This window comes from Bombina bombina, chromosome 7, assembly GCF_027579735.1.
Source record: "Bombina bombina isolate aBomBom1 chromosome 7, aBomBom1.pri, whole genome shotgun sequence".
NCBI classification, from domain to species: domain Eukaryota; kingdom Metazoa; phylum Chordata; class Amphibia; order Anura; family Bombinatoridae; genus Bombina; species Bombina bombina.
Genome location: NC_069505.1, coordinates 324675713 through 324819891, shown reverse-complemented (window position 1 = coordinate 324819891; position 144179 = coordinate 324675713).

The window sequence follows — 144179 nt, the reverse complement described above, 5'->3', positions numbered from 1 at the left end:
ATAGTATGTGTATATATATATATATATATAATAATGTATGGATATATATATATATATATATATATGTGTATTTTTTAATAAATATAACAAATTCTTCTATGTGAAAAACATTGAAATGTGAAATATTTATGTTTTCATGTCGGGTTAGCGCACTTGAGAATATGCAATCAGGTTTGCTTGCAAGTAGGGTGTTTTTTTTGCCCCATTGACTTCTATGGGGGAGTACGCTATCATGTGCATGATATTCTATGTTCAGCTTTTTACATACCGCTCCACTTGTACTCTGGCCCCATATGTTTGTATTCTCTAATAGCTCAAAGAATTGAAGCTTAGATATGCTTCCTTGCCTTATCATGCTTTTTTTGTCTGTGTATTTCTTCTAGTTGCGGGTTAGGAGATTTGATTATTATTTGTGAACCTATCACTGTATTTGGTGGTTTTTCTTTTCATTCTTTGTCTGTTACAATGTAACCTGCTGATGTTGTTTACAAAATGTAAATTTAAAATGTTTCAATAAAAACTATTCCAGAAAAAAATTGCATGCAGACATACCCTGTATGTCGGCGGTCATTAAACAAGCGCTCTTATTGGGCTTGTTTATAGCACGTCTTGCCAATGTCAGCAAGAGTGCACTATATCTGCATGCAATACTAGCACAGTTTCATGACTTCTGGCAAAGTTGCGCTAGGAAATTGCTTAGCCACCAAGCAGCGTACAGGGTATGTCAGTCGTTAAGGGTTTAATCTTGCTATAAAATGTTTCTGTATAACAAAGTTTAATATACCTAGTTTAAATGTTACATAGAAACATCAAAGAGACATTTTGGGTTTCATGTCCATTTAAAGCAACTTTGAAATATTATTTGTTTTATTAGGATCATTTTAATGTGTCTTTGGTCCTCCATCCAGTGGGAATGTAAGTTCTGAAAGTAATTGTAGGGTTGTGCATGTGAGGTGCAATTTTGTTTAATTACCAGGTGCAGTGGAAGCTGCATTTTTTATGTTGATGACACGTCAGACCTCATACTGCCACCTTGGAGATACTTTGGTGGATTTTCTCCTTCTTATTTAAGGCAATAGCTTTCTTACAATAAAATCATTTTCTTTTGTGATCTCTATCAAAATACACTTTATTGTTTTCTCATAAACATATTTCAAGATTGTCACTCATTCTACTTAGAATTTTTTGTTATTCTGTCTATGTGATCTTTTTGTGTGGGGTGGGGGATGTAAACAGTATTTATGTTAATAGGTTTGTGCATAGTGCCAGATAGACCAGCTTTGTGTCTGTCTTCCTGTCTCTTGCGTTCACAATTTTATTTCTGCAATTTCCAGGCTCCGAAAGATTAAAAAGACCTTTATTTCTTGTAAACTAGGTCCATAGGTACAAATAAACAATATTTCAGACCTACAAAAGGCTCTTAGTCATGACTAAGGGCCTATTTCGCACCTGAAGCATTGTTTTGTACCTATGGACCCAGTTTACAAGAAATAAAGGTCTTTTTAATCTTTTGGAGGCTGGAAATTGCATGAATTTTTTACTTCATTTGAGACCTGGCAAGTTTTTTTTTTTCTGTACCCCATGCCTGAATGTGTGCTGTCTTCCAATCTTTGATTTTACACAATTCTATTTCTGTCAGACTGCATTTTTCTTTTCTCCTAGAAAAGTACACTGTTACTTTTAGATTCTACACCATCCATTTGTAATAGTCATACTCAACAGCTACAATCAGTCCATTTGCCTCCACCCTCGTCACCTCACTAATACTTTTGCCATTTAATTATTTTATGGCTTTTGTACCTCTTTACCAGATGTTAGAAAATGTGCATCTAGGATGGCTATGTGTGGGTGTGTTTTTGTTACAGCAACATTTGAATTTCCTGAGATGTCTGTGATTCCAGCTTTTTGATTGGACGTTGATGGTCTTCAACCTATGAGGTATTCTCTAAAGACTTAAAATTGCAATTTTATTTGCTGTTAATCATGCACATGTGTATATTTATTACACAAATGTACTGGAAAAAACACTGATAATAGCAACCACAAATTTGTTATTTGGTGAAAAAAGTGACCTCAGTGTGAGTCTCAGTAGATGAATATCTACAGTCTCATATCCTAAGTCTTATATCGGAGTCTTAATTTCCAAAAGTCTCACTGACCTTAAACCTTTGGAGAGTCCTGGGTTAAAAAACCTGACATGGTAAAAAGCGATATCTGGCTATTCAGTCCCACAATGTGGGGTGGTCATATCTTCCAGAATGCTGCTTATGACTGAATATGGGCTGCTGCTCTGTGTAATAGGAGGGTCTCTGTAAACTACCTCCCAACGATGCACTGAAGAAATAACATAAGAAAGGACACAAGCACACAACACCATTCTAAGGGTAAAAGTTTTACTGAACACTTTAAATAGTGCAATACATAGAAATGCACGTACAAAAGTTAAAATATAATATGTAGTATGTGAATAAATCAGCTTGTGTTTCTCCTCGACAAGCAAGAGTCAGTCTTTGTTAATTGCCGTAGTAGCTCCTATTGTTTTCACCAGTCCGGAGTACAAAACAGCATAGAGACTTGTTAGATTTGCATCAGTAAAGAAACACACTACCTCAATGCGTTTCCTCTGGTATCATCCTGACTTTTTCAAGAGGGTTAACACTAAAAGGTACATGAAACCCGTTATTTTTATTTGTGTGTGTGATTCAGAGTAAACAATTTTGAATAAGTTTTGCAATTTAATAATATATTCATTTGTGGAGCAGTACATTACAGAAAACACCACCTCATGTTCTTGCAAATATATAGCATAGTTATAAAACTGCTGAATATACTACTCCATTATCATACACGTACACGCTCCTGCACCGTTAACAATTGTGATGGTGGATCACAGGATTCCTATAACAAATAATAGAAAATAAATGTCACATATGTTTGTGAAAAAAATATATATGGAATTGTAGAAAAACTATATTTAAAAATGGAAATGTAATAAAAAATATGCACATACACAAAAACCAAACTAACAAAAAACCTCACAGACATGTTTATTTCTATTCACTTTTTTTCATTGTAGCTTCTCAAATTGGGATATATTGCAAGTATACTTGCTGAATTTCACAATAGAACATTTTAAGCCTGGTTCTTTTCTAATTAAAGTTTAGCAATATATTTAATTAACAGTAATTTACTGTTATTTCTAAAGTTGAAAGCTACTGCTTCAGGAAATTTCTCAAATTAGTTTCAAGTACAATCATTCATCAAAGACTGAAAAAAACTTTCGCTCAGTGAATTTTCTTCTAGACACTATTTGAATAGGTAAATTTACAACTTGTCTTTCTATCTTCTATTATCTACAGTATCATTGATCTATCCATCTATCTATGGAACTATATTGCATCAGATAATGTTTTTTAAATACATGATGATAATTTGTAGAGGCATTCTAATACAAAAAATTATAAGAAAAAAAATTTAACAAAGAAATCCCACTAATTTGTGTTATCATGTAATTTTTGTATTACTGACCCTTTATAACACATTAAGTAAGATATGAGTACAATAGAACACATTGTATTATTAGAAACGTCTAGAGAGTCTAGATTTTTTTTGTTCTTATGATCACATTGGGCTCCATTTATACAGCCTTAGATGCATTGCAGTACAGTCTTTCTCATGCAACCACTACTTCCTAACCTCACTGCCACATTTGAGGTGGCAGTGTTATCTAATGCTGGACTGATCCATCCAGGGTGATTGACAACCTGTGCTCTCATGCAATTGGTGGCATGTAAGCAGAGGATAGCTGCAGGAATATTCCACAATCATAGACAGACAGTTTCCCTGCCCTCGAACCTTGTCGAACCTCCTATTAATAAATGGGGGCCATTATGTTCTTTTGGTCCTCGTTGAGTATATAAGTTGTTTTTTTAAAAGGGGTCCAGTATCAATAAAAGAAGGCAATTGGTTTCTTCAGGAATCAAAAAATACAAAGTGTCAAATCAGTTAGTATTACATTGTTACTTTATGTTGGAACATTTAACCCACATTATTACTTTTAATTTTACCCTCAACTCTTAAAGTGATGGTAACTCATAGGGTTTTTGAAATGCTAGGTTTTGCGAGGGCTATAAAGGGAACTTTCAGTCAGAAAGCATAAAAAACTTTATGCCAGAAGAGTATTTTGTCCTTGGCAAACAAGGCACTTGCAGGGTTGCAGATTGGGGGGTAGCACTGTTTGAGTCTCACTACACGCATACTCACTACACCCATACATACATGCACACTGCACTACACACTTACTGCACTACACATGCACACTATACACACACACAAAGACCTAAAGCATAAATTTGCAGGCGAAAAAAGGTACATTCAGCATGAAGATTTTTATAATTCATGACTGAAAGTCCCATTTATTTATAGCACTTATGAAACCTAGCATTTCAAAATGCTAGGATTTATCATCTTTTTGACATACACAGAAAATAAAATATTTGCGAAGACCATACTATATAGATTGACTGTAGTTTTTTATAACACCTTCAAAACTGTAATTGCAAGAATCTGTTAGCCATGACACTTACAACTACACAACAAGCTCCATGTACTGAGCAGTGAACACTGCTTTGTAGCCCTTGAGGGACAGGCTTTCTCATTCAAGCCTTTTTACCGCAATGTAAGAAGCAGCAGTCAGTCACATGACCATTGATTCTTAGGCTCCCCTACACTTCTGAGGTGGAGGAGATAAATAACCCTTAAACATATTTGTTCAGAGTTATAGGGTCATAGTACATGTAGGCAGCAGATGCACAATGTCCGCTGCCTGCTCACCACGGAGATGGGCAAACAGGTTCCCAAGTCAGGAACCTTGTACACCCACAGAGTTGTATATAGGGCACAAAATGTGGCTAGTTGATGCTGTTGTGTAACCAGATGATATGTCAACTTTAAGGCCATGACACCTTAAATGAATTTTCTGAAACATACAGTCTTATTATTTTTTTCTATGGATAGGGGGATGACAAGAGAACTCCCTAGAAAGGACGCATATTGAATGGTATTTGATATTGTTAAGATAAGATACATGATAGAATGATGGACCTATGGCTAGTAATTTGAAAAATTGCCACTTTCAAATAAAGGATGCCTTTAAATTAATTTTGGGAAGACCACACCCCTAACATGGGATTAGGGTTTTGAATTGGTTAGTTATAGGGTTATTGTAAGAATTAAGGCTACAGTTAAAGCAAGGGTTAGGGCTTTATTTCTTGAGAGGGTTAATGGGAATTAGACAATGCTGCATGCAACATTCCTGCAATCAACACTAGTACCATCCACTCTGTCCTTGTCAAAAATGTGGCTGTGATTATCTGGCAGCCACTATACTGGTATCAGGTGAAGTTTCTGAAGAATTCCAACATGACTGAATATTTTAATAATGAAGAGTCCATGGGGCCCATTTAACAAGCTCCGTAGGGAGCTTGTGGGCCCGTGTTTCTGGTGAGTCTTCAGACTCGCCAGAAACAGCAGTTATGAAGCAGCTGTCACAAAGACCGCTGCTCTATAACCCTGTCCGCCTGCTTTGAGCAGGTGGACAGGCATACGATCGGGTTGATTGACACCTCCCTGCTGGTGGCCAATTGGCTGCGAGTCTGCAGGGGGCGGCGTTGCACCAGCAGCTCTTGTGAGCTGCTGGTGCAATGCTGAATACAGAGAGCGTTTTGCTCTCCATATTCAGCGAGGTCTGGCGGACCTGATCCGCACTGTCGGATCAGGTCTGCCAGACTTTAATAAATAGATGCCCATGTATTTTATATGTTGGGAAAGTGATCGTTCAACACCTACAAATGGGAATTATTATCTTTTGCTTACCACAAATCTATGGGTGTGATGGTAAAAAATGTTCCAGCATGGAGAAAAATCACACTAAAGCTTTGGAGTGTTCTTTAGACCTCATATTGTAATGCATATGTCTCTTCTTCAAAACCAGAAAACTTCATAGCGAGAAACTGTTTTAAGCTAAAATTTGCCTTTTTAAAAATCTTTGAAAACCCCACAGTAGTTAACAAGAAAAAGGTCTCCGGTAGTTTTAAAAGATAAACCCTTTCTTCGCTTCAATGATAAAAAAAAAAAAGCTTGTGCAGAATTGCCGTAGGTAGTGCCAATAAGACCAGCTGACACGTTTCGGCTTTGTGCCGTAATCTTAGCTTAATGTCTTGTTGTCACATCCTATGTTATAAAATAACAATTATATTCTTATTGGCTAAAACCAATTTAATCAACACCTACAGCATATGTCATCAGGGCAAGAGGAACACATTTTTAACCCCTTACAACCCTGATTTTGACACCTGTATAGACATTGTGAGGCCTATTTATCAAAGGTCTGTTGGACCTGATCTGACAGTGCGGATCAGGTACAACAGACCTCGCTGAATGTGGAGAGCAATACGCTCTCCGTATTCAGCATTGCACCAGCAGCTCTTGTCAGCTGCTAATGCAACGCCACCCCCTGCAGATTCAAGGCCAATCGGCCGCCAGCAGGGGGGTGTCAATCAACCTGATCGTACTTGATCGGGTTGAATTATGGTGATCTCTGTCCGCCTGCTCAGAGCAGGCGGACAGGGTTATAAAGGAGCGGTCTTTAGACTACTGCTTCATAACTGCTGTTTCTGGCGAGCCTGAAGACTCGCCAGAAACACAGGCCCTCAAGCTCAGTTCGGAGCTTGATAAATGGGCTTCTGTATGTGATCTCATCCTAAACATATAAAACCTCTTTTTAACAGTTTAACACTGATGATCTATCAGCCTTAGTTTCATTTTTACTAATACCCCATAACACATATGGTATACTACTACATTCTGGCTCACAGTATTGACAAGACTAAATATCGCTAGTCCAGAGAGCTTTATGTCTTCTGGCACTATATGTAAAGACTAAGAGATACTGATGAGTGTCATAATATTGTTACTTTTAAAGAGATGTAAAAGTCAAAATTCAACTTTCAGATTCAGTAAGAGAATGCAATTCAAAATAGATGTAAATGAATACGTTTCTTTCTGAATCCTGACAATTTAATTTGACAAGCTGAACCCTTTGCTTATCATTATTCCTTAAACCTGTACACATGACTCTCTTCAAAGCACCATCTTCCATAATCAAATCCTGAGGCTGCAAGGACTGGAACATTCATTTTGTAGATCATGAAGTTAGCTCTAAAAAACCTAAAGGAAATGGTCTGCTCTGTTGCTTTCAACTATGAAGTGCATAAATCCTGCTCCATTTCTTTCCAGACAAAGGCTAAACAGAAGCTCAACTGTAATGTGCGTGTGCGTTTATGAATATTATAAACAGCCTGTTTTCTGTTAATAAGGCTGGTTCTGCTTTATATACCTTGTTCCATGAATGTGGGTTTTGTAATAAATCTATGCACTTGAGGTATATATGTAAATTCATTATTTTTTGTGATTTTACTTTAACAGACTGCAAAAGTCTTCCAACACATCTATATAAATATGTATTTTGGAAAAAAAAATATAACTATAAGGTCTTTCCTTCTTGTTGCTAAGATATGGGCTTTGCAACAGAGAAACACTGAGCTATAGCGAAAACATTAATGTGTATCTGAATCTTTGAGACTTAACCATTTAACATGGTAAGCAGTATCAGAAGTAGTACTCAAATCCACTGACCAGAATCTCCTGCTTGTATTTCAGGAAGTAACCTGCAAACAAATAGATAGAAGCAAATTGCCAATTGCCTTGGCAGTTGGACTCATGCCAAGGGGAATACTTTGGGACAAGGCTCTCAAGTAGGGTAGAGAGATAACAGTTGAATGTGTAAGTCTTCAGAGAATATCTATCTTGTAATCAGGACACACCAGAGAAAGATTGCACATTTGAGCTAAATGAGGAATTATCTAAAGAGTGATATGACACTTTAGAAACAGCATCTCTAAACTTAATGAAAGTTCTTATAAAAGCTAGGAATATCTCCCTTATAGATCTAAGAATGAAAATTTATTGATTTAAGGTGAAATTTAGCCCTTCAAACAATGATCCAGACTTTAAAAACAAACAACGAATTATCATCCTGAACTTAAAAGAATTTAAAGAAATGATCATGGAAGGGACAATTAGAAAATTAAATAAGGATATAGAGGATTATAAATCAGTTAAAGCAACCATTGAATCACAGACTCTGAACATAGTAAATAGTAGGCAAACACAAACTAAAAAGTACTAATATGGAAAATAAAATATCAGTATTTAGTAAACATAAAAACAACAAATATGATGAAAATAAAGAAATGGAAAAAACATAACAAAAAAACAATGTTAATGTTCAAAATCATTATCAGATACCTTATAGATATAATAGAGAGAACTATAACACATATAACAAAATAAATAGGTATAACATACCAAATGGAAACTATAAAAACAGACACAAGATTTTAGACCACAAGAACATGGACCTCAAAGGAGAAATTATATAAATCATACTTATGAACCTAGACCCCAAGACTTTAGGCCTCAGGAATATAGACCCCAAAATGGGTTTGATAGAAGACAAAACATAGAAGAATATAGAAATGATCAAAACACCTATAATTGGAAAGATAAACAGGGCCACCGATATTGGTCCAATCACAATTCAGATAATCATAGAACACACAATAGAGAGGATTACAATAGGGATAACTCCAAAACATATAATAATGATAGGAGTAATAATACAAATTGGAGAATCCCCATCACTGATATATTTGAACCTTTATATAATCACACCACTTCAGATGACTCACAATTTATAAAAGATTCTGTTACTACATCCCCTTTTTTAGAAAGATCCCCAGCTCAACCCGGACCTTAAAAAAAAAACTGACCTGGAAACCAAAGTATAAATTGGGGTACACCAAGAACAAAAAGAGAAAGAGAGGGGAGAGAGGTAGAAAAAACGGTAAAAAGAGTAAAATAAACACTGAGAAAAGAAACAAGAAAACAGATGATGTAGGGATTTTAATATCGGCAAATACACTATAAGTGAAGAACAGACAAACATCTTACAAAGAGGATTAACATTTGCACCTTCTTGCAAATTAAATAAATTTGAAACCCTTATAAACATCAATCAGTTTGTAAGAAAATTAACACTTAAATTATATTTCCTTAAAACACCTATGGAAAGACAAGAGAATTATCCAGATAAATTTAAACATTCTGAATTCAAAGCAAAGTAAACATTCTACCCCACCCAAGAGAAAAGATAATTTATTAAACAATTTGAAAATAAAGTAAAGGAAGATCTTGAAAAATTGGATGATCACACTAAATATAATCAAAATTTAACTTTCAAAGAAAGATTGGCCCTTAAAGGACTACAAGAGAACACAAACATAATAATAATAAAACCTGCTGATAAGTGAGGTTGGATTGTTATTATGGACAAGTGTTATTATATACAGGAATCCCAAAGACTATTAAATGACCAGTCAACCTATTTAAAATTAAGAAATAATCCAATCTCAGAACAGATAATAGAACCTTGAGAAGCTTTAAATAAAGCTAAATCTGAAGGTATCCTTACAGAATCAGAATTCAATTTTTTAAATGTGGATCATCCTAAGATTCCGACATTTTATTTTCTACCCAAGATTCACAAAGACATTACACAACCTCCAGGAAGACCTATTATTTCTGGGATAGGATAATTATCCTCTCATCTATCACAATATATAGATTATTATTTACAGGAGTATGTTAGCCAGTTACCAGCCTATTTAAAGGATTCCACACATTTTTTTAATATCTTGGGAGAAATAGAATGGGAAAGTAACTTTATTATGGTCACATGTGACGTAAACTCCCTGTACACAAATATTTGCCATGATTTAGGTATAAAGACAGTAGCTTTTTTTCTAAATAAAGACATCACCCTGATGAAAAAACAAAATTAATTTATATTAAGAAGCATTGAATTTATTCTCAAAAATAATAGTTTTCTCTTTGATAAAGATTTTTACTTGCAAATTAGGGGCACGGCTATGGGCACAAGGTTTGCTCCTAGCTATGCTAATTTGTTTATAGGTTTTTTTGAAGAACATCTCTTTGAAAACCCAGCATGGGGAGCAAACCTTGTGCTCTATAAGCATTTCATAGATGACGTGTTCTTAACTTGGAGGAGGTCTGTGAGCTACTTGAATTATTCCTTGAGGACCTTAATACTAATGATTTAGGATTGACATTTTCTCATGAATATAGTAATACACTTATTAACTTTCTAGATATACAAATTGAAAAAGTTGAGCAAAAGATTACAACTAAAACAGATTTCAAACCAATAGATTCTAACAATTTAATTCATTCTGAGAGTTGTCTTTTAGAAAGGAGGAAGTCAAATATTCCAAAAAGCCAATTTCTGAGAATTAGAAAAAATTGCAATGACACACATTTATATGAGACTCAATCAGAAGTCCTAGTTCAAAGTTTTAGAGATAAAGGATACAATATGGACAGGATCTTAGAAACTAGGAAGCTAGTTAAAAATATGGATAGACAATCTTTACTTAAAGGGAATGGGAGTAGAACCAAAAAACCTACCAAAAATACTATAAAAGATAGAAACAATTCATCAAACAATGATAAAATAGAAGTAAACTTCAGAACTGAGTTCAGTTCCCAACACAAGCAAATAAAGAAAATCCTAAACAAGCACTGGCACTTTATTAAACAAAATCTAGTTATAGAGAGTAAAATAAATAAAAATCCAAATATTATTTTTAGAAAAGCTAAATATCTTTAAAAATTATTTATCCCCAAGTGAATTCAAAAATGTAGATACAGATTCAAAGGAACTTGACTTACATAAAGATACCATAAAAGGCTTTTTTCCTTGTTTGTCATGTAAATCATGTAAACACAGTAATAAAATTAAGGCGTTTTTTTCAAGTAATGGTAAAGAAAGCCTCAAAATTAGAGAAATATTAAGATGCTCTGATCATATGATATATATGTACGATATACATGATAAAATGTTCATGCAATTTGATATACTTAGGACAACCAGTTGCTGTCTATGTGACAGGATTCGAGAACATATCTGGCATATTGAACATAAATCAACAAAAACAGTACTGTGCCAACACTTTACTGAAATACACAATGGGGATTTAAAATGCTTCAATTTTTGGGCCATTTTAAAAATACATACAAATATAAGAGGAGGAAATATGGAAAAAATATTACTAAAAAGAGAAGCAGAATTAATTTTAGATTTAATACCACACATCCAAATGGTTTAAATAGCACATTCAAAAATTAAATTCTTGATTATAAACACAGATATGAGAACACAAAATTTGATACACAATTATTTTTTTTTTTATAAATACACAATTTAGTTTATTGTTAAACATTAGATAAAAATCCAATTATAAAATAATGTTTTTTTTCTAGTAAGATATACATTTTAAAAAATGTTAAATTTTTTTTATATTATCACTTTTTCAATATCACTAGATTATTTTATTCATTTTTAACATATTCATACATAATCATTTATATGGAATTTTGAATTTGAGATATATATACAGTGGGGCAAAAAAGTATTTAGTCAGCCACCAATTGTGCAAGTTCTCCCAATTAAGAAGAGGAGAGAGGCCTGTAATTTTCATCATAGGTATACCTCAACTATGAGAGACAAAATGTGGAAACAAATACAGACAATCACATTGTCTGATTTTGAAAGAATTTATTTGCAAATTATGGTGGAAAATAAGTATTTGGTCAATATCAAAAGTTCATCTCAATACTTTGTTATATATCCTTTGTTGGCAATGACAGAGGTCAAACGTTTTCTGTAAGTCTTCACAAGGTTGTCCCACACTGTTGCTGGTATGTTGGCCCATTCCTGCATGCAGATCTCCTCTAGAGCAGTGATGTTTTGGGGCTGTCGCTGGGCAATACAGACTTTCAACTCCCTCCAAAGGTTTTCTATGGGATTGAGATCTGGAGACTGGCTATGCCACTCCAGGACCTTGAAATGATTCTTACGAAGGCACTCCTTTGTTATCCTGGCGGTGTGTTTGGGATCATTGTCATGCTGAAAGACCCAGCCACGTTTCATCTTCAATGCCCTTGCTGATGGAAGTAGGTTTGCTCTCAAAATCTCATGATACATGGCCCCATTCATTCTTTCATGTACATGGATCAGTCATCCTGTTCCCTTTGCAGAGAAACAGCCCCAAAGCATGATGTTGCCAACCCCATGCTTCACAGTAGGTATGGTGTTCTTTGGTTGCAACTCAACGACAAGTTGGGTTTCTACCAAACAGTTCTACTTTGATTTCATCTGACCATTTGACATTCTCCCAATCCACTCCTGGATCATCCAAATGCTCTCTAGCATACTTCAGACGGGCCCGGACATGTACTGGCATAAGCAGGGGAACACGTCTGGCACTGCAGGATCTGAGTCCCTTGCGGCGTAGTGTGTTACTGATGGTAGCCTTTGTTACGTTGGTCCCAGCTCTCTGCAGGTCATTCACTAGCTCCCCCCATGTGGTTCTGGGATGTTTGCTCACCATTCTTGTGATCATTTTGACCCCACGGGGTGAGATCTTGCGTGGAGCCACAGATTGAGGGAGATTATCAGTGGTCTTGTATGTCTTCTATTTTCTAATTATTGCTCCCACAGTTGATTTCTTCACACTAAGCTGCTTGCCTATTGCAGATTCAGTCTTCCCAGCCTGGTGCAGGTCTACAATTGTGTTTCTGGTGTCCTTCGACAGCTCTTTGGTCTTCACCATAGTGGAGTTTGGAGTGTGACTGTTTGAGGTTGTGGACAGGTGTCTTTTATACTGATAACAAGTTCAAACAGGTGCCATTAATACAGGTAATGAGTGGAGGACAGAGGAGCCTCTTAAAGAAGAAGATACAGGTCTGTGAGAGCCAGAAATCTTGCTTGTTTGTAGGTGACCAAATACTTATTTTCCACTGTAATATGCAAATAAATTCTTTCCAAATGATTGTCTGGATTTGTTTCCACATTTTGTCTCTCATAGTTGAGGTATACCTATGATGAAAATTACAGGCCTCTCTCATCTTCTTAAGTGGGAGAACTTGCACAATTAGTGGCTAACTAAATACTTTTTTGCCCCACTGTATATTATTTTCTCTAGGGGACAATAAGTTAGCATAATTCTTTGCACAATATTTTGCACAATTCATTCAGATCATAAATTAATATCTAATTGTTCTCCATCAAGTGGCCAATAAACATAAAAAGACCAATGTTGTTAAAAAAAAAAAATTAAATTATTTGTTATTTGCATTCTGAACAATCCTGGATTAGACTTATTTTTTTAGCAAAAATGCATTCTGTTTATATTGTTAACTCGTCAATAAAAAATTATTGAATTAAAAAAAAAAAGACCAATTTTAAATATGACTTTTTATAGGTATTATATTATTTTAATTTTCTTTCAGCTAGATTACGAGTTTTGCGTTATGAGTAGCTAGGTAATAACTTGCAAGTTATTGTCACTGCTCACCTTTAATAGTGCTGCTTAGTGATGTTGCGAACATAAAAATTTGGGAACGCGAACGTGAACTTTTGCGGAAGCGAACCCAAATTTTTATATTCGCGACATCACTAAGCAGCACTATTAAAGGTGAGCGGTGACAATAACTTGCAAGTTATTACCGAGCCACTCATAACTTTAATAGTCACCGCTCACCTTTAATAGTGCTGCTTAGTGATGTCGCGAACATAAAAATTTGGGTTCGCAAACGGCGAACATAAACTTCCGCAAAAGTTTGCGAACGGGCGAACCGGGTGAACCGCCATTGACTTCAATAGGCAGGCGAATTTTAAAACCCAAAGGGACTCTTTCTGGCCACAATAGTGATGGAAAAGTTGTTTCAAGGGGACTAACACCTGGACTGTGGCATGCCAGAGGGGGATCCATGGCAAAACTCCCATGGAAAATTACATAGTTGATGCAGAGTCTGGTTTTAATCCATAAAGGGCATAAATCACCTAACATTCCTACATTTTTTGGAATAATGTGCTTTAAAACATCAGGTATGATGTTGTATTGATCAGGTAGTGTAAGGGTTACGCCCGCTTCACAGTGACAGACCAAACTCCCCGTTTAACGCACCGCAAACAACCGCAAACAGTCCATTTGCACAACCGCAAACTCCCCATTTGCACAAGGTTGGATACCAAGCTAGCCATGTCCTGTTCCATGTCCTCACTGATGTCATTAAAGGTCTCTTCCTCCACCCAGCCACGTACAACACCAAGGGTCCCCGAAAGGTGACAACAAGCCCCCGGGGACGCCTGCTGTGTTTAGTCTTCCACCTCCTCAAAGCCACCTTCCTCCTCTGACTCCTCTTCTTCAAACTCCTCTCTCTGCGTTGCCTCTCTCTGTGTTATAAGGTGTGTTAAGTATTACTATTCCTATCAGTTTAATCCCTGTAACGTCCCCTATCAGGGGACGTGTATATGGCATCGATTTTAGGAACCGGAGATGGAAAAAGATGCTTGGTTGGTCCTCCTACTTCAAATTTGGGGCACTGCACGTGCAATATAATGTGCCACCAGATAGGAGTGGTGTGTTAAGTAGTACTATTCTTATCAGTTTAATCCCTGTTATGTCCCCTATCAGGAGACGTGTATATGGCATCGATTTTAGGAACCGGGAGATGGAAAAAGATGCTTGGTCGGTCCTCCTACTTCAAATTTGGGGCACTGTGCGTGCAATCTAATGTGCCACCAGATAGGAGTTGTGTGTTAAGTAGTACTATTCTTATCAGTATAATCCCTGTTACGTCCCCTATCAGAGGACATGTATATGGCATCAATTTTAGGAACCGGGAGATGGAAAAAGATGCTTGGTCGGTCCTCCTACTTCAAATTTGGGGCACTGTGCATGCAATCTAATGTGCCACCAGATAGGAGTGGTGTGTTAAGTAGTACTATTCTTATCAGTTTAATCCATGTTACGTCCCCTATCAGGAGACGTGTATATGGCATCGATTTTAGGAACCGGGAGATGGAAAAAGATGCTTGGTCGGTCCTCCTACTTCAAATTTGGGGCACTGCGCGTGCAATCTAATGTGCCCCCAGATAGGAGTGGTGTGTTAAGTAGTACTATTCTTATCAGTTTTATCCCTGTTACGTCCCCTATCAGGGGACGTGTATATGGCATCGATTTTAGGAACCGGGAGATGGAAAAAGATGCTTGGTCGGTCCTCCTACTTCACATTTGGGGCACTGCGCGTGCAATCTAATGTGCCCCCAGATAGGAGTGGTGTGTTAAGTAGTACTATTCTTATCAGTTTAATCCCTGTTACGTCCCCTATCAGGGGACATGTATATGGGATCGATTTTAGGAACCGGGAGATGGAAAAAGATGCTTGGTCGGTCCTCCTACTTCAAATTTGGGGCACTGCGCATGCAATCTAATGTGCCACCAGATAGGAGTGGTGTGTTAAGTAGTACTATTCTTATCAGTTTAATCCCTGTTACGTCCCTTATCAGGTACAGATATGAGTGGCACTGTGTACTGGCAGAAGTTGGCAGAGTAGACGCTGTAGGCCTGACACACACGCTTGCAGACAACTAACTGCTATTCAATCTATTACAGTCAAAAAAGTGTTGTTTTTTTTAAATGTACACTACTGTTAAACCAGATATGAGTTGCACTGGGGTGACACTGTGCCCTGGCAGGCAGGCACTGAAACGCACACGTGTGAAGGAAACTGACTGCTATTATTTCACAGTCAAAAAGGTGTTGTTTTTTTTTAAATGTACACTATTGTTACACCAGATATGAGTTGCACTGGGGTGACACTGTGCCCTGGCAGGCAGGCACTGAAATGCACATGTGTGAAGGAAACTGACTGCTATTATTTCACAGTCAAAAATGTGTTGTTTTTTTTAAATGTACACTACTGTTACACCAGAGTTGCACTGGGGTGACACTGTGCTCTGGCAGGCAGGCACTGAAACGCACACGTGTGAAGGAAACTGACTGCTATTATTTAACACAGTCAAAAAAGTGTTGTTTTTTTTAAATCTAGACTACTGTTACACCAGATATGAGTTACACTGGGGTGACACTGTGCCCTGGCAGGCAGGCAGGCACTGAAACGCACACGTGTGAAGGAAACTGACTGCTATTATTTAACACCGTCAAAAAAGTTTTTTTTTTTTTTTTAAATGTACACTACTGTTACACCAGATATGAGTGGTGGCACTGGGCAAGTGGGCACAGTATACGCTGTGAGCCTGACACACACGCTGGCAGGCAGGCAACTGCAATTAGATTACACAGGAAAAAAAAAAAGCAGACTGAAGTTCTAGCCCTAAAAAGGGCTTTTTGGGGTGCTGTCCTTACAGCAGAGATCAGATGAGTCCTTCAGGACTGTAGTGGACACTGAATACACTAGCCTAGCTATCGATTTCCCTATTAAATCAGCAGCAGCTACACTGTCCCTCCTCTCACTAAGAATGCAGCTTCCGAATGAATCTAAAATGGCTGCTATCCAGGAGGTAGGAGGGTCTGAGAGTGAGGGTCTGCTGCTGATTGGCTGGAATGTGTCTGCTGACTGTGAGGTACAGGGTCAAAGTATTACTTAATGATGACGAATAGGGGCAGATTGAACATTGCATATGTTCGCCCGCCACGGCGAACGCGAACATGCTATGTTCGCCGGGAACTATTCGCTGACGAACTATTCGCGACTAGGGCAGGTTTGGGGTGGCAGATTAGTGGTTAATAATTTTAATGTAGGTGTCGGCAATGTAGGGGGCAGCAGATTAGGGGTGTTTAGACTTGGGGTTTATGTTAGGGTGTTAGGTGTAAACATACATTTTGTTTCCCCATAGACATCAATGGGGCTGTGTTACGGAGCTTTTCCGTTATTGCAGGTGTTAGGTTTTTTTTTAGCCGGCTCTCCCCATTGATGTCTATGGGGAAACAAAATGTATGTTTACACTTAACACCCTAACATAAACCCCAAGTCTAAACACCCCTAATCTGTTGCCGCCGACATTGCCGACACCTAGATTACAATTATTAACCCCTAATCTGCCACCCCCAACGTCACTACCACCTACCTACACTTATTAACCCCTAATCTGCCGCCCCCAATGTCGCTGCCACCTACATAAATTAATTAACCCCTAATCTGTCGCCCCCACCACAACTATACTAAAGTTATTAAATCCTAAACCTCTGGCCTCCCATATCACTAACACTAAATAAATATATTAACCCCTAAACCTAGTCCTAAGTCTAAACCTAGCCCTAACACCCCTAACTTTAATATAATTAAAATAAATCTAAATAAAATTTACTATCATTACCTAAATAATTCCTATTTAAAACTAAATACTTACCTATAAAATAAAACCTAAGCTAGCTACAATATAACTAATAGTTACATTGTAGCTATCTTAGGTTTTATTTTTATTTCACCGCTAGGTTTCTATTTATTTTTTAACTAGGTAGACTAGTTATCAAATATTTATTAACTATTTACTAACTACCTAGTTAAAATAAATACAAATTTACCTGTAAAATAAAACCTAACCTGAGTTACACTAACACCTAACATTACAATAAAATTAAATAAATTAAATTAAAAAATACATTTATCTAAATTTCAAAACATAATAAACGCTAAATTACACAAAATAAAAAAGAAATTATCAAAAATAAAAAAGAATTACCCCTAATCTAATAGTCCTATCAAAATAAAAAAAGCTGCACAAAATAAAAAAAAAACCTAGCCTACACTAAACTGTCAATAGCCCTTAAATGGGCTTTTTGCAGGGCATTGCCCCAAAGAAATCCGCTCTTTTACCTGTAAAAAAAAAATACAAACAACCCCCCAACAGTAAAACCCACTACCAACACAACCAAACCCCTCAAATAACATCCTATCTAAATAAACCTAAGCTCCACATTGCCCTAAAAAGGGCATTTGGATAGGCATTGCCCTTAAAAGGGCATTTAGCCCTTTTACATTGCCCAAAGTCCCTAATATAAAAATAAAACCCACCCAATAAACCCTTAATAAAACACTAACCCCCGAAGATCCACTTTCCGTTTTTGAAGACCGGACATCCATCCTCATCCAGCCGGGAGTTCATCCAAGCAGCAAGAAGTCATCCTCCAGGGGGGCAGAAGTCTTCTTCCAGATGGCATCTTCTATCTTCATCCTTCCGATGCGGAGCGGCTCCATCTTCAAGACATTTGGCGCGGAGCATCCTCTTCATATGGTCCCAGCCATACACTGAAGGTTCCCTTTATGTTTTTTTAATTTTTTGGAGAGGGGGCTTTTTTAATCTGATAGGGCTATTAGATTATTTTTGATAATTTCTTTTTTATTTTGTGTAATTTTGTGTTTTTTATTTTTTGTAATTTAGATAAATGTATTTTTTTAATTTAATTTATTTAATTGTATTGTAATGTTAGTTAGTGTAACTCAGGTTAGGTTTTATTTTACAGGTAAGTATTTATTTTGTTTTAAATAGGAATAATTTAGGTATTAATTGTAATTTTTATTTTGAATTATTTTAATTAGGTTAAAGTTAGTAGGTGTTAGGGTTAGGGTTACGTTAGGGTTAGACTTAGGGTTAGGTTTAGGGGTTAATAACTTTAGTATAGTGGTGGTGACATTGGGGACAGCAGATTAGGGGTTAATAATATTTAACTATTGTTTGCGATGCGGGAGTGCAGCGGTTTAGGGGTTAATATGTTTATTATAGTGGCGGTGATGTCCGGATTGGCAGATTAGTGGTTAATCATTTTATTTTAGTGTTTGCGAGAGCCTCGGTTTAGGGGTTAATAGGTAGTTTTTTAATGTTATTGTACTTTATAACACTTTAGTTATGAGTTTTATGGTACAGCTTTGTAGCGTAAAACTCATAACTACTGACTTTCAGGTGGCGGTACAGATCTTGTAGTTATAGGCTGTACCGCTCACTTTTTGGCCGGACAGACAAACTCATAATACCGGCGCAATGGTTGTCCCATTGAAAAAGAGCCTCGGTTTAGGGGTTAATAGGTAGTTTTTTTAATGTTATTGTACTTTGTAACACTTTAGTTATGAGTTTTATGGTACAGCTTTGTAGCGTAAAACTCATAACTACTGACTTTCAGGTGGCGATACAGATCTTGTAGTTATAGGCTGTACCGCTCACTTTTTGGCCGGACAGGCAAACTCGTAATACCGGAGCAATGGTTGTCCCATTGAAAAAGGACTTTTTTGAAAGGTGCGGTAGTTACGTTGCCAAAAAAGTGTGCGGTACACCTATATCTACTACCAGCGGTAGTGAAAAAGCAGCGTTATGAGCCATAACGCAAAACTCGTAATCTAGCTGTTTATTTTTTATTTTCCATAAGTAATATTTTATATTTTAAACATTGTTGCTTCTTATAAATGTTAGTCTTAGTGGAATATATAATGTTAGCTACAACTTTTCGTTATTAATACAAATTATAGTATCCTTTAAATGTTAGGATCTTTATTATAAATGCCTAAGATATATATATATTTCCACAAAAGTGAGGTCTAAAATGGACTTTAACAGCGAGCGTTAATAAATCCTGAAAAGGTTAAATAACCAATTAAGAGAGACTTTGAAATCTGACTGTTAACTTTCTCCAGAGAACCAATTAAAAAACATAATTCTACCTAAAACTGGCTATATAAGACTTTAGATCTGTTACAGTGAGCATCTTGATAAAGGCAGGGGACTGCCGAAACGCATAGATTTGCTCACTCCAGAACTTTGATTTGTTCACTTCTGACATATATCATGAGAGGACCAGTCAGAGCAAAACAGGGGCATAAAAAAATATTTTGTATCACTAAAGAGTGTTAATTGCCACAACCTGTGTAAGTGCTGCAGCTGACTCACTTTCATTCCAGCATTGCTCTAAAGAGCACACAGAGCTTACAGAGCCACACAGGTTCACAAAGCACTTTGTATATTATCGAGTGGCTTTATAATTCCTGTTGTGGTGCCCTTTAAAATACCTTTACTTGAGAACTTCACTAAAGCTGCATAGAAAATTCTATGAAGATTACACACTCTATTCCTGTGTAAAATTGCAAACAACTGTAATAAAACCACAGGGACATCATTTCATAGAAACAACGGCAACAAACTTAACAGATATATTGTTTCATAGAAACATTCAAAGAAGAATCTGTAAATACTAACCTCAGGACAGATTAAAGGTCAGGTGACTGGGATTCATTTGCAAAACAGACTTCACCCAGCGTTTTCACCTGTTAAGGGACTTGGAGATTGTTTGTACTGACAAAAAACAATCCGAAGAAAAACCCAGTGTTCACACGTACACGGGTAAAGGTACTGTTTTTAGCTACACTTGCTGGAGTATTAATAACCCAGGCGTACAACATAATAAATATTTCAGCATAGTAAACTTCTCAGCACCAAACTGTGTTTAAGATAATACACAGATCACAGTTTTTGGTACATTGTATCAAGCAACGGCACTGCATCTTATTTTTTTGGCCTTTTTCAAAAGATTTTTTGTGAGCATAGTTTATTTTTATACATTTTTACTCATAGATGCCGGGCATTTTTCATTATTACAAATGGTATGATTATATACTTGTTATGATATGGAATAAATGCTATTTATTTTTAATTAGTTGTTTTTAGATTCTTTATATTTGCCCAGTTTGTATAATATAGGCCTTAGCCCTTATTCTATACCCAGTATTGAAATCACCTATAGCTAGCTTTCACGTGCAAATTAGCACTTTATTACAATTGTTATTTTATTTTGCAACATAGTTTGTATTTTGGATATTATCAACAATATTATATATATATATATATATATATATATATATATATATATATATATATATATATATATATATATAAAACATAAGAAGACAGTCAGCTCTTTTTGATGCGCTTCCCCATATCCTCCTAAAGCAATATCAGAAGTAGTATTCAAATCCACTGACCAGAATCTCCTGCTTGTATTTCAGGAAGTAACCTGCAAACAAATAGATAGAAGCAAATTGCCAATTGCCTTGACAGTTGGACTCATGCCAAGGGGAATACTTTGGGATAAGGCTCTCAAGTAGGGTAGATAGATAACAGTTGAATGTGTAAGTCTACAGAGAATATCTATCTTGTAATCAGAACACACCAGAGGTCAAACATCGAGCACAATATTGCAACAAAAGAGAATCTCATGAGGCAGAGGAGTCCACCAAAACTATCATAAGCTGTCCAAAAAAGCTCAGTCCAAATAATCATCAGGTAGAGGAGTAATCAGATATGCTTGGATAGCAACAGCAGTTTAAAGGGACAGTAAAGTCATAATTCAGATAGAGCATGGAATTTTAAACAACTTTTCATCATCAAATTGACTTATTTCTTTTGGTGTTTTTTGTTAAAAGCTTAACCTAGATAGGCTTATAGGCTGATATCTAAGACTCTGCAGTCCACATCTTACCTCACAGTCTGGCTGTGAATAGCTAATACCATGTACTATTTGTTCATGTGTGCAATATAGATAACATTGTGTTCATGCCCATGAAGTTATTTAGTCAGCACTAATTGCCTGAAATGCAAGTCTGCCTCCGTAGCTCAGATTTTTTGACAATCTGCAGAGGCTTAGATACAAGGTTATCATAGTGGTAAATAGTATATTAATATAACAATGTTGGTTATGCAAAACTGGGGAATGGTTAATAAAGGGATTATCTATCTTTTTTAATAATAACATTTTTGGTTTAAGCAATCAGCCAGCCAGCATAAAAAAATAGTCAAATTCCTATTGGATATGTAGAAAACGTTCATAAGTAAGGTCTATGATATGTTAAATGGTCGCTGTATATTTTAACCTTTTGCTTTACAGTATTCATTAGATTGTAAAATAAAACTTAATGAAAATAGACTGTGATTTCTATTTGGCCACATGTTTGAATAACATTTTTTTCACCTTGTGTACAATATTTTTCCATTTATTTATAACAAACATTTTGAGAGTATTAAATTATTGAAGTAATATAGAATATACTGAAATTATTCTAAACCAATCACAGTGACCTCAGATGATATCTCATTTTTAAGATTTATGTTTACGTGTTGAGCAAGCAATAATTTTGATGGGCTCTCACCACTCCTACTTTGCCTCCATGTTTTTACTTAACATTAGCACTCTTCTGTTCTAATTCACCTTGTACCAAAAAGCATATTAGGCAAGTGAGCCATTATCTCTCTGCATATAAGTACTTAATATTTTCTAATGTTTAAAATGCCTGTCCATGTGTTATATTTCTGAATGTATTACTACTGATATGTTATCATTTATATCTGCCTGTTAATAAAAATGTATCATGACAAAATATAGTATATAACTACATAACAAAATAAAGATTTCATTTAAAGAAATTTAACACAGTTAGACAATAAACGGTTGATAGCAATTTAGATCTGTTTTTAGATCTGTTCTTATTATAGCTTTTCATCTTATAAGGCTAGGAAGAAATACATTTTACCTTCAAAAAAGAGTTTCTTTTGAACCCCTTAGATGCGCATGACGAGTCATACACATCTCTCCTTATCCGGGTTCTGGGGACCCCTGCACTGCAAATGTGGGTAAAGAGACTGTAGTTCCTCACCCCATCACTGTCACTTCTCTGAAAGCGCTGTGATGTCACCACCGGCACCCATGCTGGTCACACAGGGTGGAGCTAACTGCCAAAGCAGGCAGTGTGAGGCAGCTAGCCAGGAGACTTGGGAAGAGGGCTTTGAAAGTCTGTATCTCTCATACCACAGGCCACTGACAAAGACAAGTGAGATCTCATTTGAAAGAGGAGAGTATGCTGTTTCAAATGTGGGTCACATGCCCCTGTAAGTTGCAGGTGATTACCATAAAAATGGCAATTACCTGCAGCATCATTTAAAATGCTGTTTAACCTGAGGGAAGCCCCTATCTAATCTCCTGTTTTGGCTAGAAGGACAAGTGTACCCTCATTATACCCCCACTTTGCATCCCTTAGATGCAGCAGATCACCATTAAAAATGGTGGTCACCTGCCCCACTAGAAAAAAATACCTAAATTACAAGTTTTGCGGTATGGTGCAGTAAGACTATACCGCTGAAAAATTGACCTTTACGTGCAGAATATGCAGGTCTTCTGTATTACAAGTCGCTGTGGTAAAGCTATACCGCAAGCGTTTTAGCCTTCACGTAACTCTCCATTCCACACTCAAAAAATGGCTTTTGAGTGCTGGATTTTCATAGTGCCTGTATTACAGGTTGTGCGGTCCGGCTAAATTGCTTGCGTTATAGTCTATGCTGCCGTGATCATTCCGCTATCTGAGACAAGTAGTTATGGATTTTGGGAAACAAAAATGTTTCACAAAACTCATAACTAAAATGTTACAAAGTACACTAACACCCATAAACTACCTATTAATCCCTAAACCGCCACCCCCGACATTGCAAATGCTATAATGAATTTATTAACCCCTAATCCGCCTTCTATCCACATAGCCAACACTAAATAAACCTATTAACCCCTAAACCGCCGATCCCTTATGTCGCTAACACAAAATAAACCTATTAACCCCTAAACCGCCATCCCCTTGCATTGCAAATACTATAATAAACCTATTAAAAGGACAGTCTACCATATAAGTGTTATTGTTTTAAAAGATAGATAATCCCTTTATTATCCATTCCCCAGTTTTGCATAACCAACACAATTATATTAATATACTTTTTACCTCTGTGATTACCTTGTATCTAAGAACCTTCTTCCAGCCCCCTGATCACATGACTGTGACTGTTTATTATCTATTGTCTTGCAGTTAGCATTGTTTTGTGCTAAATCTTAAATAACTCCCTGTGCCTGAACACAGTGTTATCTATATGGCCCACATGTACTTTCTGTCTCTTTGTGTTGAAAAGGAATTTAAAAAGCATGTGATAAGAGGCAGCCCTCAAAGGCTTAGAAATTAGCATATGAGCCTACCTATGTTTAGTTTAAACTAAGAATACCAAGAGAAAAAAGCATATTTGATGATAAAAGTAAATTGGAAAGTTGATTAAAATTACATGTCCTATCTGAACAATGAAAGTTTCATTTTGACCAGACTGTCCCTTTAACCTCTAAACCACCGGCCCCCACATCGCTACTACTATAATAAACCTATTAACCCCTAAACCGCAACCGCCCCACATTGCCGACACTAAATAAAACTATTAACCCCTAAATCGCCAACACTAAAATAAAGTATTAACCCCTAAACCGCCAACCCCTCGCATTGCAAAGACTATAACAAACCTATTAAACTCTAAACCACCGGCCCCCCACATCACAAATCACTAAATTTAACTATTAACCCCTAAACCTAACTATCTCCTATACTTTAGATTAAAATTACAATATAACTATCTTGAAATAAATAAAAACTTACCTGTAAAATTAAAAATAACTAAGATTAAACTATAAATAAACCTAACATAACTATTTTAAGAAAAGAAAATTAAACAAAATAAAAAATTTTTTTTACAAGATTAAAAATACCTAACACTACGAAAAAATAAAAAATCTAACATTACTAAAAAAGCAAAACATGAACACTACGAAAAATAAAAAAATCTGAGATTACAAAAAATAATAAATTAAATTATCCAAAATAATAAAAATTAAACCTAATCTAATAGCCCTATAAAACAAAAAAGTCAACCCAAAATAAAAACACCCCCTAACCTAGCAATAAACTACCAATAGCCCTTAAAAGGGCCTTTTGTAGGGTATTGCCCTAAGTTAAACAGCTCTTTTACCTAAAATAATTACAAAGTCCCCCCTAAAAGTAAACACCCCCACCCAACCAACCCACCAAAATAAAAAACCTAAGCCTAAAAAAAAAACCTAAGCTACCCATTGCACCTAAAGGGGCATTTGTATAGGAATTGCCCTTTAAAAGGGCATTCAGCTTGTTTTCGGACATAGAAATAAAAAAAAACTAATCTAAAAAAAAAAAACACACCCCAAAAAATTAAAAAGACATAACACTAACCCTAGAAAATCTACTTACACTTCCTGAAGTCCAGACATCCATCTTCATCCAGGCACGGACATCTTCCTCTATCGCGGGGGCATCTTCTATCTTCATCCCGGTGGCGCAGAGCTGTGGCGGTGTGGAGCTGACCAGGACCGGTGGTGACATCCAGCACGGAGCCTCCTCTTCATGCAATCGTCCGCCGCACACTGAAGCTTGAATGCAAGGTACCCCTTTTATATTGGGGTACTGTTGCATTCCTATTGGCTGAAAAATTTAAATCAGCCAATAAGATGAGAGCTGTTTAAAAACTATTGGCTGTTGAAATCAGCCAATAGAATTTAAGCAGCTCTCATCCTATTGGTTGATTTAAATTGGAGGAAGATGTTGCCGTCTGGATGAAGACTTCTTGCCGCCTGGATAAAGATGGATGTCCGGACTTCAGGAACTGTGAGTAGATTTTCTGTGGTTAGTATATTTTTTTTATATTTATTTTTTTATTTTTTTATTAGGGTTTTTTTATTTTTATGGGTGAAAAAGAGTTGAATGCAATGGGCAATCCCCATACAAATGCACCTTTAGGGGCAATGGGTAGCTTAGGTTTTTTTTTAGACTTAGGTGTTTTATTTGGGGGGGTTGGTTGGGTAGGGGGTTTACTTTTAGGTAGGACTTTGTAATTATTTTAGGTAAAAGAGCTGTTTAATTTATGGCAATGGTATTTTATTGAAAGGTTAGGGTTTTTTTATTTTGGGGTGGCTTTTTGTTTTTATAGGGCTATTAGATTAGGTCTATTTTTTATTATTTTTGATAATTTAGTTTATTATTTTTTGTTATCTTAGATTTTTCTTTATTTTTCATTATGTTAGTGTTGTTGTTTTTTAGTAATGTTAGATTTTTTTATTTTTTCATAGTGGTAGGTTTTTTTAATCTTGTAATTTAGTTTTTTTATTTTTCCTTTATTTTCTTTTCTTTAAAATAGTTATGTTTATTTATAGTTTATTCTTAGGGTTTTTTTTTATTTCACAGGTAAGTTTTTATTTATTTTAAGATAGTTATATTGTAATTTTAATTTAAAGTATGGGGATAGTTTTAAGGGTTAATAGTTTAACATAGTGATTTGTGATATGGGGGGCTAGCGGTTTAGGGTTTAATAAGTTTAGTTTAGTCTTTGCGATGTGGGGGGCCGGCGTTTTAGGGGTTAGTACTTTATTTTAGTGTTGGCAATGTTGGGGCCGGCGGTTTAGGGGTTAATACACTATTTTAGTGTTTTGGCGATGTGGGGGGCCTGCAGTTTAGGGGTTAATAGGTTTAGTTTAGTCTTTGCGACGTGGGGGGTGGCAGTTTAGGGGTAAATAGGTTTATTATAGTCTTTGCGATGCAGGGGGGTTGGCGTTTAAGGGGTTAATACTTTATTTTAGTGTTGGCAATGTGGAGGGCAGGCGCTTTAGGGGTTAACAGTTTTATTTAGTGTCGGGGCGTCGGTTTAGGGGTTAATGGGTTTATTTAGGTGTTAGCGATGCAGGGGGTCGGTGGTTTAGGGGTTAATAGGTTTATTTATTTTTAGGGGTATTTAGACTAGGGGTTTATGTTAGGGTGTTAGGTTTTATGTAACTTTCTTTTCCCCATAGACATCAATGGGGATTCCGTTATAGTGATCTCCATTCCGCGATCGCAGGTGTTAGTTTTTTTCCTAACACTTACTCCACATTGATGTCTATGGGGGAAAACGTGCACGAGCACGTCAAGTCAGGCCGCACAACAAAAGAAGGTTTTTCAGTAACTTGTAATGGCAGCGCTATGGAGAGTGCGATACCGCTCATTTTTTTGCGTTTTTTTATGCACCCGGTTTAGTGCATAACTTGTATTCTGGGTGTTAGTGATTTCTAGTGTTAGGGGAGGGGGGCCCTGCATCACCTGTCAGAAACATTATCAGGAAGGTGGGGTATTGCCTATGTTCTGATCAGCCAATAGAATGCAAGCTCAATCTGATTGGCTAATTGGATCAGCCAATCCGAATGAACTTGAATCTGATTGGCTGATTCAATCAGCCAATCAGATTTTTCCTACCTTAATTCCGATTGGCTGATAGAATCCTATCAGCCAATCGGAATTCGAGGGACGCCATCTTGGATGACGTCCCTTAAAGGAACCTTCATTCGTCATTAGTCATCGGTCTGGAAGGATGCTCCGTGCCGGAGGTCTTGAAGATGAAGCCGTTCCTCGTCGGATGGATGAAGATAGAAGATGCCGCTTGGATGAAGATGTCTGCCGGTCCAGATGTCCTCTTCTGCCCGGATAGGATGAAGACTTCTGCCGGTCTGGATGTCCTCTTCTGGCTAATCGGATGAAGACTACTGGACGGATCGGATGACCACTGGTGCCCGGCTGGGTGAAGACGTCTCAAGGTAGGGTGATCTTCAGGGGGGTAGTGTTAGGTTTATTTAAGGGGGGTTTGGGTTAGAGTAGGGGTATGTGGGTGGTGGTTTTTAATGTTGGGGGGGTTGTATTTTTTTTTACATGCAAAAGAGCTGTTTACTTTGGGGCATGCCCGCACAAGGCCCTTTTAAGGGCTGGTAAGGTAATATAGCTGTTAACTTTTGTAATTTAGAATAGGGTAAGGAATTTTTTATTTTGGGGGGCTTTGTTATTTTATTAGGGGGCTTAGATTAGGTGTAATTAGATTAAAAATCTTGTAATATTTTTTTATTTTTTGTAACTTTTTTTTTTTTTTTGTAACTTAGTTTATTTAATTGTAGGTATTTGTAGTTAATTAATTTAATTAATTTAATGATAGTGTAGTGTTAGGTTTAATTGTTAGGTTAAAGTTGCCTGTAAAATAAATATAAATCCTAAAATAGATACAATGTAATTATTAATTACATTGTAGCTATCTTAGGGTTTATTTTACAGGTATTTATTTTTAAATAGGAATAATTTATTTATTGATAGTGTAGTGTTAGGTGTAATTGAAACTTAGGTTAGTTTTTATTTTACATGTAAATTTGTCTTTATTTTATCTAGGTAGCTATTAAATAGTTAATAACTATTTAATAGCTATTGTACCTAGTTAAAATAAATTTAAATTTGCTTGTAAAATAAAAATAAATCCTAAAATAGCTACAATATAATTATTAGTAATATTGTAGCTAGATTAGGGTTTATTTTATAGGTAAGTATTTAGATTTAAATAGGATTAATTTAGTTAATAAGAGTAATTTTTATTTAGATTTATTAAAATAATATTTAAGTTTAATATAGATGGCGTCGGTATAGTAGGGGCAGGATAGGGGTTAATAAATTTATTATAGGTGACGACGGTGTAGGGGGGGCAGATTAGGGGGTTAATAAGTTTAATATAGGTGGCGGCGGGGTCCAGGAGCGGTGGTTTAGGGTTTAAACAATTTAGTTGAGGCGGGGTACGGGATCGGCAGGATAGGGGTTAATACATTTATTATAGGTGGCGGCGGTATAGGGGGGCAGGATAGGGGTTAATAGGTATTATGTAGGTGGCGGCGGGGTCCGGGAGCGGCAGTTTAGGGGTTAATCAGTTTATTAGAGTGGCAGTGGGCTTCGGGAGCGGCGGTTTAGGGCTTAATACATTTATTATAGTTGCGGTGGGGTCTAGGAGCGGCGGTTTAGGGGGTTAATAACTTTATTTAGTTGCGGAGGGCTCCGGGGGCAGCGGTATAGGGGGTAGAACAGTATAGTATAGTGTGGGTGCTTAGTGACAGCTTATCGATAAAGCTGGGAAAAAGCCGAAGAGCAGGGAGATCAGATGAGTGATAACTATCACAGTCCGCTGCTCATCGCCCCGTACTTAATGCACAGATTTTTGACAGCTTTTTTGATAACTTTGTCCGCGGCGGCGATGTGAGGCGAGCTTAGGCGGGTGTATTGGGGCCTGCGAAGGCAGGTAAGTAGACACATTGATAACTAGAGGCCATTGGATTGTATTGGGTACTTGTAAAGCGCGGCTAATCACCCGTAAGGGTCTTAAGGCGCTGCTCATTTTATAGACCTCGGAAGGATGAAAGGCTGAGTGGACCTCCCCGGGGATCTAACCTGCAACCCTTGGGTTGCTACAGAGCTCAGCCACAGTGCCTTAGCATGCTGAGCTATCTGTCCGGCTTTTATTGTGGGACAATAAAATGTGTATTTTAAATATTTAAGAAATAATGTCCCCATGCTGCTACTTATTATGTTCAAAACAGCAAATTACACAAAATGTATATATATTCAAGCCGGACAAAGCCCCAGAGCCTAAGGGGTGAAACGCGCGTAGCTGGTGGCAGTTATCTGTCCAGCAAGCCAAGTTTAGGGATCAACAGAGGAGGAGGATAAAGGTATATGTTAGAGAGTACGTAGGAGATGTGGTGAACAATCCTTATAAAGGGCAGATGAGGGGTGTAATTACCAGTACTAGAAAGATACCGCTTTTTGGTGAGATGACCGGTGAGCTAAACCTGTGTTAAAAGCCGTAAAATAGACCAACCTAACAGGCATCTGGCGCATGATTTGAAAGATGCCCGGTGAACAAGGTAACCTACTACAGGAATATCCTGGGAGCACAACAGTGATTACACTGCAAGTAGACTTTAGTGCTGTGTTGAATTTACGGAACATTCTGCATTATAATATTATGTGTTACACCATCTGCTAAAGATTAACCCTATGATAGGATTCTCTGAAGTGCTATTAAGAGCGCTTTTTGCTATGGTAAAGGGAATCCAGGGATTTATCGAGGATCCCATTATGCTCCAATAGCTTTTATTTGAACTTTCATCTCCCTTTGATCCCTGATGCAGTGATGGAACTGCCTTTGTGCCTGTAAACTTTCAGGACAATGTACATTATTAGCTTAATATAATTGATAACTGTATGTGACAACACAGGTTATTACTCTGTATTTGTATACTTTGAGCTCAATAATATATATATATTATATATATTATTATTTTTTTTTATTATTATTATTTATTACATTTAATATTGTATTTTTCTTATATTATTATATTTTCTGCAAATTAATTTATTTTTGAAAAATTCTTGGTTTGCTGAAGCCAATGTGGTATAATTTGTGTGAGTACTATATTGAAAAAAGTTAAAATTTATGAGTAAAGGCCAAACAACTAAAAATATCTCTAGCACATATGTGACTGAACACATGGTTGAGCCAATGACAATTGATATATATATATATATATATATATATAACCAAAGAGAAGAGCACTCCAAAGGTCTTATATAGTATAGTCAACTTTAATGTGAACGTTTTCAGGTCACAACGACCCGTCCTCAGACATACAGTGAACCGTTGCACTTACCCACCACCTGGAATATAACGGCACCCCAGCATGACGTCATGTTCTCCTTAGTAGACACGCCCCCAACATGGGCGTAACCATCCAAGGCAGCGTGCGTCTGTTAGCACAGAATCTATGTATAACAAACTTAAAAACAGGACAAATCTAGAATGACAAGATATAAATCAAACTCTATTAGCAAAAGATGCTGGATCGCATACTCCCACAGTCCAAATCCGGACTCAGAGCGGTAACCATGGTAACCAACGCAATTAGACCCACTGCCATATACGGAAGTACTGGGTGTATAGGAGTAAGCGGTCAGGCAGCTTTGCTAAACAAACACAAGCTATATTACACAAACTATCTATAATGAAGAGAAATATGTCCATATACAAATATACCCCTTGAAAATCTGTTTGGTAGAAAAATCAAATCATCAAATAGCAGAAAGAGGTCTGCACTGTATACTCTTACAGTCAAAGACTTTAGGAAGTGGTTACCATAGTAACCAAAACTCCTAAACACATAACCAACAGGGCTAATGTGTCAGTGAGTCGACGCTCAGGACCCCAGCTGTCAAGAGATGAGTTACAGGTGTATATTATGTAGGATATAGACATTAAGAATTAGGCAATATAAATCCATCGGTGGACAAATCACAAAGCCAAATATCAAATATTAAGCCATGAAGAAAAGGTAAGAGCATAACCTAAAATAATCAGGAAAAACAATTTGGAAAAAACAATAAAAAGAAAAAGAAAAAACAATATAAAAAAATTAAGAAAAATAGAGAAAAAGAAAAAATATAAAAAATAATATAAAAAAAGAAAAACATGATGGATGGATCATAGACCTCACAATAATCCGTCATATAGACTATAGGAAAACCTGCCAATCTAGGTGGGTATTAAGTCCCTTTGGCATGATGGTTTGCAGATGAAATGTCCATTTGGCCTCTATCTGTAATAGTGTTTTATTCCGATCACCCCTTCTGTTCATTGAGGGTACGTGATCAATAATAGTATATTTAAGATCAGTGACTTTGTGTTGATGTTCCTGAAAATGCCTGGCCACCGGCTGCTCTGAAATGACCCTCTTCAGGGCGGTGCAGATTGCTGAACAGTGGTTTGCCATCCGGGTCCGCAAGTCATCTGAGGTCTTGCCCACATAGTAAAGGCCACAAATACAATGTAATAAATACTGAATGTGTGTTGTTGTGCATGTTAGACAGAATCTATGTTTATAAATCTTGCGCTTGTGTGGATGAGTAAATGAGGGGCCAGTAATGAGCCCCCCACCAGTGATACATCCCAGGCATCGGAAGACACCCGGCTTCTTTGTATCAAGCCATGTTGATTGTTTATAACAATATACAGGGTCAGTTTTTATTAAGAAATCCCGCAATGATCTTGCCCTCTTGTAGCCAATCTGTGGTAGTGTCATCTGGAATGGGGAAGAGCTTTGTCTGTGTTGATAATCTCCCAGTGTTTGTTCATTGTATCCATTAGTGTTCTTTTATCACTAGTGTAGGTAGTGACAAATGTCATTCTGTCTGGTTCCGAAGTGACTGCAAGATCTTGTTCATCCAGTAGTTGTTTGCGCTGGGTTTCCAGTAATCTCTTTAAATAATCCCATGACTGAAAGCATTGTAACATCTCATTGAGTTGTTCATCCCTCTTGCTTATTTCAGTGTTGTTCCTCATTACTCTGAGAAGTTGAGATTTCGGCAGGGCTTTTTAAAGTGCCTGGGGATGGCAACTAGTAAAATGCAATAATGCATTCCAGTCCGTTTCCTTACGGAACAGTGTTGAGTGTAACCTACCCTCATGCTTGTAAAGTCGAACATCGAGGAAATCTATCTGGGTTTTGTCATATTGCATTTTAAAGTTTAATGCAGAATTTATAGAATTCAAATGTTGGAACCATTTTTCTAGATCCTCTGCGGTCCCTGACCACAACAGAAAGAGATCATCTATATACCTCTTGTAGAAGATGATTTCCTCTGACTGTAAGAGCTCAGTTTCAAATTCCTCAAAGCAAGCCATGTACAGGTTTGCGTAGGATGGGGCCACATTGGACCCCATCGCTGTCCCTGTAAGTTGGAGATAAAAAAGCTGTTCAAACCTGAAATAATTTGTTGTTAGGCACACTTTGAGAAGATATAATAAAACATCTGAGGGAGGTCCCACATATGGGTATCTGGACAATTGAAATGCAATAGCCCATAAGCCTTCAGAGTGCGGATGACCGTATACAGGCTTGTCACATACAATGTTACCAAAAGTACATCCTCTTCTATCTCATCCATGTTATCCAATAAGCCCAATAATGTCGCTGAATCCCTCAAATATGAGGGCATATGTCGAACCAGAGGTTGTAAGAATGCGTCAACAAAGGTGGCTACCGGCTGTTGCAAAGACCCTATAGCCGAGACTGGCTACCAAGGGTGTACCAATCATTTATGAATTTTTGGTAAGGTATAAAATACCCGAATCCGTGGGTGGGTCACTGTGAGATATGTGCAGGTGTCCTTGTCAATGAAACCTTGTTCATAAACCAATCCAATGTAGCGATCAAGTTGTAATTTATAAGTAGTTGTAGGGTCACATTGTAATAATCTGTAGGTCTTTACATCAGAGAGCTGTGACTTGATTTCATCCCTGTAATTGGTGTAGTTTAACAGGACCACAGCCCCTCCCTTATCTGCTTTGTGCATAATGAGTGACTTATTCTCAGAGAGTTCCCTCAACGTATTCCATTCTTCCGAAGAAAAATTATTAAAGCCATCCTTATCATGCTGTTTAGTTGACATTCATTACTGCCAACTTCAGTCTACTAAACATATTGATGTTGGCATTCTTAAATTGTGGGTTATAGGTGTTATAATATAGGTATTATAATAGTTTTTGTTCAGATTCTGTATCCCTACATTTTTCTTATAGACACAATTGACGTTGACATTTTTTCACATCAATATAAAGATCAAATGGGTCAGTCTTACAAGTGGGAATGAAAGTCAAGGCCTTATTTAATATCCTAGTTTCAAGATCATTCAAAGGATAATCACTCAGGTTGACCACTATATATTTTTTTACCATTTCTGTGGATTGAGGGGTGTTTTTTCTTTGTTCCCCCTTGCCTTGTCCCTGCTCTTTGCCTGCATAGTTTTTTGAGTGAGTGGTCACTCCTACCTGTTGATGTGGGGCCTTATTGAATCCCCCTTGTTGTTCACCTTATGATCCTGATCCAGACCCTGAGCTTTCCAGTGTGGTTAAATCCTTTGGTTTTTGGTACCTCGGTCATCTTCTACGATAATGGTGTTGCCTTTGTCTCTCATGTGCAGAGAGTTGCCACAGATAAACCCGTTTTTCTCTATAGTCCCCGATCACAATCCAATTTCTTATTTTTAAAATCAATAAGATCTGATTCATATTTGTCTATCTGGTTGTGTAGTTTGTTTAACCAGTTTTCAGTAGTATCGGCTTGTAGTCTTGGTAAATTGGGCTGTTCGTAGGCGATTATCTCAGTTTTCACTAATGCCAATAATCGTCCCACCTCTTGAATTACTAACAGGACCAAATCTAGGGAGCACTTATTCTCTATGCAGCACCAACGTTCACGAAGCCCCTTGGGATGTAGCCTTTTCGATGGTACTCCAAGAGGTATGTACCGTGTAAAGTGAGATCTTTCTCCTTTTGCTTTAATTTTAGAAGGTGTGTATAAATGTAGGACGGTTTATCTGTGGTAGGCTGTGAGGCTAAATTGTCAAACCGGATAGTTTCAGTGTCTGCTTCAGTAAAGGGAAACAAACTAGCTCCAGAGATTATATCCCCCGTCTCAGATTCTTCAATGCTGGTCTGTCCTTCTGTAGATGTTATGCTGCAATAGATGTTGTTATAGTCTTGGATATGAGTATAATGACGTGACAAATCTTAATCGGGTGCAAACAAACAACAATGTAAATCCCAAACTATGTGCACTCCTGAATCTCAGTCCTACTGCCTTGTGTGCTACTAAACAGTAGATACAGAACCAAAGAGAAGAGCATGCCAAAGGTCTTATATAGTATAGTCACCTTTTAATGTGAACGTTTTCTGGTCAGAACGACCTGTCCTAAGACATACAGTGAACCGTTGCACTTACCCACCACCTGGAATATAACGGCACACCAGCATGACGTCACATTCTCCTTAATAGACACGCCCCCAACATGGGCATAATCATGCAAGGCAGCATGCATCTGTTAGCACAGAATCTATGTATAACAAAATTAAAAAAATTAAAAAAACTTAGAAATACTGCAGGCAACATGACAAATCTAGAAGGACAAGATATAAATCAAACTCTATTAGCAAAGATGCCGGATCGCATACTCCCACAGTCCAAATCCGGACTCAGAGCGGTAACCAACGCTATTAGACCCACTGCCATATATGGAAGTACTGGGTTTATAGGAGTAAGCGGTCAGGCAGCGTTGCTAAACAAACACAAACTATAATACACAATCTATCTATAATGAAGAGAAATATTTCCATATACAAATTTTTAATTTTGTTATACATAGAGTCTGTGCTAACAGACGCATGCTGCCTTGGATGGTTACGCCCATGTTGGGGGCGTGTCTACTAAGTAGAGTGTGACGTCATGCTGGGGTGCCGTTATATTCCAGGTGGTGGGTAAGTGCAACGGTTCACTGTATGTCTGAGGACGGGTCATTCTGACCTGAAAACGTTAACATTAAAGGTGACTATACTATATAAGACCTTTGGAGTGCTCTTCTCTTTGGTTCTGTATCTACTGTTTAGTAGCACCCAAGGCCGTTGGACTGAGATTCAGGAGTGCACATTGTTTGGGATATATATATATATATATATATATATATATATATATATATATATATATATATATAAAAATCAACAGTTAGAACCTGGGTTCTTTTCTGCTCCTGAGCTTTCCTATATAAACCTTTCACCAAAAGGATAACAAGAGAAGGAAGCAAATTAAATAATATAAGTAAATTGGAAAGTTGTTTAAAATTGTATGTTCTATCTGAATCATGAAATAATTTTTTTTGGGTGTCATATGTCCCTTTAAGGACATATGCAGTATCCTGTGTGGTACTGATGTCCTGGCTATTATAACAACGATCTCGCCAACAGTGGGGTAATTTCTGCATGTCCCACGATTGAGACAGTGCTGTTATAGCAGTATGAGAGGCCACCCCAGACCAGTGATTGCAGGGACAGGGTGTCAATGTGATTGCATGTCTGTTAGTGCACAGACTAAGGAGCCTTTATAATATGAGGGACATGCTAAGATGGCAACATTGCAGTAACAGTCAAGTTTGATTGTTACTGAGTTTACAGTTACCGTGACAACCAGTCTCAGTGATTGTATACTTTAAAAGCAGCCTAGATGCCAGCATACTGCAATGCTTGCTGGTATCAGGTTCAGTGGCCAATCACTGGTTGCCCCAGGAGTGAAGCAGTCCAGGGATGCCCAAATGAATGGCCAATAGTGATGTTATCACTTTGATTCCTCTGTTTTATTCAAACTCACAGCGTGCCGATCCTGCCATTAAACTAGATATAGTGTGTTCCTGTGATGGGTAAAGCTATTGGCTGCTTTACCCAGAGCAGGGGCATGCTACATTTAGTTCAATGGCACAGTTTGTCACTAGTGATGTCCCGAACTGTTCGCCCGTGAGCGGTTCACAGTAAACTTAGGTTGTTCGCGTTCGCAGCTGCGGGCAAACACATGCGATGTTCGATCTGCCCCCTATGTGTCATCATTGAGGAAACTTTGACCCTGTATGTCACAGCCTTCTGACACATTAGAGCCAATCAGCATCATACACTCCCTCACAGACACTCCCATCTTCTTGGCAGCAGCCATTTTAGACTCATAACGACCTTGCTTTGTTAGTGAGAGGACGTTTTGTTTTGCTGCTGCTGACATTATAGGGAAATAGATAGCTAGGCTAGTGTATTTAGTGTCCACTACAGTCCTGAAGGACTCATCTCATCTCTGCTGCAAGGACAGCACCCCAAAAAGCCCTTTTTAGGGCTATAATTGGAGCCTTTTTTTTTTTTTTTCTTCATATTTTTATTAGCATTTGCCTGGCTTTCAGCCTGTGTGTAAGGCTCACAGCATATGCTGTGATTACTGCCACCACTGATATCTGCCTAACAACATTAGTTTAAATTTAACCAACAAAAATTTGAAATTATTTTGCTAGTGTAATTTATTTTCATTTTCTATCAGGCCTGTGTCACACAGCATATACTCTGGTTCATTGCTCTGTGCCAGCCACCAGTGGTCATATCCGCTTATAACATTATTTTAAATTTAAAAAAAAAAATTTAAATCATTTTGCTAGTGTAATCTAATTTCATTTTCTATCAGGCCTGTGTCTGTCAGGCTCACACAGCATATACTTCAGTTTTTTTTCAGTCTTTTGGTTAATTGCTCTGTGCCAGGCAGCCACCACTCATATCTGCTTCACCTTATTTTAAAAAAAAAAAAAAAAACTTTTAAATTTTTTTGTTAGTGTAATCTAATATCATTTTCTATCAGGCCTGTGTGTTTAGCTGACTTACAGAGCATACTGTGTTTAATTGCTGCCCTCCCTAGTCTATGAGCCACAACTCATATGTGTTTAACCTTTTTTTAAATTCCCCCCCCCAAAAAAACCTTTAAATCATTTTTCTAGTGTAATCTAATTGTATTTTCTATCAGGCGTGTGTGTATCAGATTTACAGAGCCTACTGTTTTTAATTGCTGCCCTTCCAAGGCTATCAGCCACGACTCATATGTGCTTAATCTTTTTCTTTAAATTCCCCAAAAAAATCTTTAAATAATTATGCTAGTGTAATCTAATTTCATTTTCTATCAGGCCTGTGTCTAACTGTCTATCTGACTTACAGAGCATACTGTTGTTAATTGCTGCCCTACGTAGCAGCCAGCCAGTGCTACCACTCATATATGCACTGCTTAACATTATTTTAATATTAAAATATAAACTTTTAAATTATTTTGCTAGTGTAATCTAACTTAATTTTCTATCAGGCCTGTGTTTTTCTCACTTACACAGCATACTGTGTTAAATTGCTGCCCTACCTACCAGCCACAACTCATATCTGCAAGCCTGTGTGCCAGGCCCAACTAGCCAATTAGTGCCACCAATCATAGTTGTTGTAACAGTATTGAAAACATTGTAAATCATCACTTTTTTGACTGTGAATCTGCAGTATAGTAGTGCCATTGAATTGCAGTTCCCTCCTGCCTGCCAGCCTGTGTGCCAGGCCGACTTGCCAACTAGTTACACCAATCCTAGTTGTTGTAACAGTATTGTTAAAATTACAAATTGTTCGATTGTGAATCATCAGTTTGCTCGTGCCATTGAATTGCACTTTCCTCCTGCCATCCTGTGTGCCAGGCCCAACTAGCCAATTAGTGCCACCAATCATATTTCTTGTAACAGTATAAACATTTTTTAAAATCATAAGTTTTTTGGCTGCAAATCTTCAGTCTCCTAGTGCCATTGAATTGCAGTTTCCTCCTGCCTGCCAGCCTGTATGCCAGGCCCAACTAGCCAATTAGTGCCACCAATCATAGTTGTTATAACAGTATAGAAAAAATTGTAAATCATCACTTTTTTGACTGTGAATCTGCAGTCTAGTAGTGCCAAGGAATTTCAGTTCCCTCCTGCCTGCCAGCCTGTGTGCCAGGCCCAACTAGCCAATTAGTGCCACCAATCATAGTTGTTTTAACAGTATTGAAAAAATTCTAAATCATCACTTTTTTGACTGTGAATCTGCAGTCTAGTAGTGCCATTGAATTGCAGTTCCCTCCTGCCTGCCAGCCTGTGTGCCAGGCCCAACTAGCCAATTAGTGCCACCAATCATAGTTGTTATAACAGTATAGAAAATATTGTAAATCATCACTTTTTTGACTGTGAATCTGCAGTCTAGTAGTGCCAAGGAATTTCAGTTCCCTCCTGCCTGCCAGCCTGTGTGCCAGGCCCAACTAGCCAATTAGTGCCACCAATCATAGTTGTTTTAACAGTATTGAAAAAATTCTAAATCATCACTTTTTTGACTGTGAATCTGCAGTCTAGTAGTGCCATTGAATTGCAGTTCCCTCCTGCCTGTCAGCCTGTGTGCCAGGCCGACTTGCCAACTAGTTACACCAATCCTAGTTGTTGTAACAGTATTGTTAATCTTTAAAATTACAAATTGTTCGATTGTGAATCATCAGTTTGCTTGTGCCATTGAATTGCACTTTCCTCCTGCCTGCCAGCCTGTGTGCCAGGCCCAACTAGCCAATTAGTGCCACCCATCATATTTCTTTTAACAGTATTGAAAAAATTGTAAATCATCACTGTTTTGACTGTGAATCTGCAGTCTACTAGTGCCCTTGATTTGCATTTTCCTCCTGCCTGCCAGCCTGTGTGCCAGGCCGACTTGCCAACTAGTTACACCAATCATATTTGTTGTCACAGTATTGTTAATATTTAAAATTAAAAATTGTTTGATTGTTATTCTGAATCATCAGTTTGCTCGTGCCATTGAATTGCACTTTCCTCCTGCCTGCCAGCCTGTGTGCCAGGCCCAACTAGTCAATTAGTAACACCAATCATAATTCTTGTAACAGTCTTGAAAAAATTGTAAATCATCACTGTTTTGACTGTGAATCTGCAGTCTACTAGTGCCCTTGAATTGCATTTTCCTCCTGCCTGCCAGCCTGTGTGCCAGGCTGACTTGCCAACTAGTTACACCAATCATATTTGTTGTCACAGTATTGTTAATATTTAAAATAAAAAATTGTTTGATTGTGATTCAGAATCATTAGTTTGCTGGTGCCATTGAATTGCACTTTCCTCCTGCCTGCCAGCCTGTGTGCCAGGCCGACTTGCCAACTAGTTACACCAATCATATTTGTTGTCACAGTATTGTAAATATTTAAAATTAAAAATTGTTCGATTGTGATTTTGAATCATTAGTTTGCTCTTGCCATTGAATTGCACTTTCCTCCTGCCTGCCAGCTTGTGTGCCAGGCCCAACTAGCCAATTAGTGCCACCAATCATATTTCTAGTAACAGTATTTAAAAAATTGTAAATCATCACTGTTTTGACTGTAAATCTGCAGTCTACTAGTGTCATTGAATTGCAGTTTCCTCCTCCCTGGCAGCCTGTGTGCCAGGCTGAATTGCCAACTAGTTACACCAATCATATTTGTTGTCAAAGTATTGTTAATATTTAAAATTAAAAATTGTTAGATTGTGATTCTGAATCATCAGTTTGCTCGTGCCATTGAATTGCAGTTTCCTCCTGCCTGCCAGCCTGTGTGCCAGGCCCAACTAGCCAATTAGTGCCACTAATCATATTTCTTGTAACAGTATTGAAAAAATTGTAAATCATCACTTTTTTGACTGTGAATCTGCAGTCTAGTAGTGCCATTGAATTGCAGTTCCCTCCTCCCTGGCAGCCTGTGTGCCAGGCTGAATTGCCAGCTAGTTACACCAATCATATTTGTTGTCACAATATTGTTAATATTTAAAATTAAAAATTGTTAGATTGTGATTCTGAATCATGAGTTTGCTCGTGCCATTGAATTGCAGTTTCCTCCTGCCTGCCAGCCTGTGTGCCAGGCCCAACTAGCCAATTAGTGCCACCAATCATATTTCTTGTAACAGTATTGAAAACATTGTAAACTATCACTTTTTTGACTGTGAATCTGCAGTCTAGTAGTGCCATTGAATTGCAGTTCCCTCCTCCCTGGCAGCCTCTGTGCCAGGCTGAATTGCCAACTAGTTACACCAATCATATTTGTTGTCACAGTATTGTTAATATTTAAAATAAAAAAATTGTTAGATTGTGATTTTGAATCATCGGTTTGCTTGTGCCATTGAATTGCAGTTCCCTCCTGCCTGCCAGCCTGTGTGCCAGGCCCAACTAGCCAATTAGTGCCACCAATCATATTTCTTGTAACAGTATAGAAAAAAATGTAAATCATCACTTTTTGGACTGAGAATCTGCAGTCTACTAGTGCCCTTGAATTGCATTTTCCTCCTGCCTGCCAGCCTGTGTGCCAGGCCTAACTAGCCAATTAGTGCCACCAATCATATTTCTTGTAGCAGTATTGAAAACATTTTAAATCATAACTGTTTTGACTGTGAATCTTCAGTCTCCTAGTGCCATTGAATTGCAGTTGCCTGCCTGCCTGCCAGCGTGTGTGCCAGGCCCACTTGCCGTTTCCAACTAGTGTCACCAATCAATTTTGTTCTAACAGTATTGTCCAATTTTTTTCAAAATAAATTTTTGGACTAAGAAGCATGACTCAGCTAGTTTAATCTAATTGCAGTTGCCTTTCTCCCAGCATGTGTGCCAGACAGGCCCATTTGCCAACTATTGCCAACAATCATATTTGTTGTCACAGTACTTCTAATATTTAAAAAATTTACAATCTGTGACTTTTAAACATCTGTCTTTTTTTGTTGTCAGTCTCACAGCGTATACTGTGCCCACTTGCCCAGTGCCACCACTCATAATTTGTGTAATAGTATTGTCAGTGTCCATTTAAAAAAAAATGACAGGCAGAGGCAGGCCACCCAGCAGGTTCCGTGGTCGTGGTCGTGGTGCTGTGATTCCTTTAGACCCTACAAATATGCACATTGTTCATGCGCCGGGGGCCAGGGAGGACGCGAAAAATTCTGAGGAGGACCTAGTTGAATGGCTAACACAGGAAACCCAATCTTCTACAGCTTCCGCTCCTAGTCCTCCTAACCTTGACGCACCATCTACGTCCAGCTGTGCTTTGGGCAGGTCTCAAGTGACCAGTGCCACTCGCCCGCCTGTCGCCACCACCAACACTAGCACCACAGCCGCTTCACTTGATCTGTCACAGGAGTTATTGACACATCAGTTGGAAGAAATTAGTGATGCGCAACTATCATTGACAGAGGATGTAGATAACAGTGATATGTCTCAGTCAGGCAGCATTACAGACATGGAGGTACGGTGTGATGATGATGATGTTGTACCCACTGCTGCTTCCTTTCTTGATGTGTCAGATACAAGTGAAGCGGTTGATGATGATGTGTCGGTGGATGTCACGTGGGTGCCTGCTAGAAGAGAAGAAGAAGAGGGGGTAGGTTCATATGGGGAGACAGAGAGGAGGAGGAGGAGACGAGTTGGAAGCAGGGGGAGGTCGTCGCAAGGAGATAGTGGCAGTCAGACAGCATGTATCGGCACCCGGGGTCAGCCAGACAGCACGCCGACGCCCATCAACGCATGCTGTTGCCACCACCAGAATGCCGTCATCGCAGAGCTCAGCAGTGTGGCATTTTTTTTGTATGTCTGCCTCTGACAACAGCGATGCCATTTGCAACCTGTGCCAAAAGAAACTGAGTCGTGGGAAGTCCAACACCCACCTAGGTACAACTGCTTTGCGAAGGCACATGGTCTCCCATCACAAACGCCGATGGGAAGAACACATGAGTAGAAGCAGCACACAAAGTGAAAGCCGCCCTCCTCCTCCTGCTCCAGCATCTTCAGCCACGTCAACCACTGCTGTCCTCCTTGCCCCCTCTCAACCATCCTCCACTGAGTCTCTTTTACGTAGCAGTTCCTGGTCATCTGCCCACAGTCAGCTGTCTGTCAAGGACATGTTTGAGCGTAAGAAGCCAATTTCTCAAAGTCACCCCCTTGCCCGGTGTCTGACAGCTGGCTTGTCTGAACTCTTAGCCCGCCAGCTTTTACCACACAAGCTGGTGGAGTCTGATGCTTTCAAAAAATTTGTATCTATTGGGACACCGCAGTGGAAGGTACCTGGCAGAAATTTATTTTCACAAAAGGCAATCCCAAACCTGTACTCTGTTGTTTGAAAGGAAGTTATGGCATGTCTGGCACACAGCGTTGGGGCAAGGTTCCATATGACCACGGATAGCTGGTCTGCAAAGCATTTTTAGGGCAGGTATATCACCTACACTGCGCATTGGGTAAACCTGCTGATGTCTGGCAAGCATGGAATGCGTGGCTCTGCAGAAGAGTTAGTGACACCGCCATGACTTGCAGGCAGGCCTGCTGCTACCTCCTCTACTCCATCCTCTTCCATAACCTCTTCCATAACCTCTTCCTCAGCTGAGTCCTCTTCTCCTTCTGCGTCTTGCTCCACATCTATGGCACCCCCCCAGCTCCCCAGGTACTATGCTACATCCCGGGTACCGCAGTGTCACGCCGCCTTGGGGTTGACTTGCCTGAAAGCGGAGAGTCACACCGCACCAGCACTCCTGACCGCCCTGAATGCACAGGTGGATTAGTGGCTGACTCCGCACCAACTGGAGATTGGCAAGGTTGTTTCTGACAATGGAAGTAATTTGGTGGCGGCATTGAAATTGGGCAAGTTGACACATGTGCCGTGCATGGCACATGTGTGTAATCTGATTGTACAATGATTTGTCCATAAGTACCCAGGCTTACAGGACGTCCTGAAGCAGGCCAGGAAGGTGTGTGGCCATTTCAGGCGTTCCTACACGGCCATGGCGCACTTGTCCGATATCCAGCGTCGAAACAACCTGCCAGTGAGGCGCTTGATTTGTGACAGCCCGACACGGTGGAATTCAACACTCCTAATGTTTGACCGCCTGTTCCAACAAGAAAAAGCTGTTAATGAGTATTTGTATGACCGGGGTGCTAGGACAGCCTCTGGGGAGCTGGGGATTTTTTTGCCAAATTACTGGACGCTCATGCGCAATGCCTGTAGGCTCATGCGTCATTTGAGGAGGTGACAAACCTTGTCAGTCGCACCGAAGGCACCATCAGTGACATCATACCATTTGTTTTCTTCCTGGAGCGTGCCCTGCGAAGAGTGCTGGATCAGGCCGTAGATGAGCGTGAAGAGGAAAAAGAAGAGTTGTGGTGTCCATCACACCCACAAACAGCCATATCAGCATCGCTTGCTGGACCTGCGGCAATGCAGGAAGAGGATTGTGAGGAAGAGGAGTCAGAGGAGGAATGTGGCTTTGAGGAGGAGGAGGAGGAGGAGGAAGACCGAGCACAACAGGCATCCCAGGGTGCTCGTTGTTGTCACCTCTCTGGTACCCGTGGTGTTGTACGTGGCTGGGGGGAAGAAGATACCCTCAGTGAGATCAGTGAGGACGAGGAACGGGACATGATTAGCTCGGCATCCAACCTTGTTCAAATGGGTTCTGTCATGCTGTCGTGCCTGTTGAGGGACCCTCGTAAAAAAAAGCTGAAGGAGAACGACCTGTACTGGGTGTCCACGCTCCTTGACCCCCGGTATAAGCATAAAGTGCCTGAAATGTTACCAAATTTCTGCAAGTCGGAAAGGATGGAGCATTTTAAAAATAAATTAAAAAATATGCTTTACACAGCGTATAAGGGTGATGTCACAGCACAACGGGAATGTAACAGGGGAAGAGATGAAAGTAATCCTCCTCCTCCTCCCATGACCACGGCGGCAAGGACAGGACGCTTTTCTGACGTCTTGTTGATGGAGGACATGCGTACCTTTTTAACTCCCATGCATCCCCAGAGCCTTTCGGGATCCAGCCTCAGAGAAAGACTCAACCGACAGGTAGCAGACTACCTAGCATTAACTGCGGATCTCGACACACTCAGGAGCGATGGACCCCTTGACTACTGGGTGTGCAGGCTTGACTTGTGGCCTGAGCTATCCCAATTTGCAATGGAACTTTTGGCCTGCCCCGCTTCAAGTGTCCTGTCCCAAAGGACCTTCAGTGCAGCAGGAGGTTTTGTCATTGAGAAGAGAAGTCGCCTAGGTCAAAAAAGCCTTGACTATCTCACTTTTATTAAAATGAATGAGGGATGGATCCCGAAGGGACTGACATTGGGTGATACATTTGAGTAAAAAAGGCCTGATGATGAGATGAACTGGCTTGGGCTACAACTGGTACACACGCTGGCTTTTTTTTTTTCTTATAATGCAGGATGACTTGCTTGACTTATACGCCAACAACTAGTGTTCAAGCCACAAGCTTTTAGGGCACTTTCTAAATGTTTTACAAACATCAATTTTTCTGGCTGCTGCTACAGCAGTGGCTACAACAATACCCAATTTTTCAGTCATTTGTACATGCCTAATTTTTCTGGCCTCTGCTGCTGCTCTGTGGGTACAAAAATCAAATAAAAAAATAAGGCACATAACAGTGATTAAACTGTTAAGAATAGTACAACTTAACACACCACTCATATCTGGTGGACCATTAAATTGCATGTGCAGTGCCCCAAATGTGAAGGTGGAGGACCGACCAAGCATCTTTATCCGTCTCTTGGTTGGTCTAAATTATCTCCGGGTTCCATCTATGCCATACCTGTACTCTATTGTGCAAAAGGGTGGCATTTGTGGTGTTTCATGCTGTTGTGCCTGTTGCGGTTCGTGGCCCATGGTATAAAAAGGCTGAAGGAGAACGACCTGTAATGGGTGTCCAAGCACATTTTTTTAAAATTTTCCCGGTTCCTCTCAATTATCTCCCGGTTCCTAAAATCAATGGCATACCTGTACTCGATTGTGCAAAAGGATGGCATATGTGGTGTTTCCTGCAGTTGTTTCTGTTGAGGGTGCTGGACTCTCTTATAAAAAGGCTAAAGGAGAAAGACCTGTACTGGGTGTCCAAGCATGGTTTTTTGGCCAATTTCACGTTTCCAAAAAATTATCTCGGAGTTTCTAAAATCAATGCCGTACCTGTACTCTATTGTTCAAAAGGATGCCATATGTCCTCTTTCCTGCTGTTGTTTCATATGAGGTTCCTGGACCCTCTTATAAAAAGGCTGAAGGAGAAAGAAATGTACTGGCTGTCCAATCAATGTTTTTTTCTATTTCCCGCTTCATAAAAATTATCTCCGGGTTTCTAAAATCAATGCTGTACCTGTACTCTATTGTTCAAAAGGATGCCATATGTCCTCTTTCCTGCTGTTGTTTCATATGAGGGTCCTGGAGCCTCTTATAAAAATTCTGAAGTAGAAAGAATTGTACTGGGTGTCCAATGATTTTTTTGGTTCAATTTCACAGTTGCAACAAATTATCTCAGGGTTTCTAAAATCAATGCCTTCCCTGTAATCTATTGTTCAAAAGGATGCCATATGTCCTCTTTCCTGCTGTTGTTTCTGTTGAGGGTCCGGGACCCTCTTATAAAAAGGCTGAAGTAGAAAGAAGTGTACTGGGTGTCCAATCATGTTTTTTGGTTCAATTTCCCGGTTGCAACAAATTATCTCCGGGTTTCTAAAATCAATGCTGTACCTGTACTCTCTTGTTCAAAAGGATGCCATCTGTCCTCTTTCCTGCTGTTGTTTCTGTTGAGGGTCCTGGACCCTCTTATAAAAAGGCCGAAGGAGAAAGAAGTGTACTGGGTGTCCTGTCCAATCAATGTTTTTTTCTATTTCACGTTTCCTAACAATTATCTCCGGGTTTCGAAAATCAATGCCTTACCTGTAATCTATTGTTCAAAGGGATGCCATATGTCCTCTTTCATGCTGTTGTTTCGGTTAAGGGTCCTGGACCCTCTTATAAAAAGGCCTAAGGATAAAGAAGTGTACTGGGTGTCCAATCATGTTTTTTTTTCTATTTCACGTTTCCTAACAATTATCTCCGGGTTTCGAAAATCAATGCCTTACCTGTAATCTATTGTTCAAAAGGATGCCATATGTCCTCTTTCCTGCTGCTGTTTCTGTTGAGGGTCCTGGACCCACTTATAAAAATGCCTGAAGGATAAAGAAGTGTACTGGGTGTCCAATCAATGTTTTTTTCTATTTCCCAGTTGCAAAAATTTGTCTCTGGGTTTCTAAAATCAATGCCTTACCTGTAATCTATTGTTCAAAAGGATGCCATATGTCCTCTTTCCTGCTGTTGTTTCGGTTGAGGGTCCTGGACCCTCTTATAAAAAGGCCTAAGGATAAAGAAGTATACTGGGTGTCCAATCAATGTTTTTTTCTATTTCCCTGTTCATAAAAATTATCTCAGGGATTCGATAATCAATGCTTTACCTGTAATCTATTGTTCAAAAGGATGCCCTATGTCCTCATTCCTGCTGTTGTTTTGTTTGAGGGTCCTGGACCCTCTTATAAAAAGGCCTAAGGATAAAGAAGTGTACTTGGTGTCCTGTCCAATCTATTTTTTTTCTATTTCCCGGTTGCAACAAATTATCTCTGGGTTTATAAAATCAATGCCTTACCTGTAATCTATTGTTCAAAAGGATGCCATATGTCCTCTTTCCTGCTGCTGTTTCTGTTGAGGGTCCTGGACCCTCTTATAAAAACGCTGAAGGATAAAGAAGTGTACTGGGTGTCCAATCAATGTTTTTTTCTATTTCCCAGTTGCAAAAAAATTTCTCTGGGTTTCTAAAATCAATGCCTTACCTGTAATCTATTGTTCAAAAGGATGCCATATGTCCTCTTTCCTGCTGTTGTTTCGGTTGAGGGTCCTGGACCCTCTTATAAAAAGGCCTAAGGATAAAGAAGTGTACTGGGTGTCCAATCAATGTTTTTTTCTATTTCCCGGTTGCAACAAATTATCTCTGGGTTTATAAAATCAATGCCTTACCTGTAATCTATTGTTCAATAGGATGCCATATGTCCTCTTTCCTGCTGCTGTTTCTGTTGAGGGCCCTGGACCCTCTTATAGAAAGGCCTAAGGATAAAGAAGTGTACTGGGTGTCCAATCAATGTTTTTTTCTATTTCCCAGTTGCAAAAAATAATCTCTGGGTTTATAAAATCAATGCCTTAACTGTAATCTATTGTTCAAAAGGATGCCATATGTCCTCTTTCCTGCTGCTGTTTCTGTTGAGGGTCCTGGACCCTCTTATAAAAAGGCCGAAGGATAAAGAATTGTACTGGGTGTCCAATCAATGTTTTTTTCTATTTCCCAGTTGCAAAAAATTATCTCTGGGTTTATAAAATCAATGCCTTACCTGTAATCTATTGTTCAAAAGGATGCCATATGTCCTCTTTCCTGCTGCTGTTTCTGTTGAGGGTCCTGGACCCTCTTATAAAAAGGACGAAGGATAAAGAAGTGTACTGGGTGTCCAGTCCAATCAATGTTTTTTTCTATTTCCCGTTTCTTAAAAATTATCTCTGGGTTTCTAGGATCAATGCTGTACCTGTACTCTATTGTTCCAAAGGATGCCATATGTCCTCTTTCCTGCTGTTGTTTCGGTTAAGGGTCCTGGACCCTCTTATAAAAAGGCCTAAGGATAAAGAAGTGTACTGGGTGTCCAATCAATGTTTTTTTCTATTTCCCTGTTCATAAAAATTATCTCAGGGATTCGATAATTAATGCCTTACCTGTAATCTATTGTTCAAAAGGATGCCATATGTCCTCTTTCCTGCTGTTGTTTTGTTTGAGGGTCCTGGACCCTCTTATAAAAAGGCCTAAGGATAAAGAAGTGTACTGGGTGTCCAATCAATGTTTTTTTCTATTTCACGTTTCCTAACAATTATCTCCGGGTTTCGAAAATCAATGCCTTACCTGTAATCTATTGTTCAAAGGGATGCCATATGTCCTCTTTCATGCTGTTGTTTCGGTTAAGGGTCCTGGACCCTCTTATAAAAAGGCCTAAGGAGAATGACCGGTACTGTACTGGGTATCCAAGCATGTTTTTTTTTTTCAATTTCACGGTTCCTAAAAAATATCTCTGTGTAACTAAAATCAATGCCATACCTGTACTCTATTGTTCAAAAGGATGGCATATGTGGTGTTTCATTCTGTTGTGGCTGTTGAGGGTCGTGGGCCATCGTATAAAACGGCTGAAGGAGAACGACCTGTACTGCCTTGCTGCTCTTTTAGGCAGGCCAGCTCTTTGCATACATGCCCACAGACTCTGTAACGCATGCTTCTTTTAGGGAGAGGTGCAGCCATAATGCAGGGTCAGAACCTCTGCCTGCAACTGTTAAACTCGATTTTGCGAAAGGAAGTAACCTTACCATGGTTCCCTGACTGCACGTCTTGTTGTTATATTTTGGTGAGGGTAATCATGATGGCCATGTAGACCACCCCCGAGAGGCCTGGAAGTAACAGGGATGAAAGTGCTAAGAATAGTACAACTTGAAACAACCGAGTTAGCCATGGGTGTTAGTCCAAGACCGCTTGGCTTTTTTTTGGTTTGGGTGTGGCTAATCATGCAGGCCATATAGACCTGCCACCATTCGGTGTTGTATCAGGTATTAAACTAATAAGAACAGTACTACCAAAATACAGCCAATTAAGGGCCTATCAAGACTGAGCCAAGGTTGGATTGTAGTATTTTGTTAGGCTAATCATGATGGCCATGTAGACCACCCCCGAGAGGCCTGGAAGTAACAGGGATGAGATGAAAGTGCTAAAAATAGTACTACTTGAAACAACCGAGTTAGCCATGGGTGTTAGTCCAAGACCGCTTGGCTTTTTTTTGGGTTTGGGTGCGGCTAATCATGAAGGCCATATAGACCTGCCAACATTCGGTGTTGTTTCAGGTATTAAACTAATAAGAACAGTACTACCAAAATACAGCCAATTAAGGGCCTATCAAGACTGAGCAAAGGTTGGATTGTAGTATTTTGTTAGGCTAATCATGATGGCCATGTAGACCACCCCCTGAGAGGCCTGGAAGTAACAGGGATGAGATGAAAGTGCTAAGAATAGTACAACTTGAAACAACCGAGTTAGCCATGGGTGTTAGTCCAAGACCGCTTGGCTTTTTTTTGGTTTGGGTGTGGCTAATCATGCAGGCCATATAGACCTGCCAACATTCAGTGTTGTATCAGGTATTAAACTAATAAGAACAGTACTACCAAAATACAGCCAATTAAGGGCCTATCAAGACTGAGCAAAGGTTGGATTGTAGTATTTTGTTAGGCTAATCATGATGGCCATGTAGACCACCCCCGAGAGGCCTGGAAGTAACAGGGATGAGATGAAAGTGCTAAGAATAGTACAACTTGAAACAACCGAGTTAGCCATGGGTGTTAGTCCAAGACCGCTTGGCTTTTTTTTGGTTTGGGTGCGGATAATCATGCAGGCCATATAGAGCTGCCACCATTCAGTGTTGTATCAGGTATTAAACTAATAAGAACAGTACTACCAAAATACAGCCAATTAAGGGCCTATCAAGACTGAGCCAAGGTTGGATTGTAGTATTTTGTTAGGCTAATCATGATGGCCATGTAGACCACCCCCGAGAGGCCTGGAAGTAACAGGGATGAGATGAAAGTGCTAAGAATAGTACAACTTGAAACAACCGAGTTAGCCATGGGTGTTAGTCCAAGACCGCTTGGCTTTTTTTTGGTTTGGGTGCGGCTAATCATGCAGGCCATATAGACCTGCCAACATTCAGTGTTGTTTCAGGTATTAAACTAATAAAAACAGTACTACCAAAATACAGCCAATTTACGGCCTATCAAGACTGAGCCAAGGTTGGATTGTAGGATTTTGTTAGGCTAATCATCATGGCCATGTAGACCACCCCAGAGAGGCCTGGAAGTAACAGGGATGAAAGTGCTAAGAATAGTACTACTTGAAACAACCGAGTTAGCCATGGGTGTTAGTCCAAGACCGCTTGGCTTTTTTTTGGGTTTGGGTGCGGCTAATCATGAAGGCCATATAGAGCTGCCACCATTCGGTGTTGTAACAGGTATTAAACTGCTAAGAACAGTACTACTTAACACAACCTAGTTACCATGGGTCCCAGAGCATATGTTTTATTATTATATTTTGTAAGGGTAAACATGCACGCCATATAGACCTCCCCCAATAGGGCGAGTAACAGGTATTGAAATGCTAAGAACAGTACTACTTAACACAAACTTACCATGGGTCCCAGAGCATATGTCTTATTATTATATTTTGTTCGGTTAATCATGCAGGCCATATAGACCTCCCCAGATAGGGTGAGTAACAGGTATTAAAATGCTAAGAAGAGTACTACTTAACACAACCTAGTTACCATGGGTGTCAGACCGCATGTCTTGTTATTATATTTTGTAACGGTAATCATGCAGGCCATATAGACCTCCACCGATAGGGTGAGTAACAGGTATTAAAATACTAAGGACATTACTACTTAACACAACATAGTTACCATGGGTCCCAGAACGCATGTGTTATTTATTTTGTTAGGGTAATCATGCAGGCCATATAGACCTCCCCCAACAGGGTGAGTAACAGGTATTAAAATGCTAAGAACAGTACTACTTAACACAACCTAGTTACCATGGGTCCCAGACCCAGAGTAGATGTCTTATTATTATATTTTGTATGGGTAATCATGCAGGCCGTATAGACCTCCCCAGATAGGGGAAGTTACAGAGATTAAAGTGCTAAGAATAGTACTACTTAAAACACAACCTAGTTAACATGGGTCCCAGCCCGCATGTCTTATTATTATATTTTGTCAGGGTAATCAGGCAGGCCATATAGACCTCCCCCGATAGGGGGGGCAACAGGGATTAACCCCTTAATGACCGCAGCACTTTTCCCTTTTCTGTCCGTTTGGGACCAAGGCTATTTTTACATTTCTGCGGTGTTTGTGTTTAGCTGTAATTTTCCTCTTATTCATTTACTGTACCCACACATATTATATACCGTTTTTCTCACCATTAAATGGACTTTCTAAAGATACCCTTATTTTCATCATATCTTATAATTTACTATAAAAATTTTTATAAAATATGAGGAAAAAATTAAAAAAAAACACACTTTTTCTAACTTTGACCCTCAAAATCTCCTACACTTCAACAACTACCAAAAAACTCCCATGCTAAATAGTTTCTAAATTTTGTCCTGAGTTTAGAAATACTCAATGTTTACATGTTCTTTGCTTTTTTTGCAAGTTATAGGGCAATAAGTACAAGTAGCACTTTGCTATTTCCAAATTTTTTTTAAAAAAATTAGCGATAGTTACATTGGAACACTGATATCTGTCAGGAATCCCTGATTAACCCTTCACATATATATATATTTTTTAAAAGAACACAACCTAAGGTATTAAACATGGGGTATTTTGACTCTTTCCATGCAACTATTTTACCACCAATCTATGCCAAAGTTTGGAAAAAAAAAAGTGGTGATTTTTTGACAAAATAGCAATTCAAGAATACATTTACTGAGAACGTTAAGGGTTACTTCCAAATAACACCCCAATATGTCTTCAGCAGCATCTCCTGAGTACAGTGATACCACCCATGTATAGGTCTGTTGGGGTCTCTGGGGGCTAAAAGGCCTTATTTTTAGGGGGCGCATTCCAGTTTTTTAACTTGGAATTTTCACATCTGTCATCATGCACCCATGTCCTATTTGGGACATTTCTGAAGCCGGACAATGCAAATTATCCCCATCAAACCATATATTTTTAAAAAGTAGACACCCTATGGTATTTCAAATGCTGGTATTTTAACACTTTGCATGCACTAATTCAACCACCAGTCTTTGTCAAACTTTTGGGTAGTCATTTTGGTGTGTTATTTTTCACACGCATTGTACTTTAGGCATGGATTCTCAGTTCCTGTTATATGTTACTGACCAAAAACACCTCAATATGTGTTCAACAACAACTTCTGAGTACAGTGATACCACCCATGTATAGGTGTGTCGGGTTCTCTGGGGGCTAAAAGGCCTTATTTTTAGGGGGCGCATTCCAGTTTTTCAACTTGGAATTTTCATATCTGTCATCATGCACCCATGTCCTATTTGGGACATTTCTGAAGCCGGGCAATGTAAATTACCCCCATAAAACCATATATTTTTGAAAAGTAGACACCCTAGGGTATTTCAAATGCTGGTATTTTAACACTTTCCATGCACTAATTCAACCACTAGTCTTTGTCAAACTTTTAGGTAGTCATTTTTTGTGATATTTTTCACACACATTGTACTTTAGGCATATATTCTCAGTCCCTGTTATGTGTTACTGCAAAAAAAAACCTCAATATGTATTCAACAACATCTCCTGAGTACAGTGATACCACCCATGTATAGGTGTGTTGGGTTTTCTGGGGGCTAAAAGGCCTTATTTTTAGGGGGCGCATTCCAGTTTTTCAACTTGGAATTTTCATATCTGTCATCATGCACCCATGTCCTATTTGGGACATTTCTGAAGCCGGGCAATGTAAATTACCCCCATCAAACCATATATTTTTGAAAAGTAGACACCCTAGGGTATTTCAAATGCTGGTATTTTAACACTTTCCATGCACTAATTCAACCACTAGTCTTTGTCAAACTTTTAGGTAGTCATTTTTTTGCATTATTTTTCACACACATTGTACTTTAGGCATATATTCTCAGTCCCTGTTATGTGTTACTGCCAAAAAAAAAACTAAATATGTATTCAACAACATCTCCTGAGTACAGTGATACCACCCATGTATAGGTGTGTTGGGTTCTCTGGGGGCTAAAAGGCCTTATTTTTAGGGGGCGCATTCCAGTTTTTCAACTTGGAATTTTCACATCCCATGCACCCATGTCCTATGTAGGACATTTCTGAAGCCGGCCAATGTAATTTACCCCCATCAAACCATATATTTTTGAAAAGTAGACACCCTAGGGTATTTCAAATGCTGGTATTTTAACACTTTCCATGCACTAATTCAACCACCAGTCTTTGTCAAACTATTGGGCAGTCATTTTTTGTGTGTTATTTTTCACACACATTGTACTTTAGACATGAATTCTCAGCTCCTGTTATGTGTTACTGCCAAAGAAGACCCCAATATGTGTTCACCAACATCTCCTGAGTACAGTGATACCACCTATGCATAAGTTTCTTGGCTTGTTCGGGGGTTGTAATGCCAAATGTCCAACATGCGTTTGTGATTTTTTTTTCACATTTAACATATTTTCTTTGCCTATTGTCTTTTTGGGGGTATTTTAACATACCCCAATTTATTTGTTTCCATGAATGTGCATATTTGTGAAATGTTGACACCCCAAGGTATTGTATATGGTGTTCTTTGATGCATTTGAAGTAACTGTTTTAGCCAAAAAAAATGGGAGAAAGTGTATGGTGGCATTTTTTCAATTTTCATTTTTACACACACATTGCTTTTTGACTATGATTTAGGAGAGACTGTTGTAAGTTAGTGCAAAAAAATACTTCAGGTTGTTTTCTGCAAGGCACCCTGAGTACACCTATGCCCCCCATGCATAGGTTTGCCAGGATTTTGGGAAGGTTATGTTACAATTTTCTGAGTTGTGATTTTAGTTATTAAGGGGTCGATCCGATAAAAATTGTCGCCCGCAAAAGCCGGCGACGCCAATATTTGCGCGGGTTTGGTATCACATATACGGCGTAACCTAGAAGTTACGCGCGTATATTTCTGCTGTCGCCCGTAGTTTTTTGGGCTATAGGCAGGTATACCAAACCCGCGCAGTTTGGTATCCAATATGCAGCGTAAGGACTTACGTGGCGAAAATGGAGAAAACTTACTCCATTTTCACCTCGCCACAAAAAGCAGCCGTAAGAAGCCTTACGCTGACTATTGGAGCCCTGTAACTCCCTAAACTGGCTGCTAAAATAAACCTAACACCTAACGCATGCGCAATGTCTATCTCCCTGTCAACCGCGATCTTCTAAAATAAACCTAACACCTAACGCATGCGCAATGTCTATCTACCTGTCAACCGCGATCCCCCCCCCCGAAATCCCTAATAAAGTTATTAACCCCTAAACCGCCGCTCCCGGACCCCGCCGCCATCTACATAAACTAACCCCCTACTGTGAGCCCCTAAAACCGCCGCCATCTACCTTATCTATCCCCTAATTAGAACCCCTTACACCGCTGTCATCTACCTTATCTATCCCCTAATCTGACCCCTTACACCGCCGCCACCTATATAAAAATTATTAACCCCTAATCTAATCCCCCTATACCGCCGCCAGCTATATTAATATTATTAACCCCTAATGTAAGCCCCTTACACCGCCGCCATCTCTATTAAAATGATTAACCCCTAATTTAATCTACCTACCCTGCCGCCAGCTATATTATCTATATTAACCCTAAGTATATTATAGTTAATATAGGTATTACATTATATATATTAACTATATTAACCCTAATTATATTAGGATTAATATAGTTAATATAGTTACTATAGTATTTATATTAACTATATTAACTCTATCTAACCCTAACACCCCTAACTAAATTTATATTAAATTAATCTAATTCATTTATAAACTAAAATATTCCTATTTAATTCTAAATACTTACCTATAAAATAAACCCTAAGATAGCTACAATATAATTAATAATTACATTGTAGCTATGTTAGGGTTAATATTTATTTTACAGGTAAATTGTTAATTATTTTAACTAGGTATAATAGCTATTAAATAGTTATTAACTATTTAATATCTACCTAGTTAAAATAATTACCCAATTACCTGTAAAATAAATTCTTACCTAAGTTACAAATACACCTACACTATCAATAAATTAAATAAACTACAAACATCTATCTAAAAATACAATTAAATTAACTAAACTAAATTACAAAAAAAAAAAAAACACAAAATTACAAAAAATAAAAAAAGATTACAAGATTTTTAAGCTAATTACACCTATTCTAAGCCCCCTAATAAAATAATAAACCCCCAATCAGCCAATCAGATTGAGCTCGCATTCTATTGGCTGATCGGAACAGCCAATAGAATGCAAGCTCAATCTGATTGGCTAATTGGATCAGCCAATCCGATTGAACTTGAAACTGATTGGCTGATTCAATCAGCCAATCAGATTTTTTTAACTTAATTCCGATTGGCTGATAGAATCCTATCAGCCAATCGGAATTCGGCGGACGCCATCTTGGATGACGTCATTTAAAGGTACCTCATTCGTAGTTCAGTAGTCGGCTGGGATGGATGCTCCGCAGCGGCGGAGCGAAGAAAGAAGATTGAAGATGCCGCCGGAAGAATGAAGACTTTGCTGCCGCTTGGAGGAAGACGTCGCCGGAGGAAGAATTCTTCTTTGCCGCTTGGAGAAAGACATCGCCGGAGGAAGAATTCTTCTTTGCCGCTTGGAGGAAGACATCGCCCGGATCGGATCAGGAGTTCAGCCCGGTGTGGTGAAGACAAGGTAGGGAGATCTTCAGGGGGTTAGTGTTAGGCTTTTTTAAGGGGGGTTTGGGTGGTTTTAGAATAGGGGTATGTGGGTGGTGGGTTGTAATGGGGGGGGGTATTGTATTTGTATGCAAAAGAGCTGAATTCTTTGGGGCATGCCCCACAAAAGGCCCTTTTAAGGGCTGGTAAGGTAAAGAGCTTTGAAATTTGTTTAATTTAGAATAGGGCAGGGAATTTTTTTTATTTTGGGGGTTTATTATTTTATTAGGGGGCTTAGAATAGGTGTAATTAGCTTAAAAATCTTGTAATCTTTTTTTATTTTTTGTAATTTAGTGTTTTTTTTTGTTGGTCATTTAGTTTGGTTAATTTAATTGTATTTTTAGATAGATGTTTGTAGTTTATTTAATTTATTGATAGTGTAGGTGTATTTGTAACTTAGGTAAGAATTTATTTTACAGGTAATTGGGTAATTATTTTAACTAGGTAGATATTAAATAGTTAATAACTATTTAATAGCTATTATACCTAGTTAAAATAATTAACAATTTACCTGTAAAATAAATATTAACCCTAACATAGCTACAATGTAATTATTAATTATATTGTAGCTATCTTAGGGTTTATTTTATAGGTAAGTATTTAGATTTAAATAGGAATATTTTAGTTTATAAATGAATTAGATTAATTTAATATAAATTTAGTTAGGGGTGTTAGGGTTAGTTAGAGTTAATATAGTTAATATAAATACTATAGTAACTATATTAACTATATTAACCCTAATATAATTAGGGTTAATATAGTTAATATATATAATGTAATACCTATATTAACTATAATATACTTAGGGTTAATATAGATAATATAGCTGGCGGCGGGGTAGGTAGATTAAATAAGGGGTTAATCATTTTAATAGAGATGGCGGCGGTGTAAGGGGCTTACATTAGGGGTTAATAATTTTAATATAGATGGCGGCAGTGTTAGGGGCTCACTTTAGGGGGTTATAGATATAATATAGCTGGCGGCGGGGTACGGGAGCGGCGGTTTAGGGGTTAATAACTTTATTAGGTTGCGGCGGGGTACGGGAGCGGCGGTTTAGGGGTTAAAAACTTTATTAGGTTGCGGCGGGGTACGGGAGCGGCGGTTTAGGGGTTAATAGCTTTTTTATTGTTAGGATAGTGAGGGGGGATAGCGGATAGAGGGTTAGACGTGTCGGGCTATGTTAGGGAGGCGTGTTAGACTTGTCGGGCTATGTTAGGGAGGCGTGTTAGACAGTGCGGGTGTTTTAGACTTTAGTCAGGTTTTATAGGCGCCGGCAGTTTCTAACGTGCCGCAAGTCACTGGCGACGCCAGAAATTTGTACTTGCGCAGATTTCTGGACATCGCTGGTTTGTCAGACTTACGGCACGTTAGCATCTGACGGCGACTTATATGGGATAGCTCGAGTTGCGAGCTGAAACTGCGGGCGACGCCGGTTCCCTCGCTTGCGCCGCAAACTGCGATCTATATCGGATCGCGCCCTAAGTGAGAGTATTTCTTCTGATAGGCCTATCTTTAGTTTGGGGCCTATTGTAAACCCCACTTTTATTTATTGCCATGAATGTGCATATTTTTGAAATGTTGACACCCCAAGGTATTGTATATGGTGTGCTTTGATGCCTTTGAAGCAACCGTTTTAGCCAAAAAAATTGGAGAAAGTGTATGGTGGCAATTTTTCAATTTTCATTTTTACACACACATTGCTTTTTGACTATGATTTAGGAGAGACTGTTGTAAGTTAGTGCAAAAAAAATACTACAGGTTGTTTTCTGCAAGGCACCTTGAGAACACCTATGTCCCCCATGCATAGGTTTGACAGGGGTTTTTGTAAAAAAAAAAAAAAAAAAGAACAGCCCCATTTTAGAAAAAAAAATATATTAGTGAAATGTAAAAATCTGGCACATTAAAAGTAAAAAAATAACAAAAAAATTTTAACAGTAAACATAACAAAAAAAAATAACAGCAAATGTATTTATTTTTTAAAAATTGACCATTGTATGGTACCGCTTGAAGCAGTCCCCCAGGCTGTCCAGGGCAATCAGGACAGTGATATACAGTGTCCTTTCTCTGCCCCCTCTTGGTACAGACTCTGCATTTTTTTTGTGGTCTCTGCTTTGCGGCAGTAGGGGGGATTTTAAAAATAAAATGAGTAGCCCCAAGTCTGCTGTCTCCCATCACCGCCCGGGGAGCAGGTGCATCATGGTACAAAATCCCCGAAATGATCTGGAGCTGAAATTGTAAAAAAGTCTGTTTCATTCCGGGGTTTGCTTTTTTGAACAAGAAAAAAGCGTTGTGGGTTGCAATCTGCATTAGGTAAATTGCAACCTTTTTGTACCAGGCCCTTGTCTTCCGCATAATTAGGTAGGGCTGCAGCAGCTGATCTGCCAGATCAACCCCACCCATATGCCGGTTATAAGACTTGATGCACACTGGCTTCCTTATGATCTCAGCTCTGCCACGTACAGAGACCGCCACCGTCCTCTCTGTGTGGATGGTGGTAAGAAGGTATACATCCTTCTTGTCTCTGTACTTAAGTGCCAACACTTGGCGCAGAGCTGAGGTCTCCCCCCTTTGTAGCCGGGTGCGTACAAGTTGTCCTGGGAAACCTGTGCGGTTCTTTTTAATAGTACCGCAAGCTACTGTATCAAAGCAATACAGTAGCTTGAACAAAAGGACACTTGTATAAAAATTGTCTAAGTACAAGTGATACCTTTTGTTCATCAGGGGTAATATCAGGTCCCAGACAATCTTGCCAGTGGTTCCCATATGTTCTGGGCAACCTGGAGGGTCAAGGTGGCTATCCTTTCCCTCATACACCCGGAAGGCCTGAGTATACCCAGTCTCGCTCTCACAGAGCTTATACAACTTTACCCCATACCTGGAGCGCTTGGAAGGAATATACTGCTTGAATCCCAGCCTTCCCTTATACTTCATCAGGGATTCATCAACGCATATATTCCTTCCAGGTGTATAAGCCTCTGCAAACCTGGCAGAAAAGTGGGTAATCAGGGGGCGGATTTTATACAGCCTGTCAAATTGGGGATGCTCCCTAGGGGGGCACAGGCTGTTGTCGCTGAAGTGCATGAAATGAAGAATCATTTCATACCTCTGCCTCGACATACTCTGGGAGAAAATGGGGGTAGAGAAGATGGGGCTACTGCTCCAGTAGGAGCGAACGGAGGGTTTCTTTATGATGCCCATCAGCATAGTCAATGCCCAGAATTTTTTAAATTCTGGCACATTGATGGGGGGCCCATTGCTGCTTTGCCAAATATGTTTCAGGCTTTGCAGCACGGTACTGATGGGCATATAAATTAGTTTGGGCGACAATGTTCCCCAATACATCATCACCCAGAAACACCTCCAGAAACTGTTGGGGGCTAAAACCTGCCACATCTATATTTATGCCAGCATTTGCTGTGAAGGGTGGGATATCTGGCCTCTGGAGATGAGGCATTACCCACTCTTCAGCGGCAATGGCAGCAACACGCCTCCTTCTAGCAGGGGGGCTGGCAGGGGGGCTAGCAGGGGGGCTGGCAGGGGGGCTAGCAGCCACAGATACATCACTATCAGTTGAGACTGCATCTAATGATGTATCTGAGCATATGGCAGGGTCAAAATTGGGGTCTGAGTCAGACATAGAGGCATCTGACTCTGACGCAAGGATGGCATATGCCTCCTCAGCACTATATGTTTTCTTTGACATTATTGTATCTGTCACAGAAAACCAAAATTAATTAATTAACTAAATGGCCTTTGTTTTTTTTTTAAAAAAAGTACAGCTATGCTAATGCCAGTGATTTATAGCGATCACTGGCAAGCTAGGGGTTAAATACTCTTTAAATTAAATTAAATTAACTAAATGGCTCTGAAAGGAGCGTTTGGGTTTTTAAAAAATTACAACAAAAATTAACCCCTAAAAAATGCACAGACAGCAAAAAAGTACAGCTATGCTAATGCCAGTGATTTATAGCGATCACTGGCAAGCTAGGGGTTAAATACTCTTTAAATTAAATTAAATTAGCTAAATGGCTCTGAAAGGAGCCTTTGGGTTTTTAAAAAATTACAACAACAAAAATTAACCCCTAAAAAAATGCACAGACAGCAAAAAAGTACAGCTATGCTAATGCCAGTGATTTATAGTGATCACTGGCAAGCTAGGGGTTAAATACTCTTTAAATTAAATTAAATTAGCTAAATGGCTCTGAAAGGAGCCTTTGGGTTTTTAAAAAATTACAACAACAAAAATTAACCCCTAAAAAATGCACAGACAGCAAAAAAGTACAGCTATGCTAATGCCAGTGATTTATAGCGATCACTGGCAAGCTAGGGGTTAAATACTATTTAAATTAAATTAAATTAGCTAAATGGCTCTGAAAGGAGCGTTTGGGTTTTTAAAAAATTACAACAACAAAAATTAACCCCTAAAAAATGCACAGACAGCAAAAAAGTACAGCTATGCTAATGCCAGTGATGTATAGCGATCACTGGCAAGCTAGGGGTTAAATAGTCTTTAAATTAAATTAGCTAAATGGCTCTGAAAGGAGCCTTTGGGTTTTAAAAAAAAAATACAACAACAAAAATTAACCCCTAAAAAAATGCACAGACAGCAAAAAAAAGTGCAGCTGTGCTACTGCCAGTGATTTATAGTGATCACTGGCAAGCTAGGGGTTAATGGCTCTGAAAAGAGCCTTTGGATTTTAAATTTTTTAACAAATAAAAGAAATAAATCTCTCTCTGCTAAAATACAGGTCTCTCTCTCTCTCCAACAAAATAGCAAGTGAGGAGAGGGAGGGAGATCCACACTGATCAGAGTCAATATTTACAAATATTGACCTGATCAGACAAATGGGAGATTTTATTATTATTTTTTTTTTTGTGGGAATGCTCAGATTGGGTGACCCTAGATTGCCCCTATGGTGAGGCAGGCTAGGGACACCCCCAGAGGCCCCATGATGCACTGGGCATCGCCATTTTGGAAGCCTAATGGGGGAGGGGGGGGGCTATATGTGGGGGCTTTTTTATTTTTTTAGCGTTTTTATTTAATTATTATTTAACTGCCTTTTTTTTTCAGACGTACCCTGCACGTCCTCGGTCACTAAGGGGTTAAAGTGCTAAGAAAAGTACTAATTAACACAAGCTAGTTAGCATGGGTCCAACACCCTGTGTCTTGTTGTTATACTTTGTCAGGGTAATCATGCAGGCCATATAGAACTCCACCAAAGGGGGGTAAGAGGGATTAAAGTGCTAAGAAAAGTTTTACTTAACACAACCGAATTACCATGGGTCCCAGACCGCGTGTCTTGTTGTTATACTTTGTCAGGGTAATCATACACGCCATATAGACCTCCACCAATAGGGGGAGTTACAGGGCTGAAAGTGCTAAGAATAGTACTACTTAACACAACCTAGTTACCATGGGTCCAAGACCGCATGTTTAATTATTATACTTTGTCAGGGAAATTATATATCTAACAAATCTGTCTATTTCTCTTCTATCGATTCTATCTAACTATCAATCTTTGTATATATATATATCTATCCTATCTATCTATCTATCTATCTTCTGTCCGGACTGTTTTGAGACAGACACTTGTGTTTTTGAAAAATTTGAAGTAGGAGGACAGACCAATCATCTTCTTCCATCTCCCGGTTCCAAAAATGAAGGCCATATAGACCTCCCCCGATAGGGGGAGTAACAGGTTGTAGTAAACTGCTAAGAATAGTACTACTTAACACACCACGGGATCGATGTAATTCGTATCTATCAAATGTATATTGCATCTATTGATCTATGTAAATTGTATCGATCATATGTATATTGCATCGATTGAGCTATGTAATCTATGTTTCTATTTATCAAATCTATCTCGTGGTTGTGCAAATGGACTGTTTGCGGTTGATTGCGGTGCGTTACACTTGGAGTTGGCTCTGTCACTGTGAAGCGGCCGTAACCCTTACACTACCTGATAGATACGACATCATAACAGATGTTTTAAAGCATGTTATTGCAAACAATTTGGGAATGTTAGGTGATTTAGGCCCTTTATGGGTTAAAAGCAGACTCTGCATAAACTAGGTAATTTTCCATGGGAGTTTTGCTAGGGATCCCCCTCCAGCATGCCAGAGTCCCGGTGTTAGTCCCCTTGAAACAACTTTTCCATCACTATTGTGGCCGGAAAGAGTCCTTGTAGGTTTTAAAGTTCGCCGACCTATTAAAGTCAATGGCGGTTCGCGAACAATCCCGGAAGTTCGAGTATGCCGTTCGCGAACTGAAATTTTTAGGTTCGCAACATCACTATTTGTCACACTGTGACTAGAGAGTGCTGTGATGCACTTTTTAATAAAACAGAGGAGCAGAAGAGGACAGAGAGTAAGGTAAGTATAATTTGTTTACTGTCACTTTAAGGTGAAACCAATAGTGAGCAAAAATGCTAAAATTGCCTGTATCATTTAGGAACAGAAACTGGGAAAAAATGTAATCCTTAACAGGTTAAATTCTTGGCAGCATCAAATTGCTGTAGAATATGTTAGAAAGTCAGAAAGTTAAAGGCCAAATTTTAAGTCGAACGGTATTTTGTTTTTTTGGCTATAGTGAAAACTCAGCTAGAATTAAGATTTCTGCACTAGTCGGGTTGCACTGGTAATACAAGTTAATAGTAAACTATCGCCTAGATATAGAGTTCTGCGTTAGCCGTCAAAACCAGCGTTAGAGGTTCCTAACGCTTGTTTTGGGCTACCGCTGGTATTTAGAGTCGTGTAGGTAAGGGTCTAACGCTCACTTTCCAGCCGCGACTTTTCCATACCGCAGATCCCCCTACGCCATTTGCGTATCCTATCTTTTTTATGGGATCTTCCTAACGCCGGTATTTAGAGTCTTGGCTTAAGTGAGCGTTAGAAATCTAACGACAAGACTCCAGCCGCAGAGAAAAGCCAGGAGTTAAGAGCTTTCTGGGCTAACGCCGGTTCATAAAGCTCTTAACTACTGTGCTCTACAGTACACTAACACCCATAAACTACCTATGTACCTCTATTAAATTTTTTTAACCCCTAATCTGCCGACCGCACACCGCCGCCACCTACGTTATACTTATGTACCCCTAATCTGCTGCCCCTAACACCGCCGACCCCTATATTATATTTATTAACCCCTAATCTGCCGCCCCCCAACGTCGCCACCACCTACTTACAATTATTAACCCCTAATCTGCCGACCGGACCTCACCGCTACTATAATAAATGTATTAACCCCTAATCCGCCTCACTCCTGCCTCAATAACCCTATAATAAATATTATTAACCCCTAATCTGCCCTCCCTAACATCACCGACTCCTAACTTCAAGTATTAACCCCTAATCTGCCGACTGGACCTCATCGCTACTCTATTAAATTTATTAACCCCTAAAGCTAAGTCTAACCCTAACACTAACACCCCCCTAAGTTAAATATAATTTTTATCTAACAAAATAAATTAACTCTTATTAAATAAATTACAATTACAATTAAACCTAACACTACACTATCAATAAATGAATTACATACAAATACCTACAATTATCTACAATTAAATAAACTAACTAAAGTACAAAAAATAAAAAAAGAACTAAGTTACAAAAAATAAAAAAATAATTTACAAACATTAGAAAAATATTACAACAATTTTAAGCTAATTACACCTACTCTAAGCCCCCTAATAAAATAACAAAGCCCCACAAAATAAAAAAAATGCCCTACCCTATTCTAAAATTAAAATAGAAAAGCTCTTTTACCTTACCAGCCCTTAAAAGGGCCTTTTGTGGGACATGCCCCAAAGAAATCAGCTCTTTTGCCTGTAAAAAAAAACATACAATACCCCCCCAACATTACAACCCACCACCCACATACCCCTAATCTAACCCAAACCCCCCTTAAATAAACCTAACACTAAGCCCCTGAAGATCTCCCTACCTTATCTTCACCATGCCGGGTATCACCGATCGGTCCAGGCTCCGAAGTCTTCATCCAAGCCCAAGCGGGGGCTGAAGATGTCCATGATCCGGCTGAAGTCTTGGCCCAAGCGGGAGCTGAAGATGTCCATGATCCGGCTGAAGTCTTGATCCAAGCAGGAGCTGAAGAGGTCCATGATCCGGCTGAAGTCTTCTATCAAGCGGCATCTTCAATCTTCTTTCTTCCGGATCCATCTTCATCCCGCCGACGCGCAACATCCATCCTGGCCGACGACTTCCAGACGAATGACGGTTCCTTTAAGGGACGTCATCCAAGATGGTGTCCCTCGAATTCTGATTGGCTGATAGGATTCTATCAGCCAATCGCAATTAAGGTATGAAAATTCTGATTGGCTGATAGAATCAGCCAATCAGATTCAGGTTTAATCCGATTGGCTGATCCCTTAAAGGAACCGTCATTCGTCTGGAATTCGTCGGCCATGATTGTAACTTAGGTTCGGATTTATTTTACAGGTAGTTTTGTAATTATTTTAACTAGGTAGCTATTAACTATTTAATAGCTATTGTACCTGGTTAAAATAATTACAAAGTTGCCTGTAAAATAAATATTAATCCTAAAATAGCTACAATATAATTATTAGTTATATTGTAGCTATATTAGGGTTTATTTTACAGGTAAGTATTTAGCTTTAAATAGGATTCATTTATTTAATAAGAGTTAATTTATTTCGTTAGATAAAAATTATATTTAACTTAGGGGGGTGTTAGTGTTAGGGTTAGACTTAGCTTTAGGGGTTAATAAATTTAATAGAGTAGTAGCGAGGTCCGGTCGGCAGATTAGAGGTTAATACTTGAAGTTAAGAGGCGGTGATGTTAGGGAGGGAAGATTAGGGGTTAATACTATTTATTATAGGGTTATTGAGGCTGATTCGGGGTTAGTAACTTTATTATAGTAGCAGTGAGGTCCGGTCAGCAGATTAGGAGTTAATAATTGTAGGTAGGTAGCAGCGATGTTGGGGGGGGGCAGATTAGGGGTTAATAAATATAATATAGGGGTCAGCGGTGTTAGGGGCAGCAGATTAGGGGTACATAGGGATAATGTAGGTTGCAGCGATTTAGGGGTTAATAATAATATGCAGGGGTCAGCGATAGTGGGGGCGGCAGATTAGGGGTTAATAAGTGTAAGGTTAGGGGTGTTTAGACTCGGGGTACATGTTAGGGTGTTAGGTGCAGACTTAGAAACTGTTTCCCCATAGGAAACAATGGGGCTGCGTTAGGAGCTGAACGCTGCTTTTTTGCAGGTGTTAGGTTTTTTCAGCTCAAACTGCCCCATTGTTTCCTATGGGGAAATCGTGCACAAGCACGTTTTTGAAGCTGGCCGCGTCCGTAAGCACCGCTGGTATTTAGAGTTGCAGTGGCGGTAAATTATGCTCTACGCTCCCTTTTTGGAGCCTAACGCAGCCATTCTGTGAACTCTAAATACCAGTGGTATTTAAAAGGTGCGGGGGGAAAAAAGCATTCGTAGCTAACGCACCCCTTTGGCCGCAGAACTCTAAATCTAGCCGTAAATTTGCTCTAGCGGTAACCATATTGCACAAAAATCAAAACTTAGAATATTGCTTGCACATTCACGTATTCCTCCATAGAGGTCAATGGAGAAAAAAAACACCCCCATTCTCACTCAAACACCATCACATATTCTCATTAGCACTATTCTGACATGAAAATATGAATATTTCATATTCCAATGTTTTTTACATAAAAGAATATGTTCTATTTATTCATAAAAACATATTTCTACATATATCTGATGTTTTTTTAAACATTATATATTTATACATAGATATATAGATAATTATAAATAGGTATAGATATATACAGATAAATATAAGAATATCTATTTAGAAATACTTAAAACATATTCTGCTATGTACAGAACATAGGGATGTGAAATATTTACAGTAAACATATAGTTACAAATTTAATAAATATGAATATATGTTTTTACATGTTTTCATCTACTTAACCACAAAAGGTTTTAATGCACACATATATATATATATCTACATATATATTTATGTGTTTATATGTGACTGTAAATACATATATATACACATATAAATACATCAATACATATATACACTTATAAAGATATATATATATATATTTATTTATATATATATATATATATATATATATATATATATATATATATATACATATAAATGTATATGTATGTATCTCAATGTTAAAGCAGCTTTTTGTTTTCTAACACTTAAGATCTCATATACTTTGATCCCTTATAACTTTTGTGTGCAATATTTATTTAAATAATTTTATTAGAGAGTGTTAATAAGTGTAAGTGTACTTTGTAATGCATTTTTGATGTGTATTGTGACACTTTTTATTTTCGGAAAACATTTAACCAGAGCTCTGAAATCTGGCTAATGATTCTAGCGCTCAACTTGTAATATTGCAAATGTGCCACTTGCCCTAAATAAGTTAAATACATTAACAGCTAGCTAAAATTTATTCCACTCACATGATACCAAAGATATCACTAATAGCTGTTTTTGTGTTTCTTCATGTGGTGAGTGCAAGAACACATATTTTTGTCCACATGAGAATGTATTAAATTAAAATTTATAGGTCAAAGATGATCTAAAATGGATAAAGCTGATGAAGTTTTTTTTATCAGTCTCATTTATTCTGTTATTTTGTTCTATTATTGACACATTTTCTTCACTTTCACAGTCAGAATATGTCTTTTAATTTCTTATTGTATTGTAATGATGAGATATTACAGCTGCATTATGTGTAAGGATATTATGTACTGGAGTTAATAGGGGTTTTTCATTATCCTGAATGATGCCCATAATGTCTCACATTCTAATTATTTTGAATGCTATCAACTGAATTAAAAAGGATAATTTCAATCATAATATTCAGGTGGGACATTGCTGTTATTAGATCATATGTGATGCTCAAGGTTGTTAGGTCAATTATACTTGCAACTCACAGATGTGAACAGTTAACACAACTCTACAATTAATTAGTACATTTAATTCCCATCTGGAACTCATTACCTTTTCTTGATGCACACGTTGGATATGCTATGTGAGATGATCTAACAGTGCCACTGTTATATGATCTGTAAAAAATATATTGAAAATTACTCTGAAATATAAATTGAATTCTATATGCATTGCAGCAGTTGCACTAGTCCGTCTGTTAACACGTGTAATTAAATATAACAATAATCATTTATTTTGATTAAATAAAATCATTATCACCAAAAAATAATAATAATAAATATATATGTATATATATATATATATATATATATATATATATATATATATATATATATATATATATATATATATATGTGTGTATATATATATATATATATATATATATATATATATTTGAGTTTCAGATTTCAGCGCACATAGAATGGAGAAAAACAAAAACAAAACCAAATTATGGTGCAGTATGTCAGTACTAGGCAATCAAAAACTAAACTTGAGATTTAAATGTGCTCACCTTGTTTAACCTCAAACATGTGAGGTATGTTGGGAGCATGGAGGGGATGTAATCCCTATCTGTGGTAAAGATGTTTCTAGCTGGTATGCAGAAGCTTTTAGCAGGTGGAAATCTTGATATCCCTGGAGTAGAAATATGTTGGTATTTCAGACAAACTTCTCATCTCTGGAGTTAGGTAGAGACACTTTAATTCTTTTTGCTGGATTTCTTTCCTTGTTGCTGTTTATTTCTTTTCCCCTTCTTTATACTTGAAAGGCTTCTCCTCTCTGGAGTATGGTATGACTTCATGATGAAGTGAATGTAATTCACGAAACGCGTAAGGGCACGCCCACTTCTGACATCACTTCCTGTCCAGGGAGACCAAGCTTCAAACACTTCAGCAACGGACCCTGTCACTGACAGGCTTAAGAATCCACATCCATCCGGATATTGTGTGCTATCTAGAGCTCAAAAAACCACAAGGAATCATCATCTAGCTGTATTTACAGCAGTTCATGTAACTATTTCTTACGGTTTTCTATCATAAACACCAACTTATCCACCTGAACTCTGGGAGCTTTTCAGAGCTCAAAACCACCACAAGGAATTTACCTCCAGCTGTACTTACAGTATCCTATACCACAATATCACAATTTTTTATCAGCAAGCTGTTTTTGCACCAGCCCTGATAAAAAAAAACCTCACTACCGGATTTAAAGAAATATACTATATTTCATCTGCTCACCTATTTCTGTGCCTGATCTGGACTATTATTAAAGAAGATTTCTGTTTATCATTTTTTATTGGACATTGGAAAATAAAAGTGTTTTTATTTTAAATTTCACTTTGTGTCCTTGCAAGCATCATTTATAAACATCTCACGAGTGCTGCAATTAATATCCACAATTGATCTCATAGTATGTAAACTGAGCACTAATTGGTTTGCATACATAAAGTTTATACCATACTCCAGAGAGGAGAAGCCTTTCAAGTATAAAAAAGGGGAAAAGAAATAAACAGCAACAAGGAAAGAAATCCAGCAAAAATAATTAAAGTGTCTCTACCTAACTCCAGAGATGAGAAGTTTGTCTGAAATACCAACATATTTCTACTCCAGGGATATCAAGATTTCCACCTGCTAAAAGTTTCTGCATACCAGCTGGAAACATCTTTACCACAGATAGGGATTACATCCCCTCTATGCTTCCACCATACCTCACATGTTTGAGGTTAAAAAAGGTGAGCACATTTAAATCTCACGTTTAGTTTTTGATTGCCTAGTACTGACATACTGCACCATAATTTGGTTTTGTTTTTGTTTTTCTCCATTCTATGGCCTAGATTTGGAGTTCGGCGGTAGCCGTCAAAACCAGCGTTAGAGGCTCCTAACGCTGGTTTTGGCCGCCCGCTGGTATTTGGAGTCAGTGATTAAAGGGTCTAACGCTCACTTTTCAGCCGCGACTTTTCCATACCGCAGATCCCCCTACGCCATTTGCGTAGCCTATATTTTCAATGGGATCTTTCTAACGCCGGTATTTAGAGTCGTTTCTGAAGTGAGCGTTAGAGCTCTAATGACAAAATTCCAGCCGCCTGAAAATAGCAGGAGTTAAGAGCTTTCTGGCTAACGCCGGTTTATAAAGCTCTTAACTACTGTACCCTAAAGTACACTAACGCCCATAAACTACCTATGTACCCCTAAACCGAGGCCCCCCCACATCGCCGACACTCGATTAAAATTTTTAACCCCTAATCTGCCGACCGCCACCTACGTTATACTTATGTACCCCTAATCTGCTGCCCCTAACCCCGCCGACCCCTGTATTATATTTATTAACCCCTAACCTGCCCCCCACAACATCGCCGCCAGCTACTTAAAATAATTAACCCCTAATCTTCCGACCGCAAAGCGCCGCCACCTACGTTATCCCTATGTACCCCTAATCTGCTACCCCTAACACCGCCGACCCCTATATTATATTTATTAACCCCTAATCTGCCCCCCACAACGTCGCCGACACCTGCCTACACTTATTAACTCCTAATCTGCCGAGCGGACCTGAGCGCTACTATAATAAAGTTATTAACCCCTAACCCGCCTCACTAACCCTATCATAAATAGTATTAACCCCTAATCTGCCCTCCCTAACATCGCCGACACCTACCTTCAATTATTAACCCCTAATCTTCCGATCGGAGCTCACCGCTATTCTAATAAATGGATTAACCCCTAAAGCTAAGTCTAACCCTAACACTAACACCCCCCTAAGTTAAATATAATTTACATCTAACGAAATAAATTAACTCTTATTAAATAAATGATTCCTATTTAAAGCTAAATACTTACCTGTAAAATAAATCCTAATATAGCTACAATATAAATTATAATTATATTATAGCTATTTTAGGATTAATATTTATTTTACAGGCAACTTTGTAATTATTTTAACCAGGTACAATAGCTATTAAATAGTTAAGAACTATTTAATAGTTACCTAGTTAAAATAATAACAAATTTACCTGTAAAATAAATCCTAACCTAAGATATAATTAAACCTAACACTACCCTATCAATAAAATAATTAAATAAACTACCTACAATCACCTACAATTAACCTAACACTACACTATCAATAAATTAATTAAACACAATTCCTACAAATAAATACAATTAAATAAACTAGCTAAAGTACAAAAAATAAAAAAGAACTAAGTTACAGAAAATAAAAAAATATTTACAAACATAAGAAAAATATTACAACAATTTTAAACTAATTACACCTACTCTAAGCCCCCTAATAAAATAACAAAGCCCCCAAAATAAAAAATTCCCTACCCTATTCTAAATTAAAAAAGTTACAAGCTCTTTTACCTTACCAGCCCTGAACAGGGCCCTTTGCGGGGCATGCCCCAAGAAGTTCAGCTCTTTTGCCTGTAAAAAAAAACATACAATACCCCCCCCCCAACATTACAACCCACCACCCACATACCCCTAATCTAACCCAAACCCCCCTTAAATAAACCTAACACTAATCCCCTGAAGATCTTCCTACCTTGTCTTCACCATCCAGGTATCACCGATCCGTCCTGGCTCCAAGATCTTCATCCAACCCAAGCGTGGGTTGGCGATCCATAATCTGGTGCTGAAGAGGTCCAGAAGAGGCTCCAAAGTCTTCCTCCTATCCGGCAAGAAGAGGACATCCGGACCGGCAAACATCTTCTCCAAGCGGCATCTTCGATCTTCTTCCATCCGGAGCGAAGCGGCAGGATCCTGAAGACCTCCAGCGCGGAACATCCATCCGGACCGACGACTGAACGACGAATGACTGTTCCTTTAAGGGACGTCATCCAAGATGGCGTCCCTCGAATTCCGATTGGCTGATAGGATTCTATCAGCCAATCGGAATTAAGGTAGGAATTTTCTGATTGGCTGATGGAATCAGCCAATCAGAATCTAGTTCAATCCGATTGGCCGATCCAATCAGCCAATCAGAAAATTCCTACCTTAATTCCGATTGGCTGATAGAATCCTATCAGCCAATCGGAATTCGAGGGACGCCATCTTGGATGACGTCCCTTAAAGGAACAGTCATTCGTCGTTCAGTCGTCGGTCCGGATGGATGTTCCGCACTGGAGGTCTTCAGGATCCTGCCGCTTCGCTCCGGATGGAAGAAGATCTAAGATGCCGCTTGGAGAAGATGTTTGCCGGTCCGGATGTCCTCTTCTTGCCGGATAGGAGGAAGACTTTGGAGCCTCTTCTGGACCTCTTCAGCACCGGATTATGGATCGCCAACCCCCGCTTGGGTTGGATGAAGATCTTGGAGCCAGGACGGATCGGTGATACCTGGATGGTGAAGACAAGGTAGGAAGATCTTCAGGGGATTAGTGTTAGGTTTATTTAAGGGGGGTTTGGGTTAGATTAGGGGTATGTGGGTGGTGGGTTGTAATGTTGGGGGGGGGGTATTGTATGTTTTTTTTTACAGGCAAAAGAGCTGAACTTCTTGGGGCATGCCCCGCAAAGGGCCCTGTTCAGGGCTGGTAAGGTAAAAGAGCTTGTAACTTTTTTAATTTAGAATAGGGTAGGGAATTTTTTATTTTGGGGGGCTTTGTTATTTTATTAGGGGGCTTAGAGTAGGTGTAATTAATTTAAAATTGTTGTAATATTTTTCTTATGTTTGTAAATATTTTTTTATTTTCTGTAACTTAGTTCTTTTTTATTTTTTGTACTTTAGCTAGTTTATTTAATTGTATTTATTTGTAGGAATTGCGTTTAATTAATTTATTGATATTGTAGTGTTAGGTTAATTGTAGGTAATTGTAGGTAGTTTATTTAATTATTTTATTGATAGGGTAGTGTTAGGTTTAATTATATCTTAGGTTAGGATTTATTTTACAGGTAAATTTGTTATTATTTTAACTAGGTAACTATTAAATAGTTCTTAACTATTTAATAGCTATTGTACCTGGTTAAAATAATTACAAAGTTGCCTGTAAAATAAATATTAATCCTAAAATAGCTATAATATAATTATAATTTATATTGTAGCTATATTAGGATTTATTTTACAGGTAAGTATTTAGCTTTAAATAGGAATCATTTATTTAATAAGAGTTAATTTATTTCGTTAGATGTAAATTATATTTAACTTAGGGGGGTGTTAGTGTTAGGGTTAGACTTAGCTTTAGGGGTTAATCCATTTATTAGAATAGCGGTGAGCTCCGATCGGAAGATTAGGGGTTAATAATTGAAGGTAGGTGTCGGCGATGTTAGGGAGGGCAGATTAGGGGTTAATACTATTTATGATAGGGTTAGTGAGGCGGATTAGGGGTTAATAACTTTATAATAGTAGCGCTCAGGTCCGCTCGGCAGATTAGGGGTTAATAAGTGTAGGCAGGTGTCGGCGACGTTGAGGGGGGCAGATTAGGGGTTAATAAATATAATATAGGGGTCGGCGATGTTAGGGCAGCAGATTAGGGGTACATAGGGATAACGTAGGTTGCGGCGGTTTACGGAGCGGCAGATTAGGGGTTAAAAAAAATATGCAGGGGTCAGCGATAGCGGGGGCGGCAGATTAGGGGTTAATAAGTGTAAGGTTAGGGGTGTTTAGACTCGGGGTACATGTTAGGGTGTTAGGTGCAGACGTAGGAAGTGTTTCCCCATAGGAAACAATGGGGCTGCGTTAGGAGCTGAACGCTGCTTTTTTGCAGGTGTTAGGTTTTTTTTCAGCTCAAACAGCCCCATTGTTTTCTATGGGGGAATCGTGCACGAGCACGTTTTTGAGGCCGGCCGCGTCCGTAAGCAACTCTGGTATCGAGAGTTGCATTTGCGGTAAAAATGCTCTACGCTCCTTTTTTGGAGCCTAACGCAGCATTTGATTAAACTCTCGATACCAGAGTTAAATTTATGGTGCGGCCAGAAAAAAGCCCGCGGAGCGTTAACAGCCCTTTTACCGCCAAACTCCAAATCTAGGCCTATGTGCGCTGAACTCTGAAACTCAACTCCATACCATTTTCCTTCACATTCCATTTGATGATAGTGGAATATTCAGAAATTAGCTGCCATTGAAATATATCAGGAGGAACTAATTAGAGCAAAATAACCATTTGCAACATACACAGCGCAGATCAAGAAACACCCAAGCAATATATATATATATATATATATATATATATATATATATATATATATATATATATATACAGTGGGACCTTGGTTAATGAACGACTCGGTAAACGAAATTTCGGTTTACGAATGAAAATTCTTTTAAAAAAAATGTCTCAGTTTACGAATTTTTTTAGCAATACGAAACAAGTGTCCCGGTTTGCCCCTGCATACTGAAGTGTGGGTAGCAGTGTGGAGGTGTTGTTGAGCCTTTTGGAGCCATTTGCAGCAAGTTGTTGAGCCTTTTGGAGCCATTTGCAGCAAGTTGTGGAGCCTTTTGGAGCCATTGGAGCCATTTGCAGCAGGTTTTGGAGCCTTTTGGAGCCTTTTGCAGCAGGTTTTGGAGCCTTTATTTGACTTTTTTCTTACCTCCAGAACGCATTAATTGGTTTTCAATGCATTCCTATGGGAAACTGTGTTTCGGTTTACGAATTTTTCGCAATACGAAACGTCCCGGAGAACGAATTAAATTTGTAAACCGAGGTCCCACTTTATATATATAATCTGTATTACAATCGCTAAGGAATGAGTGAAATGTGAAACCTTATACTGTGTAAACAAGCATCATCTTAATGTTAACTTCATCTAACCAGTAGTTGAACCTAAATATAGATAAATTGTACAAATACACACACACTCACACTTGCACCACGCATGTACACACAAACATACACACATAAACACACACACACATATATGCACTCATACACACACATATACATACACACACACACATATACATATACACACACACACACATATACACACACACACATATACATACACATACACACACATATACATACACACACACATACACACACATATACACACACACACATACACACACATATACATACACACACATATACATACACACACACACACACACACAATATATATACACACACACACATATACATACACACACATACACACACATACACACACATATACATACATACACATACACACACATATACATACACACACACACATATACATACACACACACATACACACACATATACATACACACACACACATATACATACACACACACACATATACATAAACACACATATACATACACATACACGCACATATACATACACACACACATATACATACACACACACATACACACATACTGTATACATACACACACGCATATATACATACACACACACATACACATCACCACACACACACACACACATACACACAAACACACACACATAAACACACACACACACACACACACACATATATGCACTCATACACAAACACATACACATACATACACAGACATGCACACACATACACACTATCAATAAGGAAGTTGTTCCATAGTGTTTTGTTTTTATAGATTGCTTTTAACCCCTTCGTGTCGGCATCAAAGTGATCAGATCATGGGGGCCTGCCTACACTGCTAGGTACGTTTCCAGTCTGATTCTTGTTTGCATCAAAGGGGGAGTCTGCAGAACGCCATTTTCTTTACATTTTTAAAATTTGTTTTTGTTTATGGCCATGTTTGTTTCAGACAAATTTTCTTTGAACTTTTTATTTCAGACTAAAATATTTGTTTTGAGCTACAGTGCAGACTGTTGCCAGTTATCTTTATCTCAAGTTGTAATCTCCTATATTAGCTTTATTTTTTTCATTCTATGTAATTCTTAAATATATTCTTTTATTTATACATTTAATGTTTGTGCATTGTATATTTAGTAAAAGTAAAAGTTTACTTGAAGGTACAGTAACAACTAGTAATGCTATGCATAAGTAATGTTATTATACTGAAAGTGTCTATAAAACACAATTTTTTTCATTCATGATTCAGATAGAGCATGCACTTTTAAACAACTTTCCAATTTACATTACATTACATTTACACCAACCATTCAGAGGAAAGAGGTGACCAAGTCGTTTGACTTAGGTAATGTCTAATATCCAAGAAATATGAGAGTTTGTTGCGCTTCATAAACCCGTATTCCTCTAATTTCAATAAATCAGAAGTTCTATCTAGCCTTATCTTTTCAGTTGGGGAGACTGGGGTTTCCCAGTGTCTAGCTATTAATGATTTCACACTATTTATTCAAATTTATAAAAGACGAATTCTAAGTTTACGTAACTTTGTCGGTAAATCATTTAGTAAAGCTATCCCGGGGGTTAGGGTCAAAGGACTGTTAAAATTTAACTTAAAATCTGCCTTAACAAACTTCCATGGTGAGCAGATAACCTGGCATTCCCACCATAAATGATAAAGGGTACCGTGACCTCAAATCAAATTGAACCATTACATCCTGTTTCTCTTTAGCAATGTTTTACTGTGTCTGATTTGATAAATCTGTCCTTTAGTATCACTACTTCAGTTTTAGCAACATATCTGACATATTGTGCCATTATTATTCCAACATTAGTTCTCTGATTATGCTGGATTATTTTACATATTAACCATCACTAAAGATGTTTGATTTTCACATTTTAGTCGATCATCTTTTGAAATCTTTTTGTGGGATGATGTACACTTATCCTAGGATAATCAGTTCTACTTAGTACTGTACATCTTGTAGTATTGTTTTAAACAAGTTGTACCCAGATCTATTAGGATCAATTTTTATCTTCCTCAATTTCTGCTTAGAATGTTTAACATAGTTAATACAATAAGTTTCAGATGTATGAGAATTTGAAGCCCGCTCTGTGTAACTTGTATATATATTATTTTAAGATGTTGTATGCATTTACTTCCAATTTATTTGTGCATACCATTTTTTTACAAGCGGCTTACTTTTCTATCAATTTGATTGTCATTTGTATTCTCTTTTACTCACATGTTATTGGTCACTATATTTAGAAGTAGGGGGAAGTACTTACCTATCCCTGACCAAGTACCGAATGCCATGAAACGCGTAGGATGTTCTTTGTGAACTTACGCTACTCTGTATGTCATTACTAATATGATACATTAAAAGCTATACTTTTAAATCTCATTGGATGTGGATCTACCTTTTTATTATCTCAATAAAGTTCTCCCTGGAACAATTTACTTGCTTGGAAAAAAAGGCCCCTGTATAGACTTTCCCCATAAACAGAAGGATTTTAAAGGTGTCAATGGTCTTAGCAGTACTTTAGCCAATAAGCATAATAATACCCAGGTGTTTCCTTTAGTTTATCTGTGTTCATTCATTATCCATCTAAAAGCTTAACTTAAGGAATAGTATAACCCAATTATTTTTTTCTAATCTTCCAACACAGTGCTTCTCAATGCCATTCGTCCGGGAAACTAACCGGACATATTTTCAGGATTAACCTGTGTGAAAGCAGGTTTATAACCACTGGTTACTGATCAGCTGACTATTTCACCTGTGATCTTTGTTAGATATCCTTAAAATCAGCCCTGTTAGTGTGTCCCAGGAAGCAGTAGTTTTCTGTAGTTACAAGCTTGCATGAGTGAGCCTGCATTGGAAGAGCTTCAAAGAAGCATCTAAAGCTTCATAAATGGCTCCCTATTCCACATTCCTTATGGAAACAAAAAGAACAAGCATAGAGATGAGTCCTACCAAAAAAACGGACATTTTATGCTTTATGTAGTCCTAGTTATAGTGTTTGACATCCACTGCTGCCCTAACTTCAGCTGTACATTGGTTTTATGAAAAATGTATATCTTAACTATAATTCTGAATGTGCTACATTTTGCATAGCAATTTTCTACATCAACTTAGGAGGTCATTGTAATGTGGCTATTGAGTCCATCATTTTTTATTTTTTATTTTTAAAGAGTGCACTGGATTTGCAAACTTCTGCAAAATTGTCCTAACAATATTATAGTTAATAATCTTTCTCTATTGTAAACATGACTGTACACTTAAAGGGATACTGAACCCAATTTTTTTTCTTCGAGATTCAGATAGAGCATGACATTTTAAGCAACTTTCTAATTTACTCCTATTATCAAATTTTCTTCATTCTCTTGGTATCTTTATTTGAAATGCAAGAATGTAAGTTTAGATGCCGGCCCATTTTTGGTGACCAACCTGGGTTGTCCTTGCTGATTGGTGGATAAATTCATCCACCAATAAAAAGTGCTGTCCAGAGTCTGAACCAAATAAAGCTTGGATGCCTTCTTTTTTCAAATAAAGATAGCAAGAGAACAAAGAAAAATTGATAAGAGGAGTAAATTAAAAAGTTGCTTAAAATTGCAGGCTTTATCCGAATCACGAAAGAAAATATTTGGGTTCAGTGTCCCTTTAAGAAACATATTAGGTAAGGAGAAATTTCACAGAGTTTGCTATCTGTGATAGTTCTAGGTATTACAATAAAGTGATGGTAAACTTTACATGTTTTAAAATCAGGTACCAGAATCTAAGCAATATTTTGGATGGGCTTTAATTCATCACTTCTAATGAAGATGCACTGTAACTTACTTTTTAATTTAGCCGTGACTTTCTAATACCCGTGCCCCAGCTGCCGCCTTCAAAACTCATATTTATTGTGAGCTAACAGTTTCAATTGTTCTCCAATCAGCACTCTAGCCACACAGCTTTTTTGTAGCTAGAGCACGATAGGAGAACATTCAAAACCAATAGCTAACCAAAAATATGTGTTTTGAAGTGAGTGGCTGAAGCACATGGTATTAGAATGGCTGGATTAAAACAGAGATTATAGCAAATCATCAGAAGTGATCAATTAAAGTCCCTGTAAAATATTGCTCAGATTCCGGACCTGATTTTAAAACATGTAAAGTTTACTATCATTTTAAGCAACTTATGTCCAAGCTTAGAACTTGATCAAGTGCCATTTGATATTATTACACATTTGATTTAAAATATATGTAATTTATCAGTAGGTTATGACTGTTTTACACTGTGTGCATAATTATGAGGCAGCTTCTTTTCCTCAGGCATAATGGGCCAAAAAAGAGATTTAACTGACTCTGAAAAGTCAAAATTTTTAAAAAGTCTTTCTGAGGGATGCAGCACTCTTGAAATTGCTAAGATATTGGTGCGTGATCACAGAACCATCAAACGTTTTGTTGCAAATAGTCAACAGGGTTGCAAGAAATGTGTTGAGAAAAAAAGACGCAAATTAACTGACAAAGATTTGAGAAGAATCTGACGGGAAGCTACCAGGAACCCATTATCCTCCAGTGCTGTCATAATCCAAAACTGCAACCTACCTGGAGTGCCGAGAAGTACAAAGTGTTCAGTGCTCTGAAACATGGCCAAGGTAAGGCTGAAAACCGACCACCACTGAACAAGACTGGGCCAATAAATATCTGAAGACAGATTTTTCAAAGGTTTTATTGACTGATGAGATGAGGGTGACTCTTGACAGACCAGATTGATGGGCCTGTGGCAGGATCAGTAAGGGGCACAAAGTTCTTCTTTGACTCAGACGCCAGCAAGGTGGAGGTGAGGTACTGGTATGGTGTCAGGTTTAGGAAATGTCCAGAAGATGGCCCAAATGCTAGGGCAAACTTAAACAACACCCTTGCACTCTGAGTTTTATCCAGGACGTGACCCCACGACAACTTCTATAAAACAAGGTACTCACGATATGGAGCAGTGTTGGTCTGAGACTTCTGGGAGGAGAAAAGGAATTCAGATATCAGCCGGATAGACTTTTGAAAAAGGAACTGTATTCAGGCGGTTCAGGAATAGTCCTCCTCAGATCCAGGAATGCAGGAGTAGAGAACTTATACTCAGACAGAAGGAGGGTCAAACAAGAAACAGTTAATAATGCAGGAGTTGGAAACTTGAAATCAAATAATAAGAGGGTTAAACCCAGCGAAGTCAGTAATGCAGATTCTGGCAACAGGTTATCAAACAATTTGAGGTTTAACACTGCATAGTCAGTACTTGCAGAGTTTGGCAACAGGTTATCTGGCAGTTTGAGGGTTAACACAGAGTAGTCAGTACAAGCTGAGAGTGGCAACAGGTAATCAGGCAGTTTGAGGGTTAACACAGAGTAGTCAGTACTTGCAGAGTTTGGCAACAGGTAATTAGGCAGTTTGTGGGTTAACACAGAGTAGTCAGTACTTGAAGAGTTTGGCAACAGGTAATCAGGCAGATTGAGGGTTAACACAGCGTAGTCAGTACTTGCAGAGTTTGGCAACAGGTAATCAGGCAGTTTGTGGGTTAACACAGAGTAGTCAGTACTTGCAGAGTTTGGCAACAGGTAATCAGGCAGTTTGAGGGTTAACACAGAGTAGTCAGTACTTGCAGAGTTTGGCAACAGGTAATCAGGCAGTTTGAGGGTTAACACAGAGTAGTCAGTACTTGCAGAGATCGACAACAGGTTATCCGGCAGTTTGAGGGTCAACTCAGAACTAAGAGCACAGGAGCCTCAAAGGAACAACAAACGGGCACCGAAGAAACCGGAAGCCCGGTCTATGAAGCCTGAAAATTACGTCAGCTGAAGGGACGGCTAGACATCGCCATGGCAACCTAAGCACGCAAGGAGGACCGCCGGAGCTTCCCGGTGGCCGAGCGTGACATATGGGCTGGTATTATTAAAGATGAGCTAGTTGGACCTTTGTGTCATCCAGTTTTGGTACACCTGTTTTTCCGCCACTGTGAGGAAGTGTCAGAGTGGTAATTAGTAGGGATAGACAAATGTGTTTATATTTGAATTTGAATGTTAGAACAAATTTTATTGTAGAAAGTCAATTTACATAATCGAATGTTGATAAGAATAAATATTCTTAGAAATTCTATAATCGAATGCTATTACAGTTTTTGAATGTCACTTTTGATTTCAAATGTCCACATTCAAAATTTTGAATGTGACATTCGATTTAACAAATACTATTCAGAAATCCAATAGTTCATGTGTTAGGGAATTTAGTAAATTGATACATAATAAATACAAATATATCAATTTGAATGTTTCGACTTCAAATATTGCATAATTCAAATCGAATTATTAGAAATATTAGAATCAAATATTACATTTAAAGAAAGCATTAGAAATACTAGTACATTAAACAAATGTTAGAATGTAGTACAAACATTTAAAATTCGAAAAAAAATGTGTAAAATTTTTTTGAATGTTGCGAAACATTCGCCCATCCCTAGCAATCTGCTAGAGAGAAAAAAAAGAAAGAAGAACTAAATAACAAAAAGACAACAAAATGTAAGCGTGTGTTTTGTTTTTTAGTGACTGTCCAGGGAGACAGTGTCACCAGCTCTCTAAACATTAAAGTCTTTTTTTAGTCTAAACATTAAAGGCTTTTTTTTATTCATTGTTAAATGTCTTACTACAAAATTCACATTTAAATCATAAAATAAATGACACAGCATATTTCAGAACATAAAAGAGCTATAAATAATCACATAACAGATAAACATATTTAATAAATGCCAAGTTTACTAGCTTCTCTTTCATATCAATTATAGTAAAAATGTTGGTAACATTGGATTCCTTTAAAGGAATAGTCTAGTCAAAAATAAAATTTCATGATTCAGATAGAGCAGACAATTTTTTTTTTTTTTTAAATTTGTTTATTTATCTCCAACAATGCATGCAAACAAATAAATTCAACCTTCTTGTACCACGCAGGGCCAGGTATAGCAATATGTATTAACAATCGAATAAAAAGAAATGGAAAAATTCCAGCACAACTTACAAATTCTTTCATAATTACCCGTCTATGAAGAATTAGCATGCAGAGTAAGAATTTTTATATTTTAAACCATTTAAAACAACATTTATAGCCACAAAATGAAATAATTAAAATGAATAAAAAGAAAGAGAAAAAAAAAAAAAAAAAAAAAAAGGAGATAAATGCTCTCTCTCTCTTCCCCCCTCCCCTCCTCGCCTCTCCTCACCATGTTCCCAGCAAGACTAAATCAGTATTACGTAAGGAATAAAACAGATATTCCCTTTCAGCTAGAGGAAATGATTTTATAAATGCTGACCATTTACAAAAGAATTTAATAATGTCATTATCGTTATCAACATTAACATTGTATTGTTCAAGAATACATTGTTTTTTTATATGATTTTTAATTTCTGGGATACTCGGAATGGTCTGCATTTTCCATTTTTAAAAATAAGGTATCTAACCGCCAATATAGTTATATTGATAAATTTAATATTAAGCTGTTTGTCTTCTTGCTGAAATAATAAAAATACTATATTTGAGTCTAGGAGATTTAACGAAGGGAGATTTAGAACTTTACTTAGCCAGAATTGAACTTTACACCAAGTATTTTTTATTTTTGGGCAGGTCCATAACATGTGTAGAAGGTCCGCCGAGACATGTAAGCACTTAGGACAGGCATTAAAACTCGTATTTCCACATCTTAAACCTTTTTTCTGGTGTGAAGTATGTCCTATATAATAACTTCAAATGCGATTCTCTCCAAGTAGCCGAGAGAGTTGTTCGAGCAACCTCTTGGATTGAGAGAGAAGGTATGTCAGGATCTACTTCTTTCCTCAACAATCTAGCCCAGTCAATAGCCATATTATCTAGGTTGATTGTACCTCTAACTGAAGCCAACAGTGAATAGCAAGGAGAAATTGACATGATTCCGTTCTTTGCCAATATAAGCCATTTCTCCAATTGCCCCAGTGACCAATTCCACCCATAGTCGTTCAAGAGCTTCATAACGTAGTGTCTGGCTTGAAGATACGCAAAGAAGTTTCTCTGGGAGAGCTTGAATTCCAGCCTAAGTGCATCAAAAGATTTAATGCATCTATTTTGTAAATCCAAAAACTGCTCAGCCCTAGCCACCCCCAGGGTATTCCATTTCAGAAAGATTGAAGATGGTACTCCCGATTGAAACTGTGGGTTCCCCAGGAATGGTAAATAGCTCGATACCCGATGTTCCATACCTAATAGATTACAAGTTTTTTTCCATGCCATCATTATATTATATATAGATCGACAGCTTTTAATTTGAAGTGGGATGTGCTTAGTTTCCATATGTATAAGCGCAGACGGTGAGAAAGGATACATAATACTGACCTCAAGATTATTATTTGTAACATAGTTGTGTTGGAATAGCCAGTCCGCCACAACTCGTATCAGAAACACGTAATTGTATGCTCTTAGATCAGGCAGGGCCAGGCCTCCATATTCTATCGGTAGAGAGAGTTTTGCTAGAGAGATTCTGGGCTTCCTATCCTGCCACAAAAAGGAACGGAGTTGTGAGTTAATAAGGTGATGTCATTCTTTTTTAAAAGTAGTGGAGTGTTCTGAAGAACATAGAGTATTTTAGGCAGTAATATCATCTTATATACAGCTATACGACCAGATAATGATAGAGGTAGATTCTGCCAATTTTTAAACGCATCTTTAACTTTCTTTAAAACAGGGAGAATGTTACGAGAATACCACCGATCAGGCCTGCTTGCAACAACAATACCCAGATATTTAAATGCATCAGTTACTATAGAGAAAGGTACATTTATAGGAGAGTCTTTTGTCTGCCTGACCCATAGAAATTCAGATTTATTTATATTCACCTTATATCCTGAGAAGGAACTAAATTGTTGTATAATTGACAGTAGGATCGGTAAATTCCTAGATATATTAGAGAGATAAAGAAGAATGTCATCTGCGTACAACGCTATTTTCAACACCTGCCCAGCAATCCCAATCCCCTCCAGTTTTTGTCTTATCATTACAGCAAAAGGTTCAATAGAAATATTAAAAAGAAGCGGAGAAAGGGGACACCCCTGTCTGGTTCCCCTATGCAATACAATCTCCGACGATAAGAACCCATTAACTATCAATCTTGTAGAAGCCGTATGATACATTTTTTCAATAAATTTAACAAAATTACCTTTCAGCCCGAACTGTTCTAGTGAAAATAACAGGTGATCGTGATGAACCGAGTCGAAGGCTTTTTCGGCGTCTATAGCTAGGATTGCTAGATCGATACTATCTTCTTGCGAAGATTGGTCTGGGACCGTAGTATTTGCGAAGAAGTCTAACGTGAGCAGGAGTTCCCTTATTTTAGCTGCTGAGTTCCTATTTTTCATGAAGCCAGCCTGATCTGGGTTAATAATAGAGGGTAGGAGAGACTGAAGTCGCTGAGCAAGAATCGACGCCAACAGCTTGTAGTCTGTATTCATAAGTGCAATGGGTCTATAAGATTCTATCTTTTTTGCATCTTTTCCTTTCTTTAAGATCAGTGACGTATATGAGGCTGTAAAATTAGATGTAGGTTCGATGCCCTGTATATACATATGATTAAACAATGATGTTAAATACGGTGTTATAGCCACTGATGCTATTTTATAGAACTCGTTGGGTAAGGCATCCGGACCGGGTGCCTTATTACATGCCAAATCTTTAATTGCCTTAGTCACTTCTAGGTCCGTGATAGGAGACCCAAGATCTTCAATATAGGCCTGTGATATCTTTGGAAAAGAGATCTCTGCCCAGAACTTCTGACGCTCCAAACTATCAGATGGTCTAGCAGCGTATATATCTTTATAGTAATCGTAGCAGATTTGAACAATATCCTGAGGGGAACTGAGTGTTTGACCTTTACTATCTAATGCATCTATTAGCTGGGAGCCCAGATCCTGCTTGACTAGCTTAGCTAAAAGTTTTCCCGTCTTGTTCCCGTATCTATGAAGCTTAGCGGCAAACCGGATATCTTTTTGAGTAGTTCTATATAGCCAGAATGAATCTCTCGCTTCAAGCGCTTTAATATATTTGGCCCATTTCTGTGGATTTTTTTCTATTAGATATAAATTGTATGCATTTGTAACTGCCCGGAGAAGTTCATTCTCTCGTTTTTTAAATTTCTTAGTTTGCCTAATGGAATAGGCCAAGATATCCCCTCTTAATACTGCCTTGGCTGTCTCCCAAAACAAAGGGGGACGATTTTTGGCTTCAGCATTGTACATTGCAAAGTCTGCAAGCTTATTTTCCACATAGTTTTTAAACTTAGAATCCGAAGCTAAATATTTAGGGAAAACAAAACGAGAATTAGTATAGGAAGAAGTGGGCGATGCCAGCTCGAGACATATTGGCGCATGATCAGAGATCGCGATTGGCAAAATTTGGGTCAATACCTTATTCTTACATAATTTTTCATCTATCAAAAATAAATCAATCCGAGATAAGGATTTATGCGCTTTCGACAAACACGTAAACTCACGCTGATCCGGATTCTGGGATCGCCAAATATCTCTTACTTTTAGATTAGAAAATATCCTAGAAAACAGTTTTGCCTCAAGATTATCCCTTTTTGTTTTTTTGGCTAACGGCTGTTGTCTCATTCTATCAATTGGGTATTGTGGAGCCATGTTGAAATCGCCAGCCATTATTAACGGACCCTCCGCACATGCCATGAGCCTTGCCTATAGTGAATCCCAAAATGGCAAATCAAAAACATTTGGGGCATAAATATTACATAAAGTATATAAAATTTTAGCAATCTTTATTTTCAAAATAATAAACCTCCCTTCTATATCCATCTCGATCTGCACTATCTCATAATTAAGTTTTTTAGCTAAAAAAATGGCAACTCCACCTTTTCGACTAGGGCTGGGGGAAGAAAAAACCTCCCCCACCCATGAGGTTTTAAGTTTAAGGACTTCTTGAGTCTTCAAGTGCGTCTCTTGTAAAAAAGCAATAGAGGTACCTATTTTCTTTAAATATGCAATTATCATTTTTCTTTTAATAGGTGATGTGAGACCTCCTATGTTCCAGGAAGTAAACTTAATCCCAGTCATATTATATAATAACTAGATTTCAAGAGGGAGAGCAACGAGAGAAGGAGAGAGAGAGAGAAAGAAAAAAAAAAAAAAAAAAAAAAGGAGGGAGAACATATCAAACAAAACACAATACCCATGCCAGATGGCAAAATCACCAAGCCATCTGTTACCCTATTCTGAAAGGACCCCAATCTTGTGGGCAGATTGATATATCAACTTTTACCTATAATACTATTTTCCTAAAGGACCCACCTGCTCAGGTGTGCTATATTTACTGAAAAAAGCTTCTGCCGCAGAGGCAGTATCAAAAAAGTGTACAACATTATCATGTAATAAGCGGAGCCTAGCGGGGTATACAATTGTTGCTCGCAATCCCTGCTGAATAAATTTAGTGCAAGTTGGAGTCAACTCCCTTCTTTTTGAGGCGGTATCATTTGCAAAATCTTGAAATAATAAGATTTTTGTTCCCTCAAGAAATATGGGCTGATTTTTACGAAAAGCTTGTAAAAAAGCAATTTTATCTTGATAGTTCAAGAATTTCGCTATGATTGGTCTTGGCCTCATATTCTGCGAAGGAGATACACTTCCCAACCTGTGCACCCGCTCTACCACTATGTCTGTGTGAGTTTCAGGTATCTTAAGTAAAGCTGGGAGTGTCTGTGTAATTAGTTTATTTAAGTCCTGATATTGCTGTCCCTCAGGTACCCCTATTACTTTTAAGTTGTTTCTTCTTGCACGATTTTCCAGATCTTCTACCTTGTTTTGTAATTTAAGCAGGGCAGAAGAAGTGGCTTCTAATTTAGTATTGTGGACTAGGGATAGATCTTCAAGATCAGATACTCTCTGTTCTATTTCCGTGAATCTTTCTGAAAATTGTTTTACCTCCGTGGCTAGTTGTGCAATGTCATGCTTAATCTCTATTCTCAGGGAGTCAAATTTAGGTGCAAGAGCCGCAGAGATATTTGAAACTAAAGATTGCAAATCAATAGACTCTTGTACATTAAAAGAGTCACGAGCAGCTAGCTGTATGTCAGAAGTGACCTCTATAGGCCCTTTCTGTTTTCGTTCCCTTTGTCTAGCCGACATGGCTGACAGTGAATTTTTAGTCTGTGACAGTATAAATTTATCCATATACTGTGATTGTGTGAAAAAAAAGGAAAGATAGGAAGAGGAACAAGTGTGTTCCACAAGTGATAGATGGGGAGAAGTACCCCAAAAAAAAGGGGACAAAGTGTGTGAGAATTGTGAAGGATTTTATTTCTGTGCTTACTAAGAAGAAAAAAAAAGGAAAAAAAAGAACACCCACTGTGCAGTATGTGAAACAAAATCAGTCAGAGCGGTGACAAAGGAAGAGTGAAAAGAAAAAAAAGAGAGAGAAAGGGAAAGAGCCCCTGATGTTAAATTAGCTTACTTTGACTCTATAATAACTCTTGATTGTCTTCCTAGATCATCCTAAACATGAGTATCAAACACCTTTAACTAGCCGTATATAGAAACACCCAAACAGATACAGTATTCAATTCATGTTATCTTACAGTACTTTGAAACAAAACATACACATTAAATCTAATACCCCTTTGCCACTGCTTTAACCAGTATATTATGTAGCCAGTTTTTGAACTAAATAAACAAAACAAAAAAAAAGAAAAAATAGGGAACAATGATTTTTAAACCTGTCTTTTAACTTTCAGTACCTTATATCATGGTATAACAGGTAAGTATAATAGAATAAAAATAGGTAGTATGATATCTCTTTTTTCTTTCTTTTTCCCTCTCTTCCCTATATAGAAGTTAGCAGAGATAAAGAGATTTTCACCTTTTTTTAATAATTACACCTTTTTGCCCTTGTTGCCCTGCTAAATATTCAGGCTAGGCCAGCTTAATTAAGTCTAGCCGCATATAGGCAGGTATAAAACTCAGAAAATAACATTTTATGTAATATGAATAAGAGGCCCAGAACCCAGTCCCCAGCAATTTTCTGTCCTCTATTATGGTTTTCTGCCCGGTGTATCTCAGGCACCAATATTGCTATAAAGATGTAGGGGGCACGGCACATGCAGCCGTCAACATTTAAACGATAACCGTCCAGTACTGAACTTTTCCAGGTATTCAACTGAGGATATTGCCTCCAGTACTTTACTTTACCCGTCTTTTGTGACCAGAATTTGACCACCCGTTAGATAACCTTTGTTGCTAGCAACCCCCCCTCACGCAGCACCGGTGGGAGGGGGAGCGCCTCTTCAGGAAGGTACAGCAGCGAAGCCGACATCAGCAGCGGCACTCCATATAGAGAGAGGCTCCGTCACCAACGACTCAAGGAATATGAAGACGGCCCCAAGGGATGATTCCAACTCTGGCCCCCTTTACGACAACAACAAGCCAGCGGAGTGATACAGCAAGCACCACCTCTTCCCCCGGAACAACGCTCTCCCTCCGCAGCCCACCTGAGGGTGGAAAAGCACCGGCTCCTCGCCACACTTTTCAGGCAGCACAGAGAGGCCAGGTGAGACTACAGGATTCAGCCTTTAATCCGTAACAGCAGGGCCGTTAGCCTCCACCTTCATCTGAATGGCTAGAAGTTGAGGCCCCGGGATTCGGGGCAGTTATTATATGAACTGCTTTGTCTTTAGAAGAGATTTGTCTTTAGCAGGCAACCTCCTATATATAATGACACCAAGTATTAGTAACAAAGTTTGTTTGTTAGGATACTTTAGGATTTAGCACCAGATTTAGTGTCCTTTACAGAGTTCCACGCTTTATAAGTGCATTGTTGAGGCACTATGGAGCTCCCAGCAGCGATGATTATAGCAATACAAGCCGCCCTCCTGGAGAGGGTTTTGGGCGTAGTCCTCGCCAATAGCTTGTAGGTAGATGAGCTCAGAACAGGTGCAGCACCTAGCTGCACACCTGTGCTCCTCCTCCGGAAGTCTATCTAGAGCAGACAATTTTAAGCAACTTTCTAATTTACTCCTATTATCGATTTTTCTTCATTCTCTTGCGATCTTTTTTTGAATGTAAGATTAGAAGCCGACCCATTTATGGTTCAGCACCTGGGTAGAGCTTTTTGATTGGTGGCTACATTTAGAAACCAAACAGGATGCGCTACCTAGGTTCTGAACCAAAAATGGGCTGGCTCCTATGCTTACATTCTTGCTTTTTCAAATGAAGATAACATGAGAACGAAAAAAAATGATAATAAGAGTAAACTAGAACTTGCTTAAAATTGCATCCTCTATCTGAATCATGAAAGTTTCATTTTGACTAGACTATTCCTTTAAAATAAATAGCCTTTTAAAACTATGCCTATCATTTGTATTTTTCTTTATATCATTTTTAGGCTGGATAACTCTAAACTACATGTGGTTTTTCCATTTGGTTGCAAATAATATTATAGAGTGCTTCTTCAATGCGGCTCTGTTGGAATTTCCACCACTGTATACTATTTTCTATATTATAGTAATCTTTCTGCACACTAAAAGCAACATTCTGTCCATTAGGCAGGATTTCTGAGGCTAGTCATTTCCTTATTAGCAGTAACTATTTTTGTACTATTTTCATCTCACCAAATCTATCAATAATAAGCTTAACAGAGTGCTGACTGCTTGGTTATGTCTTGCGTTCCATTACTAGCTGGGTTGCTACTGTAGTTTTTCTTTTATTCTTCAGTTTTTTATTTGTTTTTATTTCTGTGGATAGATTAAACGGCTCCAGCAGTGGCATATTTAGGGTTTGTGCTGCCTTAGGCACTCAAAATTTTACTGCCAACCGCCCATCCCCTTTTTTGGCCATAATATTTTTTGGTCAGGGACCAATGTGGATTTTTTTATGGCATTTCCATAATAAATGTTTACACACACAGACACATACACACACACAGATACATACAAACACTTACAGACACACACACACACACAAATACATACACAGGCATACACACAGACACACAAACACATACAAAGTCATAAACACATATATCTATTGCTGCAGTTTTCATGAAACAATACTTCCCCAAACACAATACTTAAGTGCTTAAAGTCAACAGAACTAAAGGCAATAGCTAGCTGAGCAAATAAAAGTTCAGAGCTAACTCTAAACTATGCCCCCTAGAATGTAAGCTCTTTGGGCAAAATCTTCCATTAAATACCTGTATAATACTTCTAAAATAACTGTAGGCTTCTTACAAATTTAGCCACAAAACAAGTGCTGGCCCCTCCCAATCTCCCCCCCCCTAGGCAAGAGCCTTGTTTGCCATTGGCCAAAATACGCCCCTGGGCTCCAGTATGCTGTGCATTCATGAGAGTACATCTGGAATTCTCAAGTGGTTCATCTGCTACACATTTATGATACATTTGTTTGCTTATCAGATGTCATTGGAAACCATATCTCGTACATTAAACACATGGTTATGGTAAAAGTACGTTTATTTGCTTTCTTTTCTACAGAATTTCGTTTACTATTAAAGATAAAGACCCGTTTAAGATCATAAAATAATAAATAGCATGGAAATTACATGGGTAAATACAATTATACAGGGAGTGCAGAATTATTAGGCAAATGAGTATTTTGACCACATCATCCTCTTTATGCATGTTGTCTTACTCCAAGCTGTATAGGCTTGAAAGCCTACTACCAATTAAGCATATTAGGTGATGTGCATCTCTGTAATGAGAAGGGGTGTGGTCTAATGACATCAACACCCTATATCAGGTGTGCATAATTATTAGGCAACTTCCTTTCCTTTGGCAAAATGGGTCAAAAGAAGGACTTGACAGGCTCAGAAAAGTCAAAAATAGTGAGATATCTTGCAGAGGGATGCAGCACTCTTAAAATTGCAAATCTTCTGAAGCGTGATCATCGAACAATCAAGCGTTTCATTCAAAATAGTCAACAGGGTTGCAAGAAGCGTGTGGAAAAACCAAGGCGCAAAATAACTGCCCATGAACTGAGAAAAGTCAAGCGTGCAGCTGCCAAGATGCCACTTGCCACCAGTTTGGCCATATTTCAGAGCTGCAACATCACTGGAGTGCCCAAAAGCACAAGGTGTGCAATACTCAGAGACATGGCCAAGGTAAGAAAGGCTGAAAGACGACCACCACTGAACAAGACACACAAGCTGAAACGTCAAGACTGGGGCCTTTTTAGGTTGAGGATGGAGTCAAGCTCAACTCCCAGTCCTACTGCCAGTTTCTGGAAGACACCTTCTTCAAGCAGTGGTACAGGAAGAAGTCTGCATCCTTCAAGAAAAACATGATTTTCATGCAGGACAATGCTCCATCACACGCGTCCAAGTACTCCACAGCGTGGCTGGCAAGAAAGGGTATAAAAGAAGAAAATCTAATGACATGGCCTCCTTGTTCACGTTATCTGAACCCCATTGAGAACCTGTGGTCCATCATCAAATGTGAGATTTACAAGGAGGGAAAACAGTACACCTCTCTGAACAGTGTCTGGGAGGCTGTGGTTGCTGCTGCACGCAATGTTGATGGTGAACAGATCAAAACACTGACAGAATCCATGGATGGCAGGCTTTTGAGTGTCCTTGCAAAGAAAGGTGGCTATATTGGTCACTGATTTGTTTTTGTTTTGTTTTTGAATGTCAGAAATGTATATTTGTGAATGTTGAGATGTTATATTGGTTTCACTGGTAAAAATAAATAATTGAAATGGGTATATATTTGTTTTTTGTTAAGTTGCCTAATAATTGTGCACAGTAATAGTCACCTGCACACACAGATATCCCCCTAAAATAGCTATAACTAAAAACAAACTAAAAACTACTTCCAAAACTATTCAGCTTTGATATTAATGAGTTTTTTGGGTTCATTGAGAACATGGTTGTTGTTCAATAATAAAATTAATCCTCAAAAATACAACTTGCCTAATAATTCTGCACTCCCTGTATATACTATACACAGGTGTTTCATTAAATTAACATTTCACACCTAGTGACATTTCTTGGAGTAATTCAAATCCTTATTTTATATTATGCAGTCATTACACCTATGCAAATGAGCCACAATGTGGATGCATATATGTGTATTTAAAGGGACATACAACCTAGAAATTTTTCTTTTATCATTAAGATAGAACCTGCAATTTTAAACAACTTCCTGCTTTACTGCTATTATTAAATTTTCTTCTTTCACATGGTATCTTTTTTTTTTTAAATCAGGGAGGTATGATCAGGACCATACACATGTCTGGAACACTATATGGGAGCAGTTTTTCAAGAATTGTATCCATATGCAAGAGCACTAGATAGCAGCACTATTTCCTGCCATGTAGTTCTACAGACACCTATCTTGGTATCTATTCAACAAAGAATACCATGGAAACAAAGCAATTTTTTATAATAGAAGTCAATTGGAAACTCTTTCTATGCTCTATCTGAATCACAAAATATATTTTTTGTGTTACATATCCCTGTAAAATGTGTTTGTGCGGATCAGGTCCGACAGACATCGATGAATGCGGAGAGCAATACGCTCTCCGTATTCAGCATTGCACCAGCAGCTCACAAGAGCTGCTGGTGCAACGCCGCCCCCCTGCAGACTCGTGGCCAATGGGCCGCCAGCAGGGGGGTGTCAATCAAACCGATTGTACTCGATCGGGTTGAAATGTGGCGATTCCTGTCCGACTCATCAGAGAAGGCGGACAGGGTTATGGAGCAGCGGTCTTTAGCCTTTAAAACGAGCCCTCAAACTCCATTCGGAGCTTGATAAATGGGCCTCTATGTGTGCAGAAGTTTAACTGATCCTTCAACATGCTGCAACTCATTATTTAGATCAGTGTAATACAACATTTACATTGGCCCTCAGATTGGCCACAGCAAAGAGTACCGGTTAAAACATTCTCAGCTGGATTTTTAAGGGGTATATCACAAGTCTGCTCTGAATCTGCAAGTTTCTCAAAGTCTAGTAACTAAAAACACTTATAATTGCATTACATGCTTCAATTTAATGCTGTGTTTAATTGCTAATGCTAATATCTTTTACTAGTCAGAACAGGGTGATTGACAGCTCCTGCTCTAATGCTATTGCGGGAGCTCGAGCAGGGGGTATGCTTTGCACAAGCAGCTGCTTATGCAATGATACATTTGGACAACATGAAGCTGCCTGCTACCCTCGATCATGCTTTCTGTAGCTTTGTGTAGCTAAGTATATTGTAAATTTAGTAAAAAATAAATAAAAAAATTAGATACAGTGACACAAACTAAATCAATAATTAAAGATAAAATGATGAAAAGATTAAAGCACAGCATTTAAATAAAGTTAAACAGAAATTATAGAAACTGTGAACTCAGGCCGGATAAGATAACTATATTTAATGCATTTTGCAATGATAATGGGAAATCTAAGAATGGAATAATAAGGGTCAAGTATAGATTAGAGAGTAGTAATTCCTTGCTAAATTTGGATATTACTGAGCAACAATGTCCCTCTTATTAGAATTTAGGTCACTAGAATGAACATTCCCTAGTGCGTACTATGTATTAAACAGCATTTATATAAAATTTAACAAACATCTAGTAACTAAAAACACTGATAATTGTACTGCATGCTTCAATTTAATGCTGTGTTTAATTGCTAATATATTTTATGGTGTAGTGTTCTCATTGACCTTGTGGACAAGGTTCACAGGCAGTGAACATGTCCGCCAAGGAGCATATCATGCAAACAACATTTGTTGCCCATATTAAAGGGACATTAATGCTGGGTACAACTGCAATAGCATGGGTACTGCTCACCATGGTATTGTTTTCCATCATGTACCTGCAGCTCTCTTTTAAGCCAGTCTCTTGTTTAAACCCATTAAAGAATAGAGCTGGTAAAGCTCTGCATTTAATACTAGGTGCCGCCATCTTGTAGCTCATGTATTGTTACATTCTGTGATAGGAGCAGTGCCCTTTCAGACATCTGCTTTTTGACAGCTGTAGCTTGAACGTCAGAGATCAGAAATGTAACATTTTTGCGGTTTTGGCACAGTTTAAAAGTTACATAACAAATATAGGCTCCAATATGGTGGCGCCCAGTGTGAAGATGCAGAGCTTCACTAGCTGATAGTTGTAAGGGGTTAAAATAAGAGAATTGATTTAAAGATAGCTGCATGTACAGGGGGGGGGGGGAAACAAAAGCATAGCGAGGAGTAACTACTATTGTAGTTGTAATTAGAAGGGTGTTTTATATTTTCAGTTTTGGATACCTAACCTATCGACCAGCTCTGAGCTGGCGCATTAAATTCCCCCTGGACTAGTCAGAACAGGGTGATTGACAGCTCCTGCTCTAATGCTATTGCGGGAGCTCGAGCAGGGGGTATGCTTTGCACAAGCAGCTGCTTATGCAATGATACATTTGGACAACATGAAGTTGCCTGCTACCCTCGATCATGCTTTCTATAGCTTTGTGTAGCTAAGTATATTGTAAATTTAGTAAAAAAACAAATAAAAAAATTAGATCCAGTGACACAAACTAAATTAATCAATAATTAAAGATAAAATGATGAAAAGATTAAAGCACAGCATTTAAATAAAGTTAAACAGAATTTATAGAAACTGTGAACTCAGGCTTGATAAGATAACTATATTTAATGCATTTTGCAATGATGATGGCAAATCTAAGAATGAAATAAAAAGGGTCAAGTATAGATCAGAGAGTAGTAATTCCTTGCTAAATTTGGATATTAATGAGCAACAATTTCCCTCTCTTTAGAATTTAGGTCACTAGAATGAACATTCCCTAGTGCATACTATGTATTAAACAGCATTTATATAAAATTTAACAAGGAATATGTTTCATGAAACTTATAGAACCATATTCTAGGAAGTTCCTTTCAAGGCAAAAGAAAAATTGGGTAATATGGTTTTCTAATAAAATATTATTCTTTGATATATGACAAAGGACTTTTTATGAGACAGTCTGATAGATATATAAAAAAAAAATTATAATAGATTACTCTATTACCCAACTTCTGCTCTATAGAATAGAAGAATATAACCCTAAAAAAAGATAATTTGGAAGAGTAGTATGTATTTCCAAGATATCTGGACAGATTTTTTTAAAAGTATTGTAAAGACATATTGGGGTTATTAAAGTTGTAGGCTGCAAAACTGAATGAATCATTATTTTTTCATGATACTGTGTAAAAGATGGCATTTGCATAAATAAAACTATTAATATTTTTTTTTTTTTCTTTAAAGAATTTTGAGAAATCATGTAGAATGTTTTTTTATAGTTTGAAATGCTAATAGGTTGTATGCAGCGAAAGAGGGCTCTTCATGAACATATCAATGTGTATTTTAAAGATGTAATATAGAGAAAGCACAGGATACTCACACACAGTTGCAGCACGCTGATGTGCTAATAGAGGTGGTCTGGAGACTTGCAGTGCTCCATCTCACTGGACTCTCCCGGTACTCTTGCATCAGGAGAAGGTAGCGATATATAGTACCCACGGCAGCGTGAATAAAGAACTTATACAAAGGTTTATATAATAAAACACATTTAATAAAACCATAAAAAGTGCACACATTTTAGGGGTACAACAAGTGCAAAAGTGCCCCCATTATATGCAACGCGTTTCTCGACTGTCCAAGCCGTTTCATCAGGCATAAAAAGCAGTGCTACCATGCTACCTTAAATATAGGCTGCTGCTAATCAAATTCTTGTAATCAGGAAGTGCAGCTGTGTAACTCAAATACAAGCAATACTCTCTCTAAAATAACTAAAATCAACATTGGTCTCACAGTTTGATGGAAGGAAATGTATTACTATAGGGTATATAAACCCTGGCACATGACACAATCTAACACAATTAATATAAATGTAAAATATACAATGTTTCATTCTATATATTAGCTACTGTTTCATTCAATTTAAAGTGATATCATATTTAAATAAACTATAATATCTATAATCATTCCAAATACATGTATCAAGCGTGGAATAGTGAACACTGGAGGAACATACTCCCATAGGCTGTCATATCACATGATCTATGTTGGTACAATCTAGAGAAATCAAAATAGAGGGCGCCACATGGTGAAGATCAGATGGTAAATGATATGACAGACTAGGAACACAAAGAATCCCTACTCACGAGATGTAGAGCACAGATGTGCAAAAACAGCAGTCCAGAACCACTTGTCGTCCGGTGGACCAAATGGATATGATCACAGGGGGCGAATCCTCGTCTCACCAGGGAGAGTCCAGGGATGCCTTGGGGCAGGAGTCCAGCATTCTTTATGCTGAATGCTCATCTGTTATACTGAAGTTTAGCAATGTTGTAATCAGCCTCTTCTCTAGTCAGTTGAGGTGTGGGACTGGACACTGTTGGATTCCTATCTGCTGACTGACTCCTGCCCCCAAGGCATCCCTGGACTCTCCCTGGTGAGACGAGGATTCGCCCCCTGTGATCATATCCATTTGGTCCACCGGACGACAAGTGGTTCCGGACTGCTGTTTTTGCACATCTGTGCTCTACATCTCGTGAGTAGGATTCTTTTGTGTTCCTAGTCTGTCATATCATTTACCATCTGATCTGCACCATGTGGCGCCCTCTATTTTGATTTCTCTAGATTCCCTATCCTTGTGTCGTGGCGTGACACTCTAGAGGAGCGGCCCTCCCGTTTGGAACAACACCTTTTCTGGAACTTTACATTACGGATATTAAGGACTTTGCCGTCACATGCCATCCCATTTCGGATGACAGTTTGTATATTATAGATATTATTGTCCTATCTTTCTTATAATCATTTTTTAGACACTTGCTTTTATTTTTTTACCTGTTACCGTTTGTTACTCCTAGGCGCCTCTTTTAAGTACCTTAATGATATTAGTTGTTACTAGAGTACTTGTTTGCTTATATGTTGGTACAATGTAAACAAATGTGGCACCAGTCAACTAGTATATTGATTTGATCTTTTAATGATATTTATATTATTTGTGTTCGATTGCTTTTGTCTTTGGACATACATAGATCATTTTGAGACCTGATTGTTATAGCTAGACACATGAGATTGCAGCTGCAATTGGATATATCTGCTATGCACCATATTATATGGACATTCATGGACTTTTCATATGAGAGATATGTCTTCATTTGTGATTCATACTTTATCAGTATAATTTATATTAGCGCCCCTAGGGGATTTTTAGAATCCTAGGAGTTGGTATATTTTGATATTTTGGGTTTTAATTTTGATAACATTCCAATTTATGCAAATCAGAGTCTTTTAATTTAATGTAACAAGAAACTCAATTTTGTTTATTTCATTATTCAGAGAGAGCATACAATTTTATTCAACTTTCAAATTTACTTTTATTTTCACATTTTCTGCAGTCTCTTGATATCTTTTGTTAAAAAGCAAGGGCATGCGCTAAGGAGCGTGCACTTATTTAGAGAACTATAGTTAGATGCCTAACTAGGTATCTCCTCAACAAAAAATAGCATGCCAACAAAGCAAATTTGATCAAATAAGTGAAATTGTAAACTATTTTAATTTTTTATGTTATGCTCTGAATCACAAAACAATTTTTGTTGTTTGTTTCATATCCCTTTAAAGGAAACCCATAATCAAAAAGCTAAATTTTATCAGTCATGTTTATGTTTTGATTTTAAGACTAATTTGCCATTAAAAATGTTTTTGTTTTTTTTTGTTTTTTTTATAAACGGTTTTATTGAAGTCATAAACAAATGTAACAATAATGACACATCCAAAAACAATGACAAATAAAGAAGAATACAGTGCTAATACACAGATATTGCCAAGTCAACAAACCAGATTATGCCAACCTAATAAGCAGTTATGAGTTTAAAGAGTGGTATTTGACAAAGATTATTAATGAAGTGAGGAAGTTATACTTGGCTATAGATATAATGAAGCAAAGAGGTTGACTAGGCAGTAGAGGTAAATAGAAGGGGCATATGAATCCAGTTCATTGAAGGCATTAGCAAGGAATTTGGACTATCTAGATTGAGACTTCAGTTTTATATTTTAAGCTTAAAGGGGGAGTAGCTACAGCGTTGGTCGCATGTGGACCAAATGTGATCATGAATGTTATATCTGATGTAGCTACTCAGAGTCAATGAATAAACATATAATGTATGGTATACTGAAATAATATATATAGGGAAAGATCACCACATTGCCAAAGGAATCATTTATAAGGTTATATATTCCAGTAATGGTGGGACCAGTGTGAGTTAGTTTATATTTGGCCACTTTTGGACCAAGTTAGCGAGGAAAGGGGTAAAGGAGTGCAGCGGGCAAGAGCCGCTCGAGGTGGAGTGGGGGAGGGAGTGGAGGGCAGAGCCAAACAGGATAAAAAAATAATTAGTAAAGGTCATATTATATAGTTACAGTATATTGGGTTTAAAAGGAAGGACATGTTGTTTATAAAAAGTGAGGGGTAAGGGTTAAGTAGGAAGCAACTGAATCTTGATCCAACCCTTAATGGGGGTAAAATCGCTTTCTATAAAATGAATAATAATTGCGCTCTACAATATTATGTGGAAAGGGGAACATTAGAATATTTGGATCATAGGGAACCTCTGGGTGATCCCCTCTCCTAGGGAGGTGCCACCTATGGGCGATGCGGGAGAAAGGAGTGGGGGTATGACCCGCAGGCCGTAAGTACCGGCGGGAAAGGGAGGAGAGGGGCTCTTAGGGACATTACATTATATAGCACCACGGAGCGCCCATTAATCAGGTGGGGTAAATAAAACTAACCTCGCCAGATAATAATACGGCCAGCAGAGAATATTGGCATAAGAAATACAGAGCACATATCCTTTCGGCTTTTAACAGGTATACTAGCTTTAAACCATTCCAAAATGTAAGAATATATGGCAGACCAAAAACCATCACATATCTGCCTGGAGTTCAGTATAGGGCTTATATCTTGTGAAGGTGCATATAAAGATATGTCAGTAGAGACATCTATAAATATGTGATATTCTGCCTCCTGGAAGAGCTATAGTCCACCTAGCCACTTACAACACAGATGTAAAGATGTGATGGCTCAAAAACTTATGGGCATTTTAAACTTTGTATAGTAATCTGGCATTGTGTAAAAAAGGAAGATGAGAGAGACAAACAATCATCTGCCAATATAAGCAACATTATTGGAGCATTATGATCTAAAGTGTGGAGGATGCTAAGGTCTCATTAGGAGAAATAGTATGCACAAATATAACAATTCAATGAGAAAAAATACCCATCACATTAAGCATAGATTGAATGCATACAATAGGCTAGAAACTTTAGTACATGAGGTTAGCGCAAAATATGTGTCCGTTAAAATGTTGAGAAGGAGCAATCAGTACTGAGTCATTTCTCCACAAGTGTAGGCACATGCCTACACATTCTATAATAGAGACTGACGCTAAATATGGTAATGTCAATAACCTATATTGTATTAGTTCAGTTGTAGAAGATATTAAATATCATCTAGCTCACAGGGAGTAATGAAGCTAGTAGAACATTTTCCCCATTGAATATAAAGCTTATCTAAACTGAGACCTATGGGGTGAAATTAACTTATAAAAAAAAAAAAAAAAAAACATGAAACTATCAAACCAAACTCTGATTACCCCTTGACTAAAAGAGTACAGCTGACATTCAAGACATGCATTGACCAAGTTATAGGATTGACATGGGAGTATAAACCACACAGCCCTTAAATATTAGTCAACTACAATAAACTCGGGTATAGAGGAAGAAGGAAAACATTATCAGACAGCACTGTCAACATCTATATGCTGGGTAAAGAGTTAATGTCTCTAATCTGGAGCTCTATATAAATATGGATTGTCACTGGAGACAGTAACCTGTAAGTACAGCAGAGCATGGTAAACTGGCAGTTCGCTGATGAATAGCAATAAGTCATACTTGTGGGATCTCCAACTGTAAAAAGGACGTAAGAGTAGTAATATTTGCAAAAATAAATGTCTGTTGATATCTCTAGACTACTCCTCCAGCACAGAGTCCATTTAAATGCACACCCGGAAAACGTATAAAAGGAAAAAGCTGCAAGTCTTTTCTGAATATAAGGGGAAATAAAGTAAATCATATAACCTGTAAGTAAAGATGACGCTGGTCAAACTGCACTCCGTTTAAACTAAGTTCAGGAGAGTTCTGGTGGGAGCAACAGGATCCTTTCTGGTGGGCACGAGAAGCAGCTTAAATTTAGCCAATACCTCTTCTGAAGCAACAAAGGACAGCATGAGTCATGAATCGCTGCCAGATCTCGTGAGGGCATCTTCTTCTGAGGGCCACCGCTAAAAGCTCTAACCTGTGAAACTTTGTGGGAGCATTGGTAGTAGGGCTATCCGAAAATGTGCTGAACTCCAGCCAAGATCTCGGGTTAGTAGCATGGGCAGTCTTCGTTAGGTCTAGCAATGGCATAGCATCTGAAAGCCTGACTGGGAACAAGGAAATTATGCTGTCAGATAGATTAATCATGCAACAGTTAGATTGAAGCTTCGGGTCTGGGAGTGCCTGAGGGCTTGTAAATTCTGGGAATCCAGTTTCGCGCTGTCGGGTCCCGTCAGGAATGTGAACCCCATGATTCATTCCCTTGTCAGGCAGAGTGATTGATGTCTTGGAGGTCCGCTCAGGGACAAGTAGCGTCTCAGCCGATGGTACTAGTTGGTCTGCTAGATCGTGAGTAGCTGGCTTCAAGATCGCTGTGAGATCTTTGAAGTTCTCCTCCATCCGCCATATTAAATTTACTAGCAGGGACAGTACCGTAGTGCAGAAGTTCTCCTCGGTAGTTATAGGTGTCACTTCTGTAGATACATGCGGCTCCATGGGAGAAGTTACTTAGAAGATAGTCCAGACTCCAAGCTATAACTTAAGTTTTTAGAAATTGTAGCAGAACTCTGTGACCTCGTGGCAGCTTCAAAATATGTAATTCAAAGTAAAGTACCTCTCTTTTACTGCTAAGCCGAATCCATTACTCAGTTTCTAATGTGAGCTTGCAGGAGACTTTGTTAGGCCTTTTGGGTGGTAAAAAAGTTAATCAATAGTCCCCCAATAATAGGATTAAGAGCCAGAGCTCTAACTGTATGCGACCTGTCAGCTTGGTAGTTGGCTCCGCCCCCTTAAAAATGTTTTTTTAATGTCTGCATTTTAAGTAATACATTGTCAATGTGCTCCAATGGTAGCAACCATTTTGTAAACTTTATCTTACAAGTTCTGTCACTCACAGGGTCACTGTTCTAATTAGAAATCTGATGTTGGTAAAAGTTAGACAGGGAAAATGCAAGGTCAAAGGTTATGATCTAAGGTGTGATAAAAATATTTTGCTGGTAAAGAGTTTGAAGGGACAGTGTTCTAATCTGAGGTCCCATGTGAGAATATAACTGATTGAATGAAGGGTGAAGGGCAAGATCTTAGGTCTATTATTTAAAAAGAGACTCTAGAGAGTGTGGTTGAGATGTGGCTAAAAGAATAGGTGCATATTAGTATGTTGGTTGACAGGAATAGTCTAATCCAAAAAAAAGAACAAGGACAGGGGGAGAGAGAGCAAAAGAGAGAGGGAGCAAAAGAGAGGGGATAGAGAGTGCAAAAGAGAGGCAAGAGGGAGAGCAAAAGAGAGGGACAGAAAAAAAGGGGGGAGAGGGAGAGCAAAAGAGAGGGGGGAGAGAGAGCAAAAGAGAGAGGAGAGAGAGAGCAAAAGAGAGGGGAGAGAGAGCAAAAGAGAGGGGAGAGAGAGAGCAAAAGAGAGGGGAGAGAGATTAAAAGAAAGGGGAGAGAGAGAGCAAAAGAGAGGGGAGAGAGAGCAAAAGAGAATGGAGAGAGAGCAAAAGAGGGGGGAGAGGGAGAGCAAAAGAGAGGGGGAGAGAGAGCACAAAAGAGAGGGGGAGAGAGCACAAAAGAGAGGGGAGAGAGAGAGAGCAAAAGAGAGGTGGGGGGAGAGAGAGCAAACAATTGAGGGAGTGAGAGCAAAAGAGAGGGGGAGAGAGAGCAAACTAGGGGGGAGAGAGAGCAAAATAGAGGGGGAAGAGAGCAAAAGAGAGGTGCGAGAGAGAGCAAAAGAGAGGGGCGAGAGAGAGCAAAAGAGAGGGGGCGAGAGAGAGCCAAAGAGAGGGGGGAGAGAGCATAAGAATGGGGGAAGTGAGAGCAAAAGGGGTGGTGAAATAATTTACCTGGATGGATTCTTTTATCACCCTGCCTTTTTCGGAATCTACCTGGATGAACCTGAATGACATGGGTCCTTTTTTGATACCGCAGTCTAGCTGCCAGTGGCAAGACCGTGCTATTCCAGGATGTTTGGAGCCGGAAGGGAGGTCATAGTAGCGCTGTTGTGCTACTATGACCTATAAACCCCTTACTGACCAGCGACGTACAGGGTACGTTGCAGTCGTTAAGGGGCTAAACTAGGCAAAGGAAGGAAGGGTAATTTCAAACATAATAGAACAGACAGTTCAGTCTGTGTATATGACACACCTAGAATATCTCAAGTAAGGAATGACAAAAGGATATGCTTAGGAAATGTCACATTAGAAAGTTTGGAGGAAAGCATACCAAGTAGCAGCAGAAAGCACTTGAAATTTTAATATGAAAGCAAATGCAAGAAGCATGATGGGTAAAATAGGGGAGCTAGAGCTCTTAGTTGCAGAAGGGGACTATGATATCAGTATAGCGGAACCTAGTGGGATGATTCACATGACTTGGCAGTTAACTTAGAAGGTTATACTTTATTTAGGAGGGACAGAAGTAATACAAGGGGTAGGAAAATGTGCATGTATATTAAACCTGAACTTAAACCTGTAATAAGGGTAGATATTTATGATGATACAGGGGATAATGTAGAGACCCTGTGGGTTGAAATAAAGAGTGGGGGGGGGATCCTAAAAAATGCTCCTGGGAACATGCTTACAAGCCCCCCAACATTAGTGACATGAAGGAAAATCAGCTAATAATGGAGAGGCTGCTAATAATACCAGTGCTGTAATTGTGAGAGATTTTATCAACTTTGAAATAAACTGGCCAATTAAACTATTAATACAGCTAAGGGAGATACATTTTTAAATGTTCTCAATGATAACGTCATGTCACAATTATTAGAAGAGCCTACTAGGAATAAAGCTATAATGGATTTACATACAGTATATAATATCAAACATAGAATTAAAAGAATATTAGAGTAACAGCGATTATAACATGATCACGTTTGAAATCACTTTCCATAAGCAGTGTTATAAGGGTTCAACTAAGACTTTTAGTTTTAAGAAAACAAAAGTAAATTATTTAAGGAAATTGTTGAATAACATAAATTGAGACTGTGTTCTCTAATAAAAGTACAAAAGATAAATTGATAACATTTAAACTGTGTTAAATAAATATACATATCAACACATACCATGTGGGTATAAAAGTAAAAAAAAAAATCCAAGCCAATGTAGCTAAATAAAAATTTGTTAAGAGAAATTAAGAAAACACGTAGGGCATTTAAATTATTCAAAGAAAATACTACAGACTCATCATTCCAAACATTCCAAATTAGCCAAAATTGAAAATGGAAGATTAATTGCAAAGGATTCTAAGTAAAACCATAAAAAGGTTTTTTAAGTACATAAATGGCAAAAACATCTAGAAAAAATATATAGGTACATTAAAATGTGTGAAGGGTAGCATAATTAACAATGACAGGGAGAAGGCTGAGATACTATACATTTCTTTTCTTCAGTATACACAAGAGAGGAACCCATGGGAGATACATTGAAACAAACTATAACATACAAGCCTGTACTGTTATCTTTAGAGGATATGAGGAAAAAAACAGATAATATTAAGGTAAATAAAACTCCAGGCCCAGGGGGAATAAACCTCATGGTTTTACAGGAATTTAACACTGTTATAGCCAAACTTCTTAAATTTTTAAAACTCATTATCCTCAGGCATAGTACCCCAGGACTGACATACGACTGATGTGGTGCCACTTTTTAAAAAGGGAATCAGGGCTGATCCAGGAAGCTATGAACCAGTTAGTCTGACATCAATAGTGAAGAAGATACATGAAGGGATTATGTGAAAAAGATCATGTCAAACTAATCTAATTTGATTATACGAGGAAGAAAGTAAAATATAGATAAAGGGGAATCAGTTGATGTGATTTACTTAGATTTTGCAAAGGTGTTTGATATAATGTCATATGAGAGACTAATGTACAAAATGAAAGGACTGGAAATAGCTGAAAGTGTTAGCTCATGGATAAATAACTGGATAAAAGACAGGGAGCAATGAGTAGTAGTAAATGGGTCATATTCAGATTTGATAAAAGTAATTTGTGGAGTCCCCCAGTGATCATTACTGGGCCCTGTTCTTTTTAATATTTTTATTAAATGACCTGGAGTAGGGATTAAATAGAAACATCTCTATTTTTGCAGATACTAACTATGCTATGACTACGGCGCAATGCCGAAACGCGTAAGCCTGCCAGCCCCGAGGTGTAAATCATTCTCATAGGATGCCACTGTGATCCTGCTTTTTAAAGTTGTGGAATAAAAGCTACGTTTTATTTAAATATGCTGGTTTGCTCGACTTACTTTCATTGGAACTTTGTTTTGGGCCTGTTTGAGCACCAGCACCTGCCTGACCTATAACTCATATATACCCTCACTACACTAAGCCAGTGTGACCGGATGATAGCTGGATACGGAGGAGGATCTCTCACACGCAGCCTGTGTTACTCTTCGTCTTGCCGTTTTTGGAGCGCTTTGATTGGCAGTCCACCCATGACGACACGGTTGTCGGCTCGTGTCTGATAGGCTCTACCCGCGGAAGCATCTTGGAGGAAGGCGGGACCTGAGCGACACTGAGCAAAGGGGGAGAGGACGCCGACTGCCGCCATGAAGAAACGCCCAGTGAGTAACATCTGAAGGGCTTTGCATCTATTAGCGGCAATGTATGTTATCCGATGTTAAGTTATGGGACTCTGTTCTGGGTGGTGAGACACCCGTTCTTAATCGCATACTCCGCTCTGGAACTATGTTTTTTGGATATAATTAATTTACATATACATACAGAACTGTTCCTGACCGCTAAAGTAGAGTGAAGTGAAATTACACTTTTGAATTTAGTAACACTGGGTCACACTGTGAATCAGGCTATATGGCTTTGGGTATATTTTGAACTTTACGCATATGTTCTCAAGCACAAGTTTTGGTCAGCTTTGGTGCTAGTTTTTTCCCCCTCTCTCTCTTTTTGGTTGTTTTTTAGTAGTAAATGGGTCATATTCAGATTTGATAAAAGTAATTTGTGGAGTCCCCCAGTGATCATTACTGGGCCCTGTTCTTTTTAATATTTTTATTAAATGACCTGGAGTAAGGATTAAATAGAAACATCTCTATTTTTGCAGATGATACAAAGTTGAGTAAGGTCATTAGGTTAGTGCAGGATGAAATTGCTTTACAAGGGGAACTACACAAATTAGAAAAATGGGTAGGTAAATGGAACAGGAGGTTTAATACTGGAAAATGCAAGGTTCTACATTTTAGAACCTATTATTGAAATGGGATTAGGTTTAGCAAAACAGAGGAGGAAAGATATTTGGGTGTGCTTATAAATAACAATTTAAAAATGGGTAAACTCAACTGGAGCTTTTAATGTTATTATATTAAGATTTGTGTATGTTGAAATCAATGAACTTCTGTCTTTTGTTCAACCTCATTTACTATGTTACTATGTTAAAACAAGGGCTACAGAAATAATAAGAAGGTTATATGAACATGTAACTCAACAAATTAAAATACTTTTCTGTGAATGAGCATCATAAAAAAGCAGTAGTATTAAAGGGATACGAAACCCAACTTTTTTCTTTCATGATTCCCATAAAGCATTCATTTGTAAACAACTTTTTAATTTACTTCCATTGCCATTTTTGCTTCATTCTCTTGGTAGCCTTTTTTGATGAAGCAGTAATTCACTACTGGGACTAGCTAACTAGTAAGCCAATTACAAGAGGTTTTCAGCCACCAATTAGCAGCTAGTTCCTAGCTACAGAGCATTCCTATGTATCCTTTCAACAAAGGATACCAACAGAACAAAGAAAATTAGACAAAGGAAGTAATTTTGAAAGGTGTTTAAAATTGTTAGCTCTATCTGAATCATGAAAGAAAAAAAAATGTGTTTCATGTCCCTTTAAAGATTTGTCTGCTGTATATATTCTCTATTAGGCTGCTGATTGGTTATTTTCATCTTTTGATTCTAATTAACCTTAGCTTATTGGTTATGTTTATGTTCTGTGCCATTGCATTTCTGAAATTACACATTTTTTCCTTGCTCTGTTGTGCTTTAAAGGGCTGTATATTGAGCAGTAAATAAAGCAATGCAATAATATGAGCCTCTGGTCTTGTAATAAAATATATCCATGCTTACTCAAAAGGTTGAAAGCGTGTAATGAAAATGAGGAGAATATGAAAAGAAATTGAGGGAAACGGAGGCAAATTTAATGTCAGAAATTGATGTTTGGATTCTATGGCATCTTTAAAAAAAACACTAATAACAAGAATGGTATAAGGGAAGGGGCAGTGCTATGAAATTGGAGGAATAAAATTAAATTTAACACTGGTATGGGGAAAGCAATGCAGGGGTTTAGCAATGTAGGTTACATAGCAATATTGTAAGATCATCTGTTCACATCTCTTAAGTGAACATTTATAAGTGAGGAACAACGAATTATACAAGAATTAAGTGAACATTTATAAGTGAGGAACAACGAATTATACAAGAATTGGACAAGGGATAAGGCAAGTTCTGTTTTAATACTGAGTTTTATACATTGTCTGACTATTTTGTAAACAGTGCAAAATATCTTCATATTCCTTTTTGTCGCCATTTGTCTGTTTAACAAACTACTTTACTTAATTACTCCTTACCCTCACCACCTGCACTGATCATTAGCCCATCTCTCTTAACCTCACCTTACTTCTGTATTCATGAACTTCACACATTCCTAAAGACTCTCTCTCCCACTTGCAACTCATCACAAAAACAGTCTCACTACTGCAAATCCACATCTCATCTCATGTCACTTTCCCTCTTGCTCATAATAGCTACTGGCAACATCTCCTCTAATCCTGGTCCCACACATTTTCCTTGTCCTCTGTACCCTTCAATAGACTTCAAAAACAAAACTCTGGTAACCCTAATCTCATTCCTCTTGCATCTAAAGCCACCACCCCCTTCACTTGCACACTTTGGAACTCTCGCTCTGTTTGCAACAAGCTCACTTCTATCCATGACATCTTTATCTCCAACTCTCTCAATCTTCTGGCTCTCACAGAAACCTGGCTCTCTCCTTCAGACACTGCTTCCTCTGCTGCACTGTCACATGGGGGGTCTCCACTTCAGCCACACTCCTAGGTCTGACAATAGACAAGGAGGTGGTGTAGGTATTTTACTTTCCTCTCGTTGCTCCTTTCAACAAATACATCCCTTCTCTTCCCTCACATTTTCTTCATTTGAAACACACATGATTCACTTATTCTCTCCCCTCTCTATACGCGTTGCAGTCATATACCGCCCCCCTGGCTCCGCAACTCTATTTCTAGATCACTTCGCCGCCTGGCTACCTTACTTTCTTTCCTCAGATACCTCTACCCTCATTCTCGGTGACTTCAACCTCCCTGTTGATAATCCCACTGCCTCCTCTGCAAAACAACTTCTGCAACTCACTTCCTCTTTCGGCCTGTTACAGTGGACTGCCTCTCCCACTCACAAAGATGGTCACTCCCTTGATTTGATTTTCAGTTATCGATATACTATCTCATACTTCACAAACTCACCTTTTCCTCTTTCTGACCACCACCTCCTCACTTGTACCATCACCTCCCTCCTAACAACTCTCCCTCCTTCTACCCCCCATACTAAACGTCACAGAAGAATCAAGTCATTAGATCAGCAACAGCTCGCTAGCTCTCTCAAACCTCTTCTCTTTTCTATCCCCTCTTTTTCCTGTCCTGATGAATCCATCTTCCACTATAACTCCACCCTTACATCAGTCCTTGATAACCTAACCCCACCTACCATAGCTTGGAAAACATACACTCATCCTCAGCCCTGGCATACTCCTCTAGCACGGTACCTACGCAGATGTTTCCGTACTGCTGAGCGACACTGGAGGAAATCTCGGAGTTCTGCTGACTTTTGTTCACTATAAGTTCATCTTAAACTCTTACTATTCTGCCCTTAATCTATATAAGCAACACTACTTCTCTACTCTTATCTCTACTCTTTCTTCAAACCCAAAACGTCTGTTCTCCACATTCAATACTCTTCTCCGCCCACCCCCACCTCCTACCACAACTTCTCTCTCAGCCCAAGATTTTGCCAGCTACTTCAACAGCAAAATTGACTCCATCAGAACTGAAATCAGCTCTCAACATACTACGGGTCTCCCACCCCCTGAAAAGCTCACAATCATCCAAAACCCACATAGCTATAAATTTAGCTCATTTGCCCCGTAACAGAGGATGATGTTTCTGCCCTTATACTATCCTCTCACCTCACTACCTTTCCCCTCGACACCATCCCCTCACAACTACTCCCCTCCCTCTCTTATACCCTTACCCCTATACACACACACACACATCTTCAACCTCTCCCTCAGCACTGGTATAGTTCCCACATCTCTTAAACATGCATTAGTCACACCTATCCTCAAAAAACCTTCTCTCGATCCAAACTCCCCATCCAACTACTGCCCTATTTCCCTACTACCTCTTGCCTCAAAGCTTCTTGAAAAGCTAGTATATGCACATCTATCCTATTTACTTAAATTAAGCTCCCTCCTTGACCCACTGCAATCTGTATTTTGCCCCCTTCACTCAACAGAGACAGCAATTGTTAAGGTTACCAACAACCTACTTACAGCAAAATCAAAAGGCCACTTCTCTCTACTTATCCTCCTTGATCAGTCTGCAGCCTTTGAGACTAGGTTCCTTAATAAAGTCCCATGGGTTTTATTATCATTTGTATGCCGACAATACACCAATCTACCTCTCTGCACCAGAATTATCTCCTTCCTTGCTAACCCGTGTCACTAACTGTCTCTCTGATATCTCATCTTGGATGTCCTCTCACTACCTCAAGCTAAATCTCTCCAAAACCGAGCTCCTTATTTTCCCCCCTTCTTCAAAAATCTCCACCCCCCATGTCTCTATAACTGTTGACAACTCCATTATTACCCCAACCTCACATGCCCGATGTCTTGTGGTCACACTTGACTCAGATATTTCTTTCACTCCTCACATTCAGTCCTTGGTTAAAGCCTGCCGCTTCCACTTTAAAAACATTGCTAAAATTAGACATTTCCTTACACAAGACACAACAAAGATTTTAATCCACTCTCTCATCCTTTCCTGCCTCGATTACTGCAACTCTATCCTCTCTGGTCTCCCTAGCTGCCGCTTAGCTCCTTTACAATCCATAATAAATGCCTCTGCCAGGCTCATCTTCCTTGCACATCGCTCTTCATCTGCTGCCCCTCTATGCCAATCCCTTCACTGGCTTCCTCTTGCCTCCAGGATTAAACACAAAATTCTCACACTGACACACAAAGCCCTCAATTGCATTGCTCCCCCCTACATCTCAGACCTTGTCTCCAGATACTCTCCCTCCCGCCCCCTTCACTCCGATCATGATCTCCTACTCAACTCCTCTCTTGTTACCTCCTCACATTCCCGTCTACAAGATTTCTCAAGACTGGCTCCCATCTTATGGAACTCTCTGCCTCTCTCCACAAGAATCTTCCCTAGTTTTAAAAGCTCCAAGTGCTCCCTGAAGACTTTACTATTCAGGGACTCTTACAACCTACACTAACCTTCCTATCTCCACTGCTATCCCCTTAAACACCATAGCATGTAAGCCTATGAGCCCAGCTATTTGTAGCCCACCTTCATAAGAGCCGACTACAACACTGCAACTCTCGGCAGGACCCTTCACCCATTTGATCCCTGTAATCATTTTTATATACCACCCATGTTCATAGCGCTGCGGAACCTGTTGGCGCTCTACAAATACCTGATAATAATAATAATAATACAATTTGAGATAACTAAATAACACAGAACAGTTACTGTGGGGTGGATGCTGGGTAATAGTGAGGAAATTGGGACATCATTTAAAGGGAGACTGTACTCAAAAATTTCTATCATTTGAAAATATTTGGTATTTGGGCATGACAATTTTACTTTTAGCTTAAAAACAATGTACATTAAGGGCTGTTTAAATTAGAATTTAATCTAATTTATAATTATTTCCTGATAGTTAACATTTGTATCTATCAGCCAATTGGCAGTTTTAAGAAGTACCTATCAACCAACGAGGATTAATAGAATGCACACAATACTGTATTAACTAAAAATAAAAAATAAAATAAAAATTCACAATTTTTCACTGGGAGATTGCATCCAATACAAATCAGATTACTTTGCTTTCAGGGTATAGTATCTTACAGTTGTCTTGTTTTGGTATATATACACATGTGTTTTATATTAGTATTTAGCATATTTTGACACAATCTTGATATTTTGTTCAGAGAATAATCAGGACCTTTCATCAATACCCATAAATGCCCCTGCTCAGCACACTAGGAGAGGTGGACAATAATAATTATTTTACAATAAAGAAAACAATATGCTTAAATTTTGTATTATAATTATGAATTTTACAGGATTTTTTTTAATTGCAGTGTAGTTTTATTATGATTTCTACTGTGTGTATTAAATATTTTTTTATTCTTGAACAATTTCCATATGAATTTATTTTTTTCCACAAAATACCATTTTTGAAGAGCTCTTTTATTATGAATTTAAATGTTATTTACCAATGTCATTTTTACAGCATTTTTATTTCAAAAATGTATTATTTGTTTTATACTTTTTTTTATTCCAATTGTTAGCCCTATAGTAATGTATGTATTAAGTTCACATACTTAAATGCAGAGAACACCCCTTTGAGAGACACACTGGTTTTAATTACAAAATCTGCATTGAGATTATTCCTACAGTGGTTTCATAGTACTGGCAATATTCCTTACAGAATCTTTCAAGCCCAGAGACAGTTAGGGCCCTATGGGACTGGCCCATTATACCCCCAAGAATAAATTTCCCAAGAATAAATTTCCCCACCTAATTATTCTTTTTAATGACCTCACACTAATGACATTCACCCACATTGATACCTCACTATGAAAAGTTGCCCAATTCTCAGGTATCCACTGCACTATAATATCCTTCTAACCTGATTAAACCCTAGGTACTGAAAATATCCTAGTCGAACACACCCCTAATTAATCTGCTTTTTTACAGAATTCCCCCACAGTCTTACCTGATGTTCAGTTTAAAAAAAAAATGTTAGCAGGATACTTTTTGAGTAGGGATGTGCTGAAAGTGTAATTTGTTTGGTAGAATGAATAGTCCTCTAAACATTCGTTTTGGACAATCGAATGTTGATAAGATAGAAAATCCATTCAAATTCAGTAATTAAATGTTAGTTTAATTCACATTCGAAATTTTGAATGTAACATTCAATTTAACAAATAATATTCAGAAGTTAGAATGTTTGTTTCATTTTTTGAGTGTTACAAAACATTCGCTCATACCTATTTTACAGCGAGATTACGAGTTTTGCGTTATAAGCTGTGCGGTGCTAACGAGCAGTTTTTTCTCACTGCTCACTTTCTTACAGCGCTGGTATTACAGGTTTTTACAAACCCGGGCATTAAAAGGCAAGAAGTGAGCGTAGAGCAAAATTAGGCTCCACACTTCACTTCAATACCAGTGCTGCTTAAGTCAGCGGTGAGCTGGTTGTACGTGCTCGTGCACAATTTCCCCATAGACATCAATGGGGAGAGTCGGCTGAGAAAAATTCTAACACCTGCAAAAAAGCAGCGTAAATCTCAGTAACGCATTTTATGTTTACACCTAACACCCTAACATGAACCCCGAGTCTAAACACCCCTAATCTTACACTTATTAATCACTAATCTGCCGCCCCCGACATCGCCGACACCTACATTATACTTATTAACCCCTAATCTGCTACCCCCAACATCGCCGACACCTACATTATATTTATTAACCCCTAATCTGCTGCCCTAATGTCGCCACAACCTACCTACATTTATTAACCCCTAATTTGCCGCCCCCAATGTCGCCGCCACTATATTAAATTTATTAACCCCTAAACCTAAGTCTAACCCTAACCCTAACAACCCCTAACTTAAATATAATTTAAATAAATCTAAATAAAATTCCTATCATTAACTACATTATTCCTATTTAAAAATAAATACTTACCTGTAAAATAATTGTAGCTAGCTTAGGATTTATTTTTATTTTACTGACAAGTTTGTATTTATTTTAACTAGGTAGAATAGTTACTAAATAGTTATTAACTATTTAATAACTACCTAGTTAAAATAAATACAATTTTACCTGTAAAATAAAACCTAACCTAAGTTACAATAATACCTACCACTACACTACAATTAAATAAATTACCTACATTAAATACAATTAAATAAATTAAATTAAATTAGCTAAATCACAAAACCCCCCACTAAATTACAGAAAATAAAAAACAAATTACAGATCTTTAAACTAATTACACCTAATCTAACAGCCCTATCAAAATAAAAAAGCCCCCCCCCAAATAAAAAAAAAACCCTAGCCTAACCTAAATTACCAATAGCCATTAAAAGGGCCTTTTGCGGGGCATTGCCCCAAAGAAATCAATTCTTTTTCCTGTAAAAAAAATACAAACACCCCCCCAACAGTAAAACCCACCACCCACACAACCAACCCCCCAAATAAAATACTAACTAAAAAAACCTAAGCTCCCCATTGCCCTGAAAGAGGTATTTGGATAGGCATTGCCCTTAAAAGGGCATTTAGCTCTATTGCACCAAAACCCTAATCTAAAAAATAAACCCACCCAATACACCTTTAAAAAAATCCTAACACTAACCCCCGAAGATTCACTTACCGGGAGAAGTCTTCATCCAAGCAGCAAGATTCCTCAACGAAGCCGGCAGAAGTGGTCCTCCAGACAGGCAGAAGTGGTCCTCCAGACGGGCAGAAGTCTTCATCCAGACGGGCAGAAGTGGTCCTCCAGTGGTCCATCCAGACGGCATCTTCTATCTTCATCCTTCCGACGCGGAGCGGGTCCATCTTCAAGACATCTGACGCAGAGCATCCTCTTCCAACGACGTCTTCTTCAGAATGAATATCTCTTTAAGTGACGTCATCCAAGATGGTGTCCCTTAGATTCCAATTGACTGATAGAATTCTATCAGCCAATCGGAAATTAAGGTAGAAAAAATCCTATTGGCTGATTGGATCAGCCAATAGGATTGAGCTTGCATTTTATTGGCTGTTCCAATCAGACAATGGAATGCAAGCTCAATCCTATTGGCTTATCCAATCAGCTAATAGGATTTTTTCTACCTTAATTCCGATTGGCTGATAGAATTCTATCAGCCAATCAGAATCTAAGGGGCGCCATCTTGGATGACATCACTTAAAGAGATATTCATTCAGCAAGAAGACTTGGTTGGAAGAGGATGCTCCGTGTCTGATGTCTTGAAGATGGACCCGCTCCGTGCCGGAAGGATGAAGATAGAAGATGCCGTCTGGATGAAGACTTCTGCCCGTCTGGAGGACCACTTCTGCCTGTCTGGAGGACCACTTCTGCCAGCTTCGTTGAGGACATCTTGCTGCTTGGATGAAGACTTCTCCCAGTAAGTGAATCTTCTGGGGTTAGTGTTAGGATTTTTTTAAGGGTGTATTGGGTGGGTTTATTTTTTAGGTTAGGGTTTGGGTGCAATAGAGCTAAATGCCATTTTAAGGGCAATGCCCATCCAAATGCCCTTTTCAGGGCAATGGGGAGCTTAGGTTTTTTTAGTTAGTATTTTATTTGGGGGGTTGGTTGTGTGGGTGTTGGGTTTTACTGTTGGGGGGTATTTGTATTTTTTTTTTCAGGATAAAGAGCTGATTTCTTTGGGGCAATGCCCCGCAAAAGGCCCTTTTCAGGGCTATTGGTAGTTTAGTTTAGGCTAAGGTTTTTTTTTTTTTAAAGATCTGTAATTTGTTTTTATTTTCTGTAATTTAGTGTTTTTTTTTTAATTTAGCTAATTGTATTTAATTTATTTTAATTTTATTGAATTTAGTTAATTAGTGTTAGGTGTTATTGTAACTTAGGTTAGGTTTTATTTTACAGGTAAATTTGTATTTATTTTAGCTAGGTAGTTAGTAAATAGTTAATAACTATTTAATAACTATTCTACCTAGTTAAAATAAATACAAACTTGTAGGTAAAATAAAAATAAACCCTAAGCTAGATACAATGTAACTATTAGTTATATTGTAGCTAGCTTAGGGTTTATTTTACAGGTAAATATTTAGTTTTAAATAGCAATAATGTAGTTAATGATAGTAATTTTATTTAGAATTATTTAAATTATATTTAAGTTAGGGGGTGTTAGGGTTAGACTTAGGTTTAGGGGTTAATAAATTTAATATAGTGGCGGTGATGTTGGGGGCGGCAGTTTAGGGGTTAATAAATATAATGTAGGTTGCGGCGATGTTAGGGGCGGCAGATTAGGGGTTAATAAATATAATGTAGGTTGCAGCGATGTTAGGAGCGGCAGATTAGGGGTTAATAATTTTTAACTAGTGTTTGTGAGGCGGGAGTGCGGCTGTTTAGGGGTTAATAAGTTTATTCTAGTGGTGGCGATGTCAGGAGCGGCAGATTAGGGGTTAATAATTTTCTTTTAGTGTTTGTGATGCGGGAGGGCCTTGGTTTAGGGGTTAATAGGTAGTTTATGGGTGCTAGTGTACTTTTTAGCACTTTAATTATGAGTTTTATGCTACGGCTTTGTAGTGTAAAACTCATAACTACTGACTTTAAAATGCGTTAGGAATCTTGACGGGATAGGGTGTACCTCTTATTTTTTGGCCTCCCAGGACAGACTCGTAATACCAGCGCTATGGAAGTCCCATAGAAAAAAGGGTTTACAAAGTTTACGTAAGTCGGTTTGCGGTAAGGCCAAAAAAGTGTGCGATGCCCCTAAATCTGCAACACTCGTAATACCAGCGGTAGTTAAAAAGCAGCGTTAGGACCTGTTAACGCTTCTTTTTCAGCTTACCGCAAAACTCGTAATCTAACCTTTTATCATAGATATCACTGTTTTTCCCCATAGATTTAATGAAAGTGGTGTCATGCAAAACCATTAATACTATTAATACATTTAAAATGGAATGTATAGGTTTAATGTATAATTTTGAAATATTTTAAATCTTTCAAGGTAGTTATGGATATTCCATGTGTCTTTCAATTTTAATGATATTTATTAACATATTTATATATCGAATATATGAATAATAAAATATTATGTATAGCCTTAAGTTGATCTTTTTTCTGAATTATTATTTTATTCTATTGTGTGCCAAATTGATATATTTATATATTCTATATTGAGAACAAGCCAGCAGTAGAGAGATTAAACAACTTTGCAAATCATACTTAATTTTATTTTTATTTTTTATAAACTATTTGTTGGCGTTGTATTGTTTAACGCTTTTATATAAGGCAAGAAAAAACTTTGAATTAAAATATAAAACTCAAGACAATTGTCTTCTAAATCAAAAATGAATGACTATCTGTTTTATGTATTCCATTTCATATTATTTTTCCATTTGTTTACTTTTATATGCAATTATAATGGTATTGCTTTCACTTTCAAAGCAGTTAAACTATTTTTATAGTAATGATATTTTTTTTTATTGCACTTAGCTTGAGTGCATCCAAAAAATATTTATCATACAATGCTGTGAAAATACAACTTAAATTGTTATTAGAAAGATAATGTTATTGTGTATACATTTTTTAGAACAGGTACAAGTCTGTGGTTTTTTGTTTTTTTTTACATTTTAACCACTTTACACTGATATTATTATTCATATACTATATAACTTTTTTCTCATAAAAGTTTTATTCTATAAATCAAACAGTTGTTTTTGTTGGTTGACATTTTAGAAACAGATTATATGCAAATTATATTATTTAGTTTTTTGATAGTGATTTCTCTGAGAAGGACTTTTATTAGTGAAAACTATTTTATGATTTTATTACTATAGATAATACTAATCCTAAAAGTTGCATGTTTTCTTAGTACCCTAAAATTATATATACAGTATGCGTATTTATATACTTTATCTACCTGAAATGTATTTATCTTTGAAATTTCAGAGATCATTAATGTAATATCAAATACTATAATATGTGACATCAGGGTTCATTATTTGTGGGACTTGTTCTATTTACCTTTATGCCTAAGACAATGAGATAAAAGGGACAGTCAAGTCAAAATGAAAGGCCCATCAAAACATTAGAATTGCATAATCAAAAAGAGCCTAATAAAAAGACAATGTAATATGTTTTTTTCTGAATTTTTTTCAGAGAAATTTCAAAATATTATTTCAATTTACCATCCCCACTCTGTATCATGTGACAGCTATCAGTCAATCATAGACTCATGTAGTATACACTGTGAACTTTTGCACATGCTCATTAGACCCCTTCTGTATCATGTGACAGCTATCAACCAATCTTAGACTCATATAGTATACACTGTGAACTTTTGCACATGCTCATTAGACCCCCTCTGTATCATGTGACAGCTAACAGCCAGTCGTAGACTCATACAGTATACACTGTAAATGTTTGCACATGCTCATTAGACTAGCTGGTGTCTCAGAAAGTGTGCCTATGTAAACACTGTACACAATTTGATAATGAAAGTAAATTATAAAGTTACTAAAAATTGAATGTGCTAGCTAAATCAAGAAAGTTTATTTTTTAATTTAATGTCCCTTTAAAGGGAATGTAAACACATTGAAATTGTAAGGTGAAATGTTTAGTTATATATATGTAGTATAAACAGATTTGCAATATATTTTCATTATTATTTTTTGCCCATTTTTTTCATGTAATGTGTCTGTGAAAATTCTGCAATAAAACAGAAATGTCTTGTAATCACCAGGTGTTTAGTCTCCCTTTAAACGTTCATGGTTAGATAGAGCAGACAATTTTAAACAGCTTTCCAATTTACTTCTGTTATCAAATTTGTTTAACAAAAATATGATTATAGCTCAGGAGTGTATATATAAATGCATCACTCTATGGGGTTAATGACAAGTCTTAAGAAAAGTTTATCTATTGATTTCCCTACAAAACTCCCCATTTAAATCTATGAAGATTTGTGTACTTGAATCTTTTGATAAACTTTTCTAAAGGATTGTGAACCACCCCTTTGTCAGCAGTGGTTGCAACAGTGTATAACATTGTTGCAAACATTGCTTCCGTAGGGTGCTAAAGACACATGCATGCTCCTGTGACTCTATGCAGGTTTACTGTTCTACAAAGGACACTGAGAGAACAAAGCAAATTTCATAATAGAAGAGAAATGTAAAGTTATTTAAAATGTCACGTTCTAGCTTTATCATTCAAATTTAATTCTTGCTCTTTTTAAAATATAAAATGCACATGCAAGTGGTTTATTCCTAACATCTACTCCAGAATGTCCATAAGTGAGCTTCTGATTTTGTCACTGCAATTTATTTCTTTATGAATATTTCAAGGGACCTTGCAGACCAAGTAAGGCAGCTCATTTTTCAGGTGAATTGCGGTAAATCTACCTCAATGTGAAAGTAAAAAGTTGTGGAAAATTAATCTATTGTTGTTTACGGTTGAATTGTGTGTTTTTATGCATTTTTTTTCCCTTAAAGAGACACGCAACCCAAATTTTTATTTCACGATTCAAATAGAGCATGCAATTTTAAACAAATTATTAATTTACTTCTATTTTCAAATTTTATTTGTTCTCTTGGTATCTTTTCAAGATCACTAGAAGGCCCCTTTATTTCCTTCCATGCAGTGCTCCAGATGCCTACCTAGGTATCTCTTCAACACACAATAACATGGGAACAAAGCAAATTTGATAAAAGAAGTTAATTGGAAACTTTTTTTAGAAATGGTATGCTCTGTCTGAATCACAAAAGAAAATTATTGGCTTATATATCCCTTTAAAGGAAACCCATAATGAAAAAAAATAAAAATAATAATCATTCATTTTTATGTTCTGATATAAAAGTTTATTTGCCATTAAGTTTTTTATAATGTCTGTGTTTTAAGTAATAACTAGTCAAAGTGCAAAGTTTTTTGGGCTTTATATCCCTTTAACTGTTGACTATTAGTTTATAACATCTTAACAATTTCGTATTATTTTGTGTATTTCTGTAATCAAGATGTAAAACCCAACCCTCAAATATGTATTTACAATCCTACGTAAATATTCTATTGAAGATATTTAGGTATCTGATATTGTGTATTTACTCAGAGAAGCTTGAGTCTATGAGGACGACATTTCAAGCATTGTCACAATAGTGTTAGAAAGGTTTCCTACATTACAAACGAGATTGAAGGTGAAATTTTATAAACGGATGAAAACACTAATAGAATGCTGTTTCGCCAAGATGTGTTTTACTATACTTTACTGTGGGAAGCAATGGTTCCCGGGCGTGTAATGGAATTGATCCCTTTAGACAGTATTGAATGACAATACAATTTACATGTGTGAACTGAAACAATTTTGTTAGAATACAAAAGTGAAACTTGGATATAAACCTATATAACCTGGAGGATTGTGTGTATATTTTATGTGTGTATATAGTGTTATATATATATAGCCATTTTACTCACCTCTCTTCCTGACTATGGTGCATTGTGGGGGATGCTGCTCATTTCCTACACTTCCTTTTATGGCCAGACTGGTGTGCATCATCCATGTGAGACAGGATGCAGTCTCAGAATTGTGATGTCATCACTTATAATTTAAAGCGCCTCTGTTCAGTATGCTTTGCTTTTGCGTTGTCTCAGACCTGTTTGTGAGAGTTCCTGTGTATTACCTGGCTGCCTGACATCCTTCCTGGTTCCTGATCCCTTACTCTGCTTTTTTCCTTGTTCCTAATTCCGGCTCGTCTGACTATTCGCTTTAGCTCCTGACTCGGCTCGTCTGACTACCAGCTCTGGTTTTGACTCCTGGCTTGTTATTTGACTTGTGGTGTTTTTATTATTTTTTGCTATTAATAAAGGTGTGATTATTTTTGCACTTCTCGTCTCAGTCTGATTCCTGGCACCCTGACATTACGTAAAGGTCATGAATCCTGATGGTGCTAATAATCCATCTTTACCCGCCATCATTTCCAGGATGGATGAACAGGATCACCGCTTGGATCAATTTGCACTAGCCCTGCAAACCCTGTTGATTCGCACTGCACATTTGGACCAAAGTGTCCCGCAAGTTATGGCTGCTCTTGTTTCCGCTGCTGCACCTATGCCTACCAGGAGCATGTCCGGTTCTGCACCTCTACCTCAGCGATATGGAGGCAATCCTATTCAGTGCAGAGGGTTTTTGAACCAGGTGGGCATTTACTTTGAGATGTTACCTCAGGTGTTTCCCTCTGACAGAGCTAAGGTGGGATTTCTCATCTCATTACTCTCTGACACAGTTTTTGCCTGGGCTAATTCCTTGTGGGAGACTAATAAACCTGTGATTTCATATTACCCTGAATTTTTGGCCTCCTTTCGAAAGGGTATTTGATGTTCCAGCTCACTCCTCCTCTGCTGCTAAACGACTCATGTCCATTTAGCAAGGTACAAGATCCGTTGCTCAGTATGCTATTGAGTTCCGTACACTTGCCGCCTTCTTTCATGGGCTCTCTGATGCGATTAAAGACGAAGTTGCTGCCAGAGATTTACCAGAGGATCTCGAGGCATTGGTGTCTTTTTTGATCCTAATTGACATCAGACTCAGATAGAGGCCCTCTTTCAAGGAGCGCTTGCAGAAGCCTCCTGTTCCGTTGTCGCCTACGTGTTCATTCCCACCCATGCCTCCCTCTCCTCCCATACCTCCTGGTCCCGAGTAATCAGGTACTGCTGAGCCAATGCAGTTGGGATTCACGCGTCTCTCCGCGGCAGAGAGGGCCTTTAGGAGGAGGAAGGGGCTCTGCCTCTATTGTGGGTTACAGGGACACCTTTTGAGGTCTTGTCCTACATGGCCTGGAAACGGTCACACCTAAGGTCCTGTCGGGAGCAGACCTTGGGTGGTTTATCCTCGTCCCCAGAACCGCTTAAGGAGAAACCTTTTGTCACGGTTGTCCTTTCCTGGGTGGACTCCTCCATAGTCACTCAGGCTCTTGTTTCAAAGCACTCCATTCCTGTTTTGCCGCGGTCTGTTATGCTTGCTATTGAGGCCATTGATGGCAGGCCCCTTCAGCCCGCACTCGTTACTCACGAAACTGCTCTGGTGTCCATGGCTGTTGGGGCTCTCCATTTTGAAACCCTCCAGTTCCAGGTGATAAACTCTCTGCATTTTCCAATTGTTCTGGGTTATCCCTGGCTCAAAAAGCACAATCCCAGTCTCGACTGACGCAGGTCCGAAATTTTGTCGTGGTCCCGGCAATGTATTTCCACTTGTCTTCGGAAACCAGTTAAAGTCTTGTGCACTTCTTTGGTATCTCAATTGCCAGAGGAGTACCGAGAGTTCCTAGACGTGTTTGACAAGGTGCATGCCGGTACGTTGCCTCCTCACCGGTCTTACGATTGTGCCATAGACCTGTTGCAGAGAATTGTGCTATGGAAGAGTATGTTGCTGATGCTCTGTTGCGGGGAATCATCCGCAAATCCTGCTCTCCTGCAGGGGCTGGCTTCTTCTTTGTGAAGGAAAAGGGTGGTGAGTTAAGACCATGCATCGATTATAGAGATCTTAATCGTCTTACCATTAAGAATGCTTACCCTATTCCGCTCATTACGGAACCCTTTGACCGCCTCAAGGGAGCTATGGTCTTTACTAAACTTGATTTGAGTGGAGCGTACAATCTCATTAGGATTAAGGAGGGTCACGAATGGAAAACAGCATTTAACACCAGGAGCGGGCATTATGAGTATCTTGTAATGCCCATTGGCCTATGTAATGCTCCTGCTGTTTTTCAGGAATTTATTAATGACGTCCTACAAGATATGTTGCAACAGTGTGTTGTGGTGTACTTAGACGACATCCTCATACACTCACCCACACTTAAGACTCATCGTTCTGATGTTACACAGGTTCTTCAGAGACTACGTGAGAACGGCTTGTTTTGTAAACTCGAGAAATGTGAGTTCCATCAGACTCAAGTAAACTTCCTAGGTTATGTTATCTCCGTTGCAGGGTTCTCCATGGATCCTGACAAGTTATCTGCAGTTCTGCAGTGGCCTCGCCCAGTTGGTCTTCGGTCTACTCAACGTTTTTTGGGGTTCGCCAATTACTATAGAAAGTTTATTTAAAACTTTTCTTCCTTGGTCAAACCTATCACAGACATGACACGTAAAGAGAATGATCCACTCCATTGGTCACCTACTGCCATTAAGGCCTTTGATAGTCTTAAGACTGCCTTTGCTGCCGCTCCAGTTCTGGCTCATCCTAACCCTATCCTGCCTTTCGTTCTCGAGGTCAATGCATCTGAGACTGGAGTAGGTGCCCTCTTGTCTCAATGTCCTATGCCTGACAGTTCCTTGCATCCTTGTGATTTCTTCTCTAAAAAATTGTCTCCAGCAGAGTGCAATTATGAAATTGGCGACAGAGAATTACTGGCCATAATTTTGGCACTCAAGGAATGGAGGCATCTTCTCAAGGGTACTAGCGTGCCAGTGCTCATTCTTACTGACCACAAGAATTTAACTTATCTATCTGAAGCAAAACGTTTGCCGCCCCGACAGGCCAGATGGCCGCTATTTTTGTCTTGGTTTAATTATGTGGTCTCCTACCTGCCTGGTAGTAAGAATGTTAGGGCTGATGCCCTCTCTCGACAATTTTCGCCTCTGTCCAAGAAGGAGTCTGTACCTACTCCAGTTATTCCTCCTGAGCATATTTTGGCTACCATACATACTAATTTGACTTCTCCCTTGGGGGAGGAGATCCTGGCTGCACAAGCCAATGAACCTCCTGAGAAATCTAGTGGTAAGTGTTTTGTTCCTGAGAATCTTCTAACTAAACTTTTGCACACTTACCACTATCCTAAAGCCGCAGGTCTCCCATGCAAGAACCAAATGATTTGGTCTGTCACTCGACAATTCTGGTGGCCAGGTCTTCGTTCTGATATTGCTGCGTATGTTGCCTCCTGCTCAGTTTGTGCACAGAATAAGACTCCTCTACATCTTCCTGTGGGTCTTCTTCAACCTATTGCTAATGGTGAGCATCCTGGGACACATCTTTCCATGAACTTCATTGTTGAGCTCCCTGTTTCCATTGGCAATACTGTTATCCTTATGGTGGTTGACCATTTTTCTAAAATGTCACATTGCATTCCCTTGATGAAGATGCCTACCGCTCAGGAGGTTGCTTCGATTTTTGCCCGGGAGGACCGGGGTAGCCAGTTTGTCTCCAGATTTTGGCGTTCCTTTTGTGCTCAAATGGGGATCCAGCTTTCCTTCTCCTCGGCATATCACCCTCAATCCAATGGGGCTGCGGAACAGTCTAATCAAGCTCTGGAACAGTTCCTCCATTGCTATGTCTCAGATCACCACAATAATTGGTCTGAACTGTTACCTTGGGCAGAGTTTGCTTGTAATAGTGCTATTAATGCTTCCTCCAAGTTATCCCCTTTCATGGCGAATTATGGGTTTCAACCATCCTTGCTGCCCGATTCATGTCTCAGGGTATTCCGGCTTTGGAGGAGCATCTCCGGCAACTCTGTTCCATGTGGGTGCAGGTTCAGGATTGCCTTCATCATTCTATGCAGCGCCAAAAGTTCCAGGCTGATCGTAGGAGTTTGCCCACACCTTCCTACCAGATTGGTGAGAGAGTTTGGCTGTCCTCCTGCAACTTGAACCTTCGTGTGCCTACTAATAAATTGGCTCCCCGTTATGTTGGTCCTTTTCGAGTACTCCGACGGGTTAATCCTGTGGCCTACGCTCTTGACCTTCCTCCTGCTATCCGCATCTCCAATGTTTTTCATGTCTCCCTCTTGAAACCATTGGTTTGTAATCGGTTTACCACTGTGTTGCCTCATCCCCGTCCTATCTTTGTTGTCAACCATGAGGAGTATGAGGTCAGCAGCATTATTGACTCTCGTATGTCCAGTGGCTGTGTACAGTATTTGGTTCACTGGAGGGGCTACGGTCTGGAGGAGCGTTCTTGGGTTCCCTCCTCTGATGTTCATACTCCCGCCCTCCTCCTTGCTTTCCATGCCTGTTTCCCCAATAAGCCTTTTGTACTCCCGCGGGGGAGGGGTCGTTGAAGGGAGGGTACTGTCAGGGTTTTTTCCCTGTTGATTGAAGGTGAAATTTTATAAACGGATGAAAACACTAATAGAATGCTGTTTCGCCAAGATGTGTTTTACTATACTTTACTGTGGGAGGCAATGGTTCCCGGGCGTGTAATGTAATTGATCCCTTTAGACAGTAATGAATGACAATACAATTTACATGTGTGAACTGAAACAATTTTGTTAGAATACAAAAGTGAAACTTGGATATAAACCTATATAACCTGGAGGATTGTGTATATATTTTATATTTATATATAGTGTTATATATATATATATAGTGTTATATATATATATATATATATATGTGTGTGTGTGTGTGTGTGTTATTGTCAGGGTTTTTTCCCTGTTGTTTGCCATGGCCAGACTGGTGTGCATCATCCATGTGAGACAGGATGCAGTCTCAGAATTGTGATGTCATCACTTATTATTTAAAGGGCCTCTGTTCAGTATGCTTTGCCTTTGCGTTGTCTCAGACCTGTTTGTGAGAGTTCCTGTGTATTACCTGGCTGCCTGACGTCCTTCCTGGTTCCTGATCCCTGAATCTGTTTTCCTTGTTTCTGATTCCGGCTCGTCTGACTATTCGCTTTGGCTCCTGACTCGGCTTGTCTGACTACCAGCTATGGTTTTGACTCCTGGCTTGTTATTTTACTTGTGGATTTTTAAAATGAAAGAAAAGAATGCACTCTATGGATTTAAAAGTTTCAAAATAGCTTTACTGTGTGACGTTTCGAGGCTCTCACCCCTTCCTCAGACCTCAAAACGTCACACAGTAAAGCTATTTTGAAACTTTTAAATCCAGAGAGTGCATTCTTTTCTTTCATTTATTGTATCCTTGATGCACCCTGGTCTGAGTACAGCTGAGTCTGCAGGAGTTTGTGAGAGTGCTGCAATCTTCAAATTGGATATATATAAAATAAAATTTTTCTTTATGTGAAGATCATTGGAATGTAAAACATATGTAACATGATTCGGGTTGCGCAATGTAGGTGTAACACGGGGCCGGGTTAGCATACATAAATAATTTGTTATCTTAAGGTGCATTATGGAAATATTAATAATGAAATATTGTAAAAAAATATTAATGATTATTAATAATTATTATAGATACTGTAAAATATACATATTTATTCTATGGATTGTTTAAGATTTTTTTAGTATATCTATAATAATTATTTAAATAAATTATGAATATTTTTCAACATTTTATATTTAATAAATACATAAGCCACCGTAAGAACTAATGTGGGGTCAGCGCACATGAATAATTAATGCACTCCTGTTCGGTTATATGCACATATGTATATATATATATATATATATATATATATATATATATACAGTATATGTATGTATATATATATATATATATATATATATATATGTGTGTATATATATGTGTGTGTGTATATATGTGTGTATATATATATGTGTGTGTATTTATATATATATATATATATATATATATACATACATATATACATACATATATACAGTCATGGCCAAAAAATATTGGCACCCCTGCATTTATGTACCATTTTGCTCAGAAAATGGTTGCAATTGGCACCTTCTCAAAATTGTAAGAAATAATAGCATTCCAAGTTTGTGATGCTCCTGTAAGTTGTCATTAAACTCACCTGTATCAATTAACATGTGCTGACAATAAAGAAGTCACACCGGCAACCAGTTAAAATGGTGAAAAATTTACTCAACCTTTCTGTTGTGTGTCTCTGTATGCCACATTGAGCATAGAGAAGAGAAAGAGCAGCAAAGAATTGTCTGAGGATTTGAGAACAAAAATTGTGGAAAAGTATGGACAATCTTAAGGTTACAAGTCCATCTCCAGAGATCTTAATGTTCTTTGTCCAATGTGCGCAACATTGTCAAGAAGTTTACAGCCCACGGCACTGTAGCTAATCTCCCTGGACATAGATGAAAGAGAAAAATTGATCAAAGCTTGCAACAAATGATTGTTTGAACGATGGATAATAACCTCAATCAACTTCCAGACAAATTCAAGCTGACTTTCGGGCACAGGTACAAATGTGTCAGCTTGCACTATATGTTGCCATCTGAATAAAAATGGATGCTATGGTAGGAGACCCAGGGGGACCCCACTGCTGACACAGAAACATAAAAAGCCAGATTGGAGTTTGCCAAAATGTACCTGAGGAAGCCAAAATCCTTTTGGGAGAATGTGCTGTGGACAGATGAAACAAAATTATAGCTTTTTGGTTTCAGAAAAAGAAATTAGGCTTTTAAAGAAAAGAATACAGTCCCTACAGTCATACATGGTGGAGGTTCATTGATGTTTTAGGGTTGCTTTACTGCTTCAGGCACTGGATGTCTTGACTGTGTGCATGGCATTATGAAATCTGATGACTACCAAAGAATTCTGTGGTGCAATGTAGGGCCAAGTGTCAGAAATTTGGGTCACTGTCAGAGGTCATGGTTCTTACAGCAGGACAATGACCCAAAGCACACGTCAAAACACACCCAGAAATTGTTTAAGACAAAGTGCTGGAGAGTACTGAACTGGCCAGCAAAGAGTCCAGATCTCAGTCCTATAGAGCACCTGTGAAGAGATCTCAAAACAGCAGTTGGGAAAAGGAATCCTTCCAATCTGAGAGACCTGGAGCAGTTGGCGAAAAAAGAGTGGTCCAAAATGCCAGTAGAGAGGTGTAAGAAACTCATTGATGGTTACAGGAATCAATTGATTTCAGTTATTTTTTTCAAGGGGTGTGTTACCAAATATTAAATTGAGGGTGCCAATAATTTTGTCCAGTCCATTTTGGAGTTTTGAGTGGAATGTGTTAGATTTGGCTTTATCTTCCCACTTTTTTGTGTCATACCAATACAGGTAGCCCTCAGTTTATGCCGGGGTTAGGTTCCAGGAGAAATGGTTGTAAATTGAAACCGTTGTAAATTGAAACCCAGTTTATAATGTAAGTCAATGGGAAGTGAGGGAGTTAGGTTCCAGGCCCCTCTCAAAATTGTCATAAGTAACACCTAATACATTATTTTTAAAGCTTTGAAATGAAGACTTTAAATGCTAAACAGTATTATAAACCAATTTATATAGATTGTATCATCATCAAACTAAGTTTAATGAACAAAAACGTTTTTTTACTTGCATTTTTCTGCATTCAGTTCTCTGCATTGTTAGCATGTTAGATAATATTGGGTCTGCACCTATTCTATGCATTTCAATCTGCAGTGATTAAGCAGTTAACCTCACCTCAAGCTGCTGGACAGGAAGATAATAGGGAGGGAAGTGCCTGCTAAATTTTGCTCGATAGATCTTGTCTGATCTGTGTACACAAATCCATTTAAAGATGTTAAGTTGCATAACTTTGCTGCAAAACAAGCGGACAGCTCCACCTACTGGCTATTTTAATTAGTGCATTGCTTTCCAAAAGCTTTTCAATAGCAGTCACATGATTGAAAAATAAGGTTATTATTCTGAAACGGCGCAAATTGAACCGGCGTAAACCGAGGGCCACCTGTACAAACAAAATAAATAAACATGAGAATGCCTAAACATTTGTAATTGCAACACTTTTCTAGGCAAAGTGGTGCATTATCTGATAGAAATGCAGGGGTGCCAATATATTTGGCCATGACATATGTATTTATGTGTGTGTGTGGGTTTTGCTATACTTTTATGTTAGCCTTAACACTTTACTTCAGGTCTCTAGGCTCTCTAAATTTTTATGTGTTGCGCTCACGTGTTACACATAACGCGTCTTTTTTAATGAGCAATGATAGTGCACCCTGAGCTATCCAGTGAAAGTATAGGGCATTGACTTGTAATTTCAGATTGTTCTGTGTTCTTGCGATATTGATTGTGCTTCCCTTTATGATGAATTACATATAATATTTTATGCCCTTTTTATCTAATGATTTTAAGCAAGCACTGTTTCAAAATGATAAAACCAATTTTATACTGAAATAACAAAATTTTGGTTGGCCATGTAATATTTATTTATACTATCTTTTAACTGTCAGGCACACATCACAACATATTTACAGTAATTTTTACTGATATATAAAGAATATTTTAAATAGGAATGGCTAAATCATTTCTAGTGCTAAATTAGTAAACATGTCCATATGGAAACTTGCTTTCAATAAAGGCACCTTGATCTCTGTCAGAGACTATCATTACCGCACAGTTTGCAGATCAAAATATGTTTTGACACACTTATTAATTAGGCCCCCAACAAAAATTGAAAGGCAAGCTGTCTCTGAATTTCATATGTTAGTATAATGATCAACAACATTTGGAATGCAAAAATATTAATTTATGTAATATACACTATACTTCTATCCATTACTGAACTTTATTATACTGGAAACTGCTTATGGAATGGGTGTTTGTTTTTCTATTTAATGTAATAAAATTCCTAAATCAAGCATTCTGAGCGTATTAAAAATGATATCTGTTGCAATTGATCATTTGTACATAAAATTTGAATCAGGTGTAAATACCCCAGTATTGGTTTTGATTTTAAAGGGAGATAATTGGCTTATATTACAAATGTTGAGGAGGGCATGCCTAGTGAATGAAGGGTATTTATGAATGGCTTATTTGTTGTACTATTGATCAGCAGGTTAGTGCTATTTAAAGGGATAGTCTAGTCAAAACTAAACTTTCATGATTCAGATAGAGCATGCAATTTAAAGCAATTTTCTAATTTACTCCTTTTATCAATTTTTATTTGTTTTCATGGAATCTTTATTTGAATGGTAAGCTTAGGAGCCGGACCATTTTTGGTTCAGAACTTGGGTAGCACTTGCTTGATTGGTGGCTACATTTAGACACCAATAAGAAAGTGCTACTCAGTTTCTGAACCAAAAATGGTCCGACTCCTATGCTTATATTCTTGCTATTTCAAAAAAATACCAAGAGAACAAAGACAATTTGATAATAGGAGTAAATTATAAAGTTGCTTAGAATTGCATGCTCTATCTCAATCATTAAAGTTTAATTTTAACTAGACTATTCCTTTAATGCATTGTTTTTTGTTGTTGTTTTTTAAAAACCTGCATTTGCTGTAATTTAACACTTAGACCAGGTCCTGTTCAAGCAGTGATGATTCTATTACTAACATATGCACATATTTGTTCTCTTATGTACCAATCAGCACCTGTGCCCATGCACCAGCCACATGCATGGGATGCCAATATAGCATCAATAAAAGACCACTGCCCCTGATTTGCTCACTGGTCGTGTTCTGCTTGAGAAGTATTTACTGTTTTAATTAAATTGTCAATGAATAATTGCATTTACTTTTTGTAGAGAATAATTCTGAAGCAGAACACGACCAGTGAGTTAATCCGGAACAGTGGTCTCATGACCCAGTAATCACTAAAGGTATTCTGTTCGGAGCTTTAATACTTGTAGCCCCCAAGCATGCATTTACCTATGTGCTTAACTCATTTGTGTGGTGATTTAAATACATAGTTATCTAAGGTCAGTAATGTAAAAATTACATGCCCTGATTTATTACCTACCAAGGTATATTGTTCAACAAAGGATAGCAAGAGAACAAAACAAAATGTATAATTGAAGAGCAGAAATCGGAAAGTCTCTTAAATTGCATGCTGTACCTGAATGACAAAAGTTTCATTTTGACCCGTAACCCTTTGAGTGCTAAGCACTTTCCCACCTGGGTGCTAAGCTGTTTTAAGTTTTTTTTTTTTAAAGATCCCCAAGATTTACACTGTTGGAAAGGTTAGACGATTACCTTTCCAACGGTGGGTTTTGGGGGGTCTGTAGCTGCTTAGATGCGAGCAGCATGCCCCCGGCTCCTATACTTAACATTGTTCATTTTAAATAAAGTTGCACGGTGACGTCATCACGCCATTGTGCGTGACGTCACCACTCATAATGTGAAGCCCCGGCGATGCCTGTCACTATGCAAGCCCGATCGCTGGGGTAGTAGTGGGTGGGAGCCCCCAGATCTCCCTCAAGTTGGGAGAGTGCTAGCGACGGCTCTGAGCTGTCATTAGCACCAGAGTGGGAAACTCTGCAACGGCTCAGAGCCGTCGTTAGCACTCAAGGGGTTAAAGTTGGATTTGATACTCAGAATGGGTTTTTGGTTCATAGAGTATTTTACAATGCATTACATTTTTTTTCTTTTTTTAAATTGATATCTCATTGCAGAATTAATCATCTTTTTTCTGTGGGTCCCTGTCAGCCACAGATACCCAGATACATCAACAGGTTCCAGTTAGGAAAAGCTGTTAGGGGAAGGAACAAGTTATTGGTGTGTTTCAGTTAACAATTACTGCAATTGAATTGATTATTTAATAACTTGAAACAAAATAGGGTTCAATTAAAAAAAATACATAAATAACAATACATAAACTAGAACATTCATTAATTACATTAATCTTTTTTAAAAGAATACTATAAACTTTGGAGGATAATTTAGAATTAATTAAAAACTAATAAGTAATATTCCTTTTTAAAAGCTATAAGCAGAGAATTATTTTCAGATTTGCTTTAATAGATTTTACCTTTGTAATAATTATAAATGTGTTCAATTCATGGTCAAAAAGGTAAAATATTGTTTTTCAAATACACTGGGGCCTCTTATTAAATTCAAAGCTTGATTAAATGAGATTCCACAGAAGATATGCATGTGCTATAGTAAATAGGTTAAAGCCTTGACCCAGCCTAGACTTCTTTTTAATAAACATGACTGCAATTTAAAATATAATTTACTTGTATATGAAAAACCAAGACTCCAGATGTATTTGTATTTCAATTTTGATAGACAGAGTTTATATTTTTTTAGCTTTAGGTCTGATAATTCTAATAACATTTCTAAATGCCACATTCTTGTGTTTTGGTCCATAGAGAACACTGTGTTCAGTGTTCTTCTGGCTTACTTAGATTTAATTTGATATTTTAGATGGGCACCTTAATTGGCACACAACAGCAGCCACTGCTACAGTATAGCAATAGCCCCTTAATGGAACTATAACACCAAAAGATAGCAGCAGCAACAGGAGTCCTTACAACTGGATTTTATTCAAGTGCACAAAAAGTGACGTTTCGGACAATGCTGTCCTTAATCATGCATAGTGCTGCTGCCATCTTTTGGTGTTACAGTATATATGGGTTTTTGATGCAAGGCCTAGCAGCTAGCACAGGATACACTGGTGCTGAATGTTTGGTTTATACTAGACTCCTTCATGGAACTAATCTTTCTCCAATAAATTGGAAAACTGTAGAATTTATAGATTTGTACCTATTCCTGCTCAATGAATTTCAAACATGATTTTCGTTTGTAAAATGATGGTCCACAGTCCTTCATAACATATGGGATATATTTCCCGCCACTAGGTGCATGTCAAGAACCATTATCAGAGCTTAAAATCCCTCCCTCCATCTCTCTCAAGTTTTGTACTTGGCCTCATAGGAGATGGTGGAGAATAGAGGTTGCTCCAGATACTTGCTAATGGATTATGCATTGGGAGATCAGATCTATGTGAGACCCAGAGTCCCTAGAAAGTATCATTTACAAAGAAAATAGAAAATAAACTTCACAGCAGCTGAATGATACAGGGACACAGGAATACCCAATGTGCACAGCATTTCCCCAGACTTGAGCCATAACTACCATCAGGTGTAGCAGGGACTCGTCCCTAGCTTCCCCCTGAGGGACGCAGGTATTTACTACTTAAATCATCATATCTGGAGCAGTGCCAGCGATTTTTCACTTTCACAGGTACAGCATAGTCAGGGGACTAAACCTGCTCCCCTCTTGACACTGTTTTTTCTCCCTATCAGGTCCCTAAAGGTCCATCATCATTGGGAACACTATCAGGGAAGCCTCGGACCCTTTAATGCCCTCTGGCAACTCTACTTCTAAGGCATTTTTGGGGGCATTTTTAAATTAAAACTTTAGGGGAATGGCCCTTTAAAAAGACCAGCAGTTGCTTAGTGCAATATGCAGTTTGATAGAGGAGGCTCCGATTAGGCTGGGGACCAGTGTTTTATAGTTTTATGGGGGGTTTATCCTTGGTGCATTTAAATTTTTATTTAAAACAGAACCAAAAGTGTTTTAACATTTTAACATGGCCACCGGCTTTTCTCCTTGCAGCAGCTCCGCCCCCTCAGTGTTCCTGGTCTTTTCTCTCTCAATATGGAGCCTCTCTAACTAGATTCTCTAATACTACAGTTGGGACCAGATTTTAAACATATTTCCAGTGCCTGCCAGTCCCAGGAAGGGGTTGAGTACCATGCAGAAGCTGCAAGGGGGTATTCAGGGGCTATATAATATATATGGGGATGTCGTAGTTTTTACTAATTTCTAAGTGTCTGAGGGAGTGTAAAAACATATTCCTTTATTTTTAACCCACATAGGGCTAGATTACAAGCAGCACACTAAATAATTTTTTCACTCACTAAGTAAATTTTTAACGTGGGCAGGTTTGCGTGCATATTACCAGTGAAACCCATCGCCTATTAACTTCTTCTCCTTATAGATTTCAATGTAACACACTGAAGAAAAGAACCTAACACTTATTGCTCATGTGTTAACCTGACCGCATTAAACTAACTGCTCTAAACCCAAAGTTATTTATTTTCCCATGTTCTACACATACTGTATTTACAGGTATAGATATATACATATATATATATATATATATATATATATATATATATATATATATGTATATACATACATATACAGTGAGGGGAAAAAATATTTTATCCCCTGCTGATTTTATATGTTTGCCCACTGACAAAGAAATGATCAGTCTATAATTTTAATGGTAGGTTTAATTGAACAGTGAGATACAGAATAACATCCAAAAAATCCAGTAAAACGCATTTCAAAAAAGTTATAAATTGATTTGTATTTTAATGAGTGAAATAAGTATTTGATCCTCTATTAATCAGCAAGATTTCTGGCTCCCAGGCGTCTTTTATACAGGTAACGAGCTGAGATTAGGAGCACTCTGTTAAAGGTAGTGCTCCTAATCTCAGCTTGTTACCTGTATAAAAGACACCTGTCCACAGAAGTAATCAATCAATCAGATTCTTTTTTTTCCCCCTCCTCTCCAAACTGGCCAACTTACATTTAAAAAGGGGACCATCTTCTCTACTTTTATCCTAAGTGCTGGCAGGCGTATGTTTCAAATTGAGTTATACAACCATATACCATCCAGCCTACCGGTATATCGGTTAGATCCAATAATAGGATAAAACAATATGGTAACACTTCTATTAAATTAGGATACTATAAAGGGTTAAATTAAGCTGTAACTATTGCCCTAAACCAGGTCCCCTTTGGTTGTATTATAAATAAAAAGGTTGTATTAAAAATGAAAATGGTACAAGAAATATCAAGGTTTAATAGTAAAGATGATGGTATTATCATATTATCTGTATACCTATGCATTATGAATGAGGTATTGCAGCCCTAGATCTACTCTGATAGTAAGAGTCTGTGTAGTATATATATATATATATATATATATATATATTTATTTATTTTTATTATTTATTTATTTTGGCGTTTTTGTGATGTAGAAATGATGTGGTTTCCATTAGATAAACTAGATATGGTATTATTAGTTTTATTTTTTTAATTTTATATAAAATATAAAACTCCAACAATTTGGTTGTAAACGAGATTTATATGAGAGTTTTGCAGGGAGTAGACTAACTTTATATGTATCCTGCCGAAGTGTAGAGGCAGTGTCACTGCATAACTTTATGTATGGTGTTAACCTATTTTTGTTTTCTTTCATATTTTTCACACATTGTTGACTCTAAATAAAGACAAAAATAAATCAGATTCTTAACTCTTCACCATGGCCAAGATCAAAGAGCTTTCCAAGGAGGTCAGGGACAAGATTGTAGACCTACACAAGGCTGGAATGGGCTACAAGACCATCTGCAAGCAGCTTGGTGAGAAGGTGACAACAGTTAGTGCGATTATTTGCAAATGGAAGAAACACAAAATAACGGTCAATCTCCCTCAGTCTGGGGCTCCATGTAAGATTTCACCTTGTGATGTTTCAATGATCATGAAAACAGTGAGGAATCAGCCCTGAACTACACGGGAAGATCTTGTCAATGACCTCAAGGTAGCTGGGACCATCATCACCAAGAAAACAATTGGTAACACACTAAGCCATGAAGGACTGAAATCCTGCAGTGCCCGCAAGGTCCCCCTGCTCAAGAAAGCACATGTACAGGCCCATCTGAAGTCTGTCAATGAACATCTGAATGATTCAGAGAAGAACTGGGTGAAAGTGTTGTGGTCAGATGAGACCAAAATCGAGCTCTTTGGCATCAATTCAACTCGCCGTGTTTGGAGGAGGAGGAATCCTGCCTATGACCTCAAGAACACCATTCCCACCGTTAAAATGGTGGTGGAAACATTTTGCGTTAGGGGTGTTTTTCTGCTAAGAGGACAGGACAACTTCACCACATCAAAAGGACGATGGACGGGGCCATGTACCCTCAAATCTTGGGTGAGAACCTCCTTCCCTCAGCCAGGGCATTGAAAATGGGTCGTGGATGGGTATTCCAGCATGACAATGACTCAAAACACACGGCCAAGGCAACAAAGGAGTGGCTCAAGAAGAAGCACATTAAGGTCCTGGTGTGACCTAGCCAGTCTCCAGACCTTAATCCCATAGAAAATCTGTGGAGAGAGCTGAAGGTTCAAGTTGTCAAACGTCAGCCTCAAAACCTTAATGACTTGGAGAGGATCTGTAAAGAGTTGTGGGGCAATATACCTCCTGAATTGTGTGCAAACCTGGTGGCCAATTAAAAGAAATGTCTGACCTCTGTGATTGCCACCAAGTACTAAGTCATGTTTTGCAAAGGGGTCAAATACTTAGTTCACTCATTAAAATGCAAATCAATTTATAACTTTTTTGCAATGCGTTTTTCTGGATTTTTTGTTGTTATTCTGTCTCCCACTGTTCAAAAATAAACCTACCATTAAAATTATAGACTGATCATTTCTTTGTCAGTTGGCAAACGTACAAAATCAGCAGGCGATCAAATAATTTTTCCTTCACTGAAAAAATTAAAATACAAAAAACGTTTTCTACAATGTGAAAATGTGAAGAACATTGAAGTGTAAAATATTTACATTAAATACACAGTAAAACACATTATAAAATATTAAAATTAATTAAAAATGCTTTTTCGAGTTACGGTTTAGCCTAACAAACCTCTAATACCTGCCTAGCCCCACACTTTCAAACATTGTCGGGTAGCAAGAAGCTTCGCCGACCTGTATCACCAGTGTGCAGATCGCTACATCGGATCTAGCGACCGGGAGACCTGGAAAAGATAAAGCGCCACACTTACGCGCACCGCCATATTGGCTCTACCCCCATCATACTGGGATCACTCCGGGACACAGAGTATTAACTACGCCTGCAGGCTTACCCTCATACTGCTCAGGTAATCACGAGCTAGACCTTTAAAGGGGACTTATACTATAAATCAGCCTCAGTGATAGAGCAGGAGACACTCCATACATAGAAGTGAACTTTGATCAGTGGGGAGAGTTTTCAGGGGGGAGGCCTGGAAGAAAGGCTTACACAACCTCCACGGAGCTATCCAAAGAGAGTGGGGGATAATTAAAAAGAGCTGGGAAACTAACACAAGAGTGAACATATCAGAGAAAAAAGGAAAATAGACGCAGAGACTTTTAATGTTTTAAACCCGCACCGCAACACACTCAGAGTGGCTTGAGATAACGGCACCCACGTGGCAGACGCTTATTGCTGGTGGCAGAGAAATTCACACGCCACTGTTCCCCTACACCAAGAGCAGACAAATCGCCACCAAGGCGACAAACCACATTTTATTGGGAGCGCTGAAGGTGGAGGATAAAGGAAAACTTATATTAAAGGGACATTAAATCCTGCCTTTAGGGGGGAATTAAAAGATATTACAGTCTTAAGAGTAAATAACTTTCCTCTCCTACTTCTTAACAGCTTGGTCTCTCCCCACCTCTTTAGAAAAGAAAAGAGAAAGAACAAAGCCGTTTAATCAGCTAACTGTCCCCATAGCCTCCACAACGCAACGCACAACGCAGTGTGCAACTAAACACGCACAGAGACACACCAAAGTGTTAATAAAACCCTAAATTTCGATGAAAGTTGATAAATTTTTTCACAAACTCTCCACGCCTGCAGTCACAGACATGTCACACAGGACAAAGAACGCCGAAAATAAAAAACAGCTAAAACACCCTGCAGAGATCCATGCAGAAATGTCAGATACATTGGATCAGGGGGCACCCACAGGACTAGATCATAATGCTTTGCTGCAGGAATTAAAGTCATTCTTCCTCCCCAAAATGGACTCCCTGCAAACGGGAGTTGATACACTTACATGCGAGGTACGTCAATTTGCCTCCAGAATAAATGCAGCTGAAACTCGCATCTCAGATGTAGAAGACAGACAAGTGACAGCGGATGCAACAATTAAACAACTAGTAAAGAAATCACAACTGCTTCAGGAGCGTGTTGATGACTTGGAGAACAGGAGTAGGCGCAACAACCTACGGCTAGTTGGGGTCCCAGAACGCATCAAAGGTAAAGACCTCTTAGAATTTACGGCGTTAACCTTTCCTAAGCTCCTTGGCATCCACCCTGATATATTGCCAATAGATGTAGAGAGAGCGCACCGCATAGGCCCGGAGAGAGGCCTAGATCAAGCCAAAGACAAACCCAGACAGGTTATATTTAAATGCCTAAATTTCCAGGAGAAAATCAAAATCCTAAGGGCCTATAGGGCCCGCAAAGAAATTCTTTATGAAGATTCAAAACTTCTTCTATTTCAAGATTACTCCATGGAGGTAACCAAGCAGAGAAAAGAGTTTGCTCCACTGTGCTCTCAGCTTCACGAGCAAGGGAGACAGGTAGCCTTACTGTTCCCGGCTAAACTGAGATTGCAAACATCGCATGGAGTCAAATTCTTCCACTCACCACAAGCTCTGAAGAGTTATCTAGCTACAGAACAGGATCAACACTCTAGGAGCAGTTGACAGCTTTACGAAAATCACTAAAGTTTTTTTTGAATGGCTATACAGGACTGGTTAAGTCATGGTTGCTGGGAAGATGGAGGCCTTTGGGCCACGAAGGTGGACTGGTATAGAGGGGGATTATCCCAGACCCCCAGGGTAAAGTTGTTCCACTTTGTAATGTATCACAGTTATATGTTATGTTTTTCACCGATCATATTTTTAATAATTATTGGTTGCAATGTTTTCAATTGTTCTCTAAGAACATGGCAGCTATATTTAACTGCTGTTGTGAAGAGCAAAATGACTACTACAAGCTGGGTTAATATGTTTATATTAATGTTTAGATATGCCATTTTATGTTTTTTATGCAATTCTGAATGTTTACTGACAGGAAACCACATACACAGAGACCTTTCTTACTTAGGCGGGGGGAACCAACTGGAAAACACAATTTTAAAGCTGACTAAGAAGGACACACAGCGGGGTTGGGGGAGGTGGGGGAGATACCGGCCGGGGAATCTAGACATCCTTGGTCGGCAGAGATGGGGAAATCCTAAGCATCCCAACATCACTAATATCCTAGGCTACACAGTTTTTAAACAGACACAGACCCTCTGTATAACTAACGGAAACAAACTTTCACCTACCTATTCTGGCAGGGAAACAGCTATGAGACAGATACTGAAAGGAAAGATGACACCAAGGAAAGCAAAGCACATAGCAAGCGGAGGGACAACACATCTACACCTCTCAATGGCCCAGTTGAAGGGAAGCTTGAACATATCATTACAGCTAAAACTCCAGGGCTTACATAGATTCCCCAGCTCTGTCAAAGCTACAGTCAGTATAACATACAGGAAAGACAGTCCAATACTGAAAGTCACCACAAGGTTCAGACAGAGAAGAGTTTTTGCATCACTCAATCAAATGTGGTATAGCGATGTTTGTATTATGAGATGTTCTGTCAACCTGTTTTTCACACTGTTTGATAAGAGTTTGAACCCTCCGACCTTCCTTTGCCCTCGCCCCTCCTTACTCCCGAGTGCCCCCCCCCCCCTTCTTCTTTTTTTTTTTTTTTTTTTTCCCCCTAATTCTTCTTGCACACTGCATACTACACACTTGCACGTATGCCACTTAGAATAGTAACATGGAACGTGGGAGGCCTCAACACACCAATTAAACGCAAGGCAGTCCTTAACCACCTTAGGAAAATAAACACCGATGTCGCAATGCTTCAAGAGACACATTTACTAGACATAGAGCACCAAAAATTACAAAGGGAATGGATAGGACACGTGGTCTTTTTGTCGCACACTAGGGCCAGTAGAGGATTAGCTATAGCATTTGGGAAAAGAGTGAAGGTCGATATTAAACACACCTATTTAGATTCTAGCGATAGATACATGATAGTGGAAGCGACAGTAGACTCTATAGACTATGTATTCTGTAACTTATATGCACCCAACCACAGAGATTTAGGATTTTGGAAAGAACTAATCAAAAATCTAGCACCGTATATAGGATCCAAGCTGATAGTGGGGGGGGATTTTAATATCTCCCCTACACACACTCTAGACAGGCAATGGTTAGAGACTCTTAGAGTTAGAGATCCCCAAAAAAACTATAAAGCAAAATATGAATCGAAAATATTTAAAATGTTTGAATCAGATATCAATACCTGTGATATTTGGAGATTGTACAACCCGGAAGGTAAGGAATATACATGTCTTTCGAAAGCCAAACACACCCTATCACGAATAGATATACTGTTAGTTGACAATAAGTTAGCTGAACAGGTGCAAGACTGCAAAATACATGAGATATTAATTTCAGACCATGCGCCAGTAGAGCTGACACTGGGTTCTACAGAACGCTACACAAACAGAAATACACTCCGGTTTCCCACATACCTAACAAAATCTGAAACTTTCATTAAATTCCTACAACATTCATGGACAGACTATGTGACAGATAATGCCGCTCACATAGATAATGTAAAACTATTCTGGGAGGCAGCCAAGACAGTATTGGCAGGGAATATCATCTCATATGCTGCACAAGTAAAATATAAAACCCAACACAGACACAGAACATTACAAAAGCAGCTAGGACAGACTTATCACTCATACCTCCAGTCTAACTCGAAAATACAGTATGACCAATATATAGCCGCAAAAAATGAACTAGAATCCTTTATAAAACAACAAGCCGCATCAGGATTATTGAAAACCGCGGGTAAATTCTACAGGTTTGGGGGACGGGCGGGCAAATTATTGGCTACGTTGACTAAGGTGCAAACAGCGAAAGTTAAAATTGCAGCTCTACGCTGGAAAGATAGATCACACACTAAGTCTGAAGACATAGTGTGATGCTTTGAACAATACTACTCACAGTTATATACTAAACAAACCCAGACACCGGGCGACAAATTGGCTCAATTCTGGGCCTCGATAAGACTACCACAGATTACTTCAGACCAATTAGATAAAATGAATGCCCCGATTACGCAAGACGAATTGTCTAGCACCATAAGAGACCTACCTGGGGGCAAAGCACCTGGCCCGGATGGGCTGCCCCCCGAGTTTTATAAAGTTTTACATCCACAGGTGACTATTACACTTACTAAGTTATTTAACTCATTCCTTCTCACAGACGCGCACCCCTCTAAGAATTTCACGGCAGCCCACATCACGCTTATACCCAAACCCGGCAAGGATCATTCATTGCCAGAATCTTATAGACCCATCTCGCTCTTGAATGTGGACTATAAGCTGTTCACAAAAATCATGGCAAACAGGCTTAAGACCATACTGCCAGATCTGATCCACCCGGACCAGACGGGCTTCATATATAAACGCACATCGGTGGTAAATCTCCGCAGAGTGCTACAGGTTATAGACCATTACTGGAGGTCGGGGAGATGCGATGCTGAGGAGACCCGCCCGGAGGCCTTCCTGCTGTCCCTGGACGCAGAGAAGGCCTTCGACAGAGTGGAGTGGCCCCATCTGATAGACACATTACACAGATTTGGGTTTGAGGGCCCGTTTTTGGATGCGCTTGGGAAAATTTATGACTCGCCGGTAGCTAGGATCCTTGTTAATGGTCTCTTTTCCAACGACTTCCAATTACAAAGGGGCACCAGACAGGGGTGTCCCCTGTCCCCACTGATATTTAATCTGGCGTTGGAACCACTAGCCATAAGGCTCAGACAGGTTTTTCCAGGTATCGTGATTAAAGACATCCCTCTTCATATAGCACTATACGCGGATGACATGTTACTGTTCGTGGAATCCCCCCAAACTCACGTCCCCATCATACTCCAAATAATAAAGGAATTTGGAGGCTTCTCTGGGTATAAGATTAATACCTCGAAGTCCGAGATATTGTGGCTTTGCAGACACCCACTCTCAAAGCATAGCTTCCCGTTTGTGGAGGCGACTGAAGGCTTAACATATTTAGGCATACACCTACATAGAGACCCCTCGCAAATTTACAGATTGAATATCACGGAAAAATGCGTTCAGTTATCCTCTCAGCTATCCAACTGGCTCAACTTCCCATTGGGACTGTCGGGCCGGGTCAATTTAGTCAAAATGACAATATTACCCAAAATACTTTACCCAATGCTCATGTTACCATTTCTATTGACTCAAACGGATTTACGGGTACTTACCAGGGCAATATCTCAATTTATATGGAAAAAGGGCAAACCGAGAATAGCGTTGGAAAAACTTCAGCTCCCATACTCGGCAGGGGGGCTAGGCCTCCCGAACTTAAAACTATATAACTGGGCAGCTCTGGCTAGACTAGTATTGGATTGGCAAATGGGCACAGGTCACTTCGGAGATGACAAGCTTGAGGAGGCAGTGGTCGCGCCAACTTCGTTGGCGTACCTTCCATATGGAAGTGGACAGACACTCCCAGAGGAAATTCTTGCTAACATAACATACAAAGACCCATTAAGGGCTTGGCACAAGATACATAAATATTTGAAGATTGACTCTCCCCCCCCCAAATTCATCCCCATAGTGGGGAACCCAGACTTTCCGGCTGGATTGGATCAGGAACCCTTCCGAGATTGGAAAAAAGCTGGCCTAAAGGTAATTGGGGATGTATTAGACCCCCTACAACACACAGTGCGATCATTTCAGGAACTAAAAACCAAGTTTCAACTTTCGAATAGGCACTTTTATGCTTATTTGCAGCTTAGGCATTATGTGGGTTCATTACAAACCTCCAATGCTGAGTTTTGGGGATCACCGCCTTTTGCAATTACGCAGACATTATTCCGAGTGGGATTATTTTCGCTCTCTCATATATACACATGCCTCTTACAGCAGAAAGAACCTCTGATCTTGGCAAATATGATGTCAAGGTACAGAGACAACTGCTTACTGGACTTGACAGTACAAGACATAAAAGAAAGCTTAGAACACACCAGGCAAGCTACACTAGCGATATCGCAAAGGGAAACACAGATTAGAATCTTACACATGGATTATATCACACCACACAGACTCTCAAAGTGGGATCGGCGGATCCCTAACCGCTGCATTAAGTGCGGGTTAGCAGCGCCATCATTTCACCACTATTTCTATGCCTGCCCAAAGATTAGGAGATTCTGGAGCCAATGTCAATATTGGCTAAAGAGTTCATATCAGATAGAGATAACACTTGCTGAAGCGGAAATATTTCTGTTAAGATGGGATGATACTCATAAGAAGTCATACAGGTTCCTTTCACTATGCACACTACTTGCTAGACAATGTATCCTCAAAAGATGGATCAACAGACAAGCCCCGACAATAGCACAACTAAAACATCTACTACTCAAACAGCTTTTCGTCGAGCAGTGTGACGTTAGGTTAGATACAACACGTAGACTGCGCCCCTTTCTTCAGAAGTGGAAAATACACATAGACACATTAGATCCACTCATACAGAATCAGATTTTGAAACCTTTTGCCCATTTGGAGACAATGTTACAAATGAATCTAAGAGAGGGGAGGCAAAACACGGTGGGCGACGACTCTCTAGAGGTAATGCTGTTCTGAATCAGAATTTTTTTTTTTCTCTCCCCCCCCACCCTCTCTTCCTCCCTCACCCCAGGTTCCTGGCTCTCCCCCGCCCTCCCTTGCCACACCAGGTTTGTGATCAACTATCAAAGTTAATGGTTTATTGTTAAATGTTAGCGTGTTAAATGTGGATAGTTATTAAGGGCTCGGAGCATTTGGAAAGGTGTTATGTGGAACGAAGCACATAACCAAATATGGACACTGGAGATATAGACTTTGGCCCTTTCCATAAGCTTCGTTAGTTTCTAGGTTTGAATAAATAAAAAATTCCAACAGTGTGGTACCAGAGAGTAATGATGCTAGAGCATTTTTATGAGGCGCTGGAAACAGGTGCTGATCTTACTATATTACGTACATTGTATACTGTTGTATTTATATATCTGTATAAACATGTATTGCCGCATTATGCAATTTTTATCAGCTCTATGTTACTCTACGTTATGACACCCTGCGTGGTGTACTTTTGATTTCTTTTCACTGTACCACTTGTTGACCAAAAATAAAATAAAAAAAAAATAAAAAAATGCTTTTTCAACTTTTAAGGTATTTGAGTCGAAAGGGTTCCAAAATGTATATATGTATATGTGTTTATACATATATACACATGTTAAATTCTGTTTTATTGATTACTATTGCTTCAGACTTGAAAAATTGAGTAAATCTCTCGAAAGATTTTTTTTTTTTTTTTAAATATTATGTTAGTCCAATAAAAAAGGTATTATTGCATACTGCAAACTGTTTATTTTGACATCATATATATATATATATATATATATATATATATATATATATATATACTGGGAACAGGTCAAGGGTACACAGACTTTTGTAATATATATATATATTACAAAAGTCTGTGTATCCTTGATCTGTTCCCAGTTTGTTTGATTGAGAGCTTGCACTGTATGGCTGTATTAGGTACCCAGGTTTTGGGAGAGACCTTGACATGGTACCTAGGCTTATCCCATTTGGCCAGATGCAGTAACTAACTCTTCCAGTTTTGCTTTTAATCTTAGCTGAGTCTTGCACGTGAGTGTGTTTTGTATTAATTTGTTTTGGAATTTCCCTTATGGGTCTTGCACCATGACTTGTCTGGGGTTAACTGCCTGGGACTCTGGGGACGGTACATATATCTGTGAGTGCTATTGAGCACCCAGGGCTGTGCATTTTGCAGGGTCATGTATCCAACAGGGTTGCGTATCCAATCCAATCTGAGAGTCCCCTTCTGTGTTTTGTATATGTTTAGTGTGATTATAAGTCTGTGTACCCTTGACTTTGTCCCAGTTTGTTTGATTGAGAGCTTGCATTGTATGGCTGTATTAAGGACCCAGGTTTTGGGAGAGACCTTGACGTGGTACCTGGGCTTGTCCCATTTGGCCAGATGCGGTAACTAACTCTTCCAGTTGTGCTATTAATCTTAGCTGACTGCTTGCAAGTGAGTGCTAGACTTCCTCTGTGTGTTATAGTAATTTCTTTTGTAATTTTCCCTATGGGGTTAACTGCCTGGGTTTACTGGGGACGGTACAGCTACCTGTGAGCGTTATTGGATGTGTACCCAGTCCAGTTTGAGAGTGCAGCCCCCTTCCGTGTTTTGTATATATACACATATATATATGTATATATATATATATATATATGTGTGTGCGTGTGTGTGTATGAGGTCTGTGAGTACGGCTCTTCTGAGCTGAAACACGTTAGCCCCACATGCATTGCTCCTGTCTTTTTTCCCCAGTCTCTATTGAGACGTTTTTGCTGTTTTTATTGTAACATAGTAGATAAGATTGAAAAAAGACTGAAGTCCATCGAGTTCAACCTATACAAATCTAAAATACTTACAAAAAGCTCCAGTTAAGCTTAAATAACCCCATTAAAATGTGACCCATTTAATACTAGCAATCATATCCATGAATTTTGTTTATATACAGAAATTTATCCAGACTATTTTTAAATGTATCTATGGTATTGGCATTCACTACCTCCTTTGGTAATGAGTTCCACAATTATATTGCTCTTACAGTGAAAAAACGTTTCCGTTGCAGGAGATTAAATCTCCTTTCCTCCAACCTTAAATTATGACCTCTTGTCAGAAACAATTTTCTTGGAATAAACAGAGCTTCTGCCATCTCTGTATATGGGCCTTGAATATATTTATATAAAGTAATCATGTCACCTCTCAAGCGCCTTTTTTCTAAAGAAAACAGACCCAGTTTGGCTAGCCTCTCCTCATAGGTTAATTTCTCCAATCCCCTTATTAGCTTTGTGGCCCTTCTCTGAACTTTTTCTAGTTCTGCAATATCTTTTTTAGCAATTGGTCCCCAGAACTGCACTCCATACTCAAGGTGAGGTCTTACCAGGGCTTTATATAATGACAGAATTATGCTTTCCTCCCTTGAATCAATGCCTCTTTTAATACATGCTAGTATCTTATTAGCCTTTGAAGCCGCTGCCCTGCATTGTGCACCCATCTTTAGCTTGTTATCTATTACTACTCCCAAATCCCTTTCCTCCTGTGTTTGGCTAAGTCTTGTCCCATTTAAAAAATACGTAGCCTGCTTATTTTTACTTCCAAAATGTAGAACCTTGCATTTTTTCGTATTAAATCTCATTTTCCATTCACTTGCCCATAGTTCTAATTTTAGCAAATCCCTTTGTAAAGAGAGTTCGTCCTGCTCTGACCTTATGACCTTACTTAACTTAGTATCATCTGCAAAAATAGGGATGTCGCTATTTAATCCTTGCTCCAAGTCATTTATAAAAATATTAAAAAGAACAGGGCCCAGTACTGATCCCTGGGGGACGCCACTGATTACCTTTGTCCAATCTGAGTATGATCCATTTACTACTACTCTTTGCTCCCTATCTTTTATCCAGTTATTTATCCATGAGCTAACATTTTCAGCTATTCCCAGTCCCTTAATTTTGTGCATTAATCTCTCATGTGGCACTGTATCAAATGCCTTTGCAAAATCTAAGTATATCACATCAACTGATTCCCCTTTATCTATATTTTTACTTACTTCCTCGTAGAATCTAATTAGATTAGTTTGACATGATCTATTTCTCCTAAAGCCATGCTGATTAGAACTCATAATCTTGTTTACACGAATATGCTCATCAATATAATCCTTTATAATCCCTTCAAATATCTTCCCCACTATTGATGTCAGACTAACTGGTCTATAGCTTCCTGGATCATCCCTGCTTCCCTTTTTGAAGAGTGGCACCACATCAGCTTTACGCCAATCCTGGGGTACCATGCCTGAGGATAATGAGTCTTGAAAAATTAAGAGTAAAGGTTTGTCTATAACAGTGCTAAGTTCCCTTAACACCCTTGGGTGTATTCCATCTGGGCCTGGAGTTTTATTTACCTTAATATTTTCCAGTTTTTTCCTGATATCCTCTAAACAAAACCCAGTTAGTGGTATGGACTGGCATGTTCTATTCTGTTCCAAAGTATCATTCAATGGTTCCTCTCTTGTGTATACTGAAGAAAAAAACTGGTTTAGTACCTCAGCCTTCTCCCTGTCATTATTTATCATGCTACCCTCCACGCATTTTAATGTACCTATATTATCCTTCTTAGATTTTTTGCTATTTATGTACTTAAAGAACCTTTTAGGGTTAGACTTAGAATCCTTGGCAATTAATTTTTCATTTTCAATTTTGGCTAATTTGCATGCTTTGTTACATTCCTTATAAATATTGTATGCTGAGTCTGTACTATTTTCTTTTAATAATTTAAATGCCCTACGTTTTTTCCTAATTTCTCTTAACACAACGAAGTACCGTCTGGATTACCTTCGATGCAAGCAGTATATATATATATATATATATATATATATATATATATATATATACATAGATATACAATATACCCCTTTCCATTGAAACACTTTGTCATAGACATACACATTTTAACCCTTATAAAAAAAATAAGTATTAATATTTATTTGAATAATATTTATCAGATAATGTGTATATGAGTGTGGCACTTTATTTTAAAGTATTTATGTTGTGTTTGGTGCAAATTTTTTTTAACCCTTACACTTTATGCTAGGACTTCACTCGCACAAACCCAAAGGGTGCTAATTTAGTTTGCGCTCAATCAAATGTGTTTACTTTCAACTTGTATTAAGCAAGCAAGTTAGCGCAGTCGCGATATTGGTTATTGCCACCTGCGCTAACAATAGCCTGCCACTTGTAATCTAGTTAAATACATTGTGAAAGTTGGGCTACAAGAGGCAAACAGGAGCAAGCATACTTGTGAATGCTCTAAATACTGGCTGTATCCTCATCTGGAGCAGAATGGGAGTATTCCAAATCTGATTAAGGGCCTTGTGTATCATTCAGTGGCCGGACAAGGTCTGTCTGTCTGCATTGTGGCAACCAGA